This window comes from Balaenoptera physalus (genome assembly GCF_965194825.1).
Source record: "Balaenoptera physalus genome assembly, chromosome: 10".
Classification (NCBI taxonomy): Eukaryota; Metazoa; Chordata; class Mammalia; order Artiodactyla; family Balaenopteridae; genus Balaenoptera; species Balaenoptera physalus.
Genome location: NC_138889.1, coordinates 16,575,579 through 16,683,702, shown reverse-complemented (window position 1 = coordinate 16,683,702; position 108,124 = coordinate 16,575,579). Strand labels below are relative to the sequence as shown.

General features: G+C 45.3%; 4 protein-coding genes across 10 annotated transcripts; all 4 read right to left on the bottom strand.

Moving 5' to 3' along the window:
• Nucleotides 1-27,386: 27,386 nt before the first annotated feature.
• Nucleotides 27,387-61,967, bottom strand: BUD13 (BUD13 homolog). Of its 2 annotated transcripts, XM_082411086.1 has the most exons (10): nt 61,773-61,965; nt 59,701-59,794; nt 55,580-55,664; nt 48,927-49,802; nt 43,183-43,487; nt 41,184-41,289; nt 40,690-40,828; nt 39,834-40,018; nt 39,512-39,593; nt 27,387-27,790 (listed from the first exon to the last, which is right to left on the bottom strand). In XM_082411086.1, the coding sequence occupies exons 1-10, from the start codon at nt 61,913-61,915 to the stop codon at nt 27,697-27,699; spliced, it is 2,109 nt and encodes a 702-aa protein (XP_082267212.1). In that variant the 5' UTR covers nt 61,916-61,965; the 3' UTR covers nt 27,387-27,696. The 2 variants fall into 2 exon arrangements, with proteins under 2 accessions (XP_082267212.1, XP_082267213.1); XM_082411087.1 differs by lacking the exons at nt 41,184-41,289; nt 43,183-43,487 and having other exon boundaries at nt 61,773-61,967.
• Nucleotides 61,968-64,151: 2,184 nt separating this feature from the next.
• On the bottom strand, nt 64,152-73,553 carry ZPR1 (ZPR1 zinc finger). Of its 3 annotated transcripts, XM_082411132.1 has the most exons (14): nt 73,320-73,553; nt 72,977-73,138; nt 72,440-72,530; nt 71,906-71,976; nt 71,172-71,258; nt 70,893-71,015; nt 70,481-70,528; nt 70,256-70,322; nt 69,768-69,838; nt 69,016-69,105; nt 68,437-68,547; nt 67,680-67,766; nt 65,592-65,657; nt 64,152-64,768 (listed from the first exon to the last, which is right to left on the bottom strand). In XM_082411132.1, exons 1-14 carry the CDS (start codon nt 73,488-73,490, stop codon nt 64,634-64,636), a joined length of 1,380 nt encoding a protein of 459 aa, XP_082267258.1. In that variant the 5' UTR covers nt 73,491-73,553; the 3' UTR covers nt 64,152-64,633. The 3 variants fall into 3 exon arrangements, with proteins under 3 accessions (XP_082267258.1, XP_082267259.1, XP_082267260.1); XM_082411133.1 differs by lacking the exon at nt 68,437-68,547; XM_082411134.1 differs by lacking the exons at nt 67,680-67,766; nt 68,437-68,547.
• A 1,307-nt stretch (nt 73,554-74,860) lies between these two features.
• APOA5 (apolipoprotein A5) lies at nt 74,861-78,368 on the bottom strand. Of its 4 annotated transcripts, none has more exons than XM_082411155.1 (5): nt 78,262-78,368; nt 77,910-77,966; nt 77,330-77,386; nt 77,105-77,216; nt 74,861-76,584 (listed from the first exon to the last, which is right to left on the bottom strand). In XM_082411155.1, the coding sequence occupies exons 3-5, from the start codon at nt 77,376-77,378 to the stop codon at nt 75,633-75,635; spliced, it is 1,113 nt and encodes a 370-aa protein (XP_082267281.1). In that variant the 5' UTR covers nt 77,379-77,386; nt 77,910-77,966; nt 78,262-78,368; the 3' UTR covers nt 74,861-75,632. The 4 variants fall into 4 exon arrangements, with proteins under 4 accessions (XP_082267281.1, XP_082267282.1, XP_082267280.1 ...); XM_082411156.1 differs by having other exon boundaries at nt 78,267-78,367; XM_082411154.1 differs by lacking the exons at nt 77,910-77,966; nt 78,262-78,368 and adding an exon at nt 77,732-77,898.
• A 22,822-nt stretch (nt 78,369-101,190) lies between these two features.
• On the bottom strand, nt 101,191-103,843 carry APOA4 (apolipoprotein A4). Its single transcript, XM_082478326.1, has 3 exons — nt 103,610-103,843; nt 103,117-103,243; nt 101,191-102,314 (listed from the first exon to the last, which is right to left on the bottom strand). The coding sequence occupies exons 1-3, from the start codon at nt 103,656-103,658 to the stop codon at nt 101,348-101,350; spliced, it is 1,143 nt and encodes a 380-aa protein (XP_082334452.1). The 5' UTR covers nt 103,659-103,843; the 3' UTR covers nt 101,191-101,347.
• Nucleotides 103,844-108,124: the final 4,281 nt, after the last annotated feature.

Genomic DNA, 108,124 nt, shown 5'->3' with positions numbered 1-108,124 from the left:
TAGTGTGATTCCCATTTCACAGAAAAGGCAGCTAACACCCAAGGGGTTGATGGCTTGTCTAAGCCCAAACAGTTGGTAAGTAAAGGAGAGGAGCTAGGTAAGACCCAAGCTCCCTGTCTTCTTAGGTTCAAGAGTTCACCGCACATACCCCCATCCAGCGGCCCCAAATGTGACCCGCAGGCCAGCCTCCGCTTCCTGCTCTAGATGTGGGAATGATGGGAGGACTGCCTGAGAGTGGGCAGACACTGGAGCTACCAGGTCTGTCTTTTGCCTGAGACTCACAGAGGGCTCCTGGCAGAGGAGGGTGGGAGAGAAGCTGGGAAGCCACAGCCTGTGCACGCAAATAAGGCAGCTGCATAATTAATCAACATCAAACAGTTTCATTAAGAGATGGAGCTTTGCGGCTGTTTGTCTTGGAAAAAAAAAAAAAACTCAAACAGCAGGAAGGGGACAGGAGAAGGGAGGCTCAGACTGTTAAGGCCCTATTCAGAAGCTAATGTTTCTGCCCGCTGGGGGCCAAGGGGTCTGCAGATGGTGACAAGATCTGTTGGGAGAGGAGGCTAATGGCGCCCAGGACGGCTTTAGCCCCCAGATATTAGGCTTGGGCTCCCAAGAGGTCATTTTATCCCTCCTGGACAGGGATGGTGCCCCTCAGCTGTCAGCCCACTAAGAACCACACCAGCCACCTGAACCCAGGCCTCTTACAAGAGCAAAGGTTTGGGGGAGGAAGGTGGGCATCACCAGACGGAGCTCAGAGACCCATCCCGGAACAGCAGACCCTCTAGAAAGAGAGAGTCTCAGCTTCTGAGCAGGGGGTTCCCCAGGGAGGGAGCAGATGCCCTCATACACCCTGGGACTTGGTGCTCAAGTTCCCTAAAATGATCGCAAAGCACTGTGGGACAGAGAAGAGCAAATTGCAGAAACCAAACCAGGGGACCTATTTATCCCTAAATCTCCAGCTGTCCCCTCACCCCATGCCCAGCACCTCTTCTGTTACTCTAAAATGAAGAGAGGAAAGCAGGGGAATGAGAGCTCCTTGCCAGGCCTTCTGGGAGCTGATGCCACAAGGCTGGAGTCTCCCTAGGCACCCAGCTGTGGGGTGTGGCCCCCAGTTGCCCTGGCTAAGTTCCCATGGGCCAGGGAGATCACCTCTCAGAAGAAATCCTTCCAACTCTTCATGATCTGGCTCTGATTCTCTTTCCAGCCACTTTCTCATCCCTCTATTCGCTCTGTGTTCCATCCATATCAAAGCAAGTTCCATTCCCCCAGCAGCTATGGCCTCTCACATTCCATGCTATTCCTTCTGCTGGAATGGCCTTCCTATTCTCTGTGTTCCCTACCTAGCAAACTCTTCCTTATCTGTCAAGTCACAGTTCAAATACCCCTTCCTCTGTAGAGCCTTCCTGAGTTCCATACCCTACAAGGTCAGGTATCTTCCTCACTGTGTGCAACGTAATTTGTGTTGTAATTATTTGTTTACTTGACAGACTCTGGCCATGAAACCACAAGCTCCTTGAGGACAGGGACCAGATCCTTCTTCATCTTTGTATCACTAAGACTTGGGCTGTACTCTGTAAGTTTATCAAATGAATAAATCTTTCGAACTGAAAAAGATCACAGATCCCTCATCCAGATGCCTGACTCTTGACGAATGTTTAAACCATTCAGAATGAGAAGCTTATTCTCTTCCTGAATAGATCTCAGATCCCTGAGACTGGGAAGAGGCGGAGGTGGGAGAAGTGAGCCTCACTTAGCAGGCTGGGTCTCCAGGATCATGAGCAACAGTTCCTAAGGGGTCAGTGCCTTAGGCTGAGTGCCAGACCATAATAAAACCCAGTGTGCTGGGCCAGAGCCCCCTGAGCTCTCTTCCAGAGCTGAGTGCTGCTGGGTGACATGGAATGTCGTCTGGGAATGCGGTGGGGTGGAAGTTGTTCCAGTGCCTCTGGAATCCCGGGGCCATGGGGCCTGTCAGGGAGGGCTCTACCCATCAGGAGCCTCTCCTGCAGACCTGGAGCTCCAGGCAGGAACCAGGTGGGACCAAACAGCCGCAGCTCTACATGCCCACCCAGGTCCTCTTACCCTCTCTTCTGCCCGCCCCCCGTCCCCTTTCCTCCAAAACTGCTGACTCCTCGTGACTTAAGTCTTCCAGAGATGGCCAGAAGGGAGAGGATCCATTTTAAATTAACAAGGTTATTAGCAGTTAATTACCTGAGGTATCGCTGTAATTGAAAAGAAAAAGAGAGGAAAGAGGCTCATAAACATTCCCAGGCCCCGTTCTCTTCACTATCACTGAGGGGAGGATGAGGAGGGGAAGGGTGAAGAGGGCCCTCTCCCCGACACAGGCCCTGCTCAGACCACTGGCTTTTCTTTCTCTCAGTGTTTCTGCACGTGCTCCCACCCATTGTCCAGAGACATGTGGGCGTGGGGGAACCAGACACAGGAAGAGTACGCTGCCTGCCCCACAGACACTTCAGAGAAATGCTCAGCAGCAGCTATAAAGATGAAGGGAGATTTATTTCATATTAGGGGTGTGGAAAGGAGGCACATATCTGAGGCCTCCAGTGAATATTTTTAGTAATTTTTATCTCGGATTGTCCTTAGTTATTCTACAATTAAGCATGGCTGGCATACGTCGGAATTATTGATTTTTGGTCCTGAATTCACTGCCACCAGAGATACCACTTATGGTCAGGGATCATCCCCCTCCTCCCCGACTCCTCCTGCCCCTGCCAGGGCTAAAGACCGCAGGGAGGGGTAGGGCCTGGAGAGGACACAGAAGGAGGCGCCCCTCCCTCAGTCTGGTCACCTAACCCCAGCTCCTGCTAATGAGATCCTGAGACGAGGGTGCCACACCCCACAGCTTCTTAGCAGAGAGGCCTCTCCTGCAGAAGCTCACCAGAGGCCATCCCGTCCCTGGTCCCTGACACCTCACAGGGGGAGCCGAGACCCGCAGTCTCCATCAATGCCTGCCTGTGGGAGATGTAACCATCACAACTGTCTCCCGTTCCCACCAAACTGTTCCCTGTTTAGGGTAAACCAGCGGGAGGAGCTAACCTGAGAGAACCAAAATCCCCCTTACCAGTCCAAAAACTCTCCCGCAGAGGCAAGTGGCAGGTGCAAATGCCCGCACTCCCGGGCCAAGGCCCTGACAGAGGCACTGCTGGGTCTCCTGTGAGGAGAGCAGGGGGTGGGTGCCGGCAGGATGGACAGGGGAGCCCAAGCGGGAAGGCAGCCGTCCAACCGCTTCGAGCCTCTGCTGCCCTGAGACGCCTGCCACCACCCCTGGCCACCCTCCCTGTCCTCCTTCCTTCCCCCACTACCCCCCACCCCAGCAATACCCTGGGTCCCCTGCCTTAGGCTAAGCCCCTTCGCCTCTGTACCTGACTCTCCTGAGCAGCATTCAGCCCCCGAGGAGCCAGAGTGGTCAGGAGTAGACGCCTCACCCCCACCCAACCTTCTAGAGGCAACAACAAAGTGCAAAGCGGGGAAGGGCAGAGCATGTGGAAAGCCCACACAACCACATACATGTGCAAGTATGAGTGTAGGAAGTGTAACATACATGCAGAAAAACACACAGAGCATTAGTTTTTTTTTAATTGAGCATTTACTATGTGAAAGGTAAGTGACATTACTAGCTGCATTTTATGAATGGAGAAATTAGGGTTCAGAGATTCTAATATGTCCAAGGTGATGGAGAGAGATATGAACCCAGGCAGTCTGTCTCTAAACTGCCTAAACCCCAAATTCTCCATTACACGCTTGGTAGGGGTGGGGTAGGGAGGAGATGGTTAGGGAGCCAAGGTGTATTAAAATGTTCCTCTCCCCAGTCCACATGGGGAGGTTACTGCTCAACAGAGGACCAGAGTCCTTCCTCCTCTCTTCCCCACCCCAGGCAGGAGCAGGGGGTCAGGGTCCTTGGTCAGGGGGAAACCAACCCACCATCACAGACTCCCCCAGTCATGCCCTCAACCTCTGGCTCCCTGCCCTCCCTGCCCTTCCATCCACGCTCCTAAGGGCAGAGGGACCCAGCTGGGTCAGGGAGGAAAAGGCCCAGTCTGGTTCCCGTTTCCTCACCTGCAGGGCTGCTCCAAACACCGCGCCCCACCCCCCCACCGCCCCGCACTGAGTTTGCACCGTTCAAAGTCACCTTGTGAGTGCCTCCCGTGCCAGGGAAGGCAGCCAGTGGGAGAGAAGCAGATGGGCCGCTGACAGGGGCAGCATGGAAAGAGCATCTACAGCTAGCACGGGCGAGGGCATGGAGAGGCTGCTGCACAACCTGGAACCTGGACTCGGGGCTCCCAGGGCTCAGGGCAGGCCCAGGGGTGAGCCCAGAACCCTAGGCTGACCCTGGAACCCGGTTCACCTGGACTGGCCTCTCAGTCTGGTGGGCCACTGACTGTAACATCTGGAACCTGAATGGGCTTGTGAAACTGGAGGGGGTGGATCTGACACCTGAGAGCCACGAAGCTCCCAGGAACCAGAGCTTCACTCCAAAGAAACCTTAAGCCCTGTCCTTTCTTTCCCGGGAACAGAGGAAACAAAGTAGGGAGGGAAGGCAGCGGCCCAGGGCCTACCACTCCACCCTGCGCCCCTGCCCCATGCATCTCTGGCCACTGGGATTCGCCTTCTCCCTGGTCCTCTGAGATTCTGGACAGGCAGGGGTGTAGTGGGAGCCCCCAGAGCTGCCTTCAGACCTCTCCCTGCAACTTACTGACTCTGGGAAAAATCACTTCACTTCTCTGGGTAACAGTTTCTATAACATGGGGAAACCACCCACCTTGCGGCTTACTGCACAGACAAAGTGCCTAAGACACAGCTGGCACTCAGCAAATGTTATTTTCCACCCCCTCTCCCTCCCCACCCCTTCCCACTGGAGAAGCTCTCTCCCCGCTGGTGGGCAGGCCCGGGGAGTGGAGGGACAGCAGAGCCTCCTCGGGGCACCATCCCGAGCTAGCACTGGCACTTTGGGAATTGGAATCTACCGGGGATCCTGCAGGGACAGTGGGATGTTGGGGCCACGTGCTGGCGCGTTCTTGGGCACACGCTGGAACCTCTTGGGGGGAAACACCACATACTCCTGGGCACAGGCTGCGGTATCACGAGAGGTCCACTGTGGGGTGTCTGGAGCAACGTGGGCACACTGGGACCTTCCTGACAGTTACTAGGGTGTTCCTGGCATTCCCCACCCTGAAGGCTGGGGGCCTTACAGGGTCTCCATTGGAGAGATACCAGAGCACAGTAAGAATACAATAGGAGCTGCTGGGGACACGCTGGAAGGTTACTGGGAAACTCTCTGGGGTGTCACTGGGAGCAGAAACACACACCTGGGCATCCGAGGGTACTCTGGGACGCGATGCCCACTGGGGCCCTCTGGGGACCACCAGGGGCTCCCCGCAGGGCACTCAGGGCTTCCGCTAAGGGCTCACTCTCAGCTGCTCTTCTCTTGATGGCCGGGAGGGAGGGTAGCCTGCCTGGGAGCCAGATGCAGGGCCGCACTGCCCCAGAAGAAGGAGTCAGCATCTGGAGCTGGGACCGGGCAGCAACCACCAGTCTGTGCTTCCGTGGTGTGGCGGCAGGCTCGGGGAACGTGCAGCCTGGTCTGGAAAACCGACCCTGAAGAGGGGGCAGCTCTGCCTGACTGCTGGGAGCCCTGCCTGGCGTCAGTGCCCCCAAACTCGGGCCCTAGGCCCTACATCCACCCCCAGGTGAGAGAATACCCAGGGCTCCGGGAGGCAGGACCGCTGGCCGCCAGGACCCTCTCAGGGCTGAAGCAGGGAGACCCAGTGGGGCTGGCAGGGGCCTCATCAACAACAAAGCTTCCTCTGTGTTCCCGGAGCTCGAGCACAGGGATCTAGAAGGTAGTCAGCAGAGAACAGCCTTCCTCCCCACGGTCGTGGCCCTGGAGGGAGGCAACAACAACCCAAGCCATGCTCCAGGGTCATGTGTGGGTAGCTGCGATCTCACAGGAGCCTGCGGTGGAGGCGGCGGGAATGCAGACACCGCGGAGCGGCAGAGGGCTAACCTCACAGAGTCCTGCTACAGGCAGGCAGACAGTGCAGACGCCCACGAACCAAAAAGCCGAAAGGGGAAGGTCGAGGTCAGTTTCCAGGAAAAGGCCCGGCTCCTTTTGAAGATCTAGATATGGTCAGAGGAAGAAAAAAAAAAGGCAAGACAGACAAAACCCCAAACATGAGCATGTTCATTATCAACTAGCAGGTATTCAACACCTCCTACGTCCCAAGTGACTCCATCAAACGCGGTCCTCGCCCCCAAGGTGTCCCCAGGCAACATCGTCATCTCTCCTTCTTCCCCATATGCCTCTTCTCCTCGGAGAATAGCACCCCTCCGCGCCAAAAACCTGGACCCCACTCTGTCCCTCACGGCCACTCAGGGGCCAGATCCTGCCTTTTCTGCCTCAAGACGTATCTCTCTCCTCCTCCTTGGGCCCCGCACCGCGGCAGCACCTCTCCGGCAGATAGCCACTGGGTTGGGACCCTGCCTCTGGCCTTGCCCATCTCCACGCAGTTGCCAAATGGTCTTTGTAAAACACCATTCCAGTCATCCCTGCCTCCCGCACAAAGTCCTCTCTTGCCACCTCAGAGCCCATAAAGTAGTATCAAAATTCCAAGGAGTAAAATGCCCTTCAGCCCGATGCCCTTCGGTCCCCAACACAATCTATCCTCCAGTCACCCTAAGCTCCTTGTCAGTCTCTAAACTTTTATTCCTCTCGCTCCTCTGGGCCTCTGCATGTGCTCTTCCCTTGTCTGTCTCCCGTGAATCCTTGAGACTGCCTGCAGTTTTGTATCCCCAGCACGTGGAACATGGAAGTGATTGAATGAATGGGTGGATGCCCATGGGAAAGGATATATTAAAAATCTCATGAAAGGATAAATTAATCTCTCATGAGGTTGTAGTATTTTCCACATCATAACAACGAGGAAACAGATTCAGAGAAGTGAAGCAACTTGCCCGAGGTCACAAAGAGTCAGTACCTCATCAGAAGAGGCCTGGAAGGCCCCACACAAAAGAAAGAACAGAGTAAGAACCGAGGATGGGTCAGGAGCAGCACGGGCAGGAGTCAGCAGAGGTCAGGGAGAGGAGACGGGGAGCGAGGCTGGTAGAAGGTCGGCGCCTGGTGGCCATACAGCTCACAGTGAAGGAAGGAGGTTTCAGGCAGATATCACTGGGGTCCCAGTAGGAAAATAGTGTCCTCCTCCAGGAATCAGAATGGGGCTAGAGTGAAGACAGGACACCAGGGTGGGGGACATTAGCTAGTGCTGGCCATGGTGACAAGGCTGTGTGCAGTTTACTAAGCCTGGACTAATGGTGGGAGTCTTGACATAGAAGTAACTCTTCCCCATTCCCAAAGCCCCATGGGGCGGGGTGGGGATATGTATCCCAGTCTCGGGAAGAGAAATTTGGGGGCACACACGCTGGACCTCTGGCCTGTGCAAAACAAACCTCAGCTTCTTGGCCCTGGGTGGTAATGGCTGCTAGGGAATCTGGGACTCTTGGGGAAAGATAAAGACTTGGATAACCCTATTGTCCCTATTCCCCAACTCCTATCCTCTTTTCTGCGTCCTCCCCACCCTAGCCCTTCTTAGAAACCTTCCCTGTTTCCAGCATGCATTGCCCCTTCGACTAACAAGAGCTCCTCACCAGGCCCCTGACCTCCCGGCTTGTTCCGGACATGGAAGACCATCTCCCTAAGGGCCATGGTGACTGGGGGAGAGCAGTGGGATGGACCCGCCACCTGCCCTAGGCCTGGCCCCAGCCCCGTCCACACCTGCTCAGGGCTCAGGGCTCCAGGGCCTGGTGGGAGGTGGCTGTGCTCCAACTAGCAGGCATGTTTTGTTAAAGAGAATACAGCTGCTGCTCTACTTCAGCGGATGGGACCCAAGATAGCTGCATGCCCTGGAAAGGACCAGTGCTGCTGCTGGGCCAGAGGAGCTTGGCCACCTCTGCCCCAGCCTTGGACAACCAAGGCAACCCACACCAAAGCAGCTCCTATGCATGCCTGTCCGGGGAAGAATGGACTTGGAGAAGAGTGAGTCACTCGGCTCAGGACACTGACTTAGTTCCTCTACGCCCTGCCGCCCCAGCATCAAGGAACCTTGGATCCAAGGCACCCACGAGGCCCCAAGCAACATCACGCACCTGTCCACCCTCACCTGAACTTCCAGGACTGCTCTGTGCATCCGTTCACTAGGCCTGAGGACCTGCGTGGCTGAACCAGGATATGCCCACAAGTCCACCACCCAGAGGCCTCCTCTCCATCACCCCTGGCCTGGTGTGAGCTAGCAGCTGGTGTAGGCCAGTGGAAAGCAGCAGAGACGCTGTCAGCACCCACCCCTTCAGGGTGACTGGCCTGCCTCCCCACCCCCCCCCCCACCCCTGCTCAGCCCGCTCCAGCCTGGCCACCGGACAACGAGGAGAAACAGGAGAGGGGCTGAGGGTCGGCACAGCCAGCCCCAGGCCTGGCCACCCACTCCCCCACCCCTGGCAGCACTGAGCCCCATCATCAGGCACCAATTAAATCCCCCTAATGAGGAAATAAGGATGCAGGAGCTAGCTCCACCATGGCCTCCCCGGCCCACCGCCCTCGCCTCTCCATTGGACTTATCGCTCGTCACAGGATGTTTACAATAATTTTTAATTTGTGCAATTATTAATCACTTTTCTATCTGCCTAATTTGCATAATAATTAGTCATCTCACTGTTTGGCATGCCTGTGAATGACAGTGTTTTAAATTGAATTAAGATTTTAATATTCTATTTTCCTGCTTTCTTCCCCCTCCACACGCTAATCAAAGTCAGATTTGGCAGCCAGAGGGAGGGTGGGGAGGAGGCTGGCAGGCGCTGGACTTGGCCCACTCTGCGCTCCTGAGAGCTGTCTCTCGGAGGAGGGCCTGTCTGGAGAAGGCAATGGCAACCACCCCTCACTCCAAACGCGGCACTTGAAGGGTTAACCCAGGCTTGCCTAACCAGTAGAGGTAATGAGTGAGGAGTGGGCAAAGGCACTGCAGAGGGAGGGGTCATACTGGCCCAGAGGCGCCAGAGATCAAAAAAGAGCTTTCATTTTTTTTTTTTTTTCCAAACAGGCTGCTTTTTGCAAGGGGAAGTCAGAAAGCACATCACAGGCCAGTAATTGATCCCCGGTTACTAGTCTAGGTTAACTTTGATGGCTCAGGGTCCCCCAGGTAGAGAAGCAGGCTGCAGCAGTCTAAAACCCATTGCCATTCTTCAGATGGATGGAGAAAACACATCTCTGCAGCTGAGTTTGGTCCCCCGACTCCCCTCTAGAGCCACCGCTGCTCCACACGCCGGCAGACCCTCTGCCCAGGCTCAGCGGGGCACTTTGCAGACTGTGCCAGGGAGTGTTGGGTTTTGACTGACCAGAGGCAACAAGCAGGGGCACACTGTCCTCTGTCAGGAGGCTTTGGTGGGTTTCTTTCTCTCCTTCTTACCCTCTAGCCCTCTCTGACCACCCCAGGAATTCAGCTCCACCCCCGCCTCCCCACCACTATCGGCTTGTTGCCATGGTAATCCCGAGGCTGCCCTGGATACCCACTGCTGCTCCAGAATTCTCTGCTTAGGCAGGCAGCGCACCCCGCAGCCTGCTAAGAACAGCTCCCCTTTGCCATCGCTGCGGACAAAGGGCGAGGAGCCCGGGCATGATCACCTACACGTGGTCTGCAAAGTCAGACCCTGGCCTCTCCCTCCAGGTGAGTAGGGAGAGAAGACGGGGCGGGGGGGGGGCGGCAAACTTCACACAGCAACCGAGGCCTCCCCTAGGCCAGAATAGGAGGAAGGGCCCCGTCCTACCACGGAAATCCCTTCCTCCCACAAGGAGCAGGGCCTCCCAACTCTGCCCTTAGGGGCCAAGGGAGGGAAGTCCCCTGGATGGGAAAGAGGGAAGTGGGGTCTTGCTGCCAGATTTAGAGCTGGGTGAGAGGAGGGAGGGCTACCAGTTTCCAGGGCAGCCCTTCTCCTTCACAGGACTCCACGGCTCGTCTGCATTCCCCACCTGCAGGTCAGTCAGCACGGTCCGGCAGAGAAGTTCCAGGCATCCCTGGGGCCTCCTCTGGCACAGGGTATCTGTGGGCCCTCCAGTCAAGTGCTAATCCACCTAGGAAGGCACCAGCCTCCGGGGCTGGTAGTACCAGGAACCACTTGCCTAGTCTTTGCCTGAAGGGGCAGGATAAAAGTTGCCAGGATTCAGGGGAGGTGCAGTCCAACCCAGGAATTACAGGGAGAAACCGGGCCTCAGGGCTTTGGGCTGTGTCCTCAACCCCAGCTACAGGGTGCACACAGCCCTCTTAGCATGTTGTAAAGCAGGCTCTGACGAGCCAGACTTGACACTCTGCTACACTGTCACTCAGGGGACCCCAGCCCTTACCACACCCAGCTTTACCCACCACAGCCAGCTCTCTGCTTCCCCACAGCCCCTGAGCGGCCAAGGGAGCCCCGAAGACAGTGAGGCCTGCACATATAGCCAGTGCCACAGCAGCCTCTGCTGGCCACCCTCGCCTCCCACACCCGACCTCGGGATGAAAAGAAGGCAGCAGCCCCTCGGATCCAGGCCCACTGTGCGTTGCAGTCATGGACCTGGGAGAGACCTGGTTTACCCCTGCTGTCTTGGCATAATTATCAAGAGCACACACCATTCACTCTCAAAGTGTCCTGGTTTGGAGGATAAACTAATCACAGCCAAGTTCAGGGTCCCAGAGAGCCCAGGGGGATGGTGGAAAAACTCCAAGCACGGAGACAAGCAATCTTCTCTCCACCCCCACCCAGAGTTACTCTCTTCTAGGCAACACAGGAGGAAGCTCAGAGCCTCTGTCCTGGGCCAGAGCAGACGTGTCTTGACAGTCCTGCCTGGGGAGAGAGGGAAAGTAGCTCTTTCCCACTGGAGGAAATACTAAACAGGAACCCAAAGGAACCCAAAGAAGATCGAAGAAAACTCAGCAAAAGGGTAGGAAGCCGGAGGGAGTAAAGTGCTATCTCTACATGTGTCCAGCAGGTGGCAACACAGAGCAGTCTGCATCCGCCCATCCCCGTGGCAGCAGGGCAGCCCTATCCAGCTGGTTGCCTTGTCTGGCTCTGGGGTGTGGCCTCTGCCCTTCTGCAAAGCCTCTCTCCCCCCTTTACTAGATTCTACACCCGCTTTTCCCCAGCTGACTCCCTAGCCTGAACCGCAAAAATCAACAAATTAACACACTACGCGCACACGCACACGCACACGTGCACACACACACACACCCCACCCTTAACCTAAGAGAGGAAGAAGAGAATTCAGAGCCCAAACTAGGGGCTGCAGGACTCCTGGATCCCTTCGTCTCATGCTGCTGCCTGGTTGATGCAAGGCTCTTAGGGGACCCCTTCCACCAAATGGGTAGAGATACCTGAGAACAGAGGTATAGAGACCACTGTGTTTCTTTGTGGGATGGGAACGGAGTCATAGAAATCGGGGAATTTCTATATGTTCTGTCATTTGGAGAAGTCAATGCAAATTGGCTGCAAAGTAATACATAAATGCACAGGATCTACATCCGGAACCAACAGTGGTGGCATTATGGGGACTCAGCAGTAACTACTCCACAGAGCCTTGTGACACTAGTGGGAAGAGAAACCGGCTGGTGCACAGGGGTTTTCCTGCACTGCCTTCCCACTCCTGGGCACCCCCCCCCCCCATGAAGCACACGGCCAGACCCTGGTGGAGGCAGAGGAAGGTGTGTCCTGCACTGAAGTGGCTCATGGTCTGGTTGGTTGGCGCTTGGGCCTCAGTCCCACACCTCCACCATTTCCCCTCCAGCCTAAGACTCTCCCAGCATGTAGCTGAGGCCAAACTGGGATTTTTATGCCCCTTTTCCCCATGCAGGAGAGGATTACTGTGAAAAGAAAAAATAAGAATCACAAAATCCTTACAAAGATTTCAAAAAATGCCCTACCTCCACTTGCACATCGCTTGTTGAGTTCTGGAAGTTCACATTTGCCTGGGTCTTACCTGCAATGGAACCTCAACCTAGCATTTAGTTGAATTCAGCAAATATTTACTGTGTCTCCTATAGGCCAGGCTTCGTGTTGGATGCTGGAGACTGTGGTCTCCACCTTTAGTAAGCTCTAAGTCAGACCAGGGGAGCAAAACCGCATTGACTGTAATATAAAGAGATTTATACTACAGTCAGGTATGAACAAGTATTATGGGAGCGAGCCCAAAGAGGAGGCATTTCATTCTGCCAATCTGCCCGTAGCAAGGAAGCCAGGGAAAACTCCACAAAGGAAATGACATCTGAGCTGGGCCCTGAAGGTTCTGCTAGGGGAAGGAAGAACAGGGCAGAAGCAGCAGCTTGGAAAAGCACAGAGGCCTGAACCCGTGGCGTCTGACCAAAGGGGAGTGAGAAGTCCAGAGAGTACAGGGAAGGGGCCCACAGGTCAGGTCGCAAGGGACCTTGACAGAACGCTGAGGATACTGGACGCATCCTGCAGGCAAGGGTTTCATCCTGTCAGCCTCCCACGTGGCCCTGGAGGGCGTTCCTGTCCTCGGTCTCCCCTGCTGACACTGGGATAATCATGCTTCCCACACCCTGTTCCCACAAAAGCCACAGACCCTCTGTCGCTGGGCCTGGGTTGGCTGGCAGAACCACTCCATGAATATCTGACAGGATGTCCATGTGCTAGTTAGGCATTTACCTCATGCTGCAGACATGACAATCAGTTAACCCAGCCCAGAGCACCCGCTTTGGCCTGTTCTTACCCAGAGCAGCCCCTCAAGACTCATTCATTCATTCATTCATTTGGACAGAGAGCATAGGCTTTGGTAGATCTGTGGTCTTTAGCCTTAGTTTCCTCATCTGCGAAGTGGAAATATTAGCATCAAATTTGTTGGGTTTTTATGAGATTAATGTATGGAGAGGCCTGGCCCATAGTAGCCTAAATAAATGAAAGCTATTAGTTCTGAGGTGTAACGCCTCGGCCTACAAGCTGGAGATTTGAAAGTGAATAAGAGACCTGAATAAGAAAATAATAAATAATAATCAGAAAATGAGTAAGAGTCCTGGCCATAGGAGCTTACAACCCACAAAACAGCATGATGAATGTTGGGTACAAAGTGCCATGGAAACTCAGAGAAAGGCTGAATAGGCGAGCAGACCCTACCCTGGGAGAAGTAGAACGAGTCTGCATTCTGAGTTCCGAAGCAGAACTGGGAAGACAGGCCCTTCCAGTCCCTGCCCCATAACCTGGGGGTCCCCCAGCACCTCGGGTGGTTGCTTGAGTTTGCCTTTGTCAACACTTTCTCTTTAGTCCACATCAAAAGACTCCCCAAAAGACTCAGAAGTTAACTCCTCTCCAGCATGAGGCCATGTTGGCTGGGCTAGTCTGAGCGTCAGGAGAAGTAATGGGCCCCAATAACCCTCATTCCAGCCTCCTCTCCTGCACCAAGAAAAACCAGGACAAGGGGGCTTCCCTGGTGGCGCAGTGGTTAAGAACCCGCCTGCCAATGCAGGGGATACGGGTTCGAGCCCTGGTCCGGGAAGATCCCACATGCCGCGGAGCAACTAAGCCCGTGCGCCACAACTACTGAGCCTGTGCACTAGAGCCCGCGAGCCACAACTACTGAGCCCACGTGCCACAACTACTGAAGCCCACGCGCCTAGAGCCCGTGCTCCACAATGAGAGGCCACCGCAATGAGAAGCCTGTGCACCGCAAGGAAGAGTAGCCCCCACTCGCCGCAACTAGAGAAAGCCTGCGTGCAGCAACGAAGACCCAAAACAGCCAAAAATAAATAAATTTTTTTTAAAAACCAGGACAAGGCCCACCATCCTACCACTTTGCATGCTGAGAAAGCGTAGCAGAACAAGAAAGTGGAATTTCTCTTGGAGACTGAAGGTAATCACATTGAGTGCAAACACCAACGGCATACGTGGAGATGGGGGCAACATGGCCCCATCCCCTCTCTCATAATATGTGTAAAGGAGCTGTGGGAACTTCTGACAGTAGTGAGCTCAGTGGTAATCAATGGTGGGATGTGGTCACCGTGAAAGCTAATTCAGTCTTAAACACACTGATTGCAATGTAACACTGATGACATTGACTATCAAATAACATTGACTACAATATAACCCGATCTACATGGAGGGAAGTGACAGTCCTACCGTACTCTGACCAGAATACCCTGAGCCTCAGGACTCACACCAGCTGCTGTACTTTAAAACAGACGGCAACAAACCGGAGTGAGTTCAGAGAAGAAAATAAGGGGCTCAAAATCAGCCATTATAAGGATGGTCGAAGGAACTGGAAAAGAGTCAGATAGGCCCAGCAGCTTTCTTCTCATGTCAACATAACTGTGACATTACTTCCTAATCACACAGGAGGTGCCGCAATTAAGGGGGAAAGAGTCTTACTGTCAGCCACTCCAGCACGATGAATCCCAGAGATTGTTCCCTGGGTCCCTGCCTCACGTTCAGGTGGTACAGCCCAACCCACACAGTGCCTCCAGGACGACAGCGTTCAGGAATAGTTCCTCTAACCCATTCGGTTTCCCCTGATCTTTATTTATGACTCTGGGACCCACCTTGAGACCACCCTTCAAGGTTAACTTGAACAGGCCTCCAGACCCCTTCAGCTGACCCCCTTGATCCTCTCCTACAGTCCTTCATCCTTTTCCTCCCACCTCTTCCTCTCCTGTCAGCCTCTAGCTGGGTTGTCATGCTTGGGTCTGCTGCTGGATTGGGTGTGGAGGGGAGGGAAGAGGCCCTATGTGAAGTATCTATAAATACAATTAAACCCTCTATGTATGAAGACTAATTTCCTACTACCTTATTATGCACAGATCGTCTTGCTTCCTTTCTTATACAAGTTTCAATACATAGCTCTCCTCCTATTACCTTAACCTTATGGCTCCTGGGAGGGAAGCAGGTAGGGCATGGGAAGAAAAATGTGTCCCAACACATCTAAAGTGTTGTCAGGTAGAGAAGGGGTTATTAGTCTGTTTTTGTAAGCCCCAAGATGAATAACTCAAATGGTGAAGCCACAGGAAACACAACCGAAAGAAGCTGGAGTTGCCCAAGAATGGAATACATTCTGTCCCAGGAGGTGGTGACAGGACAGCAAGTGTTTAAACATGGGTATGAGTGGCTCTTCCCAGAAATAAGATTTGCCTTTGAACTCCAGCACTGGAGTGGGTGTGAGGAATAGACTTCTTTATGACACTTTCTAACTCTGATTCTAGGATTAAGATAATTAGCACTGCATCTCCATGGGACCAGAAGTTGGGACAGCAGTTGAGCTAATAAGTTGATGGAAAATACTTTTAAATTAATTGGTGTGGGGAAAGTGTAGTGTAGAGAAGTCCTTTAAGGTATCTTCCAACTCAGATTCCTATTTTGTGATTACAGGTTTTGAAAGAGTGTCAGCCACTGGCAAATCTATACAGCTGACAAGATGCCAGTCAACCTTCTGTCTCAAGACGACAGCTGGTATGTGGGTGTGTGTGTGCACGCGCGCACTGGGTGGAGATGGAGGCAGGAAAGGACAGGCATCTGAAGGGCCAGAGCCTGGGCTCACACAGCTCACACACACAGTGGAGATCCAGAGCTGGACTTGAGGCCGGCGGCAGACACAAGGCCTGAGCAGGCCCATGCCCACCCCCTCCCGAGCTGCAGCCGCAGCGTCTGTTGTTAGGGACACAGCGGCCTCTGCCTCCTCTAAGTCACAGCACTTTAAGCCATCAGAGCTCAGAACCAACGCCAATATGCCAAAGCACAGGCAGTCAGGAGCAGGGGACAGAGGACAGGGCCGGGCAGAGAAGCTAGTGCCAACGTGGCCCTGAAAGCCAATGCGCCAAAGTGCCCACCTGCAGCCTCTCTGTGGGCTCTGTGACTGTGGGTGAGTATCCAGTCACCCCTCTCCCATGACTGCCACCCACTCCCCTACCTGCCCTCAAAGCTCCTGCTCTCTGCTCTGTCCTCCCATGCAGAGGACACAGGACACTTCCTGTCTTGGGTACTACTCTGACTCAGGGCTCACCCGGACCTCGATGGTTCACGGGCGGTCCTCCCGCAGAGTTCTCATTACCTGCTCCCCACTGTAACTGCAGCCTCTCAGTATAAACCAGAGGTTAAACGGCCCTTTGGCAGCCCCCTTCTCCATCCTAAGGACACCACATACCCTACCCTGCCTTGTCCATCTTACACTGGCCGGTCAAAAATGTTCTTTATTCACCAGTCAAAAAGGTGCTTCTAAAAGGGCAGCAGCACCCCCTCTCCCAATCTGCCACCCTTGAAATTCAAATGCTGCGTCTGTGTGGCCGATGCAGAGACCACCTTCCTCCCTCTCTCTGAGGAACTGGAGGGGCTTCCACAGGTCTCGAGGGGTGTATCCTTCCTCGCAGCTTCAGAAGTAGGGAGGGAACAAAATCCCTGACTCTAATCCTCCTGCGCTCCTAGACTCCTCTTTCCCCTGCCCCTTAGGAAACACAGACACCACGGCAAATGCGCCAAGCCCTGGGGCAGCGTAGCTGCCTATCTGGAGCTCCGCCCACCTTTCAGTGAGCCCACCACTACCCATCCTCCTTGTGAGCCACCCCTCCGCCAGCCAGCACTACTCTCAGAGCCAAAAAATACCCAAAAAACAAAAACAAAAGAGAGCTGAAATACTTATTGAGAAGAACTGCTTTTGAAATGCCATATGGCCTTACCTACAGAGAAAGCCCCCCACCAGTTCTTACTGATCCAACAACAAATAACCTAAATCTGGGTCCTGTCTGGACATACCATCAGCAGCAGTGGCCCACTTCTCCCCTTAAGTCGGGTAATGGGTGAGGGAAGGCCGCCTGGAGGTAGATGGGGAAGAATCACTGGACTAGGCCAATCACGACTCCTCCCCCTGCTCTAGACACCCCCTCTCCTGGGGACAGAAGACCCCACCCACTCCAATACCCTTCTTCAAATGGCACAGCCCTCAATCCCACCCAGCAAGAGATGCTGGCTCACCAAACCCAGCCAAGGAAAAGCCATCCTGCTGTTCAGGTAGAGTCAAGAGTGCGGTGAGAGTGCAGTCAACAGGGGCACGTGCCACTGATACAGCAGGCACCTCTCGAAATATCTTAATAATACCATTTTAAGAGAAGATACTAAAAAAAAAAAAAAAAAAGAAAGAAGATACTAATATTTTATTAAGCACCTACTACATGCCAGGCACTATGCTAGATACTTTATTTCAAATCCTCTCAAATAAGGAAATTATGGCTCAGAGAATTTAAGTAACTTGCTAGATGGTAGCACCTGCCTAGTTTGTTGACCTCTCTAGGAGGCTGGTTCCCACCAACTTCCACTATTAATGAGGGGAAGATAAGAAGGACCCCTCTGAACAAAGAGGTGGAAGTGAACTTCCTGTGATGGGCAAGCAGCAGCAGGGGGTTGCTTTGCAGGAGTCAGAAGCCCAGGAGGAAATAGCCCCAGGAGATGGTAAATACCGCCTGGAGCCCCTTCCCAAGGCTCCACTCCAGATACAACATCTAGGCTACTTCGGCCAGCCCAGCAATTCTCCATGGATTCACTTCAGTACAACCTATGAAGAATGTTACAAGCCCTGGACTTACCATGGCGAGAAACCCTCCCATTCAGGTGAGACTTAGCCTGGAGGGGTGCAGGGTAATAGGGAATAGAGGAGTGGCACTCTGCATAAAGCAGAAACTGACCCCTCTGTTCCCAACCTACTCAATGCCCCCTACCCAAGGGCACTCCTGTCCCCCAGGCGGATCCCAGGCTTGGGAACCACCAACCCAGGAGAATACAATAAGCAGCAAGTGACCCAGCCCTCTCCCTTCAAGAGCCCTGCAGGCAATATTTGGCTCCATGGTTAGCCAGGACCCCTCTGGGAGGGCACCATACCCACTACCCCGTCCCAGCCTATGCTCCTCCTTCCTGTTTGGGCTGGACAAGCAGGCAGGCCTGCAGTCCAGGCTTTCAAAGCTCAGGTGATCCAAAAGGGGCTGGGAGGCCACTCTGGGATTCCGCACTAATGACTCTCTATTTCTGGTCTTGGAGAGACAACTCTGAAGGTCAGAGGTGTAGAGGAGGCAATGCGGATATATTTGGGATCTGCTATTCCCGTTATAAAAGGCTTAGTCGAGTCGAGCCGGCTGCGCAAGAGGTCCAGGCTGCTGGGGTCCAGATTCCCACCTTTAATCTCATGCCTTTCCCACACAGAGGACGCCCTCTGCACACTTTCTCACTCCCCTTAGGTGACTACTACATGACCACTACTCATCAGATTTCCTTCCAGAACCCTCCTCTTGGTCAGTCGATGTTCCCGGTTCACATTCAGGGCAGAAAAATTGCACTAATAATGCATCCAGACTACATGGAGTATTATCAACCAGTATCAGAGTGACTTCCAAGCCCCAGGGTGGAATCAAGTTCTCAAACCTGACCCAGACAAGAGCAGCCAGGGGATCAAGAGAGTAACCAGAACCGTGGACAACCTACTGTAAGTTTGCTGTGGGGGGAGGGGCCAGAGGAGGGCTCTATTTCCCAAGACAAAGGTAATAACTTCAGAACTGTCTTCTGTCCAACTGAGAGACAAAGCTGGAGAAGGCAATAGAGCAAAGGACTAATTGTTTGACAATCTTGGATCTCCATCTAGTTCAGACTAACTTAGTCCTCTCACCTCACATAAGTTTTGAGCAAGGACAACTGCGTGCTGTTCATAACGGGGGGTCAGCTCTTGCCCTACGCATCCTGGGAGACGTGAACTCTACCCGCAAGCCAGGAGGTAGAGTAGTCAGGCTTATCCAGTACCCATGAAATGACAGAGAATCAGACCTCCCACTTGCCCAACCTTTTCTTAGCTTCTCCCCTATTGAAGCCTGCTTCCCTTGGGGCTCGGAATGGCCCTCTACATACCTCTGACTCATCCGTGAACGTTAGAAGGCCCAGCTCCAACCCAAAGTCAGTAATATGTGCACAATGTTACACAAGTGTTACAGAAACAGCCATCCTATTCCAAGGTGGTAGATGAAAAGATAATCTTCACCCCGAAGTGACCAGGAACACTAACCTAGCAATAAAACAGTTCCCCTCCCTGCCCCCTCAGCAAACACATGTCCAAGCTCCTGTTTCCCAAGACCACATTTTCTAAGCTGTAGCCTCAAGCTGCCTAACAGGGTGATTTAGAAAGTGTCTCCATTGCCCTATCCTTCGGCTGCAGGTGTCACATCCTCTCTGCCGGGTCTTAGTGTGATAACCGGGGAGTGTGAAAAGAAACAGAGATAAAATAAATTAAATTTTTGTTTTCAGAGAAGAAATAAATTTTCATTTGAAATCACCTGAAAATACACTGTACAGTTTAGGCAGGCACACAAATGACAGGCAAAGAAAGCATGCAGAGGCCCGGTGCCCTTCTATTTGGCATCCCTGGACTGGTTCATAGATACGGATTCTGACCTATAGAAATGCTTTTACCCCACGCAGCAACTATATCCAGACCGTGTGGAAGGTCACCGCTCCTGGCTGGCAGACCACTACGCATCAACATCAGAAGCCGAGCTGGCCAAAGCAGGAGATGCCATCCTGGGCGGGAAGACTGCTGCCAAGTCTGATAGAGACACAGTGACCAGGGTGAAGTGCCTGAGTTCTCTGTCAAAGGGGGTCACATAAAGATCCTAGCTACCCCTCATCCCAAGAGGGGGCGCAGAGAACAAGAAAAAGAGTTTACCCGGCCAGGATACCCCAACGCCACTTTTCTTGGGAAATCCAGAAATTTGGCCCTCCCAAATCTGCAGACACTTACAGACTCTGATCTCTCCCTGACCACAGAGGTGAGGTATGTATGCAGTTAACACATGCTTGACACATGGTAAGTACTTAAAAAAAGATAGCCATTAAAATCATCATCATTATTTTATTATCATTATTATTATTTCCCCAGACATGCATTCCTCTCTTCCCAGATGTCTTATCTACTACCTCCCCAATCCCTGGAAGAAAGGGTCAAGGCTAAGTACCCCTCTAGTACATTCAGGGTCTTCAAAGCCAAGCTCCAAGCTGAAACTGCCAGCAAGCAATTCTTCCAGGACTGTGGAACTCAGCCCCGAGTATGCCGTGGAGACCCTCAGAGGCTATGAGAAGGCCCTGGTAAGAACTCCTTCCTGTGGGTAGGGGACCACCCCCTGGACTCTCCCTTCGCCTCTTACCTGGCTATTAGGCTAAGGATGGATGGGGGGAGAACTGCAGAGAGAGGAGTCTGATGTTTAAATCCTGGCTCTTCTCTCCTGTACAGAGCGATTCTGAGCAAGTTACCCTCTCTTGCCAAAAGAAAAAGAAAACAGGCCCTGCTTACTAAGCATTAGACATTGCTTTTTTACCTGTGACTCCTTGTAATTCCTTAGCTGACAGAGGGTGCTGAACATAATATGCAGGAAGAGGAAAACTGATTCCTTTTTCAACTGACTGCTCTCTGCCCCCTCCCAAGGGTAAGGGTTCACAGGCACCAACTGAGAATCAAACTACCACCAGGACCTCCTACACGCCCTTGTTTTCTGAAAGGGTGAACCTGTGTAAGCCCAAGGTCAACAGCATCAAATGTGAGGCAAACACACTTTCTCTACTGAGCAGAGGAAAATATTCAGGTACAAAGGAGAGACTGAGTCATTACCAGATACAGTAATGTTGTCTGCATATGGCAAAAAAGGCCAGCATCACGGGGGAGACATGACTCAGCTCCAGCCTGGCCCCATAATCTCTCTACCTACTTTTACAGGCCAGTCCAGCTGCCTGAAAGCCAGTTCCAGAAGTATGTATGCCAAAAACAGGACTCAAAACTAAAAAAAGAAACGAAACTGGGAGAAAGAAACTGCCCAAATAACCTATGCAAAAATGCACAGTTCAGGACACACATTTCTTAACAAACTCAAACTTAAAACTCAGGCCTCAAGATAGCTACCTCACAGCCTAGACTCCACCTTCTCACTGGGATTCCCCAGGCACACCCTAACCCTAGTCCAGCTCTTTGACTAGGGTGAGTAACCTCTTTAGAAAGGAATGACGTTCTCTGTGTCCTAGGTCAGTGTGTTCCAAGAAACCGGAGGAAAAAAGAGATCAGAGTATTGCCCTCTTGCTAATGAACGAATGGCAAAGCATTAAGCCTTCTCAATCAGTAAAATCAATTAATCACATTCTATTTGAGCTACAGCGTCTGCTCACTGCTGTTTTTTGCCCTTTGTATTTTTTGAGATATAATTCACATACCATAAAATGTTCTCTTTTAAAGTGTACAATTCAGTAGTTTTTAGTATTGCTCACTGCTCCTTAAATCTAAACTTCAGACTGAAGAAGGCAAAGGAAAGGAAGGAGAAGAGAGTCTGAATATGATTTAAAAATTAAAAAAAAAAAAAAAAGTCTTCCACGTAGAGAAAGGTTTCCAAAGCCCAAGTAAGGGAGATTCTGGTCAAAACCTAAATACTAGGTTTCTCTCTTGAAAATCTTTACCATATTGAAAATAGGATTATGTTTCTGGATCTAAGGTAGGGATAAGAAGTGGAAGAATATGCAACTGAATTTAGCCACCTATATCTTTGAAAGATTCTAGGGCTTATTATTTTGAAAAATGTGCATGGACCCAGCGCCCTGCTTCCCCAGTCCAGAAAAGATGTATCACACTGCCCTCTAGTAGCCAGCCTAGGAAATGACAGTCAGCTTCCAGCTGAACAGGCATGGAGGTCTCTGCCCTAAAGGTGTGCTGTGCTCATACATGTAAAGGCAGAGAAATCAGAGGGAGGAGGAATTTATAAATTTTCACCAATGCCCACCAAACACAAAGCTTGCCCGGAATAGAATCTATCTGCTTCCCCTCCACCTCAGTCTCTGCTTGAATACAGGTGATAAATTCTTTTGTTAAGAAAAAAAATAATTGGTGGTTTAAGATTTTCAAAGTATCTGAGCCTCTTAGTCCATTCAGGCTGCTATAACAAAAATACCATAGACAGGATGGCTTAAATAACAAATATTTATTTCTTATAGTTCTAGAAGCTAGGAAGTCCAAGATCAAGGTACCAACAGACTTGGTGTCTGGTGAGGGCCAGCTTCCTGGTTCACAGACAGCCAGCTTCTGGCTGTGCTCTCACATGACCAAAAAAAGCAAGAGATCTCTCTGGGGTCTCTTTTATAAGGGCACTAATCCCATTCATGAGGGCTCTACCTTCATGACCTAATCCCCTCCCAAAGGCCTCACCTCCTAATACCATCAACTTGGGAGCTAGTATTTCAACAAATAAATTTTGAGGGGATACAACGTTCAGTCCATAACAGCCTCTTAAGGTGAGTTCTTCCTAAGAAACAGTGTAGGGCCCCACAAAAATGAAGTTAAAACCTGAACCCATACGGAAATAAAAGCCAGCTGTGTACAAGAGATGTGACAATAGGCTAGAAGTTTAACGTACTCACTGCCACTAACAGGAAAGGGACTGGCTTTAACATAACTTACAAAAGTATAAACTCAAAAGTAGTAACTTAGAGTAGGATCCAGTGTCCAGAGCCTATATTCCCTGGGGACTTTTTTAAAAATAAGCTTTTTATTTTGGAAAAATGTTAGACTTACAGAAAGTTGTAAAGACAATACAGAGAGTCTCATTACTCTTCACCCAAATTTCTTGACTGTTAACTTACCTAACTACGTTCATTTTTCAAAACTGAGAGATTAACAATGGCATAATTCGATGAACTAAATTCCAGACTTTATTTGGATTTTACCAGTTTCACCACAACATTCTAACCTTGGGCCTTTTAAAAAAACGTTTGGGACTTCCCTGATGACTCACTGGTTAAGACTCCACACTCCCAATGCAGGGGGCCCAGGTGCGATCCCTAGTCAGGGAACTAGATCACACATGCCGCAACTAAGGGTTCGCATGCCACAACTAAGGAGCTGGCAAGCTGCAACTAAGACCCGGCACAACCAAATAAATAAATAAAATATTTTTTTAAAAAAATGTTTACAGGGCTTCCCTGGTGGCGCAGTGGTTGAGAATCTGCCTGCCAATGCAGGGGACAGGGGTTCGAGCCCTGGTCTGGGAAGATCCCACATGCCGCGGAGTGACTAGGCCCGTGAGCCACAATTGCTGAGCCTGCGCATCTGGAGCCTGTGCTCCGCAACAAGAGAGGCCGCGATAGTGAGAGGCCCGCGCACCGTGATGAAGAGTGGCCCCCGCTTGCCGCAGCTAGAGAAAGCCCTCGCACAGAAACGAAGACCCAACACAGCCATAAATAAATAAATAAATAAAAGTATTGTTATAAAAAAAAAAAAAATGTTTACAGCAAGGCACCAAAGGACCATATAGGCACTGTAGAGCCCAGCAGAACACTGGGTTCTAGTCACAACTCTGCCACATGGTAACTATAGAACCTTCGAGTTTATTTTGAGCTGTTTCCTCTCTAAAACTACCTTCCTCTCACAAATACTGATTCTAGACACAATTTAAGTTTACCCTTCATCTCTCTGCCTAAGCTCTCCTCTGACAGCCACTGACCAATTAGGAAAGAGATATTCCTAACTTGGTAGTGACTTCAGCTGAGACTCTCCAGGTAGAGAATGGAGTCCCTCTGGGATTTTCAGATCTCAAAATTATTTTAAAATCCACAAAAGTCTCAAATGGCTGGGGGGCAGACAGCCTTTCTTCAGGATTGCAGCAGAGAGGATCGCTATCCCAACAACATCCACTTCTCCCCTCTTCCTGGGCGTGCATCACATTTCTCAAGCTCCTTTGCGTTAAGCGGCAGCCATGCAACTAACTTCTGGATAACAGAATGCGAATGGCTGTGTGCCACTTCTAGAGCTGGCCCACGATATCTACCAAGCAACCCTCCAAGCTCTGCTCAGCTCACCAAAATGGCAATGCCCAAAGCAACCCTGGAAGCCTCGTTAATGTTGGCATCAGCCTGGTCCCTAAATGACTGCGTGGAGTAGAGAATCCCCCTCCCTCTCACCCAGTCTGAAACTATCCTGGACATGAGTGAGGAGGGAGGAAAAAAACTTCTATTGTGGTAAGCCAGTCCATTTGGAGACTGTCATAGCAGTTTAGCCTACCCCAACTAATACAGGTACTAAATGTCAATTCCATTAGAGCAAGACCTTGCCTCTGGATGTGTGCTTAGAGCCCCAGGCGCAAAGAATTGAGTGGATCACATGCCTGAGGTCAGGACACACTATCTCACTCATCCATGCAAGGCCCCTCTTTTGTTTCCCTTTCCCTCCTTCATTCCGCATTCTAGTCCCATTCTGTTCCCTCCCTCAGACACTATTCTAGTAAGTTCTAGTAAGGTGTAAATTCTCCTTAAAAAATGCTTTCTGTGTTTCTGTTGTTTTCTGTGTTCAATTTACTTAGCTAATTTTTGCTATAAATTTCATTATTCCTTATTTTCCTCACCTGGAGTCTATCATGTCCTAACAGCTTGCATCTGACTTTTTTATAATATTCCATCATATGCATATACCACATTTTACTTATCAATTCCTTTAGAAACAGGCTTCTAAGCTGTTTTCAGATTCTTGCTACCCAAGATACATATAGATAAACATCCATATATGTAACTCCTTGTGGATCTGTGCAAGTTTCTCTGAAGGATAAAGCCAGGAGTGGAACTGCTTTGAGGTAGGGTATGTACAAACTTAACATATCAGTTATCTATTGCTGCATAACAAATTACTTAAAAACTTAGCAGCTTAAAACAATAACACCCACAGAATGAAAGGAAATACTTGCAAATCATATATCTGATAAGAGACTTGTTACCAGAATATATAAAGAATTCTACATAACAGTGTGTATGTGTGTATATGTTTGTATGTGTATGACAAATAACCCAACTGAAAAATGAGCAAAGGATTTGAATAAACATTTCTCCAAAGAAGATAAAGATATTCAACATTAGGCATTAGAGAAATGCAAATCAAAACCACAATGACATACCACTTCACACCACTAGGATAGCCATAATCAAGAAGACAGATAATAACAAGTATTAGCGGGAGTTCCCTGGTGGTCCAGTGGTTAGGACTCAGCGCTTTCACTGCCGTGGCCAGGGTTCAATCCCTGGTCGAGGAACTAAGATCCCACAAGCCGCATGGCACAGCCAAAAACAACAACAAAAACAAGTATCGGCAAGGATGTGGAGAAACTGGAACTCTCATACACTGCTTTGGAAGTTTGGTAGTTCCTCAAAAAGCAAAACATGGAGTTACCATATGAGTCAGCAATTCTACTCCAAGAAAAATGAAAACCTAAGTCCATACAAAACTTGTACGTGAATGTTCATAGCAGCATTAGTCACAATAGCCAAAAAGGGGAAACAACTCAAATATCAACAGATGCATGGATAGATAAAATGTGGTACATCCATACACGGGAATATTATTCAGCCATTAAAGGGAATGTGGTACTGATACATACTACAACACGGATGAACCTTGAAAACACTACGCTAAGTGAAAAGAGCTAGATACAAAAAGCCACGTATTGTATGATAGTCCCATTCACATACTATATGAAATGTCTAGAACAGGCAAATCTATAGCAACAGAAGGATTAGCGGTTGCCTAGGGCTAGGGGAGCTGGGGACAAGTGAAGAGTGGCTGCTGATGGATACAAAGCTCCCTGTATCCAAAATGTTTTTAAATTAATTACAGTCAAGGTTATGCAACTCTGTGATATGCTAAAAACTACTGAACTGTACACGTTAAATGGGTAAACAGTATAGTATGTGAATTATATCTCAAGCTGTTAAAAAATAATAAACACCTCCCCTTATCTCAATTTCTTTGTGTCAAGAATTTGGAGCTGGGTGGTTCTGGCTCAGGATCTCTCATGAGGTTGCAGCCATGTTGTTGATCAGGGCTGAACCCATCTAAAGGCTTGAATGGAGCTAAAAGGATCCACTTCCAAGGTGGCTCATTCACAGGGCTGATAAATTGGTGTGTCTACTGGTGAGAGGCCTCAGTCCCTCTCCGCATGGGCCTCTCCAGAGGACCACTTGAGTGTCCTCATGACATAGTAGCGGGCTTCTTCCACAGCTAGTGATTCAAGAGAATACAAGGCAGATGCTTCAATGTCTTTTATGACTCAGCCTCAGAAGTCACACATTTCCAGTACATCCTACCAGTTACACAGGTCAGCCCTATTCACTGTAGGAGGGGACTACACGAGGGCTTAAATACCAGGAGTCAGGGATCATTGGGGCCATACTGGAAACTGGCTATCAACACTTGATGATTCGGAAGACAATGATAACAACAGCTAATAATTTTGTGACATGTACTATGTGCCCGGCACTGTTCTAGGCTCACAATAAACCTATGAGGTGGGTAATATTATATCCATTTCAAAGATGAAGAAACTAAAACACAGAGAAGTTAAGTGGCTTATCAAGGTCACACAGTAAAAGACACACCTAAGATTCAAACTCAGACAATATTCTCTCAAAAATTCTGCAATACTGCATCCCAGATATTACTTGTTTTCAATTAAGTTTTGCCCATTTGTTCTCCAGAATGGATGCACCAGTTGAAACTTCCCATGAGTTTTCATTCCCCATGAGAATTCAGTCTCTTGCTTATTTTTGCTAATAGATACAAAGTAGAAACTCATTAATGTTTTGATCTCTATTTCTCTAATTTACTAGTAGTAATATATTTATTAGCCATTCTGGTTCTCCCTTTAGATTTTACATATTCATATTCTTTGCCTATTTTTATTTTGTGTTTTGTATTTCTTTCCAATTTGCAGTAGTTCAATCTCTTATAAATGTAATCCTTTGTCAGTTTTAGACATTGGAAATATTTTCTCCTCATCTATACCCATTTTTAACTTTGACTATGGGGTGCTTTGTTGACTAGAAATCTTTAATTATGATGTAGGCAAAGCTATCAAACCTTATGGATTGTGATTTGGAGATGTAATTTAACAAATTTATCCTCACCCCAAGGTCACAAAGACATTCCCCATTTTTTCTTATTGGCTGTAGCATTTTACCTTTCATTTAGGTAAAATCACTTTGGGATTTGTCTTTGCTTTATGTGGTTTAAGGCAGGGATCCAACTTTATTTTTGTCCATATAATAAGCCAATTTTCTGAGCACCATTATCTATCTCTTCCCCACTAATTTGTGACACTACCTTTACCAGACACCAAGTCTCCAAACAGCCATGTCTATTCCTAAATCTAGTTTAGCAATAATTCTTATTTTCTAAGAGGAAGGAGCTATCACTGTGAAAGTTTTTACTCATCCTGCTTCCTAGATGAATGAAAAATCCAACTATCACCCTCCAAGATCCCTAGAGGTTCAATATTAGCTTATATTCTTCCCCAAAACAGAATATCCATTTAAGAAAATTATTTTAAAAAAATAAATGTGTGTTTATTAAAAAGGGAAAACCCTAACCAAGAACAAACCCTGGGACACAGAGAAATCAACACTTCCTCTGAAAGCCAGCAACAGGCAGTGTCGGCACACCTGAGAAGTACAGGTCTTTCAGTCCAAACATTACGTCTCAAATATTCTTCTGCAGTCAAAACTGGCATCCAACAAGTCGCTGGTCTGTGTGGGCCCTGATTATGAGCACAGATGACTGTTGCAGCTGGACGTCTGTCCACCCTGTGTCCACCACCACAACCCACAGCCACCCCCACTGCCTCAGAAAAGTTACATATCCTCAACACTCCACTTGTAGGCAAGTTCCTCCACCGCCTTCTTGCTGGTAAGCCTGGCAAAGCGCTTCTGTTCAAATCCATTGGATCTGCAATCAAGAAATACTAATCAGCCGGAATCCTGAACTGAACATTTATTTTTGAAAAAAGAGTTCACAATCTAATGAGCAAAAAGGAAAGTAAAGGCAATCATGTGAAAATATTTAAGACATAAGCAACAGAATCAGAAAGACAGAATACATAATCCAACCTCTTATTAGTCCTTGTTCAGTTCCTTCTCAAACTCTTTGACAACTGTTTCAAACATTTACCACTCTCTAAAGGCCCAACTCACTCTCAACTGATGTCTACGTATTATACTTTATCCATTCGTTACACAAAAAATTAGTGAATTCTTATTATGTACTAGGCACTGTGTCATGAAAATGAGTATAACATAGCACCTATCCTGATAAACTCACAGACTAGTGGAGGAGATTGACATTTAAACGAATAATTAAAACAAAAAGCATGGATTATGGTAGAAATACGCACTGGGTATCATGGAAGCAGAGTGGGGACCTTACTCAGCTTGGGAGGGGGACGGACAAGAATGGTCAGCAAAGGCTTCGTGAAGGGGGCCACTACGCTAAGTCTGAAAAGACGGAGTTAACCAGAGGGCCAGAAGGGTCAGGAGGGCATTTCAGCACAGAGCATAGCACGAGCAACAACAGCAAGGGAACAAAGTAAGAAATCGTATGGCACATGCAGGGAACCAAAGGCAAACTGGTATGGCTGGAGCCTCACATATGAAAAGAGAGCAGCACGAGACAAAGCTAGAAAGGTAGGTAGAGGGCAAATCATAATGAGCTCTGTAAGCCACAGTATAAAGCTTAGATTTCACCTAGTAAGGATAAATTTATTTATTTTTATTTTTATTGGAGTACAGTTGATTTACATGTTGTGTTACTTTCAGGTGTACAGCAAAGTGAATCAGTTATACATATACATATATCCACTTTTTTTTTTTACATTCTTTTCCCATGTAGGCCATTACAGAGTACTGAGTAGAGTTCCCTGTGAAGGATAAATTTAAAGTGGGAGCATAAACTGCATTTCAAAGAGATCACTCTGGAGGAGACTGAAGGCAGGAAAGTTACTGCAGTGGTCCAGGCAACAGATGATGAAAGTAATGATAAAGAAGAGGGACAGAAAGAGAGAAAACATAGTAGGACTTAGTGATTGATCAGTTATATAAGAGCAAAGGAGGAAGAGGTAAGTTTGACTCATGGGTTAATAATTTTAGTGACTAGATGAATGAGGCTGCCATTAACCAGGACAGAACACAAGAGTAGGAGCACGCTTAGAGTAGGGAAAGCTGATGAGTTCAGTTTTGAATATGTTTGCATTTAAGGTGCCTCAAGTACATATCAACAGAGAAATCCAATGCACAGCCAGATACTCCAGACTGAGGTGCAAATACAGCTTTGGGAACCATGTACATACAGCTGGTAAGTGAAGGTGTACTAGACAAGATTCAGCCAAGAGAGCACACGGAGTGAGAACAGCTAAGGGTTACAGATGGAGCCCAGAGAAATATTTAAGCAGGGAGCACAGAGGAACAGAAGTTCATAAAGGTGGCCAAGATGAAATGATAAGAGAAAATAACCAGAAGTAGGGTGTCATGGAAGTCACTACAGGGGTGAATTTCAAGGAGTGGCCCTCAACTCCCTTCTAATACCATGTACTTCGTCTTCTTACATAAACTTCTTGAAAGAGCCTTTACTCACTGTCTACTTCCTTATTTTTCATTCACTCCTTCACACAACAGAACTTGGCTTTTGTTTCACTATACTATGGAGTTAACGCTCTCTCAAGTCATTAATGACCTTCCTTATTGCCAAACCCAGTGATTTCTCCCTCTCACCTAATCAGTCACTTGGTTCTGCCATCTTATCACTTAACCAATTTCCCACTTCCTCCTCTCTCCATTCGTACTACCACTGTCATGGTTCAGACTTCCATCATCTTTAGCCTAATCTACTGCAACAACCTTGTATCTTGTCTCTCTACTTCCAAATTGGTGCCTTGCAAATGCTTCGTACGACCGCTACAATGCGTCACCTATCTAGAATGTAGAGCTACTGTTAATCCACCAGTGGCTCCCCTCTGCCTCTAAGGTGAACACCAAGCTCCTCAGAAATGTTTCCAAGTCCTTCAGTGACCAGGCCCCTGCTTACCTTTCCAGCCCATCTCACACAACTCCATTTCACACGTACTGCTACCCAACATCAAACTGCTTATAACAGGCCCCCACCCCACCAAACACTAGGATGTTCCATATCCTTATGACCTTGCAATACAGGATGCTCTTCCTTAAATATCCTTCCTTTCCTTCTTATCTTGGTTAATGACTGACATCCCTAAAGACTTAGCTCATGTATCACCTCCTCTAGGAAGCATGCATTCCCTGACCAGTCTCCCAAGGCTGAATCTAACTACTCTTCCTTTGTGCTCCCAAGGCACCTTGAAAATCCTCTATAGTAATACTTAGCAAGTAGCATTGAAATTATTTACTTGTCTGTCTTCTCCTCTAGATAGAAAGTGAGTTGCTGTGCTCAAGGACCGTCTCTCACTAATTGTGAGACCCTAGCACCTAGTACATAGCTGCTTAAAGTTATAATACGTATGCTAAGTGCTACTGAACTGATTGGGATGACAGGCTTCCCTCTTTCCTAAGGCCTTCCCTAAGGGATCAGTTGGGTGAGTAGTGAAAGGGTGAGGAAGAAGGGAAGCTTATTATGAATGGCACCATCTCCAACCTTAGAAGCATGCATGGTGTTCTAGAGCACAAGGAAACCACTGCTTCTTGTCTTGGGGAATAAGTACTTAAGAGAATCAACACTAATATGATCAAACAGACAAAAGGTCCTATGAATAACAAACCAAACCCTAAACAGAATCAAAAAAACAAACTGCAAGAGAACACACAGTGTAAAGAGCTTTAGACCGAAGAATCAGATGCCCAAGGTCTAATTCCAGCTTTATCAGGTGAGGTGAAAGACTCTAAGTTGTTAAATTTATCGGGGCCTCCGTTTCTCTTTTAAATAATGTAAGTTAGTTTAATTGACCTTATGGGTTTTTCTAACTGTAACATACTATAGATCTGTTTTAGAAATATTTACTTGCCAAAAACAGACAAAAGCAGAAAAGGCAATGAAAGAATAAATAATCAGAAAGAAAGCAAGGATGAGAAAGGGAACTAAAAGGAAAACTCTAGGAGAAAATAAGAATGAGAAGTGTAGGAAAACTACAGGGAGAGATGGAGACAAATTATACCAGTTAAAAACCAGGTCAGGGAGAGTTCTGTTTTGGGTCCAGAAATTTGAAAAAAATCGAAAAAAGAAAAAAAGAATGAACTCAGTGTAGCAGTAGTATCTTTAGGGTTGTGGCTATAAAAAGATCTACTTCTGGCTATACAGCAAATTAGTATTCTGAAAAATCCTCCTGTTACCAAAAAGCCGATATACAGTGCGCTGCAAACGAAAGCAGGAAAGGAGCCTGAAACCACAGCCACCCTGAGGATACCTGCCAATATCAGGAACTAGAGCTCTGGATTTAGATGGCAGCTTAAAGGACAGAAGATAATGCCTTAGGCCCATATAAAGCAGAGTGGTAGATTCCAGTCATGGCAGAGAACTCGTGCAAACTAATCTACACTCAGAAAACAATTATAAAGTCTGGACAAAATAAAAAGATACAAGTATCTGAAAGTATTTGAAGGCATGAGAGAGTGACCAAAAGCAGACAAAACTTGGGTGGGAGTCTAGGTGTGAGAAGAGATTTGTGAGGCTTTTTGCCAGAGGGCACTTCCCAAACTGCACAGCTCATGGAGGCAGAAAGGCACAGGCTTACTGGCTTGAGGTGTCAGTGCAGAGTGAGCAGAGCAGCTGGAAAATCAGGGAAGAAATACTGAAAGGGAGGTAGCTTCAAAAGGGATGAACCCCAAAATCTACATATAAACTGCACCCAAATCTTTGGCTAACTGCTAAACTGTGCTTGTGCAGGGGAAACCCCCTTGGGCCCCATGAAAAAGCAGCAGCTAGAAACTGAAAGAACTGAGCAGAAACTCCTGCAAAGGAGTTACAGTTTGGAGTTAAAATACAGCCAAGTTAACTGTCTGCTGGAATGAAAATCAACACACTTCAAGGACTTCCCTGGTGGCACAGTGGTTAAGAATCCGCCTGCCGATGCAGGGGACACAGGTTTCGAGCCCTGGTCCGGGAAGATCCCACATGCCGTGGAGCAACTGAGCCCGTGTGCCACAACTACTGAGCCTGAGCTCTAGAGCCCGCAAGCCACAAGTACTGAGCCTGCGTGCCACTACTGAAGCCCGCGCGCCTAGAGCCCGTGCTCCGCAACGAGAGAAGCCACCGCAATGAGAAGCCCACACACCACAACGAAGAGTAGCCCCGCTCACCGCAACTAGAGAAAGCCCATGCGAGGCAACGAAGACCCAACGCAGCCCAAAATAAATTAAATAAATAATTAAAATAAATCAATTAATAACTAAATTAAAAATAAGATGGTTACACCATCTTATTAAACAAAAATCAACACACTTCAAAGAAATATAAGAGGATTCAAAGTCTCTGCAATGTATCATTCATAATGTCCAGTATAACATTTTTAAGTGACCAGACATGTAAAGAAACAGTAAAATGTGATGAAACTCAAGAAAAAACTATGAATAGAAACCAATCCTGAGATAACCCAAATGTTGCAATGAGCAGACAGGACTTCGAAGCACCAATTATAAATATTCTCAAGGAAAAAAAAAAATGATTCATAATGAATGAATAGGTAGGAAATCTCAGCAGAGAAATATGTCAAATGGAAATTCTAGAGTTGAAGAATATAATAAACTAGCTGAGGGACTTCCTTGGTGGCAGAGTGGTTATATTATAAAAATATAATAAACTAGCTGAGGGACTTCACTGATGGCACAGTGGCGCCTGCCAATGCAGGGGACATGGGTTCGAGCCCTGGTCCGGGAGGATCCCATGTGCCGCAGAGCAACCAAGCCCATGTGCCACAACTACTGAGCTTGCACTCTAGAACCCGTGAGCCACAACTACTGAGCCCACGTGCCACAACTACTGAAGCCCATGTGCCTAGAGCCCATGTTCCACTACAAGAGAAGCCACCGCAATGAGAAGCCCATGCACTGCAATGAAGAGTAGCCCCTGCTCGCCACAACTAGAGAAAGCCCACGTGCAGCAATGAAGACCCAACGCAGCTAAAAATAACTAATAAATAAATTTAAACTAGCTGAAACAAAAAATTCAGTGTATGAGCCTAATAGGCTAGAGATGGCAGAAGAGTCAATGAACTTGAAATCAGATCAAAAAAATTATCCCACCTTAAGAACAGAGAGAAAAATAATGATAGAAAAATGAACAGGACTTCAGAGATCTGTGGGATAATATCAAGTAGCGGAAATAGTGTAATTGGAGAAGGAAAAGTGGTTTAAAAAAAAAAGAAGAGGAATTGAACAAAAAATAGCCAAATAACCTCCCAAATGTGAAAAACATGAACTCATAAATCTAAAAAGCTCAACAAACTCAAAAAAGGATAAATACAAAGAAAACCACACCTAGGTACATCATAGTCAAACTGCTGAAAACCAAAGACCAGAAGGAAATCATGAAAGCTGCCAGAGAATATATTATACTGTGTATATGTTGGGGTTAGGAGATGAGACAATGAAACAAATGAAATCTGAGGGTTGACTTCTAATTGGAAACAATGGAGGCCAGAAAGTGATGAAAAGTCTTTAAAGGGCTGACAGAGCTGTCATAGAAGTCTGGTACTGTCAATCCTGAGTTCTCTGTGTTGGTTTGAAACCTCAGGAGTTCCCTGGGTAAAATCTGAAATTGGCCCCCATACTCAGAGGAAAACGAGAGACAGAAAGAGAAAGAGGCAGATCACTCCAGATTGGCAGGTGGCAGGTTTAATAAGCAAGGGAACTTACATACAAGGTTTGTCTTGGGCGCAGGACAAGTGGTTCTCCACACCTGCCTGCCAGAACCTTAAAAGTTTATATAGAGGCCTTATATATAAGGGTTCAGTCACATATTCAGTCCAGATGGTCAACAGCACCCTACTCTCTCAAGGCTATGTCCTTGAAATGGCTGCCAGTATGAGAAGAGTAGGCAGGATGTACATTCCAAGGACAGGGGAGAGGTAAGGGCCTCCAGTTGCCTGGGTCCAGCTCATAGATCAACCAGTGGTCACATCCCCTCGATAACCTCCCCCAACACTATGCCAGTGAAACAATCCTTCAAAAACGAAGGTGAGAAAAAATTCTCTAATTTAATTAATAGAACTGTGCCAATGACAACTCCTGGCTTTGATAATGTACTATGGTTATATAAGATATTATCATTGGGGGAAGTTGGGTGAATGGTACACTAATACACTGTACTATTTTTTCAAGTTCTTGTGAGCCTAACATTACTTCAAAATTAAAGCTGTTAAGAAACAAAGGTGAAATAAAGATGTTTTCATATCAACAAAAACTGAATTTTTTGCCAACAGACCTGCACTGAAGGAATATTAAAATTTCCTAATTTCTTTAGGAAAGAAGGAAGAATACCAGAAATTGTAACTATGTGAGTAAGTACTAACAACTATGTATTTTTTTCTTTTGTTTTCTTAGCTTCTTAAAAAAATATATAACTGGGCTTCCCTGGTGGCGCAGTGGTTGAGAATCTGCCTGCCAATGCAGGGGACACGGGTTCGAGCCCTGGTCTGGGAAGATCCCACATGCCGCGGAGCAACTGGGCCTGTGAGCCACAACTACTGAGCCTGCGCGTCTGGAGCCTGTGCTCCACAACAAGAGAGGCCGCGACAGTGAGGCCCGCGCACCGCGATGAAGAGTGGCCCCCGCTTGCCGCAACTAGAGAAAAGCCGTCGCACAGAAACGAAGACCCAACACAGCCATAAATAAACAAATAAATAATTTAAAAATATATATATATATATATATATATATATATATAACTGCAAAGTAAAAATTTTAACACTGTATTGTGGGATCTATACCATTTTTTATGTAATATGTATGAAAACAATAGCACTAAAAACAGAGGTTAAGTAGAACTGTAGTGTTGCAAGGTTCTTATATTTTATGTGAAATAGTACAATTATAACTCTCAGTAGGCTGTGATAAATTAAAGATACGTACTGTGATCCTCATAACAAACACTGAAAAAAAAATTGCAGAGAGGTATAACTAAAAAGAAAACAGAGCAATTAAAATTCACTACTAAATTCACACACCTAAAATCCAAACCACTGACAATACAAAATGCTGGCAAGGATATGGAGCAACAGAAATCCTCACTCTTTGCAGTAATGTAAAATGATACAGCCTCTCTGGAAGACAATTGGCAGTTTCTCATAAAATTAAACATAATCTCAACAATACAATATAGCAATCATTTACCCTGGTATTTACCCAAGTAAACTGAAAACTATATCCACATAAAAACCCATACACCAATGTTTATTGTAGCTTTATTCACAACTGCTAAAAACTGGGAGCAACCAAGATGTCCTTCAACTGGGGAATAAACAGACTGTGGTATACCCATCCAATGCAATACTACTCAGTGATAAACATGGAATACAGTACTGATTCATGCAAGAACATGGATGAATCTTAAAATGCATTTTGCTAAGTGCAAAAGGTCAGACTCAAAAGGTTACACATTGTATGATTCCATTCATGTAACACTCTGGAAAAGACAAAACTACAGGGACAGAAAACAACAGCAGTAATTACAAGGGGTTGGTGGAGGAGGTATAAATGACTAAAAGGAGACTTACACAGGAAATTTTAGAATGATGGAACTATTCCATACAGTACTAGGGTGGTGAATGAATGACTCTACTCATTCGTTAAATCCCATAGAACTACACACCATAATGAGTAAACACTAATATAAGTAAACTATAAAAGAAAAAAATTACCCAGGATGTTTGGCAGGGGAGAGGTATGGGGGCTGACTCTTTAAGTTATGTTGGAAAATGGTATTTTGATTAGAAATTATAAGGGTAAGAACAAAATGAACTGCACATAAATGCTACACTCTAGATGGTAAATTAGTTTCTCATTTCTGAATTTCTCAATTTTGAAACTATTTTACATGTGTCCTGGGATGAGCAAAATGGATGGTGGATGGTGGGTGCCAGGTTTCTCAATGTTGGGGAGGTAAGCAAAAAGGAAAGGTAATACTTGGTTAGAGTCAGTTACATCAACATGAACTCATATTTATATATATATGTAAATATATGTGTATATATAACATACTTGCAGGTGGATAGACACAGAAACAATTATAGATATGTGTGTATACACAGACTACTATACACGCATTAAGTAGCTCTGTCTGCTGAGAGGGTCTAGAAACAATGACACCTCAGTAACAACAAGCACTCTAGCAGTCGGATCTTGGTTTCTAAATATCTTTCTCCATTAAAAGCAGTCAGGATTTCTTAGAGAAATGGCTATTTTAGGGCTGGGGCAGAGAAAATACAATATGAGCCTGAAGCACCTTATAGTAACAGAAAGTCAAAGAATGCTCAAAAAATAGAAGGATGGGCATATAAAAGGGACACCTGAAAGAACTCCCAATGGCCAAAGAACAGAACAATTTAAGCAACAAAATAAATAACATACTATTAGATTACTATACAAAGTATAAAATATACATGAGTCCATACTGATATAAACAAATGATTGAGCAAATAAATGGGGAGATGAAACAGATTTTCCTTACAGAAAAAGTCTAAATAATATATGTAGATATCCTTCTGTAGGTCTCCTTTTGAGTGTAAGCTGAACTCAGTCGACTCACTTCCAGAGAAGAGAGTATGAAAGAAGAAAAACAGTAATTTTAAAGCAGAGAAACCCGGCAAACACTCACTACCTTAACCCAGTGATCCAGGTTAACATTACTAGTGATGTCATGTGGATATCATGTAACCCCTAAAAGGATGTGATGAGACAAACACTCCACCACTGTGGAATTCTTTCCAAAAACCCATAACCTCAGGCTAATCATGAGAAAAACATCAAACAAACTCAGTTTGAGGAACATTCAACAAAAATACCTGACCATACTGCCCCCGCACAAAAGTGTTAAGGTTACAAAGAACAAAGAAAGACTGAGAAACTGACACAGATCAGAAGAGACTGAGGAGACATGACAACTAAGTACAATGTGGTATCCTGAATTGCATCCCTGAACAGAAAAAGAACATTAATAGAAAACTGGTGAAATCCAAATAAAATCTGGTGCATTAATAATAACATACTAATGTTGGTTTCTTAGATTTGATTAATGTACCACAATAATATAACGAATGGTAACAAAACTGGATAAGGAGTTTACAAGAATTCTTTATAGTATCTCTGCAAATTTTCTATAAATCTAAAATTATTCCAAAACAAAAAGTTTACTTAAAAAAAGAATACAAAAAAAATTTTTCAAAACACTACCCCAAGCAACTGCAAAATACACATTATCTTCAAGTGCAAATGGGCTATTCACCAAGGTAAACCATATACTGGGCCATAAAACATGCTTAATAAATTTCAAAAGATCAAAATATTACATAGTGTATTCTCTGACCTCAATGGAATTAAATTGGAAATCAATAACAATGAGATATCTAGAAAAGTCTAAATGTTTGGAATTCTAAAATACACTCATAAGTAAATCATGGATCAAAGAATGAACCAAAAGGAAAATTAGAAAATATTTTGAACAAAATCCAACATACATTCCTGAAAAAAGACATTCCTTAGCAAACTAGGAATAGAAATCTCTCAACTCAATAAAGGAAATCTACAAAAAAAATTCTATAGTTTACAAGATATTTCATGGTGAAAAGGCTGAATGTTTTCCTCCTAAGGTTAGCAACAAGGTAAAATATGTCTGCTCTTACTGCTTCTACTCAACATTTGCACTGGAAGTTGCAGCTAGTGCAATAAGGCAAGAAAAAGAAACAAAAGGCATCTGGATTAGAAAGGAAGAAGTAACACTGTTTATATTCACAGAGGACATGATCCTCTAGGTTCAAAATCTGACGGATCCTACAAAAAAAGCCATTGTACGAAGTGACCTTTACATCAAGGAAAGTGGCTGATAATATTTGTTGCCAATGATAAAATAGGAGCTTTCAAGTGTAAATTAGAATTTTGAAAAACTTGTACCCACTACCATGAACTCCTTTAGCTTCTAGTTATTTAAAGATTTTTGTGATGAGATCAAAGTTAATATTAATATGTATATATCATTATCTGATATTGTATATGAAATATGTCAACATTTGGAAGGTCTGAAAAACTCAGCAAACCAATGAACAGTACATGATGTTATAAAATCATGCATGAGTAAAAGATTCATCCAAAATAGGAAAAAGACCAATGGATTTTAATCTAACAGTATGAAAAGCTTTTTGATATGGTTTCTGATTCCATATTACAAATAACCTTTAAGAAACTACCACTTATTGAGTTTTTGTGTAGTATTAAAAAAAATCTAATACACCTTCCTTTTCTAACTACCTATTATAAGGTTGAATTTTCTTCCTATATTTCAGCTAAACATACTGCAACAGACTAAATCCTGATGTCTTCTTGTAACACATTGCTATATTTAAAATGGATAACCAACAAGGGCCTACTGTATAGCACAGGGAACCCTGCTCAATATTCTGTAACAACATAATTGGGAAAAGAATTGGAAAAAGAATAGATACATGTATATTTATAACTGAATCACTTTGTTGTACACCTGAAACTAACACAACATTGTTAATCAACTATATACCAATATAAAATAAAAAGTTAAAAAATAAAAATAAAATAAAATACAAAAAAAAAAAAAAAGTCCTGATGTTTTCTATCAGCCCAGACATTAATGAGATTTGCAAGAATGTAAATCAAAGCTATCCTGAATCTCACTTTTTTTTGTTTGAAAAATATAGTTATTTCTCTTTAAAAACAGGGTAACTATGTTAATGTAATGGCTTTTTTTAAAGAATTAATAAATACTTTTTAAACTTCTTAGTTTAATTTCTAATATGGTAAATATTAACAGCTATAACCCACATAAACAAAACTTTTTAGAGTCCTCAATAATTATTAAGAGTGTAAAGGGGTCTTGAGATGACAAATTTTGAGAGTCACTGTGCTAGATGATATAACAATGTCCTTTAGCAGGCAAGAGATGGGATCTAACATGAAGTAGAGGGACTGACTTTGGATAGGAGCATATATAGTTCATCCATGATAGCAGAAAGGAAGTTAGTGCATGTGGGTACAGATATGGGTAGGTGAAAAGACAAGGTGGTAGGGGCAGTGCAACATGACAAGTAACTCACTCATAAGGCAGTGAAGAAAAGATTCAAGGGCTACATTTTAAAGATACAACATACAAAAGGCTTCAGACTAGCACCTATCATTCACCCCCTCCAAACCTTAGAAAATATCATTAGAAGTGATCAGTGTCAAAAACAAAGGGTATCCTAGCTGGACCACCTGAGTTATTTGCCCAGAGCTTTGAAAAGGAAAAAAGGAAGGAGTATTCTAAGCATGGGAAATGAGATTTGAGAAATAGAAGCAACCACACTGCATATTATTAACCTTGTGATTAAGGCAGAAAATGAGGCAGAGTGTAGAATGATTTGAGAACAGTCAGGGAAGGTTCGGGTTAGATGGAAGAGAAAACAAAACTGTAGGAAATATTCAGGTTTACCTGTCTACTCCATCCCAGCGATATCCAGGCCAGATATTGAACCTGTTGGGAGGAGGTGCTGGGCCACTGTAGCGAGGTCTCACTAATGACAGGAGAGGGAGAAAAGTTAGTTACCTATGTAATTCAAATCAGAGCTCGATGGCAGTGGGAAAAAATTTCTTTGTACAGAAGTGTCTATTGAGTTAAATCTAAATCCCCCAATACAAGAAATCTGAAATTGTATGGGAAAGCCTTCTTTGCACATAGCTATGTATCATCCCCCTACTGATTTTCTCTCTTCACGTAAGTCACCTCATTCTCTGAAGATTCCCAGAAGGCTCACCTTTCTTATTCTTGCTCTCCTTGGCCTTATTCTTCTTGATCAAGTTGGCCATGGGGTCCCCCTCTCTTTCTTTTTCCCTCAGCATCCGATCTAGATCTTCATCATCAATATAGCGGGCCAGAGGCTTTTGCATTTCCTTCATTGCATCCTCCACATTTTGTTGCTGCTGCCGGCGCTGTGCAAGCCTGGACAAAAAGAACCAGGAGTGTCTGCTATCCTGTTTAACATTTCCACTCTTACACTGAGATGTACTGCTACACTTGGAGAACCTCCTCTTTCCAGCAGCCTAGGCCAAATACTGAAAAAGGTAAAATTCTTAGAATACCAACTGGAAGTGTGGAATATATCAGTATCTTAGGAAGGAGACTGAGCACACTGAATTTCCCATTCCCAAAAACAGCTTTGGGGCTTCCCTGGTGGCGCAGTGGTTGAGAATCCACCTGCCAATGCAGGGGACATGGGTTCGAGCCCTGGTCCGGGAAGATCCCACATGCCGTGGAGCAACTAAGCCCATGTGCCACAACTACTGAGCCTGTGCTCTAGAGCCCGTGAGCCACAACTACTGAGACCGCGTGCTGCAACTACTGAAGCCCGTGTGCCTAGAGCCCATGCTCCGCAACAAGAGAGGCCACCACAGTGAGAAGCCCGCACACCACAAGGAAGAGTAGCCCCCGCTCGCCGCAATAGGAGAAAGCCTGTGCACAGCAACAAAGACCCAACACAGCCAAAACTAAATAAATAAAATAAATAAATTTATAAAAAAAAAAACAAACAAACAGCTTTGAAGGCAGAAGAATAGAGAAATGACTTCCTCCGGTCACTGCAGTCTTGTTTTTCCTTTCAGTGGTTCTCTTACCCTTTTCCCCACTGAGCATACAGTTCATCTCTCTCCGAGTCCTTCTCCACTTTTCTCCTCTGCTCTAAACGTTCCAGTTTCAAATTCCTCTTACGACCAAACTTATCTCGAAATACGGTTTCAGCATACTGGAATTCAGCTGCAAAGGAAAATTATACTTTTAAAGATAAACACCAGGTATCAAAATCAGAAATAATATTCTAACAGCTGAAATCAACCACGTGGGGTTCTGATGCTGGATAAGAACCTTCACAGCCAGACTACTAGTAGTCCCTACCAACATCTAAGTGCATATTGGCGATGATCCTGAAAATTAACATTTTTCAAGAAGGAAAAGAACCACTTGAACCCAATGAGAAGTTAAAATAATGCACAAAACCAGAGCTGAAATTTGACAGCAATTAAAACTTTTAAATATCAGGTATAATAAACTACATTAAAAAAAATAAAAGCTACAAGAGCCTCAACTGGTCTCTGCACTTTCACATTTTTACCTTCAAATGCCATGGTCTCTTGGTCCCGTCTCTTGAGCTCCTGCTGCTCTCGCTGTATGTCAGTTAACACCAACCCAGTTTTAGCCCCAGAATACATGTGTGCAGCCTATGCAATGGAAAAGGGAGCATCCAACATTAAGACAATGCAGCAATAGACTCCATGGGTATACACAGGTGTATTTTTGTCTGATAATCAGCAATAACCAAACCAAAAACTCTAGCTTTATATTCTTATTATCAACCACAGGTTTCACAAAATAGAAAAGAAGAAATAAAACTGAATTTCATGGAAAATTAACAGTACTATCAAGTTTAAGAGTAAACAGAAACACAAACCAACAATATGCTAAAGGGAAGGCTAAGCATCATATTTCTGACTTTTCAGCATATAAACTGCACACATGAAGACTCTCAGGTCACCTGACCAGAAACCTCTATAAAGCTCTAAGCCCTCTGGTAGAGATCAACACTAATAAAATATTTCATTTAAATCACAAAGTCAAGCAAACCTAAGATCCTGAAATTGTGGCTATATTTCAGGATAATGACAAGATATAACCAAATCGAAACGTCTTACTAAACTCCACTCTGTATCAAGATAACAAACCAACCCACAATCAATGTATATACTTATATCCCGATATCCTTAAACAACGTACTAAATTAAATTTGATTAATATTAAATTGCCCATGGACTAAGCAGATACATAAAAATGTCAAGGAGTCCAGCTGAAACACAGACCTCACTCTGTTCCCCAAAAGAGAAGAACCCTACTTCCTGGGCTAGGGACAGGCTGGTCTACCCTACCAGGACCACATGGGCTACAGAGAAACTTACCTGAAAAGTCTGCGTTAGAGGAAACGTGCACACCACAGGCTCTATCATTCTCTTTCTTAACCAACTCACTGGAATAACACTTTTTTTTTAAAATTAATTTATTTATTTTTGGCTGCGTTGGGTCTTTGTTGCTGCACGCACGCTTTCTCTAGTTGCGGCCAGTGGTGGCTACTCTTCGTTGCGGTGCACGGGCTTCTCATTGCGGTGGCTTCTCTTGTTGCGGAGCATGGGCTCTAGGCACACGGGCTTCAGTAGTTGCAGCACGTGGGCTCAGGAGATGTGGCACATGGGCTTAGTTGCTCCGCAGCATGTGGGATCTTCCCGGACCAGGGCTTGAACCCGTGTCCCCTGCATTGGCAGGCGGATTCTTAACCACTGCGCCACCAGGGAAGCTCTGGAATAACACTTCTTTACTAGTACTGGTGTTCTTTACAACACAATTACTCAGGGTTCATGCGGATTTGTTTTGCTAATTCAGGCTTCATCACAGATTTAAAATAATACAAAATACTTATTTCCCAGGTGATATGATTTCTAACAGTCGTTTTATATTTTAAGTGCCTCTCTTTAAGCTCTGGAGACCTACAGTCCAATTTATAATAGTAAACTGCTTACACTAAATGCTTACTTTGTCCCAGGCACTGTGCTAAGAGCTTTACTTACTGACTCATTTAATTCCCACAAGAACCTTATGAAGTACGTACTACTATTATCCACATTTTAAAGATGAAGAAGCTGAGGCTTAGAGATATTATGTATCTTGCTCAAAATCTCACAGATAGTACATATAAGAAGTATGATCCCAATATGTGATGTTTGACACAAGGTTCGTGCTCCTAACTCCACTCTGTAAACTACGTTCTCAGTTTACTCGTAAGAAAATAGGAAGTTTCTGTGGACCTATTAAAATGAGATTCATGGAACTGAGAGGATATAAAGGCAGAAGCTCTTTAGGAAATCTGCTATTTGCAAGTTCACCTGGGCTGGGTTAGGCAGTCCTGACTTCAGAGAGAAGAAAAGAGCCCTAGAGGTCCTGTGAGCTAGATTTACTATGCTACTAAGAGCTACCTCTTCTTGCTTTGGCTTGGATCTCTGGGACTTGTACAGAGCTAAAAGACAGGAGTTACTCTAAGAGAAGATATGGCTCCTGAAAATTCTTACCTTCTTTCCCAGAGGCTGACTCCTTCGAGGTGGAGACAGGTCGGAATCAGAAGATTTGGCCCTCTGTTTCCTCCTTGGTGGAGAGAGGTCAGAATCAGAGTTCCCGTGCCTAGGTCTATTCCGTGGAGGTGACAGATCTGAATCAGAATCCCGGGGCCCTGAACTTTGTTTATGCCGTGGAGGAGAAAGATCTGAGTCAGAGGCTTTCCTACTGTCACTTGGGTAGGAAGAAGAGTCCAACATGTGACTCTGATGTCTCCTGGGTGAAGAGCTTTTATGATATTTCCTATGGCTGGGGGAAGAGCCTGGAAATTAAACAGTAAAGTCTTTAATCCCCTTGGCAGAATCTAAAAAAAGAATTTGTCAGGCTAATGTTCAACATTCATTTAGTCCTCTTGTGAGGAACTATCACTAACCTAAATACAAGTACGAATGACATGGGAGAAGAGCAAAGTGAGAAACAACTTTTAAAACCAATAGGCAGGATGTGGGGTTCTATTCCCAAGTTATTAGTGACTGACTAGCATGTGAGATCTCAACATACTCATCTGTGCCATATATATATATATATATATATATATATATACACATATATTTTTTTTTTAGGTTATTAATCTGTTTTGATTTTATTTTTGCGTATGGTATTAGGGAGTGTTCTAATTTCTTTCTTTTACATGTAGCTGTCCAGTTTTCCCAGCACCACTTACTGAAGACTGTCTTTTTCTCCATTGTGTATCCTCGCCTCCTTTGTCATAGATTAGTTGACCACAGGTGTGCGGGTTTATCTCTGGGCTTTCTATCCTGTACCATTGATCTATATTTCTGTTTTTGTGCCAGTACCATATTGTCTTGATTACTGTAGCTTTGTAGTATAGTCTGAAGTCAGGGAGTCTGATTCCTCCAGCTCCGTTTTTTTCCCTCAAGATTGCTTTGGCTATTCAGGGTCTTTTGTGTCTCCATACAAATTTTAAGATTTTTTTGTTCTAGTTCTGTAAAAACTGCCATTGGTAATTTTATAGGGATTGCACTGAATCTGTAGATTGCTTTGGGTAGTATAGTCATTTTCACAATATTGATTCTACCAACCCAAGAACATGGTATATCTCTCCATCTGTTTGTGTCACCTTTAACTTCTTTCATTAGTGTCTTACAGTTTTCTGAGTACAGGTCTTTGACCTACTTAGGTAGGTTTATTCCTAGGTATTTTATTCTTTTTGTTGCAGTGGTGAATGGGATTGTATCTTTAATTTCTCTTTCTGATCTTTCGTTGTTAGTGTATAGGAGTGCAAGGGATTTCTGTGCATTAATTTTGTATCATGCAACTTTACCAAATTCATTGATTAGCTCTAGTAGTTTTCTGGTGGCACGTTCAGGATTCTCTCTGTAGAGTATCAAGTCATCTGCAAACAGTGACAGTTTTACCTCTTCTTTTCCAATTTGTATTCCTTTTATTTCTTTTTCTTCTCTGATTGCTGTGGCTAGGACTTCCAAAACTATGTTGAATAATAGCAGTGAGAGTGGACATCCTTGTCTTCTTCCTGATCTTAGAGGAAACGCTTTCAGTTTTTCACCATTGAGAATGATGTTTGCTGTAGGTCTGTCGTATATGGCCTTTATTATGTTGAGGTAGGTTCCCTCTATGCCCACTTTCTGGAGAGTTTTTATCATAAATAGGTGTTGAATTTTGTCGAAAGCTTTTCCTTCATCTATTGAGATGATCATATGGTTTTTCTCCTTCAATTTGTTAATATGGTGTATCACATTGACTGATTTGCATAAATTGAATAATCTTGCATCCCTGGGATAAATCCCACTTGATTATGGTGTATGATCCTTTTAATGTGCTGCTGGATTCTGTTTGCTAGTATTCTGTTGAGGATTTTTGCATCTATGTTCATCAGTGATACTGGCCTGTAGTTTTCTTTTTTTGTGACATCTTTGTCTGGTTTTGGTATCAGGGTGATGGTGGCCTCACAGAATGAGTTTGGGAGTGTTCCCTCCTCTGCAATATTTTGGAAGAGTTTGAGAAGGATGGGTGTTAGCTCTTCTCTAAATGTTTGATAGAATTCACCTGTGAAGCCATCGGGTCCTGGTCTTTTGTTTGTTGGAAGATTTTAAATCACAGTTTCAATTTCATTACTTGTGATTGGTCTGTTCATATTTTCTATTTCTTCCTGGTTCAGTATTGGAAGGTTATATACCTTTCTAAGAATTTGTCCACTTCTTCCAGGTTGTCCATTTTATTGGCATAGAGTTGCTTGTAGTAGTCTCTCATGATGCTCTGTATTACTGCGGTGTCTGTTGTAACTTTTCATTTCTAATTTTATTGATTTGAGTCCTCTCCCTCTTTTTCTTGATGAGTCTGGCTGAAGGTTTATCAATTTTATCTTCTCAAAGAACCAGCTTTTAGTTTTATTGATCTTTGCTACTGTTTTCTTTGTTTCTATTTCATTTATTTCTGCTCTGATCTTTATGATTTCTTTCCTTCTACTAACTTTGGGTTTTGTTTGTTCTTCTTTCTCTAGTTCCTTTAGGTGTAAGGTTAGATTGTGTATTTGAGATTTTCCTTGTTTCCTGAGGTAGGATTGTATTGCTATAAACTTTCCTCTAGAACTGCTTTTGCTGCATCCCATAGGTTTTGGATCATCGTGTTTTTGTTGTCACTTGTCTGTAGGTATTTTTTGATTTCTTCAGTGATTTCTTGGTTATTTAGTAATGTATTGTTTAGCCTCCATGTGTTTGTGTTTTTTACAGTCTCTTCCCTGATATTTCTTTCTAATCTCATAGCGTTGTAGTCAGAAAAGATGCTTGATACGATTTCAATTTTCTTAAATTTACTGAGGCTTGATTTGTGACCCAAGATGTGATCTATCCTGGAGACTGTTCCGTGTGCACCTGAGAAGAAAGTGTAATCTGCTGTTTTCGGATGGAATGTCCTAAAAATATCAATTAAATCTCTCTGGTCTATTGTGTTATTTAAAGCTTGTTATTTCCTTATTAATTTTCTGTCTGGATGATCTGTCCATTGGTGTAAGTGAGGTGTTAAAGTCCCCCACTATTATTGTGTTACTGTCGATTTCCTCTTTTGTAACTGTTAGCATTTGCCTAATGTATTGAGGTGCTCCTATGCTGGCTGCATATATAATTGTTATATCCTTTTCTTGGATTGATCCCTTGATCATTATGTAGTGTCCTTCCTTGCCTCTTGTAACATTTATTTTAAAGTCTATTTTATCTGATATGAGTATTGCTACTCCAGCTTTCTTTTGATTTCCATTTGCATGGAATATCTTTTTCCATCCCCTCACTTTCATTTATTTATTTATTTATGGCTGTGTTGGGTCTTCATTTCTGCGCGAGGGCTTTCTCTAGTTGCGGCAAGTGGGGGCCACTCTTCATCGCGGTGCGCGGGCCTCTCACTATCACGGCCTCTCTTGTTGCGGAGCACAGCCTCCAGACGCGCAGGCTCAGTAATTGTGGCTCACGGGCCCAGCCGCTCCGCGGCATGTGGGATCCTCCCAGACCAGGGCTCGAACCCGCGTCCCCCGCATTGGCAGGCAGACCCCCAACCACTGCGCCACCAGGGAAGCCCCATCCCCTCACTTTCAGTCTGTATGTGTCCCTAGGTCTGAAGTGGGTCTCTTGTAGACAGCATATATATGGGTCTTGTTTTTGTATCTATTCAGTGAGCCTGTGTCTTTTGGTTGGAGTATTTAGTCCATTCACATTTAAGGTAATTATCGATATGTATGTTCCTATTACCATTTTCTTAATTGTTTTGGGTTAGTTTTTGTAGGTCCTTTTCTTCTCTTGTGTTTCCCACTTACTGAATGAGATCCTTGCTGGGTAGAGTAATCTTGGTTGTAGGTTCTTCCCTTTCATCACTTCAAATATATTTTGCCACTCCCTTCTGGCTTGTAGAGTTTCTGCTGAGAAATCAGCTGTTAACCTTACGGGAGTTCCCTTGTATGTTATTTGTCGTTTTTTCCCTTGTTGCTTTTAATAATTTTTCTTTGTCTTTTTTGTCAATTTGATTAGTGTTTTGGCATGTTTCTCCTTAGGTTTATCCTGCCTGGGACTCTCTGCACTTCCCGGACTTGGGTGGCTATTTCCTTTCCCATGTTAGGGAAGTTTTCAACTATAATCTCTTCAAATATTTTCTTGGGTCCTTTCTCTCTCTCTTCTCCTTCTGGGACCCCTATAATGCGAGTGTTGTTGCCTTTAATGTTGTCCCAGAGGTCTCTTAAGCTGTCTTCATTTCTTTTCATTCTTTTTTCTTTATTCTGTTCTGTGGCAGTGAATTCCACCATTCTGTCTTCCAGGTCACTTATCCATTCTTCTGCCTCAGTTATTCTGCTATTGATTCCTTCTAGTGTATTTTTCATTTCAGTTATTGTATTGTTCATCTCTGTTTGTGTGTCCTTTAATTCTTCTAGGTGTTTGTTCCTTAATTCTTCTAGGTCTTTGTTAAACATTTCTTCCATCTCCTCGATCTTTGCCTCCATTCTTTTTCCAAGGTCCTGGATCATCTTCACTATCATTATTCTGAATTCTTTTTCTGGAAGGTTGCCTATCTCCACTTCACTTAGTTGTTTTTCTGGGGTTTTATCTTGTTGCTTCATCTGGTACATAGTCCTCTGCCTTTTCATTTTGTCTGTCTTTCTGTGAATGTGCTTTTCATTCCACAGGCTGCAGAACTGTAGTTCTTCTTGCTTCTGCTGTCTGCCCTCTGGTGGATAAGGCTACCATCTGTGTCATATTTATCCACACATAAAGAGTGGGCAAAAAACAAACTGCGCTCAGGTCTCAGTGGTGTGGTGAAACTTAAAACTACCTGGATTATATTCTCATGTCCTCAGACTAAAGTATAAAAATGTATTTGAATTTAAAAATTAAAATAGTACCTAGGGACAAAAGATGGAGTAAACAAATTTCACCACACAGGTGTGAATCGTAGACATAAGCATCACAAATCACCTTCCCCAAAAGCAATCTGCAATACATATCAACAGTCCTAAAAGCACAGAACCCTCTGACCCAATAAATCAATTTCTATTGTACTTAGTTTCCTAGGAAACAGATCTAGAAGTACTTCAATTCCCCAGAAATCTATCTAGAAGTAGATAAGGAAATAATTCAGAACAGGGCAACCGTTTACGTATAAGGATGTTCATTATGGAATTATAGAAGAAAAGGTTTAGAAATAACCTAAAATACGCAATATTAGGGAAATGGTTAAGTAAACACCAACAAAAATTATATTAACAAAGAGATGTTCTACAACATGGGGAAGATAATGTTAAGTGTAAAAAAACAGGCAAGATTACACATGCAATATGTACTTACTGCCTAGACAAGTCTCAACTACATCATAAATGAATAGAAAAAAAAAAGACTAAAAGGACATTGGTTACAACACTAGCAGTGGCTGCCTCTGAATGACAGAATTTTGTATGACCTTTTTCTACATTTCTATGCATTCTATACATGCAACAAACATGTATACAATATCTTTATATGAGGTGGGGAGAATATACAAAAGGATATATAAAAATTTCCTCCCTGCTACTGTAAATTTTTAACTCTCCTCAGCCCAACCTGTCACCACTTCCCTCCAGTTTTTAAAACTTCTCCAAAGCTCCATTCTCATTTCTAAAGATCACAAATACCTAATAAAGCAACTAAAATGTCCAAAAGAAAGTGCCTCGGGAACAAGTCTCTCTCATGGACAATCAAATGCTCACCTTTAGAATCATGCTGCTTACTTCCAAAACGGGATTTTGCTTGCTTTTTCCGTGGAGGAGAGAGTTCTGCGTCATATTCACACTTGCTGTTCTTTGGGAGTGATAGATGAGAAGGTCCTGGCCCCTTCCGATGTGGAGAAGTTTTGCTAGAGCTTTCTGGGGCTTTACTGCTTTTGGTTCTGGGCAGTGAATGAGGGACATTAGAAGCCAAGTCAGGGGAATTATGATGGGCCCTCCTGAGCTGTGGTGTGTCCACGGAGTCAAGAGTCCTTCTAGGCTGAGCTGTGTCAGGGGAGCTGTTATGGGCCCTTCTGCGAGGAGAGATATCTGAGGAATTGTGGTGGGCTCTCCTAGGTGGAGATGGATCTGGTGTGTCATGACGGGCCCTCCTAGGAGATACACCTGAAGAATGACGATGAGGCTTCCTGATGGGAGAAGGATCCGGTGAATCATGACGGGCCCTCCTTGGGGGAGATGGGTCTGAGTCATGATAGGCCCTCCTGGGGGGAGATGGATCTGGGGAATCATGACAGACCCTCCTAGGAGGAGATGAATCCGGGGTATCATGACGGACTCTCCTAGGAGATGAATCCGGGGTATCATGACGGACCCTCCTAGGATGCAATGAATCCGGGGTGTCATGACAGACTGTCCTAGGAGGAGATGAATCCAGGGGGTCATGACGGACCCTCCTGGGAGGAGATGAATCCGGGGTGTCATAACAGACCCTTCTAGGAGGAGATGAATCCAGGGTGTCATGACGGACCCTCCTAGGAGGAAACGAATCCAGGGTATCATGATGGACCCGCCTAGGAGGAGATGAATCCGGGGTATCACGACGGAAATGTCTGTGTGAGGGTAGATCTTCATTGTGGCCTAAACACAAATAGCAAAGAGTCAGATTCCTACAAGTGCTCTGTTCACCCTTGTAACCAAAGTTTCAAAAGATGCCCCCGGCAGGATACATCTCAAAACTCTTCAGAAAGCCCAAAAGGTATGCACAACTCTTACTTAGGGGTAGTAAACCAGCACTCATGTATATCCTAAGAATAATCTCTCATGTTTGCCTAACAAGTCATAAATCTGCAAAGCATTTTAAATGTATTTTTCATGTTACATCTTGTTAGGTAAGCAGGGCAGGTATCCTTGCTTTACAGACACGAAAACACAGACTCCAAGGAACTAAGTGATTTCTTACCTAGGGGTCATAGCTACTAAGATGAAGAGATAGGCTAGAACTCCAGCCTTCTAACCCCCAATCCAATGTTCTTCCCAAAACCTTATTTGTACAGAGTTCCCCATCAGAAGCTCCTACTGATATTTAGCCTAGATAATTCATAGTTTGTATCCACTCTTCTTTCAAAAGGCAAATTGACTAAATCTGTGCCGCATCAAAATGAAATGCTGTTAACTATTTAATCCATGCCATTGTGCTCTTTATTACAGTTGGGGAGAGCACCAGAAAGAAAGAATCAGCATTTACTGATCACCTACTGCATGCCCATTATTTATATAGATTATCTCATTTAATTCTCATAACAAGCCTAGGAGATAAACACTGTCATCCCTATTTTATAGATGAAGAAGTTGATACTCAGCAAGATTAAGTAGTTTGCCAAAGTCATCCTGCTAGTAAGTGGTGGAATGAATATCCAAATCCAGATTTGTTTTTGACTCCAGAGTCCATGTGCAATCTTTGAAAAGGAAAGCATTTGAGACTTTCAATATTCAAAGGCATAACAGAATGAAATGTTTATAGCAAATCAGGACAGTTCCAAAATCCAGTTTCTCTTCTCCCTCTATTTCTTATCACTGATCTCCCTAAACAAATAAAATACAAACACAAATAAAAGTTGGGTAGGACCCAATGAATACTTGTTAAATGGATGAATGAAACGAAGTCAACTCCTTTACTTTGGAGAATAGGATCCTCTGACTGGAATCCACCCCTCAGAGAAAAGTATTGATATCTGTGGGGTACCTGACAGTAAATCTAATCCACGAGGTTGATAAATTCCATGATATTTATAAAAAGGAAGTAAGGGTCAGAGATCAGTCAGGATATTTCCAGTAACAAATGGGCCAGTGAGGACGAGGCAAATGAAAAACAACTATGCACGTTTATGTTTGTGTGTGTGTGTGTCTGTGTGTCACTTCCTAGACCTACAGATATGGAAATCAGAAGATTCTCTCTGAAAAAAGGATTGTGAAGAAGACTGGAAACACAACCACAGGATAAGGCAGAAAATAATAGATATGAGTGAACAGGATTCTGATAAAATAATACTGATAATAAAGTTTTCATTCATAAAACATAATAATAATGTACTAAAAATTGAGGCAAAGGTGATCACTAACCAATAGCCAATTGTCACTTTTGTTATGCATTTTTTTCTAATCAGAATTTTAGGATAATTAACCTAAAGGCACAAAGTATAACACAGAAAGAATAAATCCTGTTTAGGAGTTAATTCTTCTACCCTCCATATGTGAAAGGGAACAAGCATCAAGGGTAAACAGGAGTTAACTATCAAGAAGCAAGATCCTTGCTTATGTAAGAATGGAACAGAGAGGGTAAAAATCAGCACTCTTCCACTGGCCACATAGAGCCCAAATGACTGCTGGGACCAGGGCTGTGACTCAGTGGGACCAAGTATTTCTTAGTCTGTGTCCCTTAGTAAGCAGACCTACCACCAAGTTTTTGGAAAAGGGGAAATGACTGCTAAGCCCCAAGTGATGATTTACCAAAGAGCAGTAAGCTGTAAGAATCAAATACCTATTAGCAATTCAAGAAATATGTCTTAATGGCAACTCTTTGTGCTGGGCAGAGGGAATACTAGGGCAAATAAGACTAGGTCTCATTTCTGCTCAGACATAACAAATGTACTTTATCAAACTCTCAAGAACTCAAAAAATGTTTTAAATAGAGAGTTAAATTACTAGCCCAGGGAGAGGGTGTAGAGTGGCAAATGGAGGATAATGTGCTGCAAAATACCAATAATTAAGGGAAGAACAAAGAAAGATTTATTAATACAAAAAAGAGGATAGAAAACATTGATCCTTGGCCCATACACGTGTCACTTCAACCTGGGAGAGGACAGAGGTTGCTTTAGTCTCCAAATTCTGTTCCTCAGATTCTCGTAAACTCCTCCAAATATATACTAAGTGCTCTCCTATTCTGGGCCAGAAAGGAGTGGGTGCTGAAAGACACCCAAATGAGTCACTTCCTGACCTCAGTAACCCTAACACCAAAATATAAGAAAAAGTGGAATACTTGGTCTCTCAGTTCTCATATCTTACTACCTCTGAAAAAGTTCCAAATTCTTTTTCACTATATTTTTCAGGGTCAGTGACACACTAAAATAAACTATGCATTCCTCTAAAAAGAAAAGTGTAGGACAGAAAAAAAAGGCTTCCCTCAAATCCAACAATACATAAAAAGGATCATACGCCATGATCAAGCATGATCAAGTTGGATGCAATCCAAGGTCACAAAGGATGGTTCAACATACACAAATCAAATCAATCAGAGTGATACACCACATTAACAAAAGGAAAGACAAAAACACATGATCATTTCAGTAGACAAAGAAAATGCATTTGACAAAATCCAACACTCATTCATGACAAAAACTCTCACCAAAGTGGGTAGAGAGGGGACATATCTCAACATAATAAAAGCCATTTATGACAAACCCACAGCCAATTGTCACTTTTGTTATGCATTTTTTTCTAATCAGAATTTTAGGATAATTAACCTAAAGGCACAAAGTATAACACTTTTTTTTCCTACTATATATCACAGGGAACTATATTCAATATCCTGTAATAAATCACAATGGAAAAGAATATAAAAAAGAATGTATATATAACTGAATCACTCTGGTGTACAGCAGAAATTAACACAACACTGTAAATCAACTATACTTCAATTTAAAAAAAAAAGAGACACTTCTGAGTAAGAGATAAGTAACCACCAGGAAGAACAATTCAAAAGTTTTACACAGAGATAATACTTTAAGGAAGAATTATAAAAGTGTCTACAAAGGCCCCCCAGGCTATGTAGTTCAAATGTCAAAAGGTCTAAAGCCATCTCCATTGAGTGGGCCTGATTTGTATGAAAAAGCAAATGTGCAGTTTTATGTAAAGAAATAAACATATTGTGTCTTGATGTGAACCAAGCAGCAATGCTATTTTGCAGTTCACACTTTCTAGCTCAGCAAATCATTTACACACAGGATTATATTCATATTGGAAAAAATCTTTTGTCTAGGTGATGTGATTACCTTTGACAACTGGCACTTACTTCATGGTCAGTGGAGCTATAATACTCAACAATGAAAAACTGAAAGCTTTCCCACTAAATTCAGGAATAAGACAAGGATGCTCACTCTCACCACTTCTATTCAACATAGTATTAGAAGTCCTAGCCACAGTAATCAGACAAGAAAAAGAAATAAAACCTATCCAAATTGGAAAGAAAGAGGTAAAACTGTCACTATTTGCAGATGACATGATACTCTACATAGACAACCCTAAAGCCACCACACAAAAATGATTAGAACTAATAAATGAATTCAGCAAGGTAGCAGGATATAAGATTAATATACAGATATCTGTTGCATTTCTTTACACTAACAATGAAACATCAGAAAGAGAAGATTAAAAAAAAAATCCTGTTTAAAATAGCGTTAAAAAAAAAATTACCTGGGAATAAACTTAACCAAGGAGGTGAAAGACCTATATGCTGAAAACTATAAATCACTGACAAAGGAAACTGAAGATGATTCAAAGAAATGGAAAGATATTCTGTGCTCTTAGATTGGAAGAATTAATATTGTTAAAATGGCCATACTACCCAAAGCAATCTACAGATTTAATGCAAACCCTATTGAAGTACCCATGACATTTTTCATAGCAGTAGAATAAATAATCTTAAAATTTATATTGAACCACAAAAGACCCAGAATTGTGAAAGCAATCATGAGAAAAGAAGAATCAAGCTGGAGGTATAACCCTCCCAGACTTCAGACTATGCTACAAAGCTACAGTAATAAAAACAGCATGGTACTGGCACAAAAACAGACACATAGATCACTGGAACAGAATAGAGAGCTAGAAATAAACCCACACACCTATGGTCCATTAACCTATGACAAAGGAGGCAAGAATATATAATGGAGAAAAGACAGTCTCTTCAACAAGCGGTGCTGGGAAAACCAGACAGCCAAATGTGAAACAATGAAATTAGAACATTCCCTCACACCATATACAAAGATAAACTCAAATGGTAAAGACCTAAATGTAAGGCCTAAAACCACAAAACTCCTAGAAGAGAACATAGGTGAAACATTCTTTGACATAAATCGTAGCAATATTTTCTCAGCTCAGTCTCCTTAGGCAAAAGAAATAAAAGCAAAAATAAACAAATGGGACCTAATTACACTTAAAAGGTTTTGCACAACAAAGGAAACCATCAACAAAACGAAAAGACAACCTATGGAATGGGAGAAAATATTTGCAAATGACGCAACCAATAAGGCGTTAATATCCAAAATACACAACCAGCTCATACAACTCAATATCAAAAAAAGACCCAATCAAAAAATGGGAAGAAGACCTGAATAGACATTTTTCCAAAGAAGACATACAGATGGCTAAAAGGCACATGAAAAGATGCTCAACATCGCTAATTATTAGAGAAATACAAATCAAAACCACAATGACGTATCACCTCACACCTGTCAGAATGGCTATCATCAAAAAGTCTACCAATAACAAATGTTAGAGAGGATGTGGAAAAAAGGGAACCCTCCTCCACTGTTGGTGGGAATGTAAATTGGTACAGCCACTGTGGAAAACAGTATGGAGGCTCCTTAAAAAACTAAAAATAGAACTACCATATGATCCAGCAACTACACTCCTGGGTGTATATCTGGAAACAATAAAAACACTAATTCAAAAAGATACATGCACCCCAATGTTCACAGCAGCACTATTTCTATAGCCAAGACATGGAAACAACCCAAGTGTCCATCAAGAGACTACTGGTTTAAGAAGCTGCGGGACACACACACACACACACACACAGACACACACACACACACACACACACACACATACACACACCTAAATATTACTCAGCCATAAAAAAGAATGAAATATTGCCACTTGCAGCAACATGGATGGACCCAGAGAATATCATACTAAGTAAGTCAGACAGAAAAAGACAAATATTATATGATATAATTTATATGTGGTATCTAAAAAATAATACAAATGAATCTATATACAAAACAGAAACAGACTCACAGACATAGAAAACAAACTTATGGTTACCAAAGGGGAAGGGGGGAAGGGGTAACTTAAGAGTATGGGATTAACAGATACAAACAACTGTACCTAAAACAGATAAGCAACAAGGATTTACTGTATAGCACAGGGAACTATATTCAATATCTTGTAATAACCTATAATGGAAAATAATCTGAAAAAAAAAAAAAAAATATATATATATATATATATCTGAATCACCTTGCTGTACACCTAGAACTAACACAGTCTTGTAAACTATACTTCAATTAAAAAAGAAAAAAAAAAAAAGGCTTCTCCTATAAATGGGAAATTCAGATTTACCAATTGCTGGAACTCACCTCCCAGAAGCTTCCATTTGGCACTGGAACGAAAGGCTTCCATCTGCTTTACCTCTTCTGGCCGCTCATCCACAAACTCAGCCACCTGTGGGAGTCAGAACAATACGTTAAGGAAATCCACAGGATCCAGCCAAGTAGCACTGTTGCTGTCTCAAGAACCTGAAGCTATGACTATTCCATTCCTAATAATACACGGCACATGAAGACCCAAAACGGCCATGAAGAAACCGGTACTGGTCCTCAGTTACATTTGCTCCATAAACCTGTGATTGTCACTGGATGGTTTAATTATAGATCTTTCTCTGACTAATCAATTTTCCTCCAGAGGTTAATTTCTTTCATTACAAACCTTCTTATTAATGTGCCAGGTATACAACTGCCACTTGTAAGCTAAAAGCTAAACTCCTTTTACCCTTTTACTTTTACATTCAGAGTGAAAACACAGGCAGGTTTCCTGTCATCCTATCACTCATTAAGGGCTTTGGACTCCTTATGAAAACTTTCTTCTTGTAGGTAGTCACAATGACAGTTTTTCTAGTATCCAACCAAAAGAAGTCACTAAAATGTACACAGACTCATAGAATCTTTAAGGGATAAGACCATATTTCATATCATCCAAATTCCCAAACAAATCTGGAAACTTCTCTACAGTATCCTTGATAAATGATCACTCATGTAGTCCCTCCCTGACAGGGAACTAATTCACTGACATGGAACTCATGTTACAAGGCAGTCCACTGCATTTTGGGGCTAGAAAGTTCTTAGTTTCATTGGACCCATATCTACCTTCTTATAACTTCTTTCCATCCACCCTAGACCCACCTCTGATGCAACTGATCCCCTTTCCACATGATAGACCTTCCAAGATGGCTGGCATAATAAATTCTAATTACACAGTAGCAACTATGAGCAAGGCACTGTGTTTTGTGCTTTACTTATATTATCTCACTTAATCCTCACAAAAGCCCTGGAAAGAAAGGCTCCACACTACTAAGAGCAAACTATGGCTCAGAGAAGTTAAGTAACTTTCTCAACCTAGCAAGTGGCAGAACTGAAACTCAAACCCAGGTTTGAATTCCCCTCTACTTCTTCTCTTCTCCCAAGATCCTACCATCATTCTTCATATAACCTAGTTTTGAGATCTCTCACTAGGCATTAAAAACACAGGCTTTCAAACAAGATGGGGTTTCCCTGGTGGCACAGTGGTTAAGAATCCGCCTGCCAATGCAGGAGACACGGGTTCGAGACCTGGTCTGGGAACATCCCACATGCTGCGGAGCAACTAAGCCCGTGCGCCACAACTACTGAGTCTGCACTCTAGAACCCGCGAACCACAACTACTGAGCCCGCATGCCACAACTACTGAAGCCCGTGTGCCTAGAGCCCGTGCTCCACAACAAGAGAAGCCACCTCAATGAGAAGCCTGCGCACCACAACAAAGAGTAGCCCCCGCTCGCCGCAACTAGAGAAAAGCCTGCATGCAGCAACAAAGACCCAGTGCAGCCCAAAATAAATAAATAAATAAATTTATAAAAAAAAAAACATGATGAATTGAGATCTAAATTCCCAGCTTTGCCCCTTAATATTTGTATAACCTTTGGCAAATTATTCTAAGCCTCAATTTCCTCATTTGTAAAAGCAGGATCAAAGGATTGCTATGAGGATTCAACAGATATTTCATGTAAGCTTAGCAGTGCTTGGTACATGGTAAATTACACCTATTAATCTTGTGCTGCCTCTATTACTGTGGTTGTCCTAATTATTGGTTGTGATAATCTTGGAGTAACAAAAATGAATTCAATAATCAAGGTCTGTTGTAACAAGCATAGAGTCTAGCAGTGGGGCTAAAGCTTCCCTTCTTTAGGTTTTGGGGCAATCATAAGAGCAAAAGACAATATTATGAAGCAAATTTAACAGACCTGACTAGAAAAAATCAAAATTTTTAAATGTCAAAAACTATTATAAATGAAGAGGCCAATGACAAAATACACCTATGGGGTGTAAAACAGATAATATATTCCTATTATACAAATATCAAATAAATCAATGAAAAAAATTAAAACTCCAATTTTCTAAAAAAATGGACAAATACAAGAAATTCATAAAATACAAAAGCCCAATAAACATATGAAAAATCATTCATTTTACTATTTTTCAAAGAATCTGGATACCACTGTTCACCTGCCAAATTGACATAGGTTTGCAGTTGTTTTTGTTGATGTGAATAATGCTCCAATATTGATGAAGAAATGGGGAAACTGACATTCCCATACACCTCTAGTGGGAGTGTAAATTCATACCACCTTTTGGAAAGCAATATGGGAAACACCTCAAAATGACCATACTCTCTAACCTATTGATTTCACTTCATAGGAATAAAGAAATAAATGGATTCTTACAATGATTTATGTCCAAAATGTTTATTAAATCATTATGATATTTTAAAACAGGAACAACCCCCCATACAGCCAGTAATAAGACAGATTAAATTAATATGTATATTGAACTACTATGCAACCATTAAAAGTCACATTCTCAAAGAATATTTTAAAGTCTTACTGAAGTACTGACAACATACTATTAAGTGAAAGAGCAGGCTCCAAAACCATATGTATAGTATAATCCCAATTATACTTGAAAAAATAAATAAAATACAAGTATTACAATCTATGAATTAAAGCATCTAAACGTTAGCAGTTGTTATCTCTGAATGGTCACAGTAAAAGTGATTATTATATTCTTTTTAAAACTTAAACGTTCTTACAATTACAAAATATTCTATAATAAACATGTATTGCTTTCATAAAATAAAAAAATAGGGCTCCCTGGGTGGCACAGTGGTTGAGAGTCCGCCTGCCAATGCAGGGGACACGGGTTTGAGCCCCGGTCCGGGAGGATCCCACAGGCCGCAGAGCAACTGAGCCTGTGCGCCACAGCTACTGAGCCTGTGCTCTAGAGCCCGCGAGCCACAACTACTGAGCCCACGTGCCACAACTACTGAAGCCCGTGTGCCTAGAGCCCGTGCTCTGCAACAAGAGAAGCCACCGCAATGAGAAACCTGCGCACCGCAATGAAGAGTAGCCCCTGCTCGCCTCAACTAGAGAAAGCCTGTGCGCAGCAACGAAGACCCAACACGGCCAAAAAAAAAATGAATAAATAAAATTCATTAATTAATTTATAAATAAATAAATAAAATTTAAAAATAACAACAAATGTTATAAACATTAACTAGGTTTCAGTAATTCATTCTGACTGAAACTAAATTGGCTCCTTACGATCACTATTTCCCTTCTAATTACTAACAAACCGTCTTTTAAATAATCTATCAATATTATAGAATATGCTGGGGATTAACATTAAACACACTCATCTGGAATTCACCTTTACAACCTTTTAGTATAATACAGCCTATCAACAGCTCTCCTTTTCACCTCGTTTCTCAGCAATTCTGAGCAAAGTTTCCATGACCATACCAATGCTAACTTATTTGCCTATGCTTTTACCCACCTGGCTCTTACTCATCCTTTAAAATTCAATTCAGATATTTCCATCCTTCATGGAATTTCCCAGTGGGATAAAAAGTGTGCTATCTCCCTTGTGTTCTAATAGCACTTGGTACATATGTGAACTCTATCTCCAACATTCACCATATTGTCATTTGAAATTCAGTTTCCCATTGTAGAGTATGACCTGCAAAGTACAGACACTATGTTCTCTTAATCTACATATCTCCTGTACTTAGGCAAGAGCATATAATTTAAAGCTTAGTTGAATCAGGGAATAAAATGAGCAATTAAAAAGTTTCCTTTGATTGAACCTGAACGTTATTTTTAAGGTACGTTCCAACAAATTGAACCATGGCGAATTCTAATCATGGCTCTATCACTGACACTGAGGAATCCTGCCTCTCTGTGATCAGTTCCCATTTCCAGGCAGATGGAGCCCTCCATATACAAAGACTGTGTATAGGCATCAGCAAAGAAGACTACTTTAAAATAGCTCCTGGAAAGTGTCACCTCTTCTCTGCCCTCAACTTTCCCCCTTACTAATCTACCCTGCACTGGGAGTCGAGATTGAGAGGCTTGCATTTCAAAGTCCTCACAGCCTCAAAAGATACACACCACAGGCAAATCTCCATCATCTTCCTCTTCCTCCTTTTCTGTTTTAGTGGTTGACATAGATGTCCAGCTCACGTCATCATCCACAATCCGCATTCTAAATGTGAAAAATAAAAAGATCAAAAGAGAAGAAACATTTTTGGATAACAGCCTACAAACACTTATCTTTGGTTTTAGGCTAAAACTCAAAATCCTACAAGATCTATGGTCCATTCTTTGCCAATACGGCCAACTTCATCTTGTACCACTGCCTCCTCAGTTCACTACTCACTAGTCATCTTTTGGTGCCTAGAATGAGCCAAATTCCTTTCCGTATCAGTTTCATGTCTCAGTTCCTTCCCTCTGCCTGACCTACTCTTCTCATTCTTTACTGGGAAACTCTTACGCATTCTTAAAATCCTAGCATATATATAACTTCCTTCACAGACCTTCCAATACTATTTCACTTACCTCCCCCAACTAAGAACCCCTGTTAACTCATTCTTGGAATACTTTATCACAAAGGAAATAAATCAACCAGTTGTGTAATTAGTTGTTTAAAGGCTGTATCCCCATTAAACTATAAGCTCCATCAGAGTAGGGACTATGCCTCTCTCACTCACAGTGATATCCTTAACACCCTGCAAAAACTGGCATAGGAAGTACTCAATAAATGTTTGTTACATGGATAAACTACGGATGAGTCCAAATAATAACAATGCCATGATGTAAACAGTTATTATTAACAGTTACTATTTGAAAAGGCAAGATCACTTATCACAGCAACCACTTAATATAAGTGATATCATTCAGAATTACTCTCATTTTTAAAGATGAAAAAACTGAGGCTTAGACAGATGAAATATCTTGCCCAAGGCCACACAGCCCATAAAGTGGCACAGCTAGGACTTATCAGTGTTACTCCAAAGCTCAAGTTAATTTCACTACATGGCACTGCCTCCAAGGAATCCACACAAGTCAGAGGGGACAGAAAGCAAGAATAACACAACAACCAAACCAGGAGAGGAAATGGATTAGTTCTTCGGAACTACTTGACTTTATTGGGTATATTATTAGTTTCCTAGGGCTGCCTAACAAAGTACCACAAACTGGGTGGCTTAAAACAACAGAAATGTATTCTCTCACAGTTCTGGAGGCTTCAAGTCTGGAATCAGGTGTCTGCAAGGCAATGCCCGCCAGTAAGGCTCTAGGGAAAGACCTTTGCTTGACTCTTCGAACTTCTGGTAGTCCCTACTGTCAGCATAAAACCAGTCCAGTCTCAGCCTCCATCTTCACGTGGTAGTTTTCCCTGTAAGTCTGTTTCAGTATCCAAATTTCCCTTTTCTTAAAAGGACACCAGTCATATTGGATTTAGCGCCCATCCTAACCCACTATGACCTCATCTTAACTAATTACAACAGCAAAGACCCTATTTCTAAACAATGTCACATTCTGAGGTTCTGGGTGGACATGCCTTGGAGGGAAGGGGCACTATTCAACCCAGTACACTGGGCCACATAAGTTTTCTCGTTTGAAAAGTGGGGGTAACAAAAATATCTACTTCGTGGTACTGTTATGAAGCTTAAATAAATCGTTTAGGTCTAAAGTACTTAGAACGGTGCCTAGCACATGACAAGAACTGTATAAGCGTTAGTTGTCATTGTTAGTAGTAGTAGAAAGAGTAACAGGAAGTGAGCATAGGTCTCCGACTCAGGACCGGAGTCCTTGGCATTGGAGAATCCCCACCGACATGTTCTGGGCCCTTAATATCCACGCACAGAACCTCTGAATTCGCTTCACCACTTTAGTCTCAGGGCACAATATTCATTCTCTGCGGGAGAGGACGGAATGCTACAAAGGCGGGAAAAGAGTAATGAAAGTTACAGCCGGGCCTGAATACGTCGAAGACACTGCCCAGGGGCGCGAGGAGCGGTCTGAGCGGACTCCGGGCTCAGGCAGCGCCGGGCGAGCAGTCAAGGGCGCTGGGCCCCTCGGGGCCGCCGGCGAGGAGCCCAGGAAGAGCCGGGCCGAGGGCGGAGCTGGGAAGATTAGGGGCGGCGAGCCGCGCGGACCCCGCCCCGCCAGGGCCAACTCACCCCTTGCCGCCGGCCCCGCCAGTCTTCGGCCGCTTTTTGCGACGCTTGCGGCCGGACTCAGGGCCCCCGTCGACGCCGGCATCTGCCCCAGACAAGTAACGCTTCAAGTATTCGGCCTTGGAGAGCGGCGGAGCTGCCGCCATGGCAGCGGCGAAGGCCGGGAGACGGATCGACGCTGAGGACAAAATTCTTAAACGCGAAACGGACAGCGAGAACTCTGGGAGGCGGGGCCAAGACCGGAAGTGGCGGAGGGTGTTTGGACTGGTCAGGGTGTCTCGTGTGAGCTTTTGCGGGCTTACGAGGGACACGCGCACCTTGGGGGCCCACTCTACATCCCTCTGACGGGGCAATCGTGTTTCTTATCTTTGTCCATTCTGTCATTAAACAGACCGTGCAGCAAGCGCTGTTGTAGCCGCGAGGCTACAGCCACGACCCCAACAAGATCTCTGCCCCCAGCAGCTTCAGAAGCACCGGAGAGCAGTAGTTAGGAACGTGGGCTCTGGAGCTGCAGTGCATCTCAGTTTGAGTTCTGCTTCCATAACTTCCTAACTGTACGACCTTGGGCAACATACTTAACAAAATGGGGATAATAATGACACCGAACTCTGGTTGCAAGGACTAGGATAATATTACTGTGTAAAGTGCTTTGAACAGCATCTGGCATAGTGTGTCAGTTATTTTTATTAGTATGTTTAGGTGGAGAGAAATCTGCTTTAATAGGCTTTCAAGAACTATTCAACAGAGGAAGTCAGGAATTCCAAACCCAATATAATTACTATGAGAAATATGGAGGTTTCTAACCTATGTATCTCACCCACATTTGATATTGGTTGCCCCTAGCTATCTCTTGCGTAGAATATTTCCAATGAAAATGACCTGGATCTATTTTCAGCATAGCAAGAGAGAAGCTAGAGAGATTGAATTTTTTTTTTTTTGTCATTCAGTCTTTTATTTTTTAAAACTCAGGTAATTTATTTTTTGGCCAGGCAGCATGCGGGATTTAGTTCACCGACCAGAGATGGAACCTGCGCCCCCTGCAGTGGAAGCGGAGTCTTAACCACTGGACCGCCAGGGAAGTCCCTAGAGAGACTGAATTCTAATGCTCAAGTTTAGGGAGAAGACTTTTCTTCTTGTGGGCATTAAGAGCTTTACTTGAATTATCTCATTTAACCCTCACATTTCTCAGATGCTTTTATTATCCTTACCTTACAGATGAGAAAACTGAAGCTTGGAGAGGTTAAGTCGCCCAACTTCACACAGCCAGAACATATGACCCTTGGGAGCAGAGGCTACCAAAGTGGGGTGCAAGAGGTAATCCAAATTTCTTGAAAAAGCATTAGATTGTGTATTTTACTTATCTCACCATATGTTAAATTTTTGTCACTGTTTTAAGGTTTATTAGTCAATAAAGTATTGTTATACTTTATAAATAAATATGCCTATCTTGGAACACATGTTCAGAAAATATACATAACAAAACAGGTTTGGAGATCACTGCCCTGAAGCATGAACTTTTAACCACTGGGCTACACTGCGTGGTCACAGCACAGGCCCAGGAGTAAGAGCAGGCTGGGTGTCTCAGGGCCTGTGAGAAGGGGGCACTGGACTGATAGGGCTTCACTAGCTGCAGGGCCCCACAGGTCTCCCATCCACAGCCCTGCCGTGGCTTCAGTGTATCTCAAGCTGAACTCCACAGCCCTGCCTCCACCCTGGTGTCAGCAGACGTTGGGAAAGTCTCATATTTCTGCTCCAGTGAACACTACCAGTATAGTCCTCTCCACCCCATCGCCTCCTGCCCATTTCTGTCTTCAGTTCCACCTCTACCCGTTCTACTTGGTACCAAACCTTAGCCTGACAAGACTAAGCTCAGGTCTTAACCCTACCTCACAGGGCAGTTAAGCAGGATCAAATGCATTCACGACCAGTGGCATGGTCTAAGCTTTGCCCTATCTCTGCAGTTCCATCTAATAAAGCTAATGCCCCCGCCTTCCCTGGCACTACCCAGACCCCTTCCCTGCTTGACATTCCTCCATAACATGGTGATTAATCTGACACTGTTCTACTTGTTGGTTTCTTGTCAACCCCCCACCCACTCTGTTTGCCAATTTTCCCCACTACACTTGAAGCTCCATGAAAGCAGAGCTTTATTTTGTTCAGTTCTATGATGTGCCGGGCACAAAGCAAGCACTCAAACATCTGTTGAAGGAATGAATGAAATGCCAGCTCCAGTCCCCAAATTACAGTAGCCACACTGGAGAAAATGTTCTTCAGGAGGTTGAATTCTACCAGCATAACAAACAAGGACAGAGTGCAAAAACTAAAAATAAAAATAAAATAATAATAATAAAAAAACAAGGACAGAGTGATTTCAGAGGCCAGTGCTGTTTGAAAGCCACCATTTTAATGAGAACTTCTTCACCTGTCCTAGACTCCCTCCCCTCAGAAGACTCTCTTCCTGTTGAGAGTCAGTATTTTATATACCCAACCCAACTTCCAAACTCCAGACGTAGCCGTCTTCCACCTTCTCCAGCTCTTCAGAGTTCCAGCTCGACATGAGAGAGCATTGTGTGGAGGGAGGGTAAAGACTTGATAGGAAAAAAGTAACAATGACATGCCCGATGGTTCATTTCTGGGTTTCTTCCCAGGCCAATTCAAATCCTCCAAAACAAGGTCAAGTAACCCAAGAGGCTTGCATTTCCGTCACAAACTGTTCAGAAAGTATGCTCAGATCTCCGACTCAGACCAGGTGTCCTCCCCACATGGGCAAGGCCTGGTGGGGAGGCCACTCCAGCCTTTTCCAATAGCAATAAATAGCCCCGTGGTCTGAGCAGCGCTGGAGGCTGGCCGGGAACCTCCCACTGCTACCGCTGGGAAGCCAGACCTGTCTCATAGCCCTCCGTCTTCATGTCGTTGAGCCCCAGTTCCTCGTTTTGGTCAAATGTGCGCTTATAATGCTCCACCTTCATCTCAGGATCGTCTTCAGGTGCATACACGTTCTGCAAGGCCAAGGACAGACCATCAGTGCCTGTGCCATCCTGCCATCCCCCCTCCCCCAGGCAGCTTCCAATTCCCACTTCCCCAAGACCTTAATGAGGCGTTTATTCCTTTTGTTTTGTTTTGTTTTGTTTTTGGCCGCACACCATGCGGGATCTTAACTCCCTGACCAGGGATTGAACGTGCGCCCCCTGCAGTGGAAGCACAGAGTCCTAACCACTGGACCACCAGGGAAGTCCCTTTATTCTCTTTTTAAGGGCCTCCAACACCCCATGGCTAGGCTCAACTCGTGGGCAGCAACAGAACCCACATGGGCTAGAAGTGGGACTGCGGAGAGAAAAACTTTCTATCTGCACCTTCTTACGAAGAGAGTAGCATAGTCTTAACAGTGGAGAGACTTTAGAAGAGTTTTGCCTGACCCATAATAACTGCTCAATAAATGTTAAAGTTACTGTTAATCACCAGAATATCTCCCTAGTCAGCTTAAAGCCTTTTCCCATCTTGGCCTCTGGACAAGGCACCATTTCTCCTCAATCCACGGTCAGATTTGCAAGATGAAAACGCCACTGCTGGACTTAGAGCTGGGACTCGAGCTAGACTAGAGGAAGAAGGAACCTGGGAGTCTCCTTTTTCCCCCTCTTGACACACACTTACAGTCCCATACACCTTCCCCTTCCTTTCTTATGTTCCAATTTCTGCTAAACGGTTCCTTGATAAAAAGCAGTTCATTTAGAATTAAGTCTCTCAGTTTCTGGAGAAATGATACATATTTAAGGAAGGTCAGAAAAGATATCTCTGTGAAATACCAGGGAAGGGCTACAGTACCTGCAAGTAGCTGTTTCCTGCTGGATCATCCATAACAAAGTGGGCCTTCATGTTGCCCTCAAGGATCTGAAGGAGACAGAACACAGCATGAGCATGTACATCTTACATAGCTGCTGGCAGGAAGGCACTACGTCTGCCACACAGAAACCAACCCGATTTACATTGCAGAATCCCCCAAAGTTTTAAGAATTGGTGAAATGAAGGTACCTCTAGAGGTGGAGTGGAGAATCTAAAATAAGGACTTTTGACAGCTATTTAAGAAGCAATCCGGCATCCCTAATCTCCTCTCCCATTCCAAACAGACCAACGATTGCCCTCCCCCCACACCAATAAAAGACAGAGAATTCTGTGGAGAAGTTACCACAGCACACTACGGACTGCAGGACACTGGCCCAGTTGAGGGTAGAGGGAAAGGAATCAAGAACAGAAGGTTAAGTGAATGTACCCTTATTGGAAACAGACGTACACACACCCCAGCCCTCTTCCCACACTCAGCTCTCAGAACACAGCCAGCCAAGCCTTCACCCTCAAGACAGGAAATGGAACACCCACCGATGGGAATCTGACCAGCCCAAGAGGAAACACCTAACAACTCTGGCACTGGAGTTACCTCAACAAACTGGCTAAGCTAGATCCCCCTCCAACGAGCCCAACGTCAATAAGACTCACCCCACTCAGGTGTTTTAGTCCTCTACTTTTAAATAGATAACCAATGATTACCAGACATGTGAGCAAAGCCCCTAACATTGAAAGACAGACATCAAATGGAAAAAAAAAAAAACAAAAAACTTAAGAGGAAATGGAAACTATGCGAGGAAAATAAAATGTCAAAAAAAAAACACAACTCAACATTAATATTCTCAAACAGAAAAAAATACTACATCCTTAAAACAACAGGATGCTATTTTTTTAAAAGGAGGAGAAAGTATTGAAAGACCAAAAGCCACTTGGAAAATAAAAATGTCAGTGGAAATGAAAAACTCAATTGAAGGGTTGGAAAATTAAGATAATCTCCAAGAGTAGTGCAAACACAAAGAAACTGAAAACAGGACAAAAAAATAAGTAAATTACAGAAGACCAGACAAGTCAGTCTAACATCCAAAACATAGGGATTTCAGAAAGAGAGAACAGAGGGGAAGCAATAGAATACTTTTTACGTCCTAGAACTGAGCCACATGAGTTTCCAGATTCAAAGAACCCACCAAGTGCTTAGCAACAATGGTTGAAAATTGACCCACATACACCAAGTCACATCCTGAAATTTTACGTCACAGGGGACACAAAAGTATCACAAGAATAGGTCACAAACAAAAGATAGGGAATCAGAATGCCTTCAAACTTCTCAACAGCCAAACTGGGAAACTGAAAGACATTAGTGGGAAACTAGAAGACCTTAGAAATTCTGATAAAAAATTATTTCCATCCTAGAATTCTATTCCCAGCCATTAATCTAATATAAGAGTAGAATAAGGACTTCCCTGGTGGTGCAGTGGTTAAGAATCCGCCTGCCAATGCAAGGGACACGGGTTCGAGCCCTGGTCTGGGAAGATCCTACATGCCACGGAGCAACTAAGCCCGTGCAGCACCACAACTACTGAGTCTGCACTCTAGAGCCCGCGAACCACAACTACTGAGCCCACGTGCCGCAACTACTGAAGCCCGCGCGCCTGGACCCCGTGTTCCACGAGAGAAGCCACCGCAAGGAGAAGCCCGCGCACCACAAGGAAGAGTAGCCCCCGCTCGCCGCAACTTTAGAAAGCCCGTGTGCAGCAACGAAGACTCAGTGCAGCCAAAATTAAAATATTAATTAATTAATTAATTATTTTTTAAAAGTGGAATAAAAAAATTCTCAGACACGCAAAGTCTCAGAAATTTTACTTCCCATGCATTTTCTTAAGAAGCTACTGGAGAAGATGCTCCAACAAAAAAAAGGGAGAAAACCAAGAAAGGAGGTGGCATGGGATATCAGAAACCAAGAGAATCCCCAACATGTCGGTTAGATGTTTACATGTGGCAAGAAAGGGTATGCAGCTTCTTGTTCACTGGAGCCCCAGGACCACAAGCAGTGACCAGCCAGAGTCCTCTCACCTGGTCCAACTTCTGGCTAAACTCCTGCAGTTTCTCTGTCTGGCCAGGACTGGCACTGTCGCCCAGTGTGAAAGGGTTCTTGGTCACCTGCAATAAATGGCATCCAAATTGCTAGAATACTGGCTCCATGTTTGATAGGCTTAACCATAAACCTGGTGCAGGGTGACAGGGGTGCCTGTCAGGGAAGCTTGGTCTCCATTTATGCCGCACCGCCTTTCTGACCTAGGCGGCCACCCCTAAAACAGTGTGAATTAATCTGCCAAGATGATAACGGGCAACGTGAAACAAAAACTATAGAAATGTTCTTAAACATGATCTCTAGTCCTCATTGGAAGAAGTGCAAAATAAAGTATAATTTACAAAGACAAAACGCCCGACGACTGATCATCAGTTAAGCGAAATGATTCATTAAGAGGATAAACATATGGGTTAAGTCAACACACACATATATATGTATGTTCGGGATTTTTTTAGGTGCTGGAAGGACCCTCATGACCCCATTTTACAGTGAAATAAATGACTTATCCAAAACCGCAAAATATCTACATCAGCCCAGAATTAGGCCTGAGAATTTCCATTCTGAATTTCCAACAAACTTATCATCACAATCCAAAATAATATTTAAGTCTCTCGAATCAGCTTTAAAGCAAAGAAACCTCAGTTATCAGCTCCAAAAACTAGGACCTTTGCAGCCTTCTAGCCCCTTCCCCACAGCTGCGCTGCGGAAGATGCCATGCACTATACTCAGGGGACTCACCAGTTCCCGGATGTCTTTCAGTATCCCCTCCAGTGTGGTGAACTTGCCCCCGAGGACAGCCATTCCCAGTTCAAATTCCAGCTCTGGGATTTCCAAACTACATGTCTCGGACTGTGAGATGAGAGATCAAATTAGGCTTTAAATCAGGAGCTGCTAGAGAAAGCTAACCAGAGTCCTCCTGCCAAATTAGTACCACCAGTGATAATCTGGGGACAAAGTCAGCTGTCCCAGTTTTCTCTGAATCTCCAATTAAAGCTAGACTCACTCCTGGAACCAACCTTAAAAGGGGGCATTCTGAGTCATGGCTCCAAGCTGGCAGGCATCCTGTCATTAGAGATCAGAAACAAGGGCCCTCACAGACACTAGAGGCAAAAGGCTGCCAAGTCATCAGAAAGAGCTTATGGGTCACCTTCTGAATCTGCACTTCCTACCATGGATTAACTCTGCTCAGGGATCCTCAAACCCAAGGAAGTAAGGAGGTACCTCACAACGCCAGGACACGATTGAGAAAACACAGATTCCCCCTCGACAGAGACAGCCATGTGCAGAGGAGAGTCACTTCCCCAAGCAGGTTGTTACCTTGAGCAGGTCTCTAGTCATATCTGAGGGATCGGTGATGTAGAAGGTGATCCTGGTGCCCAAGGGCTCTACTGCTCCTCCAGATTTCACCTGCAACAGACAACAGTGTCAGGAGCAGCAGCAGAGGAGACGCCCATCCTCACCTGGTGCGGGGAGACCCGGGCAAGTTGGGGGAGTAGGCTTGGACCTCCAATCAGGCCCACTAATGGCTACCAAGGACAGTGCCTTCTAAACCAACAGTGGCAGCAGTCACCCAAACCAAAATCACTGAAAGCTGGCCAGGAGCAGAGTGCCCAGCACCAGCGGCCTGCCAAAGATTTACCCCAGATTGCCAAGAAACTGAATTCACAGTTAAAAAAATGACTCTTGGGGCTGAAAGGGACTTCCAACTGCAACTAGTGTGTAGATTCCCTTTATAATTTTCTGGTTTAAGAATTTAAACAGCTTATGCTTGAATACACTCAGGGAAAGGGAATTTACAACCCTCCAAGGCAGCCCACTCTATATTCAGATAGACCTAGAAAGTTTTTTATTATTGAGTCAAAATCTGCCTCCCTGCTCTTCCATCCCTCTGAGCCTTAGGTCAAAAAGTGGGTCTCTCTCTTCCGTATAACCAACTTTGAATGTCTTCAACAAGTTACGCTATCTCTAACTTTTCTTCTCTAAGCTAATTTCTAGTTCAAGAGCTCCTCACCCTAAGCAGCTTCAGAAAGGATGAAAGCTACTCTTCCCAAACAATGAAGCCCACCCACCTCATTGGTCCGATGGCCGCAGTTCTCGCAGTTGGTAGCCATGATGATAACCTCCTTAAAGTGGGGAATTTCTGGAAGATGGAATTAAGGAAATCTGCTTCCAGGATAGCAAGACCACCCTCTGGGGAAGAACAAATCCAAACCCCACAAACACACAGTTGCTGGTCTCAGGACTGCAGGAAACAGATCATAAGAAGCAACCTAACTCAGACAGCCCCCCAGAAGAGGGCAAGGTCACCACCCATGGCGATCGCTGTTCATCAGTGTTTGTTGACATGGCTCAGGCCACACGCAGGAGCCTAGAGACCATGGCCTAATTCTCTCTTTGAACCCAAAAGCCAAGGTGCACGGTCTCATCAAAGGCAGCATCCCTCTCATCACTCAGAATAAAGCCTTGTGCTTTCCCTGAAGGGAGTACTCTCCAGCTTGAATATCATCTTCATGCCTGAGTCAGATGAAGAGCAACCCAACTGCCCGACAAAAGATACGAACTAGCTTCATGTTGGTCTGGGCCGGAGCATTGCACTCCGGGCAGTTGGTGTTGAACTGGAGCACCTGGAACACAACAGGGGGACGTAGACTGAGCCCTCCCAGGCGGGTGAAACCTGCTCAGGCTAAAGACATTCAGCTGGCACACTGGCGGCCACCCGTGAACACCGTCAGTCTCAGCCCACCACTCTGCTCCTTCCTCCACAGTTGCCAATGTGACTCACTTCGTTTCTGAGATCTTCCTCTTCTGGTTTCTCTTCTGGTTCCTCTGCCTAAAGTAGCAGAGATGCAAATCATACGTTGGCACGCAGACCTCAGCCTCCCCAACACCCTGCCCCAGAGTGAGAGAAAATGCTCTGGTTTGCTTACATCAGCTGCCACCTCGTGGGTTTAACAGAGAAGTTGGAGAGCAAAGCCCCAGGCAAGGGCAGAACAGAGTTTAGGATAGGATCACAGCCACGGATGTCCTGTGTTGTAAAGTTTACCCAAAGTCCTTAAGTGAGCTAGAGGGGAGGCACACACATGCTGAGACAGCGTACACAGGGCGGCAGCAGCAAAATAAGTTCCCACTGACTCCAAGCAATCGGAGTGCAAGATAATTCCAGAGCATTCTTGTGGCTTCTTCAGTGCACTTACCTGGAGCCCCAGCTTCTCTTCCTGCTGTAGAGTCCGATTATAGTGTGTGATCACCAGGGCATCATCTTTCCGGGGAGCATATGGGTTTTCCACAAAGCTGTTCCCTGAGGGATCATCAATGATCTAACAGATGGGTAAAGAGAGAGCAGTTACAACAAGAAATCATGTACGATCCTCCACCTACCAACAGACCACTGAGGCACCACAGAAAAAGCTCAGACAGTCTTAATGGTCTCTCCTGCCCTAAATCTAGGGCACCTGGAATCCCTCAGTACTCACCAGGGTGAAGGGAGAGGCCACTTGCTTTAGCTCCTTCAGTTTGACAATGAACTCATCAATTCTTTCAGCCATGGCTTCTTCATTCGCCTGACAGGAACAAAGAGTAAAAGATCAGCCCTGGTGATAGAACTTATGCCCCCGTCACTTCCAACAGGAAGTCACCACCTGTCTTAGTGTGACTGGGAACAGAGACTCAGGCTTCACAATAAGAAGTAGCAAATAAGTTTGAAGTTTATGGGTGGTGCCAGATGAGCCTCATTTTCTCACTCATTCAGCCATTTAGTCCAGGCACTTGTGCCAGGTTATAGACAACAGTAAATAAACCAGAGCCCTCTCATGGGTCTCCACAGCCAGTTAAGAAGACAGGTGACTAAATTTGCAATTATATTATTTCATACATATATATATATGTATATATGAAATGTCATAATAAACATAAGATACAATGGAACACTCAGGAAGCACAGATAAGCCCAAGAGTATCAGGAAAGGCTCTTCGGAGGTAATGTTACAGTGTCTGTCTGAGAAGAGGCCTCAATGTACAGTGGGGGAGGGGAAGTGGAAAGGATAGTGGTACAGCGTATGCAACATCCAGGAAGCTATAACATCACTGTGTGCTTCCCCCCACAGTTCTCCAACATTCAATCAGAGACAGTTCAGCCACATGGGAAGGTGAACAAGTGTACATAAATAATTTTTCCTTGAGCTGCTGCAATCAGAAAACCCCAGCTCACCCTTCGTGTGGGCTGATCCTGCTCCAGGCCAGAGACAGCACGGCTGATCAATCCTTCAACAGTAGTCAGAGCTGGTGAGTAAGAACAAAAGACTGGTCAGTCTTCACTTTGCTATCAAGTGCCTGTATGATCCTGGGCAGTTCACTTGAACTCTCTGGGCCTTGATTTCACCTGTAAAATAAGGAGGCAGGGAACAAGGTTCCATTCACCTCTAATAAGAGTGATTATTACAGAAAATTCTGTAATAAGTACATCACAGTCTTACACAGTACATCACTATATATTGGGTTGGCCAAAAAGTTCATCCTGGTTTTTCTGTAAGATGTTGTGGAAAAACCCGTACGAAGCTTTTGGCCAACCCAATACTATCTTAAGCTGCTTTACCAAAGCTTTCTGCTTATGTTAAACCAATGAAGATCACAATGATGTGGCCAAACCCACACACAAGCCACTAGACCTGGCACCAGCAGTTTTGCAAGAAAGTAAGATTTGAGCTAGGCATGAACAGTGCAAACACTCTGACCTTAAACTTACCTCCTTTCTGGCTGAAGGCAGGAATTTCAAAATCCAGCTCTGGGATCCTTGTGGTGGCAGAGTCAGTCTTCACTACTTCTCTGTTCATGTCCTGCGCAGAAAGAAAAACCTTCAGTCCACAGACGTCTCAACAATACAGGTTCTTCTCAGGAAATAACAAGAGTGCGTGCCTGCCCCACCCCGCCCCGCCATCAGGGGCCCCAGCCCAGCTGTCTCTTCCTCTCTCCACTAGGGGGAGTCCGGACTACTCCTGCGGAATAGTACCTTGATGTGAAAACCAGCTACCCAAACGATGAGAGTACTATCCATAACAACTACTGCTCATTTGATACTTTCTGACAAAGCTTACAAAGCACTTTCACAAGTCTTACCTCACCTGAGCAGATGACAGCACCAACGCCATTTTACAAAGGAGGAATCTGAGGCTTGAACACTTAAGTGGATTTATTTGAGGTCCGACCACCTGGACCAGAGCTGTGACTCCAGTCCCCAAGCTTTCTCTAGGACACTAGGGTAACTGCTCTGGGCTCCTCTCACCTCCTGGGCCCTGACGGTCAAAGTATAGCGCACTCCCTGGTCCTGTATCCTGCCTGCCGACTGGATCTCCGTGTTGTTCCATCCACAGTGCTCGCAGGAAAAGGAGCTCACGATTATTTCTCTAAAGAAGGGGATCTCGGTGAGGAGGAGGCGCGTCATGCCCTAGGGAAGCAGAAGACAGTTAGGGAAAGAACCAATGAAACCCCCATCCCCCATCTACTGACCCCTGGGCGTGCCTCGCCTCCGGGTCCCCAACTGGACCAGCCTGGCCAGGTCGCCGACCCCCGCTCCTCCCCTCCTCAGCCCAACCCTCCAGCCGCCCGCGGCCGCGCCCCCGCCTCACATTGCGGTAGCAGTTCATGCACAGCGACTCGATCTCGGTAGGCTGCTGCTCCTCGTCATCAGCGCTAATAGGCCGGAACAAGTGCCCCGGCCCGGGCTCTCGGGCCGGGACGGGCGAGGGGGCGGCAGCAGTCCCCGGGAGCCCGGGATCCACAGCCCCACTGGCCAACATGACCACGCGCAGCTCAGGCCCCAACTTCGGTCTTCTGCGTCTCTCTTGGCCCCACCCCTTCCTCCGGCACTTCCGCCAGCTACCGCCCCGCCCATCCTTAAAGAGGCCGAGGACTCCCCTCGGGGAACAGTACGTGACACGCTTTCCCAGTTGCCGGGATTATTCGGTCCAGACTTACAAAGCCAGCCGGATCCAGGCTTTGCCTCCACCTCAATTCAGGGGTCACTGACCCCAGGGCGTCCTCTCAGACCCAGGGCAGTTTTTTGCTCCTTTGCAATAGCTCCGCTGTACTGGGTTCTATTAGTCCACAAGTCTAACTACGAGAGGCTTGACGGCAAGGGGCCTGGCCGTCCATCGGTATCCCCGAGGAGGTGCGCTCCGCCCTGGGTTTGCATGGATCCGCCGTTGGGCCAGATGCTGCCTCGGCTCTAGATCACCCTCCCTTAGTCCCTCAATCTCTCTCCCTTTCTGTTCTTCTCACTCCCTATTTCTGTCCTCATAAACACCTGCCCAAATTCCAGCCTCAAATACAGCCCTCACTTTTACCCCTACTGGCTCATCCCCACCACATCCAACCCCAGCTGACTCACCCCTCCTGATCTCCTAACCACCAACAACAAAAACACCTCTCTGGGGGGTAAACTTTCCTTTGCAGCACCTCCTCTCCCTGGGCACCTTTCTCCCAGTTCTGGTGCTAAATCTAGGGTGTCATGGAAGAGATCCAATCTGCAGGCATGATGAGGCCAGATTCAGATGGGGTCTGTGCTATGAGGGAGTGTGGCAGTGAGAACTCTGTGCAGGGTGGGCTGAGCCGGGAGGAAAGGGTGCTGCCCGGGACGTTCTAAGGGTACTGGACTGGGTGTGTTTACCCTTTCCTCTCTCCTCTTCCCTCCACTTCACCCACCCCCAATTTCAGACTTCCCAGGGAGCTATGAGGAGCTTGGTTGCCCCCAGGTGAATCTGTACATGGGGAATGGGGGTGGGGGTGGGGGTATGAGTTTGAGGGTCCAAGAAGAGGGTCAGTCATAAAAAGAGGGACAGTCAAAAAAGAGGCCATTCAAAATCTGGACCAGCCGGGACAAAGAAGACAGGCCACCTCAGGGGCCTATACCTCGTGCACACCGTCCTGTGGTAAGCAGGCTGGTGAACAGTGCAGGTGCAGAGGAAGGGTCTCTAACCCAGGCACACCACAGGTGTGACAAACAGCTGTCAGCCCAGCCAGAGCAACACCCCTCCGATACACCTGGACTAGGAGGAGGTCAATGAGAAAGAGTAGCGAGGGACTGAAGGGGGGTGATGGGTGTGCTTTGGGGATAGTGGTGAGGCCACTGATTTCAGACATAGTCCAAATGAGAGTCACACCAGGCAAATAAGCTTCCATCATAAGCATCTATTTCATTTGTGTCAGAAATCTAGACTTCCGCCTGGGAGTCGGGAGGGAGGGGCCAGAGATGGGGAGGGCACACAGTAGGCTCCCCAGAGAGTTTAGGTAGCCCTCACAGATTGGAGGGCTCGGTCAGCTGTTTAGATGTAGTGTTATGTAAGGAAATCCAGGCTCTGCTCCCTCCCATCACGACCCACACCATTTGTCCCCACCAGCATCAGCCAGCAGGGATATATACACACACACCATCACATGTTCTCTTCATCATATTTTCTGCTCTTTCTCCCTTCTCTTCCCCCAACAGAAGCTGTCATGGCAGCCCTGGGGAGAAAAGAGCTCCTCTCTGTGTACCAGCTCTAGCAGTGGCCACCAGGTGGCCAGAAGTGATCAGAGCCTGGCCCTGGGACGAAGAGGCACAGGCTTCCAGCACCATGGCAACAGGCTTGCACATAATGACCCTGCACATACAGTGCCTCCGTCCCGCCCTCTCCCACCACCCCAGAATGGAGCAACTCAGGAGGATTCCCAAATGAGCACGGGAAGCCGGGTTTGCAAAGCCTGGTGAATGTAATGCATCCGGACGGGGGAATTGCAGGAGGCTGGATGGCCTAGGACAACAGCCCTTTGGGTGACCTCAGCTATCCTGTGCAGGGCCCTCCACCCTCTGCCCAACAGGCCACTGTCAAGGACATAGCTATGTTAGAGGCTCAGATCGTGGGCTCCCCAGACAAGAATCTGGGACGTGGACAAGTAGACCCTCAGGGCTCCCCCAGATGGCCGGGACTATGGTCGCGAAGGCTGTAGTTGATGTCTTCCCACAGGTCGTCGAGACGGGCCTGCAGCTCGCTCCGGGCCTTGCCTCCGTCCCCTTGTAGGAATTCTGGAGCGAAGGCGCTGTGGCCTGGCGGAGGCGGCGCCAGCTGCTGCTGGATCTGCTTGGTCTCTTGGTCAATGGCGCGGGTGAAGGCGGCAATCTGCAGGAAGGTGTCGTGGCGGAAAGCCTGGAGTCGTTGGCGCACCTCCTGAGACAGCACCTGGGGGTCCGGCTGGGCCTCTTCCTCCGCACCGTCAGCGCCGGCGCCGGCAAAGGCGCTGAGCTCTTCGCGCAGCTGGTCGAGGTTCTGCTGGATGCGCGTGTGCAGGGCCTTGGCCTTGAGCGTGAGCTTGCGCGAGAGCACCTGCACGCAGCGGCTGAGGCGCGCCGGGCTGGCGGCCGCGTGCGGCGCCACGCTGCGGTGCAGCTCCTGCACGTGGTGCCCGATGCCGGTCACCAGGCGCTCCGCGTACGGGTGGAAGAGCGCCTTGACGCGGCCAGTGTGGTGTGCCACGCGGTTCTGCAGCTCCTGCAGCAGGCTGCGCGCCTCTTCCACGCCCCCCAGCAGCTGGGCCTTGGTGCCCTCTCCGACCACGCGCAACTGCTCCTGCAGCTCCTGCACGCGCAGGGCCACCTGCTCCATCAGCTCCACCGTGTAGGGCTGCAGCTGCCGCCGTAACCCCTCCAGGTTCCAGCCCACGCGCTCGTGCACCTCCGCCATGTAGGGCTCCAGACGCTCCCTCACTTCCTCCAGCTCATCCTGCAGCTGCTGCCGCATGCCCACCGGGTCGCGTGGGAGCCCGGGAGGCTCCCTCCCTTGCCCATTCAGAGGGCCCAGCTTTTCCAGGAAGTTGTCCATATTGCTGAGGTCTGGCTCAAGTCTGTCTTTCAGGCTCCTGGGGAAGGAGACAATCAGGCCATCAGACTGCTAGCCCCCTCATCTCCTTTGCCCCAAAGACATCACTCACTGATCCTATGGAGAAACCAAGGATGCAGGGCGGTGGCCCCAGAGCCGGGTCTCTAGTACTAACCCAAGCCAACCATGACTCCTCCCACAGGAAGTGCAAACACATGGCACACGCATATCCAGGTCAACACTTCCAATTCCTTGTGCACGGAGGCACCTGGACTCTCACATAATCCTTTCGTTCTGGAGGCTGCAATGGGGGGTCCTCTCCCCTGCTCTCTGGTCCCACGCCTCAGCGGGCATGGAGGCAGCAGCTAAAGAGAGATCAAAGGCGGAGGCTGCCGGCAGGGGTTGCTGAACAGCCCAGGAAGACCAGGATAGAGGGCAGAACTAGCGCCGCTCTGTTCTCTTCCCAGGGAGGACCACAAGGTTGAGGAATCAGGCAGTGCGTCATCCCACCCTCTGGGTGTCTTCTCCCTTTGCCCGCACCCCTTGCCCTGGCCACTCACGCGGGCTCCCGTGCCAGCTTCTGCTGCTGGATCTGCTCCACCCTGCCTTTGTCCCTGCTGCTCTGGCTGAAGTAGTCCCAGAAGCCTTTCCGTGCCTGGGTGATTGAAAGCACTGTGGAGAGGGAGCGGGTGAACAGGGGCTGGGTTTCCTCCCCCAGGGTGGACGGACCCCTCAGTCCAGCCTCCACCCACACCTCCACAGTGAAGTCAGGGTTGGAGACCCACCTGAGAGGAGGGCCAGAGCCCAGGTCAGAACTGCAGCCACACTTGCCATGATGTTCTCTGAGAAGAAAGGCGAATGGAGGCCTGGTGAGAGTGAAGAAGCAAAGAAGGGACACCTCCCAGGGGACTTCCCCAGGGGACCCTGCCCCAAATCTGTTAACCCTCCCCTGGGTGTAGGGAGCACAGAGCTATCAGGGCTTAAGAGGACTGACCTAGTTGAATGTGGCTGGGAGGGAAAGGGTGTCTTCCTGGGATGGGTTGGGGGGGCTCCTTTTTCACCTCATCACATCATATGGAGTTTGTGGAGCTCAAACTGCTTTGTAAAGGTTTCCCCCCACCCCGCCCCACCCAGGAGACCCCAGGAGCAGCTCCCTCGGCCACTTTTGCCACCACTCCCCTGCTCACCTATTCCTGCCCCCATTTCATGGCTGGGAAAACTGAGGTATCCTGGGGGTGGGGGAAGAAGCTGCTCTGCCAAAGTGCTCCAAGAGGAGGTCCTTAGTTCTTAGTTCCCACCCACAGCTCTCTGCTCAGTCCCCTCCCTTAGGACTCCAACCCACATCCCTCTGCCCTGGCTGCTCACCTGCTCAGTTCTGGGCACAGAGAGCAGACATTCCGTTTTATAGTCCAGGGCCTGGGCCTGTGGCAACAATTGCTCTGAGTAAATACCACGTGGAGGTTCAAAGAAGGATGACCTCAGCTGCCTCCCAGTGCTTACCTCCTGCCCTTTCCTGGCACCCAGGGGGTTAATGAGTACCCTAGTATCTGGATGCTGCCCCAGTAGAAAAGTGCTTCCTGGAAAGTTTTACAAGGAGTGGGCCTGAACTCCTCACCCAGGTCCCCCAAACCCCTTGACTTCCAACCTTCCTGTGGACCTACTGACTGACCCACCAACAGAGACAAGCCTGTTTGTCTGCTGAGGGCCCCGCTCTTACTCAACTGCCCAGAAGCACTGTGCCCCAGCCAGACAGGGACAGTGTCCAGCTGCCAGCCTGAACCTGAGCAGCCCTTGACACCTCCACCACGGGCTACTCAGGCAGCCTGGGAAGAGCCAGTATTTATAGGGTTGAAGACCCACCCACCTCCCACTTTATGAAATAATCCTGGAACAAGCTGGGGAAGTTTGATGGGGTGAAGATGACATCATGAGAGGCATCTGGGCCAGGGACATTGGGCCCAAAGAATGGGAACAAAAGAAGGATTCTCCCCATGGGGAAAGGCTGAACTCCACCCACAAGGCCTCTGAGAAGGAGAAGCCAAAAAGCCCAGACTTCCTCTGATGATATATACCCACTCCATATACTTAAACACACACATTCATAAACTCCTGATTTTTGCTTCTAAATGTATCTTGAATCGATCTCCTCCCCTCCATTTCCACCACTAGTCATTTCACCACACCACTGTCTCTCACCTTGATCACATTTGTAGCCCCCAGCAGGTCTCCCTGCCATGGTCCTCCTTATTCAGTCCATGCTCTGCTGTGGCTATTCCCAACCCACTTCTGGCCTCATCTCCTGCCACACAAACCCTTGGCATTCCCTGAGCATACCACCTCTTTCAGGACCCTAAGCTTTCGTACCTGCCATTCCCTCTGTTTGAAATATTCCTTAGTGAACTTATATTCATTTTTTTCAGACTTAGTTTGTATTAGTTAAGATTCGGCTTAGCTGCAAATGCCAAAAAAAAAAAAAAAAAAAAAAAAGGAGAAAGAGAATAGCTTAAACAAAATGGAATTCTGTATCTCTCTTATGTAAACATAGGCCAATCAAGGCTCCTTCTGTCTTGTTGCACTATCATCCTCAGCAAAAGGCTCATGTCCAAGTTTCAGCTGCTTCAGCTCCAGCCATCAAGTCTACCTCCCAGCCAGCAGAAAGAAGGACATGTACCCTTCCTTTAAAGACACATCCCAGAAATTGTTCTTACCACTTTACTGACATCCCATTGGTCAGAACATAGTCACATGGCTACACTTAGCTGAAAAGGAGAATGGGAAATGTAGTCTTTATTCTGGATGGCTGTATTCCCAGCTGGGAAAGAGCTATATTACTCAGGAAGAAGAGAAGAATGGATTTGGGAGGACATGAGTAGGCTCTGCTGCACAGCTCCAATATCGCCCTCACACTTCTCTGGAGACAGACGATTCCCTATTAACCATAGAACATTTTGTATGTTCCTGGAGTATCGCACTTATTATCCTGCAGTGCAATGATTCATTGACATATGTGAGAGCTCTCTGAGTGCAGGGACTTTGTCTAATTCATCTCCGTGTCCCCCTATTATGTTTGGCACAACACATATTAAATGACTTGTCCATCATTACACAGTAAGAGGTGCAGCCAGAATTGGAACCCAGGTAGCTAAGGCCAGCATGGGATGGGGCAGAAAGGGTAAAGAGACCACAATCAGGTCATGAAGAGCCGTGTGCAAGCAGTCACTGAAGGGTATATGATGGAAAGATCACTCTGGGGGGCAGCAAGACAGAAGGTGAGGAGACTGCTTAGAGGCTGTTTGAGTAACCTGAGAGATGATGAAGACTCTGAACTAAGGCATAACAATGAGAATTGGTAGGAGAGAATATATTTGAAGGATACTGAAGTGGTGAACTGATAGTACCTGCTGACAGGTTGGATGAAGGAGATGAAGGAGGGGAAGGAAACTAGATGTTTCCCAGGTTCCTGGGCAAGTATGTAGATGGTTGCATAACTTGTGTCCATCAACAGAAGAATGGATAAACAAAATATGGTATACACATATATACAATGGAATATTTTTTAGTCTTAAAAAGGAATGAATTCTGATACATGCTACAAAAATGGATGAATCTTGATGACATTATGCTAAGTGAAATAAGTCAGACACAAGAGGACAAATCTTGTATGATTCCACTTACATGTGGTACCTAGAATAGCCAAATTCAGAGACAGAAAGTAGATTAGAGGTTACCAGGGGCTGGGGGAGGGAGGGATGAAGAGATAAATTGTTTAATAATACAGAGTCTCTGTCTGGGAAGAAGAAAAAGGTCTAGAGATGGATAGAGGTGATGGCTGTATAACAATGTGAAAGTATTTAATGACACTGAACTGTGCACTTAAAAATGATAATTTTATGTTATGCATATTTTACCACAATATTTTTAAATAGCATTTCTGGTACCCTAATGGTTTTCTGCTGAGGCTATGCTATAAAATATAGCTGCACTGGATTTTCTGTGAATCATCATCATCACCACCCCTTCTAACGTCTTTTCTGGGATGCAGAGGAGACACCTGGAACCATATTTCCCAGAATCCCCTTCTCTCTATAGGCCTAGGTTAGAGTCACCAGGGTGAGATGGAAGAGGAGAGACCATTATTCTTCACTGGTTGTTGCAGGCAGATGCATAGCCAGACTTGGGGTTTAAAGCAGCTTCTGGGTGACTTTCTTAAGAATCACACTCATTGGTTTTGCAAGCTAAGATAATTAGGTGAGCTTCCCATTTGTAGCCACTTACAAGTGAACGTTTGAGAATCACTCCTTCAAGTGCAAGCTGAGATGGTCACTCCTCCAGCCCTTCCAACAGTTTACAAAACTGTAATTTTCTACATTACAGCCTTTCACACTTGAAAAATATAGAGTGGCTTCTGTTTTTCTGACTGAACTTAGATTAATACAGTAGGTAGATGCAACACACACTCATTCTTCCCTATTTGATGATACAGTCTTAGTTTTTAAAATGTTTGGGTTGGTTGGAGGTATTTGTATATGTGTATGTGTTAAGTGCTTTCTGTGTGGAATCATTTTAAATCATTGTAGGCAGAGTGACACTTCACCCTAAATACTTCAACATACATCTCCTAAGGATAAGGACACTTTGACATAAACAGAATACAACTATCACACCTATGAATATTAACATAATTCTTTACTATCATGTAATATATACCATATATTCAAATTTTCCCAATTCTCCCAAAATGCCTTTTATAGCTGTTTTCTCTCTCTTTTTTCCTTTTTAAATTCAGGATCCAACACATTTCATGGGGTTGTTATGCCTCTGTTGTCTCTTTACATTTAGAACAGTATTCCCCAACCCTTGACATTGACTTTTTTTGAAGAGTCCAGATAAGATGTCTTGGAAAGTGATCTGAATTGGACTAGTCGTTTCCTCACCATTAGATTCAGGTTAAACATTTTTGTTCAAGTCTTTGGATTCAAAAACCAGTCCCCTGAAAGCTCTTACTTACAGAAGAAATCAGCTTATACATGTAAATGGAATGATGTAATTTTTTAAAAATCACTATTTTGCAACCCTCGGTGAATATTTGATTCAGGCAAGGTTCATCAATGAATGCTAAAACCATTAAATGAAAAATTATTGAGGAAAGGGATGCTCACATGCCTTCAAACTATCTCCCCACAAATTACTTATCAAATCGCTAAACTTTACGTTTGCAATGGAGAAATCTGGTGGTTCATTTTAACCAAGTGATCAAACTTAACGTCACCAAAAAGTGGAACAACCTGATATTTTGTACCTCCAGATGTAATGCCATAAGAAGGGTCACCTCTGAAGTATCTTGAACCAGATTATTTCCACAGAACTTGTTCAAGCTTCCCTGTCTTCACTGTCTCCCTGTTGTGTAGAATCATGGTACTCACAGACAGCTGAATTTTTAGAAGAGAGTTAACCATCTGTTTTTTGTTTTTGTTGTTGTTTTTTCATCCAAGAATTGCCAACATAATCTGACTGTAGAGTAAAAAGAATTTTAAAATGTATTTTTATAACGATTAAAAGGTACCTTGCTCTTTAATGCTCTGTAGCAGCAGTTTTACTGTAAACACATGAATTAAACAAGTATACAGATCTCAAATAAAAACTCAATGTGAACCAAATGGGAAGACCTCCTAGACAGTCTTTCTCTTGTGACCTGTTCTTTAGAGGAGCAATAGTGACTCCTCATTGTACGTAGTGTATAAAATGTGCTGCAGGTTGCCCTCCTTCAGTGTACTCTGCCAAGATCTCGAGTGTAAGCTGTGATGCAGCAGTCTCCGCTCACTGTGGCACCGGTTCCTGGATTCCCTTTCCGAACACACCAGGGACATAGAACATAATCATAATATAATAACTGCTCTTTATGGATCCATTCTACATTGCTTATATTTCTATCACCAAGTCTTAATGGAAGTCCATTTCTTAAAAAACAAATTTACATCTCAAATACAATTCAAAAAGAAAGGTATTTATGCTTAACACAGCATTAAAATAGCCAGACAAGTTAAGCACTGACCTGTGCGATCGTGTTTTTGTCTTGAACGACAATCTATTTGCATTATTTGTCAAAAAGAAAGAGAATTAAATAGGACATCTAGAAGTGAAATATATTGTCATTAAATTAAAAAAAAAAACTCAGCTACAATTGGAAAGAGAATTAGTAAACTGGAAGGTTGATCTGAGAAAATCACCCAGAAAGAATCATAGAAATAAAGAGAAAGAAAATATGAAATGGAAGTTAACAGACACGAACAGAATAGGAAAGTCCAATATATCCCTACCAGGATTTCTGCAAAGAGAATAGAGACACTTCAGGCAATATTCAAAAGATGATGGCTGAGAAATTTTGAAAATTGAATAAAGATGTGACATGAATTGTCAGTTATAGGAAGCATCCTGAGTCTTGAGTAGGATTAAAATTAAATTAAAACAAATGCAAATCAAGACACATTATAGTGAATCTGCAGAACACTGAAGACAGAGTATCTTAAAATCAACCAAAGAGAAAAGACTAATGATCTACAAATAAAAATTATTAAACTGACAGCTGGCTTATCAGCAATATATCTTCAAAAGACTGAAGGTAAATTAATGGCCAACCAAGAATCATACTCAGGTAAACTATTATTCAAGAATAACAAGTTAATTTCAGAGAAGGACTGAGAGAGTTTATCACTTACAGATCCTCATTGAAAGACTACTAAGGATCTGAAATGGAAACAAACCCAGAGAGGAGTAGGATACAAATAACATGGAAGCAACAAAGAATGAAATTAGTAAATGTTTAGGTAAATTAAAACAGCAGGGACTTCCCTGGGGCACAGTGGTTGAGAATCCACCTGCCCGTGCAGGGGACACAGGTTCGATCCCTGGTCCGGGAAGATCCCACATGTGGCAGAGCAACTGGGCCCGTGCACCACAACTACTGAGCCTGCGCTCTAGAGCCCGCGAGCCACAACTACAGAGCCCACTCACCGCAACTACTGAAGCCCACGCGCCTAGAACTCGTGCTCCACAACAAGAGAAACCACCACAGTGAGAAGCCTGCGCACCGCAAAGAAGAGTATCCCCTGCTCACTGCAGCTAGAGAAAGCCCGTGCGCAGCAACGAAGACCCAACGCAGCCAAAAAAAAAAAAAAAGCATTGGTGATTTTACATGTATTTATGTAAATGTGTGTGTATATATATTTAAATATACATATATTTAACCCATATGAGATTAGTTTTTTATAACTAAAATTGGTCAAATATTGGCAATTTCATATAGTTCAACCTAACATGAAACATTTTTACATGTAGTTTAGTCTGTCTTAGTCACTGCTGTATTTCCGACACTCAGAACACTGCTTGTCACATGGCAGGGGCCTCAATGAATATTACTGATGAAGGGATTGCTTTAGAGAAGGTGTTGTAAACAACGAGGAACTAAAATATTATTGACTAGACCAAAATCACGTGGAGAATGGGAAAAGAGAGGTCAAAGTGAAAGCATGCTGCAGTCTTTGCATTACTCAGGAAGAAGGTAAGAATATTGATTATCTTTAGACTTTAAGTCAAGTGGGAGGATTAAAATTTCAGGAGTAACCCATTAAAGATACAAAGAATACATAACTTTCAAACCAGCAAATGGGAAAAAGAGACTAAAGAACATCAGATTGACTTCTAGTAAAGGCTGGTGGATTGACTGTGTGCATTAGCCTCTGCTCTTTTCTGAAATCCCAATAAAATGACATTAAAGTGCACTTTAAAAAAAATGCATAAACCCACAAAGAGAAAAGGAGACAAAAGAAATTTTGGAAGCTGGAAAGCTTCTAGATAGTCAAACGATAGTAACTAAACACACCTGAGAAGATGAATTTTGAAGCAGCAGTGGAGAAAGGCAAGAAACCCCCTGATTGATATTACTGAACTCCCAAAAGCTCAGACATTAGCAGCAACAGATTCTTCTGGAAACATGGGTGGCAGTGGGGCTGAAAATGTGGCAAATGGTTGAGAGTCTGTTTGAGAAGCAGATTCCTCTCCAGTTCCGCTCAGCTGGGTTTCTGTCCTTCCCCCAAAGCAGCAGGAAGCCAGAGGTTTATTCTCTGGAGAGAGTAAAAGAACAGGTCTCTGGCCTGGGAAAAACAAGATATTGTTGGGGCCAGGGTTCCTGTACTCAAAAATACAGGATTTAAGTAAAATTTTATATATTAAGTTATGAGACTCCTCTTTCCACACACCATCCTTCCTTTCGGCCAAAATGTTGGCCTGTTTGACTTTACCCTCCAGAAAGGAGCCTGGAATATTCTCCCTGTGAAATTAGACTAAGCCAAGAAAATAGACCTAAAGAAACACTTTTGGGGGTTTTTGTGGTCAAGATGGTCCATTGTAAAGTGACCCATGGACTCAAGGCTTCACATCAGCTTCGTTTTTTCTTCTAATTTGTTATGAAATTTTCCAACATACAGAAAAGTTGAAGGAACAGTACAATGATCACCTTAATACTCACCATCTAGGTTCAGTAGTTGTTAATATTTTGCCATGTTTGCTTTCTCTCTCTCTATATATGTATTTTATACGTGTGCCTAACCATTTGAGGTTGCAGAGAGCATGCACTTTTCCTCTAACAACTTTAGCTTGTATGTTCTAAAAAATAAGGACACTCTTCCACAAAACCACAGTACTTTTATCATACCTAGGAAAATTAATAAGAATTCCATAATATCATTGAATATACAGTCCATACTCAAATTTCCCCATTCGTCATTTAACAATCTTTTTATTAGTGCTTTATTATTTTCTCAGTCAAGATCCAATCGAGGTGGGGGGAGGGATAAATTAGGTGTCTGAGATTAACATATATACACTACTATATATGCAATAGATAATCAACAAGGACCTACTGTATAGCACAGGGAACTCTACTCAATATTCTGTAATAACCTGTATGGGAAAAGAATCTGAAAAACAATGGATATATGTATATGTATAACTGAATCAGTTTGCTGTACACCTGAAACTAACACAACATTGTAATAAGTCAACTATACTCTAATATAAAATAAAAATTAAATTTAAAAAAAGGTCCAGTCAATATTTATGCATTGTCCCTTGTTGTTACTAAAGTACTCTTTAGTCTTTACTATTTTTCCTATTTTTTAAAAAATAACGTTAACTATTTGAAAAGACCAAGCCAGTTGTCTTGTAGAATGTGCCATATTCTTAATTTGTCTGATTGTTTCTTTGTAATGTCATTAACCTTGTTTCTCTATCTTCTGTATTTCCCATTAACTGGAATCTAAGTCTAAAGGCTCAGTTATGTTCAGGCTATGTTCCTTTAAAGAGGAAGCAGGAACTTCACGTTACATCACATCAGGAGAAATGCAGTGTCCAGTTGTCCCGCTGTTAATGATCCTAAGTTTCATCAATTAGCAAGGCAGTGAAAAGGAGATCTCTTAGTTGTAAAGACATGCTCTTTCCCTTTGTAATTAGCAGGTGATCCCTTGGCTCTCTGTCCTTGGGAACCTGATGAATTTACCACACATTCAAGATCTTTGCCTGAAATGATTATTTCATTGGAGATTTTCTAATTCTATTATTCCTTCTACATGTTTTAGCTGACATTATTCTGTAAAGAAAAGCTCTCCCTTATCAATGGGGATGAACTACAGTTCTTCCTGAAGCAGCAGCAGGGTAAATGCTTAATTCTTTCCCTTGACCAATTTACAGAAGAAGGAGGTGGTAAAATATTCTCCTCAATGGTGGCAAATTAAATTTTATATTTTTCTTTTGGTTGTCACTATGGACTCGGGGAATTACCCTTTTTCAATTTTTATGATAATGCACAGTTATTACAATGCAATATAGCCACGTTTGATGCTCAGACTCTTCCTAATTTGGCCAGTGGGAGCCCCTTCGAGCTGCTCCTGGGTTTTGTTTTGTTTTTAAAGATTTTAAATTTTATTTATTTTTTTTGGCTGCGTTGGGTTTTCATTGCTGCGCAGGGGCTTTTCTCTAGTTGCGGCGAGCAGGGGCTACTCTTCGTTGCGGTGCACGGGCTTCTCCTTGTGGTGGCTTCTCTTGTTGCAGAGCACGGGCTCTACGCGTGGGCTCCAGGAGTTGTGGCACGAGGACTCAGAAGTTGTGACACACGGACTCTAGAGCACAGGCTCAGTAGTTGTGGTGCATGGGCTTAGTTGCTCCACGGCATGTGGGGTCTTCCTGGACCAGGGCTCGAACCCGTGTCCCCTGCATTGGCAGGCAGATGCTTAACCACTGGGCCACCAGGGAAGTCCCTCCTGTGTTCTTTTAACACACCCCACTTATGAGTCAGGGTTCTTTAGAGAAACAGGACCAATAGGATGTATATAGATATATAAAGAGATTTATTATGAAGGAGACTCACACAATTATGGAGACTGAGAAGTCCCACAACCTGCCACCTGCAAGCTGGAAGCCCAGGAAAGCTGGTTCTAGTTCAAAGGCCTGAAAACCAGGGCAGTCAATGGTGTAAGTCTCAGTACAAACCCAAAAGCTCAAGTATTGGGGGCTCATAGTGTTAAGTTCCAATCAGAGTCCAAAGGCCTGAGCTCCAACATACAAGAGCTGGAGAAGATGAATGTTGCAGCTCAAGTAGAGAGACCAAATTTGCCCTTCCTCTGCCTTTTTGTTTCATTCATGCCCTCAAATGATTGGATGATGCCCACCCACATTGGGGAGGGCAATCTTCTTTACTCAATCCACTGCTAATCTCTTCCAGAGACACCCTCACAGACACACCCAGAAATAATATTTACCAGCTATCTGGGCATTCCTTAGCCATCAAGTTGACACTTTGAGTGCTTCCTTGATTTCTGATACAACTAGATTTCCCAAGCTCACCTTGTACTTCGTTTGCCCCAGACCTGGATCTCCAAGGGGCCCTGGTTTGTTTTAGTGGAGAATGGTATTACCAAACCAGGTTCCGGTGCTTGGCATTGCTGTTGGGTTGTCTTTGCTTGTAGGCCTTTGCAGTTAACTAAAGGTATGAAATATATGGAAAAAAAAACATGATTTCATATAGATATTTCTAATTCAGATTTTAAACTGCAGAATTTTTCTTTTTTTAATTTTTTTATTCCTTTTCTCTTATGTATTAATTTGCTTTAACCTACAATACACATAAAATAGTTTCTTTTAGTCTATCGTTTGTCTTTTGACTTTGCTTAGAGTGATTTGATCTTTTGCCCTGCAACATATTTTTATTTTTGTATAGTCAAATTATAAAGTAATTCACCTATGTTTTCTTAAGTACATGTATGGTTTCATCTTTTCATTTAGATCTCTCATGCATTTGGAGTTTATTCATCTCTCATTTATCTCTCGTGCATTTGGAGTGTATGGCATGAGGAATGAATCCAACTTTATCTTTTCCCAAATAGCTATTCAGTTGTTTCAATACTATCTCCCCATTATTCAAGATCTACTGTTTCTCACATACTAAATTTCCATTTGTTCTTTGGCCTATTTCAGGACTCATCATTCTGTTCTATTGGTTTGTCACTTCATATGCCACTACCACACTGTTTTACTTTAGAGCTTTATAGTACGTGTATCAGCTCCCTAAGGGTTTCCCCCTTATAAACATAAGCAGACAATCAAGAATCATAGCATAACCAAGGGGGGAAAGTGGCGGGGTAGGGGTGGTGGTATGATGAATTGGGAGATTGGGATTGACATATATACACTAATATGAATAAAATGGATAACTAATAAGACCGTGCTGTATAAAAAAATAAAATAAAATTCAAAATTTAAAAAAAAAAGAAAGAATCATAGCATATCTAAGGAGAGTCTCATATGAAAAATGTGGGCCAAAATAAAAAATAGAAAACAGCAATGTAGAGGAAGAGTCTTTGCAGGGAGAAGAAAAGAAAAAAAGAAAATGCAGAGAGATGTAAGAAAAGATATTTTAGGACTTCCCTGGTGGTCCAGTGGTTAAGACTCTGTGCTTCCAGTGCAGGGAGTATGGGTTCCATCCCTGGTTGGGGAAGTTCCACATGCCATGCAGTGTGGTAAAAAAAAAAAGAAGAAGAAGAAGAAGATACTTTAACCATAAAACAACAATAGGATTTTTCTTTAAATGTCAATATGGATGGCCAGAAAAAAAAGCTCTTGGAAATTTAAAAATGTAACAGAAATGAAACTAATCAAAATAAACAAACCAAAACTCAATAGAAAGGTTGCAAGATAAGAAAGTTGGTAAAGAGAAGAGAAAATTTAGAAGGTGAGAGAAACAATCCAGGAGGTCTAACATTCAGACAATAAGAGTTCCAGCAAGAAACAGAATAAGGGAAACCATCAAAGAAATTATTCAGGAAATGAATTTCCAGATTGAAAGGGCCTATCAAGTACTCTCATGCCTAAGGAAGTGGTTGCAAATAGACCCACACAAAAGCACTTCGTCGTGACTTTTCATGACCACAAATGAAACCATGTACCTCAGACTGGGACTTGAACCCACATGCTGGGACTCAAACCCAGCCAAAACCCACAGCCTTCCAACTGAGACCACACACCTGGTTTCAGGATTTAATGAAACTCAGGTTCTTGATGTCGCATCACAGAAAGAATTCAGTGAGAGGAAAAAGTGATAGGGGTAACAAGTGGATTTTTTTAGAGAGAAACACACTCCACAGACAGAGTGTGGGCCATCTCAGAAGGTGAGAAAGACACCAGGGTATGGGGTTGTCAGTTTTTATAGAAGGGGTTAATTTCATAGGCTAATGAGTGGGAGGAGTATTCCAGTTATTTTAGGAAGGGGCTGGGATTTCCAGGAATTGGGCCACTGCCCACTTTTTGATCCTTATGGTCGGTCTTGGAACTGTCATGGCACCTGTGGGCGTGTCATTTAGCTTGCTGATGTGAGCCTATACTGAGGCTCAAGGTCTAGTGGAAGTCGACTTGTCCACCATCTTGGACCCATTTGGTTCTAATCACTTTATGTCATGTCCTTGGGTTATGTCATTCTTTAAAAGGTTGTGCCCTGCCTCCTTCCCTCCTGTTTCACAAACAGAAAGAGAAGATGTTATGGAACGCAAGTTCGTGTGCCTGACATACAGGGAGTCCAAACAAACAGAAACATCGGAGTTTGGAGCAGAGAAAGGTTTATTGCAAGGGCCAAGCTAGAAGAATGTGTAGCTCGTGCTCAGAAACCTTGAAATCCCCAATGGTTTGAGGGTACAACTTTTTAAAGGCAAAATTTGGGGTGAGGGATGCAGGGTGTGTGACTTTCTTCTGATTGGTTGGTTGTGGGGTAACAAGGCTGTGTTCCAGGAATCTTGTGCTCAGCCTGAAGTTGCCATCCTCCACCTGGGTGGGGACCCCATTTCTGCAGAAGAACTGAAAGATATGTATGTATATGTATATCCCTTGAGGACAACCAGGACACTGCTTTATCACTGCACCATTGTTTCTTGTCTGCTCCTCCTTTGTTTCAGCAATACCTCCCCTCCCTAATTAGTAACTGTTTAAGTCTAACCTTTGGAACTCCGGGAAGGTCTAGGAGGCTGAAGCCTTTTTCCTTCAAACAAGAAATGGGGGACACGGAAAGGATTTGAAGCCAGGAGAGCCCCACAGGGTCCTGCTTCATTTCAGGAAGGCAGGGGATAGAATGTGTGTGTGTGTGTGTGTGTGTGTGTGTGTGTGTGTGTGTGTGTGTGTGATGGGTACAAGTTGTTTATATGTGGAAGAGAACCCAATTTTCATTGACCATTAGTGGATAATCATAAGCCTGAAGATAAGATAAAGCGAAAATTGAAACATCAGAGTAATAAGATTTTCTAAGAGCCAAAAGTTGTTTTTGCAGAGTGGAAAATGGGGATGAGCTTGAGGGACTTCTGTTTTTTTATACTAACTTGTAGGCTTGCTGGACTTTTAAAACTGTGTACTTTGATGAAATAAAAGCAGAATTCAAAGGTACATAAAATTATTTTTTAAAGGAATACAATAAAACAAATAGAAGTACAAGCAGGAAGATAAAAGAAGCAAAGAAATACCATGGTAAATAGAAAATATTAAATAATGTGATAGAGATAAATCAACAATCACAATAAAAGGAAACAGATTAAACCAGCCCATGGAGCATCAAATCTGGAGCTAGACTGCCTGGGTTAAAATGCTGACATGGATTAGCTCTTTGACCTTGGGCAAGTTATTTAACTTCTCTGTGCATCAGTTTCCTTATTAGTAAAATGCAGATAATCATAACATATAGTACGGTATAATTCATAGGTTCTTTGGGAAATAAATGCTTTAATATATTTAAAAAATAAAATAAAAGCACTCAGAGCAATGCTTGGTACATAGTAAGTGCTGTGTAAGAATTTACTATTGTTATTATTATTATTTTCACATCAGACTTTACAAAAATTCCAGACATTTTCTATTTAAAGAGGCACACCTCTAACATAATATCAGAGAAAGTAACCTTTAACAAAGGGTGGGGGGAGGGTGGAAGGCTTTAAAAAGACATACCAGACAAAAATTAATCAAAAGAAAGCAGGTATGACAATATAATATCAGAACACATAAGCTTTGGGTCAAAAAGGATTAATAGAAAGAAAAATTCACCAGGAAAAGATAATACCTAACAGTAGGGACTTCCCAGGTGACGCAGTGGTTAAGAATCTGCCTGCCAATGCAGGGAACATGGGTTTGAGCCCTGGTCCGGGAAGATCCCACATACTGCAGAGCAACTAAGGCCGTGCACCACAACTACTGAGCCTGCACTCTAGAGCCCACGAGCCGCAACTACTGAAGCCCGCGGACCTAGAGCCTGTGCTCTGCAACAAGAGAAGCCCGTGCGCCACAACAAAGAGCAGCCCCCACTCTCCTCAACTAGAGAAAACCCATGTGCAGCAACAAAGACCCAAAGCAGCCAAAAATAAATAAATAGATTTATTAAAAAAAAAAAACCTAACCGTATAGTCTCAAAAGGCATAAACAAAAAACTGCTGAGTCTCAAAGAGAACTTGACAAATTTGGTAGGTGATTTTAGTGCCATCTTCTCAAAATTGATAGAATCACAGAAAAATGATGTGAATAATAGCCAACAAACTTGATATATAAAGAACTCTGCACACCCCAGGAAACAGAGAATCTTTACCATCACAAGTACATACCTCAAGGGAAATCCAAACATTATTTGTAATAGCAAAAAAAAGAAAAAGAAAGAAAGAAAGGAAGCAAGGAAGGAAAGAAAAAGAAAGGGAAACAACCTAAATGTCATAAATAGATGGACAAATAAATGATGGTAAATTCACAGAATGGAGTATTAACATTAGCTGGTAAAAATAAACTGTTTGATATATATGTATTAACATGGATAGGTCTCCCAAACATAATGTAAAGTGGAAAAAAGCAATGTGCAGGAGGATACAAACAATTTTATATTAATCACTTAAAATTTTATAACATGCGAAACAATACTGCATATCATTTTGGTTACATAAATATATATAAAAGAATAAACCATGGATGGAAAGGAAACTCACCAACTTCAGGCTAGTGGTAGACTTTGGGGAGAGAAAGGAAATGGGGAGGGACTTTCACTATATTTGTCAGATTCTATTCCTTTAAAAAAAGATTCTAAAACATGAACGTTAATATTTGTTGACTCTTGGAAAGGGGTGCATGGATGTAAATAACTGTGCCACATGTACTTGTATGTATGTTTGAAATATTTCATTGTAAAATTTTAAAAATAAAAAGCAAGAGATCAAATTGATGGAGAGATAAAGGAAATAAAGACTGAAGAGTATCGTTGGTTTTGTACACAGGAGGCTCCTGGTGAGCCCAATAGAGGCAGATGCAGTGGCTCCATGGATGTAGATGCCAGATAGAGTGAAGTGAGGAGAAATGAAGGAAGGAAGGGGCTTGAATGGACCTTTGGTGTAGCTGTTTTGGGGGAACAGGAGAGAGACTTGAGTAGGAACTCATAGAAGTCTTAATTAACAGACTAGCCAAGGGCCCACTAAAAGCTGGAGGCCTGAATTTACAGTGGCGTAAATCATAGCACAGTCTTCTCTAACAGGGTTCCATAAGGTGAAGTTGAAAAAGCAGAAGCCAGCTTTTTTTATATATATATAAATTTATTTATTTTATTTATTTTTATTTTTGGCTGCGTTGGGTCTTCATTGCGGTGCGCGGGCTTCTCATTGCAGTGGCTTCTCTTATTGCGGAGCACAGGCTCTAGGCGCGCGGGCTTCAGTAGTTTTGGCACGCGGGCTCAGTAGTTGTGGCACGCGGGCTCAGTAGTTGTGGCACACAGGCTTAGTTGCTCCGTGGCATGTGGGATCTTCCCAGGCCAGGGCTCGAACCCATGTCCTCTGCATTAGCAGGCAGATTCTCAACCACTGCGCCAGGGAAGCCCAGAAGCCAGCTTTTTGTGAGGAAAATGAAAGAGAAAGACAAGGGGACAAAGGGTCCAGAGAATTGCAAAAGAGTTGTTGAAGTAATGCACTGGATGGGACCGATGGAAGCAGGAGCCGTGAATATGAGAGAGAGAATGAGAGGTCAGAAGGATGGGCACTGTGGCTGAAATGAGACAGAGGAAAAGGATGCTGAAACTGAGGAGGTCAAGGAGTTGAGAGGGAAGGTGTTTGGATGGGTTTTCCACATACATGATGTCACAGGCAGGAAGGCAAGCTCCGAGGAGAAGAGATAGATGGTCAACTAAGAGCCAGATGCTGAAGTCTGTAGTGAATGTGGAGGTCAACAATGAGGGAGCACGGCCAGGTGGAGCCAGCCTCCAGGAGTCAGTGGTCTGGAAACAGCAACGGGGCTGTGAATCGTCTGCCTCTGTGAAGGAGGGTTGCAGGAGAAACCAGGGAGCAGGCATCCTGCACGAAGGCCAAGTTCCCACAAGGGCCAGGAAGTGGAGAGAGTTCTAGGCAAGGCTGAAGATGCAGAGGCATCTGATCCATGGGGCAGTGGGGGAAAATTAGGAGGGAAGAGAACTTTGGGGTGTTGGGTAGAGAGAATAAACAAAGAAGGATGCAGGAGAGAGTAGGAGTGTTCATCTTTCCAGAGAGCCTTTCTTTGGGGCTGTGACCAGGAATGAAAGGGATGCGAGGCACAGTGGGTTTAGAAGAGAGGTTCATGTTGCATCCAACATGTCCAAAGCCTTGAGGAAGGCAGCCGCTGACACTGAGACCGACATGGTTGGGACCTCAAGGGTGGGACCACTAACTGTGTTCCAGACACCCCGCCGGGTCTGGAGATGAACTCGGTACCAAGTAACACCCAACTAGATTACACTGTGAGCCCAGGGATGTTCCCAGTGCTACACAGCAAAGGACGAGTTCTCCGGGTGACGAAGGAAAGAAGCAGCGTGCCCAGCAAGAGAAAAGACATGGAGGCCAGAAGCTATGCAATCCATAGTATGAATGAAGGGCTCAGTATGGCTAGAGTGTGGTGGTAGGAAGGTAGCCTGAGCACATCTGCACGTCCCTCTGCCCCTCAGAGTCTGGCCCAGTAGGATTTGAAAATAATTGATAACAATAACCCCTCTATTGAGCAGCTCCCATGTGCCTGGTATTTACCCTTTATCATCTGTAATGTTCAAATCATTACTCCGAGGTAGGTATTGTTATCCTCATTTTACTTACAGAGAAACTGAGGCTCAGAGGGATTCGGGAACTTGCTCAGGGTCTTGCCCTGGGCCAATCCCGGGTCTGTCTAACTCTGAAGTCCATGCTCAATACGCCAACTCGTGCTCAGGATGAGAGAGAACCCTGCTCGTGGAGCCGGTACCACGCAAAGCCTCTACACACCTTACTGGGGGACCCAGAGACCCACGTGCTCAGTAGAAAGCCAGGTGCCAGGGATTTATGATTCGGTAGAAAGAGGGCTGTTGAAACACAAGGGAGCCAGGGTCCATGTGTAAGCTGATCTGGGGACAAGAACAGTAGCTCAGGGCCAGCCAGGGAAAGGACAGCCAAGCTCAGGACAGCTGCCAAGTCATCACAGGGAGTGGAGTCCACCCCTCCCTCCTTGTCCCATCCCACACTTAAATACGCCCCCTTCAGTGCCCCTTCTCTCCTGTCCCCTATGGAGGTAAAAGCAGCTCTAGTTATGGCCGGAACACCAGGTCTTTAGGTCTTTAGCCTTGTCAACTGTGGCCTCCACAGGCCATGATCCATCGTGCCTCAGAAATGCCCCACAACTAGATGTTTGTGTCAGAAACACCTACTAGTGGTGCAATAGCTAGGTGGGACCAGTGACATGAACTCTGATACCACAAAATGTACTGAGCACATTCTGAGTCAACACAGTGATGGGGGCCAAGAAAGATAAGGATTTTAGTTGTTTGGGTTTTGCTTATGTAAACCCTCCTTCATCACCAAAGGTTGGAGGCTCCTGGCAGTGAAAACTGAAATGATGATTATGGTTATGATGATGATGATGATGATGGTGATGGTGATGATGATGACGATGAGAGAGTGAAAGAGAGAAGACCCTCAGGACCAGTGAAAATAAAAATTGTAGAAGAAGATCATGACCTGAGAAAGCACGAGAGCTGAAGAACACAAGCACAAGCAATAAGGGATGACAAAGTTGCAATAGTTGACTTTCACGTTGGCTTTGGGTTTCCTGGAAATCCATGAAGAGGGAAATTCAGTTAGTTACATAATTGTTGTAAGCAGAAGAAAGAAACAGACCAGAATCAAAAACAAAATAAAGCTTTGCCAAACATGAGTTGCAAAATAAACATCTCGATGGGACTTTGTATACAAGGACTTTTGAATCGTGTTAAAGAGTCACTGGGAGATGGCAATTTTGCATAAGATCAAGGTGAGGAAGCCCAAATATCTAAGCTTCTGGTGATAAGATCTGTGGATAGGATTAAGAGTGCCTGATATTTTTTAGTAGGAAGTCCTGTCTATTAAAATATTAACTAACATTAATGAACAGCTTTTTATTTCATTAATACTTAAAAGAATACAATATAGAAAAAGCATACATTGCAGATAAGCAAAATATATATATATAATCACCTATATTCCCACCATCAGCACTTGTATATTCTCCAATTTTTTTTTAATCTAGGCATATGTTTAGATTTTTTTTTACAAATTTATTTTTATGCACTCAGACTGTTTAGTAGCCTGATTTATTGTTTAGAATATGTCATACTCACAATCCATGTCAATTAATGTTCATTCACAATATGATTTTTAATAGAGATTAATGTGGACATATCATAATTTAACAATCTCCTCTTGTACATTGTGTTTTCTTAATTTTTAAAATTATAAACAGCAATGTAATGAACACTTTTATAGCTAAATGCATGCATTCTGTGGTTATTCCCTTACCATTAATTTTTAAGTGGAAGAACATTTTCTAAACAGGTATATCCCTATTCACAAACCCTTTGCAGTAATACTGAGAACTCCCAGTGTTAGGATCAGTTAACCTCCCAGGTTGGAACCAGTGGCTTAGACTCTAAAGGAAAGATGCACCACAAAGCCTTCAGGCATTTTCTGTCTCTGTTACTTTCATGGATTTTCAGATACAAATTGAGTGCATGTATCTAATTTCACTTTTCTCTGAAACCTCCCTCAAAATATAGTGAAAAGATTTTTTTTTTTTTTTAGAAAAGATGTAGACCCATAGGGACAAAAAGAATGGAAAAAAAGACCACAGCAAAATTTTGAAAGCTAGAAAGCAGACAGACCAGTTGCAACTAATTTAGCAGGCCTGAGCAAACTGATCTGAAGTTGGCAGTGGGGAAAGATGAAGGCCGACCTGAGTTATTGCACTGAATTCTCAAAATGTTAAGGAATTGTAGTAAATCTGCTAGCCAATGTTACACCCGTGTATGAATTAGTAATACCCTCCCTTTTCTCAAGACACTCTACTGCCATCTACCAGAAGTTTGTCATAATAAATATACAGTTCCATGATGTCTACGGTGCGGGAAAGGTGCACTCGGAATTGTGCCCTGCACAACTTGCACAGCCATACATACCAGCCCTGACCTGGAGGCACCAGGTACCACTGAAAATAGAAGTGAATGAAGAGGCTGTTGTAAAATATGAAAGACTGGTTAAAACTATTTAAAGAGCTGGAAAAGCTTTAGCTTTTCTCTCTCACCTTGGCAGAAGATTGGAGGTTTATTCTCTGAAAAGGGGAAGACCGAATACCTGTGGAAAGAGAATGTCTGGCAGAGTTGAGGACAGGGGTACTGTACCAGAAATAGAGGGATGAAATCAAAGTGTGCCCTCTGAATGCTGAGCCCCATCCTGCTTCTTCCACTTGGGCCCGGGAACACTGGTATCCAGGCCTTTACCCTCCAGGCAGGAGAGTAGGAGAAACTTCCTAGGGAAACATGACCTGCTCAAAGGAAAATACCGATTTTTACTTCAGGGGTTCCCAAACTAAACTTTCCAGTGGATCACCCAACAGTGAAGCTCATAGTCAACAATACTATGTACTCATGTACATGGAGCTTCAAACCAGCTCTGCAGTTTAAGCAGATAAGCAAAGTTTACCAGGCATTTGAGGAAAGATCCTAACATGAAAGATAGAGACCAAAACAAACAAACATTTAAAAAGGAACTTGAAGAAAACTGAGATTATGCAGACAGAAGAACACTTAAAAATACCATTAATATCATCAGAGAGTTAAAAGAATATATTACAATGATGAAACAAGAACAAGATACTACAAAAGAACATTCACAGAATTTTTTTTAAAAAGCCCTTGCAAATTAAAAACACAATTGTAGAAACAGAAAACTGAATAAAGTGTGAGGAAATCTCCCAGAAAGGAGAACATGCAGAGATGGAAGAAATGAGTGAAAAGAAAATTAGAAGACTTGTCCAGGAAGGTCCTATTATTGGAAACAACTGAGAAAAAGTGGTACAATCATCTTAGAAAACAATTTAGCATTACCTGGTAAAGATGAACATACATATACTGTACAACTGAGCAAGAGAATAAAGATTTATTAAATTCATTCATTTATCCAACAAATATTTATTGAGCACCTGCTAAGTCATTGTGCTGGGCATTGACTATACAAGAATAATAAACAAGATAGACAAGACCTCTGCCCTCTCAGAAACCAACCAAGATTCTTCATCCCAAGGCAGCTGTGAAGTATGGCACATCTCAGGCTCAATTTTGTCCACAAGGTTTGGGTTTTCATGCAAGGAGTCTCTGGATAGATTTCCTGTGGGCAGAACATGTGTATGAAGGAATTGTAATTATTCTGTGGCTCAAAAGAGGAGTAAAAATTAGAACAAAGCTGGATTGAGAAAGAACCAATTTAATTTTTAAAATTTTGATAATCTTGAACAGAGTTGTCCAAAGATAGAATCAATTGTTTGGGGAGGTGGTAAGTTGGCTGTCAGTGGAGGTGTTCAATACTAAGCAGGATTCATTCACTCAGTGATTGCATGATGGCCATGTGCTGGGCACTGGGCTAGGCACTGTGTATTAGTTAGCTATTGCTGCATTACAAATCACCCCCAACTTGAATGTCTTACGATCCCTCACAGTTTCTGTGGGTCAGTGGCTTGGCTGTGTGGTTCTGGCTCAGGATCTGTCATGAGATTGCAAGTAGGACGTTGCCTGGGTCTACACTCATCTGAAGGCTTGACCAAGGCTGGAGGATCTGTTTCCAAGGTGGCTCACTCGTATGGCTGGCAAGTCGGTGCTGGCTGTTGAGGAGGGGCTGTAGTTCCTTCCTATGTGGACCCCTCCACAGGGCTGCCTGAGTGTCGTCGCAACATCACAACATGGTGGCTGTCTTCCCTCAGAGTCAACGGTCTAAGAGAAAGCAGTATGGAAGCCACAATGGCCTTTATGCCCTAGCTTTGGGATTCATATACCATGACTTTCACAAAGCCTATTGATCACTTAGGTCAGCCCTCTTCAATGTGAGAGGGGCCACACAAGGTCATGAGTACCAGAGATGAGGGTCAATCTCAGAGGCTGGCTACCACGCTGTGAGTGCAATGATGAACAAACGAGTGGGGTGCCTGACCTCAAGAGTCTCTTAGTGTAGAGTTAGGATATTTATTAGAGATGCTGTCAAAGGAACTGGACTGAGAGACAAGACAGATCCCTCCAATTCTAACGTCCTGTGATCTTGTTCTTCTAGGTCTTAGTTCTTTACTCACCGTACCACTAAGCCACCATCTCAGAACCAGCAACTCACACCCTCGTTCTTCTGCCACGGGCAATTCTGAGGTCTCCATTATTAGCTGCTTGTCATCACACAGCGACGTAACATGGTCCCATTCTTGGTGCTCTCAGATACAGAAGTCCCTGGATAACCCCACACTTGTTGTTTCTCTCCCCAGGGTGCACCACTGCCTGTGCTCCTCTTCCTGGGAGCACAAGGAGTCCTATGATAATGCCAAGAGAACACTGTGTCCCCATGCGGGAGCTGCTTTTGATCCAGCTGGGCAATCCCTCAACAGCAGCAATGCCCTGTGGGTTCAAGAGGAGAGCGGGCCCCGCCCCCCTCTACCCTGCTGTGCTCTTCTCTCCCTAATCAGGGCCATGCCAACCACCAGAGACTTCAGGGGCCGTGACCCCTCGGACATTCTCGGATGACTTTTTACCTTCAAGCTTTGTGGAAGGGTGCAGGGGTATGGCTAATGTCTTAGCCTGGCCCACACCGGTGCTGGTCGACCCTCGGTTTGGTGCACTCACCCATGTGCACGGAAGAGTCTGTTATCTCCAGTTCACCCGAGGAGCCAGAGGTAGCTGGGGGAGCTTCAGGCCTGAAACTGTGCGGGCTCTGGGAGGACCATGGGGAGATACTGATGTGGGCTGCACCGGAGTCCAGAAAACGCCCTCCCCTGCCACTCGCAAGGGATTCAGTGCTCAGTTCTCCTGTGTGTAAGTGCTTCAGTCTTGCCAGGTGGTAAAAACCGGGTCCTGGAGAAACTCTGGTGAATATTTATTTATTTGTTTGTTTGTTTCTAGTTTTTAAAGTAATACTATTAGGATGGCTATTTTTAAACACAACAACAGAAAATAACAAGTGTCGGAGAAGACGAGAGAAAACAAACCCTTGTGCACTGCTGGTGGGGATGTAAAATTCTGTAGCTGCTGTAAACCACAATATGGAGGTTCCTCAAAAAATTAAACAGAATTACCGTGTGATCCAGCAATTCCACTTCTGAGTATATTCACAGAAAAATTGAAAGTAGGGACTTGAAGAGGTATTTCTACACCCATATGCATAGCTGCATTCTTCACAACAGCCAACAGGTGGAAGCAACACAAGTGTGCACAGACAGATGAATGGATAAACAGAATGTGATCTATACATGCAATGGAATAGTATTCGGTCGTCAAAAGGAATGAAATTCTGACATATGCTACAACAGGAGTGAATCCTGAAAACATTATGCTAAGTGGAAGAAGCCAGACACAAAAGTAAAACTATTGTATGATTCCACTTACATGAACTATCTAGAATAGGCAAACCCTAAGAGACAGAAAGCAGACAAGCAATTACCAAGAGGTGGAATGGGGGAGTGGTAATGGCGAATTACTTAATGGATACAGAGTTTCTGTTTGGTGATGAAGAAATTTTGGAGATAGTGGTGATGGTTGTACAACATTGTGAATGTAATTAATGCCACTAAACTGTACAGTTAAAATGGTTAAAATGGCAAATTTTATGTTATATATATTTTACCACAATAAAAAACTAATACTGAAACATTATCTTAAAGTCCCAACACTACATAAATCTATAAAGTAGAAAGAAAAATCCCATTCTCCGGAGAGGAGACCTGATGAATTTACCATCTAGGTTTAGAGATTTCTTTCTTCTGTGTAGTGGGCATCCTTGTGTAGTGGGCATCCCCTCTTCTCTATGGTCTCTAGGCCGCATTCCTCAACTCTGGAGACCATGGGTTTAGCAGTCAAGAAATTTCTGAAATAAGCATGAATCTATATAATGGAAGTGTGATGGGGTGGGGTAGAATAAATCAAAATTCACATAAATAAGTCAGGTTAAAGGCACAAAAGAGCTTATGCCAGGAGGGACAGTCTCCCCCACTGTGCCGTGAGCTCTCCAAAGCCAAAGACCACGTCCTGACTACCTCGGTGGCCCTCTCAGAGTGAAGCACATTGTCAGACCGATGCTCCACAAAAGCTATTTTGCTCATTGTCTGGTGCCTATGATTCCACATACAAGAAATATCTAGAGTAGGCAAACTCACTGAGACAGAAAGTAGTGGTTGCCGGGGACCGGGGGAAAGTTACTGTTTAATGGGTATGGAGTTTCAGCTGGGAAGATGAAACAGTTCTGGAGATGGATGGTAGTGATGGTTGCACAACGAGGTGAATGTACTTAATTGAAGACATTTGTTGGCTAAGTGAATATAAATGGGTTGCATATTTCATTTGTGGATAACACGTGAGATCTTTATCCACCTCCCCCTTAGAGCTATCCCCACACCTCTCCCAGCACGCCCTGCCCTCCCCCCTCCTCCCGTCACACCTCCCAGCCCTCCGTGCCCCTCTAAGCATCCCCTGGCAGCCCCTGCCAAGCATTGCAAAGTTCTCATCTCAGGCCCTGCAACACCAAGAATTCACATTGTAACCAGACTGGGCTAGCTTCTCAGCAGCTTTATTGAGTAGCGAGAGGCAGTGTCACTTTGCACTGGACAGGTATCCACGGGTTTATACAAGAAATGCTTTGGGACAGACAGACAGACAGGGGGCAGGGCAGGGCAGGTGTCAGTGGTGGGGCAGGAGCACCGGGGGCAGCTCAGCCCGCCAAAGGGGCCAGCATCTGCTCCTGGGCGGTGAGGGCGTGGGCCTGGCTCTCTTCCTCCTTGAGGGTGTTGAAGAAGGTGTTGACTTTGTCCCTCAGGTCCTTCTCCAGGAAGCTCAGGTGGTCTTCCACGTCCCCCGCCAGGGGGCCCAGCTTCTGCCTGAGCTCCTCCACTTGCTGCACCATAGCTTTGTTGAAGGTCTCGCCGTAGGGCCCCACGGTGTGGCGGAACTTCTCCACCTGCTGGTCCAGGTGGCTGCTCAGCTCGGCCAGCGACCTCTGCAGCTCCGCGGCGTTGCCCTTCAGGTTGCCGCGCACGCTCTCGGTCAGGGGCGCCAGCTTCTGCCGCAGCTCCTCCGCGCGGGCCGAGATCTTGGCCTTCAGCTCCTCGGCGTGCTTCTTCATCTGGAAGGCCAGGCCCTCGAGCTGGTGGCTGAGCTTCCCCTGGACGTCCTGCGCGTAGGGGGCCAGGCTGCGGCGCAGCTCCTCCACGTTCTGGTCGATCTTGGCCTTGAGCTCGTCGGCGTAGGGCGTGAGGCGCGCCTTGAGCTCCTCCACGTTCTGGTCGATCTTGGCCTTGAGCTCGTCGGCGTAGGGCGCCAGCGAGGCCTGCAGGTTGTCCATGTTCTGCTTTAGCACCGCCTCCATGCGCTCGGTGTAGGGCGTCAGCTGGCGCTGCAGCTGCTGGGCCTGGGCGTTGACCTGGGTGCGCAGCTCCTCCGCGTAGGGCCCCAGGCGCTGCTGCAAATGGCGCATGTTGTCGCCAATCTTCTGGCTCACCTCGCTGGCGTGGGGCAGCAGCCGGGCCCGCAGCTCCTCCAGCTCATTCCGAATCTCCTCCTTCAGCTTCTCTGAGTCCTTGGTCAGGCGTTCGTGCAGCTCCGTGGCAAAGGGCACCAGCTTCTTCTGCAGGTCATCCGTGTAGGTGTTCACTTCCCCAAGTTTGTCTTGGAAGAGGGTGCTGGGGCGGAAGGACACAAGGGGGCCACCGTTATGCTTGGCATTCCATGCCAGGACCCTGACTCCTTACATAGCACTCACCTTACACACACCTGCCTAGGACAGGTGAGTGTGCAGGGTACTGAGTTCACCCATCTTTCCCCTGTGGCCTTCCCTAAGGTGGATCATGATTTGAGCAAATGGATGTAATAGACTAAGGTATTAACATTGAACTTGTATCTCTGAGTCTCCCCCTGAGCTTGAGTCACAGTATCTACCTATCATGTGACCTGGAGCAGCTTGCTTTCCTCTGCTTACCTGTAAAGTAAAAAGTGTGGACTCCGAGGTCCTCCCCAGCCCAGGTGTGCTGTGACAGAGATCACATTCTCTAGTAGAATGTTATGTTCTGGACCTCTTCCAGCATCTTCTAGCTACACCGGGTGCTGGCTTCCATGCCATGTGCCCACCCTCAGAAGCTTGCCAAATATCCCCACCTCCCTTCCCATGATTTCACAGAGGCTTGTCCTTCTGGAATGTATTAGAAGCCAGCTCACACGACATTTCTTTCCCTTCCTTTCTTCTGCGAGCCTCAATACTAAGATGTGGTCATTCGTCATGCTCTAGAAAGTTAAAGCAGGGATTATTCAGCCCAACTTTTCTGTTTGTATATGTGGATCCCAGGTCTGGAGACCTTGGGTCACCAGTGAGTTGGTGGCAGGGCAGTGGGTATCCTAAGCTCAGGTCTCCTGCCTCCGATTTCAGCCCTTGCCCACTCATTGCATGGCCTTTAAGAAGCTCCGCCTTGCAAGCTCTGCCCCTCTTACTTGAGCTGCTGGGTGAGCTCAGACTTCTGGAGATGTTCCACAGCCTTCTTGGCATTGTTGCTCAGCTGGCTGAAGTAGTCCCAAATCACAGTGGCCACCTGGTCGGCACTGACCTCCTCCTGGGCACCTGGGTGGAAAACAGAGCAATTCATGAGGACCTGTCTCCTTCCCTGCCCCTCTGCACCAGCCTTGAGCTGCAGGCCGGATGATGGGGGGAGCCCAGCCACTGATTTCCTTCTCTGCGCTTGGCTAGTTGGAAGCCATGGGGGTATGTAAAATGGGTATAGCACCAATGCCAGGGGGCCCACCGCTGTGAATGGACCAGCTCTCCTGTGAGCCAGGTGGCAACCGGGCAGCCGCCTGCATCCAGCTGTGGGCTGACAGGCACTCGGAACTGTCCTCTTACCTTGGCCCCAGACTCTCCACCCTTCCCTGCCTGATGCAACAGATGGGTCCTGCCTGAAAGTCCCATCCAAAGGCAGCTTCTACTCACCGGTGACAGCCACCAGGGCCAGGCTCAGGACCACAGCCTTCAGGAACATCCTGGGCTCCTTGCTGGGCTGGAAAAGTCTCTTACTGCACTGGATCCTTCCTGGATTCAGAGGGGGCCAAAGGAGAGGTTCTCAGGCAGCTCACCTATGCTGCTGCTCGAACTGATTGAAGCTCAGAGCCAGCCAGACATTTAAATCCCCACCGGGCTGTCCTCCCCGCCTTCTTCCCCATTGTGACTCCACGCTGGAAGGTGACACATTCCCAGGAGGCCTCTTGGACTTTTGTGACCCTAAGGCAACGTGGAAGGTGACGGCAGACTGGGGCTCAGGCAGCAGTCAGAAGCAGCTGCTCTGTGCACGTGCCCCACCCAGCATTGAAGGGAGGATGGGTGGGGGGCCATGAGCTGGGGGAGAAACAAGGCCTAGGGAACACCTGAGCCTGGGACTGATGCCCCAGAGGCCCTGTGGCAGCTCTGAGTCTGTGCCAGGCTTGGTGGGGGTGAGGGGGAGGCAAAGTTCACAGCTCCTCTGCTCCAGTGAGGAGTGGCCCCCCACTCCTACATCCCCCCAACCTGGACTCCATCTCAGAGCACCAGACTCTGGACTGGGACATCTAGGGCCACAGGTGCGGGCAGCGAGCTGAGATCCAGGGCTCTGGTCAAGGTGCACCCAGGAGCAGGGGACCCCTACAAGCCTTTGGGAAGGTGGGTGGAGTTGGGGGGTGTCCCGTGTTGAAGGTGTTAACTGTAAGTGTGCTTCATGTCCCCTCACTGCCAAGTGTGTCACCTTGGTCTAGTGATTCAACTTGGCCTAGCCCTGAGCCTCAGTTTCTCCTTTGAAAAATGGGGTTGTTGGGTATAGTAAATGAGATATTGCTGGTGAAGTGAGTAGTATAGTGCCTGACAGAGTAAGCACTAAAAATTAGTTGTTATTGTTGTTAATAATAATATTACTATTTTCCTGATTTGGATCAAAGCAGGGAATACAGTAGAGTGCTCACTGCTCCAGTGAGAGTGGCAGAGTTAGACCCAACCCTCCGGGGGTCACCAGGCAGGCGTGATGCAGGGTGAGGGGCAGGCTGGCCCGAGGCCTGATTCCTGCCCACCTCTCCAGCCACACTCCCTGGGTGGGAGCAGTCAGCTTGTGATGAATCACAGGACCTGAGGCTCTCAGGGGGCCTCTCACCAGGGGATGATGGGGATGGTGGAGGTGTCCAGGAGATCTTCTACTTGGGCTTCCAACGTTCTCTCCAAATGAGGTCACACACGGGAAGCTATCCACCAAGAAGGCGACACAGCCTGATCAGCTTGGGCCCCTCTGCTGGACCACACACATCACCGTGAGAGACTATGAGATGAGATGCATCGTATCGCACTGTTGGCTGCCCTCTGTGAGTGCAGTGCCTGGCACGTAGATGGGCTTCCAGTGGTCTGCCATTGGAATAGACCACAGTTGTGCTAACCCTGACTTCCATGTCTCCATTTTTTCGTATACCAGAAGTGGCTTGCTGTATCATGGAATGGAAGACAGCTGGAAGGCTTTCTGATGCTTGCACACCTTCTGCAGAGTCCCCATTACCCAGCAGTGTCCCACACCACCCATGGTCACTTCCAGTGTCAGGGAGCTACTCCTTCCTGGAGCAGCCCATGCCGTCACGCAGTAGCTATTAAGGGTTCCGGTGCTGGAGTCGGACGCCCTGGGTTTGCGTGTGGGCTCCCCACGTACTGACTGTGTGATCTTGGGTGAGTCACTTAACCTCTCTGAGCCCCGTCTGCCTCAGCAGGGCATAGACTAGTACCCGCCTCCTGGGGAGTCAGGGAGATCATCTGAGTAATGCCGGGAATGGTGCCTGGAGCAGAGTGAGTGCTCATCAAGCACGAGCCATGCTTTACCCCTGAAAGCTTTACCTCCCTGCAACACGCCCGAATCAGGCACAGTCCAGCCTGGGCTGGGTGTAAAGGTCAGTGCCCCATCCCTTCCCCCCTCCAGGCCAGAGGTGAGGAGGGCAATGAGTCACCAAGGACACTCCGTTGAGCGTGGCCTCCCGGACTTACAGTCTGAGCAGCGGGCCTCTGGCTGGCAGCGCTGAATCAGCACTGCCCGGTCCAGCCTTGTGGCAGGGGCATGGGTCACAGAGGCTCATGTGCCAAGCCTCACTCGGACACAAGTGGAAGCAGAGTCAATCCAACCCCAGGGGACCATTTTTGGCCCCAGCTGGTCAGGCCTTCTCCCCCTCGTCCTCCTCCTCCTCTCCTCCCACCACCAGTTGTGGTCTGGGGGCCAAGCTTAGAGGAGTCTCCTCATTCCAGGGGAGCCATGGTCGGGGGGAGGGAGAGAAGAAGGCGGGGAGAGGTGGCTTAGTCTGGGCCACCGCTAAGACCCTTACTGAGATAGCCCTACTGAGACCCAGCTGGAGCTGCTGGGAGGGATACAGGCACACAAAGGCGCCAAGCCCTGTGAAAGAGTTAAGGTCCCAGGCGCCACGGCATGTCGCCACCCAGCTGCGTGGGCCCACACACCCAGGTTCTCTGCCCAGCTCGGCACCTCACCGCCGGGTCTCTCTGCCCGCGTCTTCTGACCTCCCTGGGATCAGTGGTCCATTGCCGTGCAGGAGAGAGAGCACGACCTCCTCCAGACCCTCCACACGCATGGAAAGAGAGTTGGAGGAAACATGGGCCAAGGGCTCCAGCCAGCCCATTCTAGCATGACCCAGCCCAGCCTGGAACCTGGACTCCCACTGTGGCCCTCACCTCTGGGGCCGAGGAACAGGCCAGAACAGAAGCGGGAAGTGGATACAGTTGCCCTCTACCTTCCCCAATGTCCAAATCCTTCAGTGACCTCCTACTCACCTTCCTTTCCTCCCCACCCCATCACCAAAATCTGTACTCAGGAAGAGATCTGAAACGGGTTGACTCTGATGAATGAGTGAAACAAATCTCCAAGGGTCTCATCTCTCCAAGTGGTTTGGTACCAGCGTGGCTATTTGAAGACCTGGATTCTGGTTCCCAGCTCTGCCGCTGATGGGCTATGGGTACTTGGGTATGCCTCTGGCCCTGCCTTAGGTTTCTTACCTGTAAAATGGGGTTAATAATGTCTACTTCACAGGAATCTATTTGTATTTTAGCAGATAACAAGGTCTAAGTCAAAGGAATGAATCTGTATGGAGAAACTTCAAGTCTCAGCCACAGATAAAGAGTTCTGAGGGTAGGGCCAGGTCACTTTCTCAGGCCTGTGATTTCACACTGTGGGTTTAGTCGCTTCCTCCTGAGAAGACGGCCGCCTGTCAAAAGCTCTACTTCTACATTGGAGGCTCCTCCCGCCTTCAGACTATGCTGTCTAGGGAAGGACAAGGTGTTTGGGAGAAAGGGAGAGAGATTTATGAAGCCCCCTCCATGGACCAGCTGCTTTGTACATATCTCATTTACATTTCACCGCGATTCTGGCATATCGGTATTCTAGCCCCATTTTACAGAGGAGAACATCGAGGCACTGAGATGTTAGATATCTGGCCCTGGGTCATATGAGTAAGTGCCAAAGTCATCATTTAAACCTAGAATTTCTTGGCTCTGACGTCTTCACATCCAGAAGACAAAGGCCCCTGATCCTGCCATCCAGGCTACAGCTCCCAGTGTGGGCCCAAGGGACACCTCACCCCGAGAAGGGCCCAGGCCTCTCCTGGACAGCTGACTGCCCCTGTAGAGCTCGTCTGGCCCCTCGCCCCACCAGACCAGCCTCACCACAACCTTGGTTCCTTTCAGTTGCCTAGCCAGCCAGGGGACTATGAGGGCCGTTATTTCCAAGCTGAGGAAGCTGAAGCCTGAGGTGAGAGTACTCAGCGCTGGGGGTCAATCCCAGCTGCTGCAGTTTGGGGAGGCCCCAACCATGAGCCTGGATCCTGTCCCAGAGAATGTTATCAGTGGGTCCAGAGGGCAAGGTGAGGAGGAGGGGATAGTAGGATAAAGGCCTGGGACTCAGAGCGGCCTTTGACCTTCTCCCACCACCCCCTGCTCTGGGATCAGCTCAAGGAGGCTTCTGGGTAAGCAGCACCAGGGACTGAAGCCCAGAGACGGAGGCGCTGGGGAGGTGGCTGTGTGCCCTCACCTGTGTCCCCCCTCCCCGCACAAGCCTCTGCCCGTAGGCCTTCTGTGACTTCACTCTAGACACCCCATCCCGACCCGCTGAGTTGTTCCCAAGTCCGAGACAGCCCATCCCCCTCTCACATCACCCACACCCCTTGCAGGCTGTTGTCAGGGCTTGGGGCTGGGGAGTGGAGGGGTGGGAAGGACCTGGAGCCCAAGTGTGAAGGGCTGAGGTTTGTCCTCTAATCCCTTCTCCCATTTCGCCAGCCTCTCCCTGAGGAGCCAGGCTGCTCAGGAGGAATGGGGTCTCCCCAGGCCCACGCCACCCCCGGGTCCTGAGCCCATCTGGGCTGCAGGGGTGGCAGAGAGCAGCATGGGCACCCGTAGCTTTCTAGAGATTTCCCAACTCCCAGCAGGCCTGACTGCCTCTGGCTACCC

Bases quoted from the DNA above. Each gene is read 5' to 3' on its own strand.
- BUD13 (XM_082411086.1), bottom strand. From the start codon at position 61,915: ATGGCGGCAGCTCCGCCGCTCTCCAAGGCCGAATACTTGAAGCGTTAC. The intron at 59,795-61,772 runs GTGAGTTGGCCC...TTTCACATTTAG, and splicing joins GGCGGGGCCGGCGGCAAGGG to AATGCGGATTGTGGATGATG. The intron at 27,791-39,511 runs GTAAACCTGAAT...TCTTGATTGCAG, and splicing joins CGCTGGGATGGAGTAGACAG to ATCCAATGGATTTGAACAGA.
- ZPR1 (XM_082411132.1), bottom strand. From the start codon at position 73,490: ATGTTGGCCAGTGGGGCTGTGGATCCCGGGCTCCCGGGGACTGCTGCC. The intron at 69,839-70,255 runs GTATCTTTTGTC...TCCATCTTCCAG, and splicing joins GACCAACATGAAGCTAGTTC to AAATTCCCCACTTTAAGGAG. The intron at 67,767-68,436 runs GTGAGTCCCCTG...CATTTATTGCAG, and splicing joins TGAAAGACATCCGGGAACTG to GTGACCAAGAACCCTTTCAC.
- APOA5 (XM_082411154.1), bottom strand. The intron at 77,217-77,329 runs GTGGGTCTCCAA...CCCTCTCCACAG, and splicing joins GGCTCTGGCCCTCCTCTCAG to TGCTTTCAATCACCCAGGCA. The intron at 76,585-77,104 runs GTGAGTGGCCAG...CTCCTTCCCCAG, and splicing joins AAGCTGGCACGGGAGCCCGC to GAGCCTGAAAGACAGACTTG.
- APOA4 (XM_082478326.1), bottom strand. From the start codon at position 103,658: ATGTTCCTGAAGGCTGTGGTCCTGAGCCTGGCCCTGGTGGCTGTCACC. The intron at 103,244-103,609 runs GTGAGTAGAAGC...TTTTCCACCCAG, and splicing joins GGCCCTGGTGGCTGTCACCG to GTGCCCAGGAGGAGGTCAGT. The intron at 102,315-103,116 runs GTAAGAGGGGCA...CTTCCGCCCCAG, and splicing joins GAGCTCACCCAGCAGCTCAA to CACCCTCTTCCAAGACAAAC.